The 121,067-nt window shown below is 35.2% G+C and overlaps 5 protein-coding genes and 1 non-coding gene across 6 annotated transcripts; 4 read left to right on the top strand and 2 right to left on the bottom strand.

Annotated features, from left to right (window-relative positions):
• Nucleotides 1–21,029: 21,029 nt before the first annotated feature.
• On the top strand, nucleotides 21,030–24,750 carry LOC133530873 (PAX-interacting protein 1-like). The gene is made up of 3 exons (XM_061868931.1): nucleotides 21,030–21,036; nucleotides 22,216–23,211; nucleotides 24,590–24,750. Exons 1-3 carry the CDS (start codon nucleotides 21,030–21,032, stop codon nucleotides 24,748–24,750), a joined length of 1,164 nt encoding a protein of 387 aa, XP_061724915.1.
• Nucleotides 24,751–27,297: 2,547 nt separating this feature from the next.
• Nucleotides 27,298–80,923, bottom strand: LOC133531120 (uncharacterized). Its single transcript, XM_061869236.1, has 10 exons — nucleotides 79,781–80,923; nucleotides 79,324–79,391; nucleotides 77,935–77,973; nucleotides 34,169–34,226; nucleotides 33,245–33,349; nucleotides 31,793–31,983; nucleotides 30,587–30,760; nucleotides 29,144–29,170; nucleotides 28,135–28,289; nucleotides 27,298–27,384 (listed from the first exon to the last, which is right to left on the bottom strand). The coding sequence occupies exons 1-10, from the start codon at nucleotides 79,881–79,883 to the stop codon at nucleotides 27,327–27,329; spliced, it is 978 nt and encodes a 325-aa protein (XP_061725220.1). The 5' UTR covers nucleotides 79,884–80,923; the 3' UTR covers nucleotides 27,298–27,326.
• On the top strand, nucleotides 31,088–31,159 carry Trnac-gca (transfer RNA cysteine (anticodon GCA)). The gene has a single exon. It is a non-coding gene; the product is annotated as a tRNA-Cys (tRNA).
• A 9,364-nt stretch (nucleotides 80,924–90,287) lies between the features above and the next one.
• Nucleotides 90,288–103,348, top strand: LOC133531172 (uncharacterized). Its single transcript, XM_061869302.1, has 13 exons — nucleotides 90,288–90,408; nucleotides 90,790–90,834; nucleotides 91,426–91,470; nucleotides 91,588–91,614; nucleotides 92,891–92,935; nucleotides 93,636–93,662; nucleotides 94,546–94,578; nucleotides 96,784–96,834; nucleotides 99,488–99,508; nucleotides 100,555–100,596; nucleotides 100,679–100,765; nucleotides 101,563–101,676; nucleotides 103,247–103,348. Exons 1-13 carry the CDS (start codon nucleotides 90,334–90,336, stop codon nucleotides 103,265–103,267), a joined length of 633 nt encoding a protein of 210 aa, XP_061725286.1. The 5' UTR covers nucleotides 90,288–90,333; the 3' UTR covers nucleotides 103,268–103,348.
• Nucleotides 103,349–104,595: 1,247 nt separating this feature from the next.
• Nucleotides 104,596–109,294, top strand: LOC133530872 (uncharacterized). Its single transcript, XM_061868929.1, has 5 exons — nucleotides 104,596–104,670; nucleotides 105,681–105,860; nucleotides 106,917–106,964; nucleotides 108,333–108,389; nucleotides 108,615–109,294. The coding sequence occupies exons 1-5, from the start codon at nucleotides 104,596–104,598 to the stop codon at nucleotides 108,978–108,980; spliced, it is 726 nt and encodes a 241-aa protein (XP_061724913.1). The 3' UTR covers nucleotides 108,981–109,294.
• A 2,564-nt stretch (nucleotides 109,295–111,858) lies between these two features.
• Nucleotides 111,859–115,821, bottom strand: LOC133531207 (uncharacterized). Its single transcript, XM_061869343.1, has 3 exons — nucleotides 115,792–115,821; nucleotides 113,082–113,117; nucleotides 111,859–112,687 (listed from the first exon to the last, which is right to left on the bottom strand). The coding sequence occupies exon 3, from the start codon at nucleotides 112,469–112,471 to the stop codon at nucleotides 112,160–112,162; it is 312 nt and encodes a 103-aa protein (XP_061725327.1). The 5' UTR covers nucleotides 112,472–112,687; nucleotides 113,082–113,117; nucleotides 115,792–115,821; the 3' UTR covers nucleotides 111,859–112,159.
• Between the last annotated feature and the right edge of the window lie 5,246 nt (nucleotides 115,822–121,067).

Raw genomic sequence — 121,067 nt, 5'->3', positions numbered from 1 at the left:
ATTCAGTGACGAGTTTTATTAATGAATCACCGGGGAGTCACAAATCAGCGTTCATGGTCCTTTCAGGCTGACCGGGCTATTGGCCTGAGGGCCTACCGGGAAAATCAAAATTCGCAAATTGCGGGGATCTTTCTCTTTTACTCTCACTAAGACGTAATTAGAGTGACAGCGAAAAATGCCCGCAATTGACGAACTTCGATTTTCCCGGTAGGCCTCCTGTTCTCAAGAACTCGCTGCGGTTATCAATCGAGCATTGTGTGGATGTCGTTATTTTGGGAAGCGTTTCCGATAAAGTCTTAAGCCTTGAGCTGCATTTCCACGTGCTTCAACAACATTCGGGCATCGTAACGTAAGCCACTCGTAAGGCATTTTAAAGAAAATCAAATACTTTGCTAATATTTTGGTTTGTCTTGACAACCCGACGTATGGAATTCAAATTGTCATGTCAAAGTTTATAAAAAACTGTACTTCTTTGGTACTATGCCGCAGGGGCCATTTTTAGTTTTATTTTAGATCTAATTTAGTAATATTTTCTTTTTAGTTTACTTATAGTTTTTATTATTAATTATTATCATTGTAACTATTACCGAAATAAATTATTAGACTAGAAAAAAAAAACTGTTTAATGAATGTATTAAAACCTCCATACATGAACGCAATGACTTATCACCTACTTGTTCGTCCTTAGACGACAATATTTTTTTGATAGTTGTCTCAGATTTTTATTTTTACCCCCGTACCACGACACGCCTTGTACCAAGTGAGTAACAACGATTACCCACACACCCACCCACGACACAACCCATTACCCACAACATTGAATGTGCGGATTTCAGAAATTAATTCACAAATAATTATGATTGGCTAATACACGCAAACAATTGCTAATGGATCGTATTATTATCAGTTTTAATAAATAGTATAAATGCCCGCATGACGGTAACACACTGTAGATATATTTTATGCTCAAGTCTGTTGCGAATTGGCATTGCATCTCATTTTAAACCTGCGCTAATTTGTAACACTATACATTACTATAATAATACACTTACCTACCACAACTGTGATAGGTACAGTATAAGCTTATTTATCCGTGAGTAATGGTAAACGCTATTATAACGTCTATTTTATACATTTTGGCATCTGCGCAGGGATGATTTTATCCTGTAAAAGATATACAAATATATTACTTTACCTTTCACGATTTATACACACTGTTATTACTTAAACAGGGCTACCGCCAAATTGGAGTCTTTATATTGAATTTTTATACGTTTTAATCAAGGCGGCATAAAAAATCTACTTGGACCAAGTTGCGTTCCTTGTAAATACTTAGTAGTAGTGACCCTGCCTATGAAGCTGATGGTCCCGGGTTCAAATCCTGGTAAGGGCATTTATTTGTGTGATGAGCATGAATATTTGTTCTTGAGTCATGGGTGTTTTTATATATTTAAGTATTTATATATTATATATATCGTTGTCTAAGTACCCACAACACAAGCCTTATTGAGCTTACTGTGGGGCTTAGTCAATTTGTGTAATAATGTCCTATAATATTTATTTATTATTATTATTACTTACTTTACTGATTTTCCTTGTAAAAACTGTACACCATAAGTAGAGCGTACAAATCATAAACTGAAATGAAAAATACAGTTTATTAAAATTACCCTATGTAAGGTCAAGATTTATTAAGATGTATTGCAACAAAGATCGCAAAAGGCCCCTTAATTGTTCAAAAACGAATGAGAAAGTTGCATTTTATCCACACATGGGGCAAATTTTGAGCCATTTCCTTATATTAGCTAGTAGAATTGACTTTTAAATGATGATTTTGAGTGACAATTTTTTTATTACGTTCATTTGGATTTTTTTTGGTATTTCATAGTTAGTATTTTCCTTGCGTTGGTAGTGAAAAAAATTGTTTAACACGGAGGAAAAGTATGTTTAACCCTCGTGCCTTGAAACACTCGCAACGCTCAAGATTCCACTTCTCGAACCTTTCGCTACGCTCGTGGTTCAATGTTGGAATCTTTCGCTTGCTCGGGTATCAATATTAGACGGTTGACAACTTTGCTCCTTTGTAAAACAAATAACTATTGTAGGTACATGTACGTTGCTCAGACACTCTCAGAAAGGAGGAACTTTACTCCTTCTGCTGTACCGACCTCTGTCAGTGGAGATTGTGTATAAAGGTAAGAGTTAAAAGCAACAAAAGAGGTCCCTTATAGACGGTCTTCACATTGACCTTAATAAAATTATTATAAACACCATTACAGCACCATTTTGCAATATATCAGCTAAGGAACCATTTTTGTTGGCGATAAATTGAAATAGTAGACACAAAATTGTGTCACAAGGAAGCAAAATGACATATTTACAGCGAGGGCGTACATTGAATCGTGAACGAAGCGAAGGATTCTATAATAGAATTTGATTTAAATTCATTTCGTTTCATTAATTCCTTGCTGTGTGTGTGTACAAAAGGCCTTATTTGCAAATCATTACATGTTTCAACCATGTGTATCATAATTATGTGTGCCTGTGAGGGTATTGCAATGCATTTAAGAGCTAAGTAATAACATGATGATATTTTGACGACCTGGCTGGACTAGTAGGTAGTGACTCTGCCTATGAAGCCGATGGTCCCGGGTTCAAATCCTGGACCGGTCGATCGGGAGGTTTGTTTATTTATTTTATCTTTATTGCACATAAGACAGCACACTGTATATAAGGCGAACTTAATGCCATAATGTATTCTCTACCTTTAAGCAAAGCAGATCAATTGTTTTTGTATGGTTAGGCATTAAGCTATAATTTCAATTGACTTATAATTATTTTTTATATATAACGATGTTATTTAGAGAGGTGACAATCTGCCGGGTTCCGTCCATTTGGCATAACTTCCGTGACCCGAAACGCGTCTGTCATAACCTATTTGGCAAAACTGTTTTTCGACGAATGTAAAATTTTCAGAAAGCTTCAGTTTGTATAATATACAATAGCCATTTAGACTATTATTATCTTGGCTGACTTTTGATACGCATAATTTTATTTTGCGTTTGTTCAATTGTCCGAAACGTTACAGACATAACTTCTATGGCCTAAACCGCATTTGTCCTAAGCTACATTTGGTAGAATTGTTTTTCGCCGAATGTTAAAGAAAGGCGACCCAGGTACGCTCTTTTTACGTTCCGATCTTCGCCCATTCTCTCAAGGTGGCCCAACCAACGGAGTCTGTGGGCTTTAATTTCTCCCATGATGTTAGGTTCAGCCACTAGGTCTTCAATCTCACGGTTCTTAAGGACTGTCCAACTTCCATCCGGTCTTCGTTTGGAGCCCAATATTTTACGGAGGATTTTCCTCTCGGCAACTAGCAGCATGTTTTCTTCCTTGAGTGTTAGTGTCCATGCTTCGCATCCGTAGGTTAGGATTGGGCGAATCACGGTCTGGCCCTAGGTATCGCTGGAGCGACATGGTGGAGGCGGATCTGCGCGAGCTTCGAGTCGACAATTGGCGAGAGGTCGCGTGGCGCTGTCTTGTGTCGAAGGCCAAGTCTCATTTTGGGTCAAGGAGTAATGAGTTGAAATTTTTAAGTAACGCAAAGCGGGAGCTACTTTGGCCAGAAACTTGAAGTTAGCACATCAGGTTACATTTATGACGTGGACAAGAAAAAATAACCGGTCAAATGCGAGTCGGACTTGCGCACGAAGGGTTCCGTACCATTACGCAAGAAACGGCAAAAAATCACGTTCGTTGTATGGGAGCCCCAATACGTATATAATATGTTTTCCTTAGACATAGACAACGTCAACTATTTAAGTTTAAGTCTACCGGAAAGCTCCAGCTGAAAGTTAAACTTTTCATCAAAGCGTCGCCCAATCAATTAGTTATTTAGACCTCTAACTACTGCAGCTATGTAATCCTAATTATCGATTATGTATCTTCTTCTTCTTTTTTTAAATTATGGCTTCACTCCAGTGGAACTATTTCGCCAGTATCAAGGTCTTGGGAGCTTTAAATACGAATAAAATTGTACGGTTAGTACAATACAGTGTACGGCGATTTTATTAGCTCTTGTAAGCGATAGCTGGACTTTACAAGTAGCACGTGGACTACCGGCCGTTGACTCCAAAATGGGGGTTAAACGCGTTTCAAGATTAATTCTCCATTCACTGCACACTACCACATTAGTTTACTGTATAATAAGCTATCGATATTACACTTTAAATAATATTAATGAGCAAAAATCAAAGGAATTAATCACGAGGCGGGACTATCAATATGGCGCTCGAACCGGAAGTCCGATTATGTATCTGATCTGTGACACAGATTGTCAATTTTGTCTCTCTAATTTCCTTAAGTCTTTGTTCATCTAATTCTAAAATCAACTGCTATTTTTTGCTGCATTCATTGAAATGAATACTAAAGATGTAAAATGTTCCAGATAAGATTCCACGCGGACGAAGTCGCGGGCAACAGCTAGTGTATAAATAATAAATATTTCCCATAATGTCAATATCCAGAGAGGAAAATGGGGACTACGTCTATATGGAGAGACGGCCGTCCCCTTTCCTCTTAATTTTATGCCAAAAGATATTTCGATCAATAAAAATGATGCGTAGAGTACGTGTGCGCAACTATCCAGTACCAAGTGAGTTTATGCTAACCGTACCTCTAGTGTAAATTTATTCGATAGCGAAACGTCACGTCACACTATCGAATAAATTTACACTAGGGGTTCAGTATATATGACTATAAAACAGCGTGTATTTTTGATATGACCGCATAATGAAAGGGTAGTTTAGGCTCTATGAACTCACTTTCATAGGTTTTATAAAAAATAGACGACTTTTATTTTTCCATATAAAATAATTCAGCAAGAAATGTATTATTTCTTCGTTTTAACTCAAAACGTCGCATTTAATGACGTCACAACTGTCATAGGTGACCATGATGTACGAAAAACATTGCCGCTCGAAAAAAATCAAAAATTAATTATGCTCTAGTCGTCCAGACTAAAATAAAAATTAGAATTATTTTATTGCACTAAAACCTACGTCTAGTTTGCGGTTATATCAAAAATACACATTGTACACTTACCTGCCGGAACGACTGTGAGGGGTACAGTATAAACGTATTTATCTGTGGCAACAATTGTCTCAATGCCACACCATAAATGAATGATAAGTGCTAATACAACCTCCCCTATCATATACTTTAATATATCTCCGTCATCATCAACCTTACCCTGTGAAACAAATACAAATATTAGTATTTTATTTCGTTTTCACGATTTTTACACACTATTATTTACTTAAACGATATTTAATTGCGTACGTATTGGTTCTATACCACACACTAATTTACTCATATACTCATTTTTTTATTTATTTATTTCAAGAGAAAGTGGTAGGTATACATATTTTTTCGCTAAACTGTGGACAGTTTGTTGGCGAATAGTAGTATTTACTTTATTGCTCACTCAATGATGAGTCATCATCTTCCTAGCGTCGTTCCGGCATTTTGCCATGGCTTGCTTGTGGAGCCTGGGGTCCACTCGCGTTCGTGGAATTATTTGATTGGCCCCGAAGACTACATGACATTTGGGTCATTCTCTCATGCCCATTTAGTTTCTGAGCCCGAATCAAGTGTTAAAATTACTTTATTTTGCAAGTAAAACGCGCATCTTTTAGGATTTAGATAATAGTACAATACTCGTATAGAAATAAGATAATCTTTGAAATCTCCAAAACAGTCCAGATTGGTATATTAATTAAAGGTATCTTTATCGGGGTCTCGAAGAACCAACGTATGAAAATATAGTGTAAGGCAACATTGAATTACAATTAAGCAAAAAGTCCTACATTACAATGCAATATCTTTATTTCAGAGTACCAGGACTTCTGAGAAAAACGATTAGAATAGATATAATAGTCGCGACAACGGACTATTATCGCGAATAGCGACGACAAAACACAATCAACAATGAACTACGAAAAGTAAAGTGGAGAAGAGATTCCACATATAATCAGAGAATAAGTACTCAAGGCAATCGAACCGCAAAGGAGAAGTAAAGCACCTGGGGAAGACTCGAATCTATATCAAACGAACTACTTTTACGGGCATCGGAAAAAATGACAGACGTTATTAACTTATTACAGACCTTTTTAACGAAATAGTTGCCACAGAATACAATATACCGAATCAGTGGACTTCAACTATCATTTTACTCCACAAGAAAGGCAAAAAAGATAACGTTGCGAACTGCAGTCTAATGTATACAAAATCTTTTCAGAGGTACTGTTAGATCGCCTGACAAGAAATTTGGACGAAAATCAGCCAAGAGAATAGGCTGGGTTTAGAAGCGACTTCTCCACATTAGATAACATGCACACTATAAAAGAAGTTATCCAGAAATGCAACGAATATGGTTTTACCTACTATTTAGCCTTCGAGGATTATAATAAGGCTTTAGACTCTCTAAAACACTCTATAATATGGGAAGCTAGCTAGCAAAACAAGGAGTCCACAGTAAATATATCCGTTTAATCAGCAACATATATGTATGAAACGTGACAGCAAAAATTAGAACAGAGAAAGTAGGAAAATATTTTCCTGTAAAGAAGACGTCCGACAGGGAGATCCACTGTCTATTAAAGCCTTCTCGGCGGCGCTCGAAAAAATATTTTGGAACCTAGATTGGAGTAAATATGGACTAAACATCAAAGGAGTGCACTCAATCACATTAGGTTCGCAGATGACCTTATTTTAATTACTAGAGACCTGAAAGGTTTCCAAGATATTTTAAAACAGCTTGTAGAGGAAAATAGCGAAATGGGTCTCTCAATGAACATGTCAAAAACAAAACTGATGACAAACAAAAAAAAAAGCGACCAAGTGCGAGTCGGACTCGCCCATGAAGGGTTCCGTACCATTTATGACGTTTTAAAAAAAACAACTTACTAGATCTCGTTTAAACCAATTTTCGGTGGAAGTTTGCATGGTAATGTAATCATATATTTTTTTTCGATTTTTCATTCTGTTATTTTAGAAGTTACAGGGGGGGGGGGGGACACATTTTACCACTTTGGAAGTGTCTCTCGCGCAAACTATCCAGTTTAGAAAAAAATGATATTAGAAACCTCAATATCATTTTTGAAGACCTATCTATAGATACCCCACACGTATGGGTTTGATGAAAAAAGATTTTTTGAGTTTGTTCTAAGTATGGGGAACCCCCAAAATTTATTGTTTATTTTTCTATTTTTGTGTAAAAATCTTAATGCGGTTCATAGAATACATTTGCTTACCAAGTTTGAACAGTACAGCTCTAATAGTTTCGGAAAAAAGTGGCTGTGACATAAACGGACAGACAGACGGACATGGCGAATCTATAAGGGTTCCGTTTTTTGCCATTTGGCTACGTACGGAACCCTAAAAAAGACTCCCGTTACTATAGACGGTAATATAACAGAATATGTGAACGATTATACATAGGTATCTGGGACAAATCATTTCACCCAATGACCTATCATCAAAGAAAATATAAAATAAATAAATACTGCATGAAAAGATATTGGTTCTTAAAAGAAATCATGAAGAACCCCCGAGTACTATTGAATGCTAAAAAGAGTGTTTGATTCGTGTATCCTGACTAAGCATGGCGTACGGGTGTCAGACATGGTGCTTGACGAAAGATCACATACACAAATTAGAAGTCTGCCAGCTCAACGTAGAATATAGTATACTCAACGTCAAATTAAGAGACAGAATAAAACTTAAATGGATGTGAATGAATTTGGTCGGGCCCTTTTATGTCCACTGCTAGTCAGGCACTCGCAACTGGTTGATCATGCCACTTGTTATTCGAGAAGTGACGTCACAAACGTAGTTTTTCATGTACGTCATCCAAATGCCAATTGCCAACCCAAAAAAACCCTTATGGTTTCGTAGAGTTAGGCATTGTAGAGATAGAAGCTGGGCTCTACAAGAGATCTGATAACTTTTTGACAGTGCGAGCTTTATGGTTTTGTGTTGTCAACATTTAACATGAAAATGTTTTTAGTGGGATACTTGACACGTAAAATACACTGTTAAATTTTTAAAAATATATTTAAATAGTAATGACTCGTAAACCACTGGCAGTAAGTTTTGAGTTTCACGCTGCCGCACCAAATGTGTTAAACAATACATAGAATGTGTACTGTGTTTAAAAAACGCTACATTAAAAATGCTAAATCGGCACAAAATGAGAGAATAGCCCATTTAGCGCCAGAGTCACCATCCTACTATCCGGGGTTAACCGGTTAAACTGTTAACTCAGTGTCAAATTGTAGGATTAACCGGTTAACCCCGGGTAGTAGGATGGTGCAAGTGGCGTTTAAGGGTTAAATAAGTAAGTAATATTATTACCCGAGTTATTCCACAACGTAAAAACATAAGTCATTGCCAGAAATATTTTTTTTTTAGCTTTTATCGATTGACTGTAACACAGGCAATTGGTACTCATTGTAACTATTCTAAAAATCCCAAACACAATTAGGTTGCGTTGTTTCATCACAGAGTTCCTATGGCCACCTCTTGTCTCCATCATCGGATCAGCTCGATCGTACCATAATATTGCATAGTGACCCGACTTACATATGTATGAAAATTGAAAGCTCAATTGAAAATTGCGAAGTGGGCCAAATTTAGGTTACAAAGTTTAACCCACACTAACTAATTAACCAACTAACATACTAACCGCGCAGCAAGTTAACTGAAGGAGTGTAAGAAGGAAAAATAGTGATATCAATGCGTTGACTATATATGTTTTATATGAGTACCATCCAGCTGAAATAGAAAAAAATATTAGTATTATTACCTTAGTAACGTAATTCGACGAAAAAGTAAGGTAGATGAATTTAACCCTCCCTGGCGCTAAGAGACGGGTTTGACATACAGTTTACGATACAAATATTACAAACAAATATATTAGACCGCGGGCTAGGAGCATATTTAGGAGCCCCGCTTCTGTTGCGCATCAGGGATATTTGCTGAAGCGCGCGTCAATTGCTTTTATACTACTATGCGCAAACGATGCACATCCCAGAAGGCCTACCGCGAACCACGTTCGACGTGTTGCCTCCCTATCACACTTACGTACGAATTTACAAGAGCGACAGAGAGGCAACACGTCGAACGTGGTTCGCGGTAGGTACTCTGGTGCGTCGAGTGCGGGCCTTACCTAATAACCCAACCCAATCCTGCGTTCGATTGCCGAGAGGTTTGACTGCCCATATTTGAGGCATTGTGATGATATGCATGTTTCTAGAAGTACCTATTATGTCTAACCACTAAGTAGGTACTTCTAGAAACATAGCTGTCTTAGTCATTATTTTGTGATAAGTTTGTACATAAATATTAACATAGCTAACTAACATATTTATGAGTCTAAAGTTACTTGAATTAAATGATAAAATAAAATAAATATTTCGTTAATCATCGCCTCCCGGCTGATACTTTGTCAGATGATAGTTTAGATGCTGTTTTAAACTTAAAAAAACTGTCAGCCGGTTTTATCGCGGTGGAATGACCGTCAGCTGTAAAATGAGTATGTACAAAATATGCGCCTACCACTTTATGTGCGGCAAAGTATGCGTTATGTGTAAATTGCGTAATCCGTTGATGGCTTTTCAGGCGATTACGCCTGATGAAATGCTACATGCGAAGTTTTATGATTTGTTTTTGTTATCATAAAAGGTATAGCGCTTATTTTTTACATGTTCATGCGACCAGCTGATGTTCTTACCACTACGATATAACCGGCTGAAGATGTTTTTAATTAACAACAGCATCTGATGACATTTTTTTTTGTTTTACATGTTTCGGTGGCTGCCATTCCTCAACCCACCAACGGAGCGGTAGCTGATGTCCACGAGGGTTAACCTCTACACGAGTTTTCAGCCGGGAGGCGATTGGTCATGGAAATTGTTCCTGCCTCGCGGTCTAACCATATGAGGTTTTAAAGAGTTAACATAATTATAATATAGCGAAACGTCAGGGATAGTGTTATACTTCGTAGCTAAAAAGTGCATGAAGCCGGCTAATCACGGTTGTATTTTTATCGTCTGTCACCATTGTTTCATACACCATTGTCCTTATTTGGACCCGGGTACGTCCTTAAACTACGCCCAAAAGAGAGGTATGGACATTGTGAATGTCATCTCGCTTTGTGTGGTAGGGCACAGCACAGCGGATGTCATTCCAGATCTAGAGCAGAGCCCAACTGGGGAAGTACCTCCACTTTACAGAAAACCGCAGCCAACTAACACTAGACCCTACTCATAGTGTTGCCGGTAAGGTCGCCAGAGCTCAACTAGGGTGTGGAGTTTTAGTCGACAACGCGCATGTAACTCCTCTGGAGTGGCAGGCGTACATAGGCTACGGAGACTGCTTACCATCAGGCGGGCCGTATGCTTGTTTGTTACCGACGTAGTATAAAAAAATTGTTTTATTTTTATTTTCTTAGAAACTTTCTTTCGTTTTCTGATGATCAAATCAGACCCAAAAAAGCGTTTTGAGGAATGAATTCCCAGGAAGCTGAAAATAACCTGCATATTCATACTTAATTCCTCCTGAAATGGCCAAGCCACATATTTTTACTAAGAGTAGATTTTAGAGCTTGTAGAGTTAGAAGCTTGGCTCTACAAGAGATCTGATAACTTTTGGACAGTGCGAGCCTTATGATATCGTCTTGGCTACATTTTACATGAAAAGGTTTTTGATGGGATATGATATTTACTAATAGCCCCCATTCAAGGCAGCTTTTTGTCATGAAATGAAATGAAAAAAAAAAATGGTCAGGTAATTATTGGCACCCGACACTGAGCGTGGCTCAACATGCTCTTGGCCGGTTTTTATTCATACATATTTCAGTCTCAAGTACAGAAAAAATGTAAATGCAAGAGTGTAGCGTAAATATTAGCTCTACCTAGATTATCTTAACTACGATATGTTCAGTAGGGCTAAGAGAGGCGGCTCTTTATCATTTGTCACCATACCTGCCACGTTCTAACAAGTATGTAAGTGCGAAAGTGACGCATGACATGACAGGTGATAAAAATGCGACCATGATACCGCTGCAGGAAAGACATGAACGAGTCAAATATAAATATATTATAAAATGTGCCTGAGGCCAACGCCCCACTGCTGCGCACGCCACATTTTAATACAAACCGTGGGCAAGCTCACGAAGTTTATATAGAAACGTGGGTCGTGTAGTACATAGCGTGCGCAGCAGTGGGGCGCCGGCCTGACCCACGTGTGTGTCTGACCCAAGTGTGTGTCTGACCCACGTGTGTGTAATATCATCTACGTGTGTAAGAAAGAGTATAGGAAGATTAACGTACAAGTTTCGGAGAGTGTTACGTAGCCGTAGGCAAGAGGCCCGCCTATTATCACGTATATGACTGAGATTATAATGCATCCTGTGCGCAATTCGAGGCAATAACAGCAGTTATTCAGAGCCATGATCCCTGAAACACAGAATAAAAACATTTTAAGGGTTTGAAAGGTTATGGTATTTATTTATTTTCAACACACTTGCTCGTAATGAGAGACGTTTTGAACCGCCTTTAGGCTCATAATCCTAGATATTAAGCTCGCTTGTTTTTTTCATTATAATTATCGAACTTATGCGATAATGTTATGTAGAGACGCGGCAGCGTGTACAGCCAATTTCAAAGAAAAAGAAATTGGCGACGCAACCGTGTGTAATATTACTATATTACACGAAACATTACGAGCAACTTTTGACTCTTTCACATCATGAAACCATATTCAAGACCTTAGCTTGTCTAAAATCTCGCGGTTCTATCGCCAATTCAAGCAAAAATATATAAATATAAATAGGCCATTTTCGACCCCCTATAAAACTAAAAGCCTGAATTTTCAGTAACCAAACAGGCATTGTATAAACACAGTATATTTCAAATTTGATTCAATTTGAACCAGTAATTTAAGAATTATAACTAGTCAAAGTTTCTTAATTTTGTCACTCACTCACTGACTGACGGATCATCAAAACTCTAAGGCACTTCTAGCAGACATAGAAGCTTCAAATTTAGAATACAATTAGTGTTTAGTGCTTTCTAGATACACCAACTGCATAATTATAAATAACTTTTGCATAAATAATCCCATAGTATAGTAAAGGATTACAAAGTAACATTTGCATCGAATGAATCAGTATACCTGTATATGTATAATATAATGGAATTCAAGAAGGAGAAGGTACCGGAAAAGGAAAAAAAGTAAGACTATCTAGAAAAAGAAATGAGATGCCATCAAAAACATAACTTGTAAAAAACCAAGTCTCGCAATTCAGTTATTTTACCGTAAAAAGACTAAAAAGTTGTGGGATCCATGTAATACCAAGTCGGTTAATTTATTCAGTCCCTATACTTAAGGGAATTTCTGTCTTAAGTTAATACGCAATTAGCTAACCTAACAATATCTTATAGTGACCATATCAATATTAAAATATTTTATGATTTGAATAAACAGAATGACTTGCGATGGCCGCATATGAAAATACAATACTCGTACAAGTAATACATAATTATTATATTAAATTAGATTGTTTAGTGCGATTGCTAAATCAATCTATTTATTTAAAATATAAAAGACTTTTAATATTGATATGGTCACTATATCACAGAAGGTCCCTTAAGTAGGGAGTGAAAAAATTAATTGACTTTTATTTAACTTTGTACCTTTACTGTTTTAGGAATTAAATTTAGATTAATACATTTTGTTTTTTTTTTGTTTCCTGTGCAAGTGTGTTGAAAAACGTAGAAACACGTTTGCTTTGGTCTAGACACATGTCCGATTTCTTATTGCGCGTTGGCTTCCAGCTGGCGTGCACAAAATCGCCTTAAGAGTATTGACTAACGGCCAACAGTTGTATCATAATGTCATGTGTATTACAGTACATATGGTGCTACTTTACCGCACTAGTGCGAAAATTAGCATATTACGTTACTGTGTCGAACATTTATAGGCCCATAATAATATGTACTGTAAAACGTTGTACGATACATGTGCAAATAGGTAATTCGCAACTCGTGTCGTTTTAAAACACTTCCTTCGGTCGTGTTTTAATTTATTGCCACTCGTTTCGAATTTCCTATTTTTCACACTTGTATCGTAATGTACTAATTATTTATCGTCGATAACAATGCACTATTCATTAATAAGTTTACAAATTAAATATGAATTTTTCCATGTAGGTAATATCTGAACTCGGTATGTTTTAAATTCCTCCACTGGGCCATCGTACCTTAAGATGGGATACTCCAAGATAATGAAGAAAGGATGCTTGCACGAGGAATTTTTTACATTGACCCATTGACTTCTATTTTACTTCGTAAAGACAGGCCTTACGAATGGGGCAGGTACAGATTAAATCGCGCTGTGCGACGAATGCGAGCCAATCGTGAAGTGACTGCACATCTCATCAAACAGTTGTTGTGGCATTGATGCACGCACAATGCGATTTGACACCAAACAAGAATGTTCGGTCGGAATTATATGAACGGATCTATCTTTACTTTTGAAATCTTTCGTTGACCCGTCTGGGCTATAACAGCGAAAATCGAAGTTCGTCAATTGCGGGCATTTTTCTCTTGTCACTCTAATTACCTCTTAGTGAAAGTAAAAGAGAAAGATCCCCACAATTTACGAATTTCGGTTTTCGCGGTAGGCCCTCTGATGTCTCAAAAGCACGCGCGTAATTTATTGCTGTTTCTGCCCATGATGCCGGCAGTCAATGGCACTTTGCGAGCGGGATAGCATTATAATAAAATTATGGGCGTGCGATAGAGAGAGGAACAGGCGAGTCAATGTACGATATTCTTCATGTTAAGTGACCGTTCTTTAGTATATAACAATCTTGTACTTGCATGAAAATAAAACTTAAAATGTATACATGTCTTTGACGTCAACTGTATATATTCGTACGCATGTTTCGTAAAATCAGTTTTTACTGTTATTATTATTAGTATTATTGTTTACTCACGCTTTCACAGTCTTGTCTTCTTCTATAAATACTCTATAAATAAGTATTTCAAAATATATAACTTATTTTATGACAAACTTGTCTTCTGGATGTGACGTTATAAGTTCAGAAATCATTTTGCATGGAGGTTTTAATTTCTAGTAATCTAAGTAAAGAATAAGGTAGAGGCGCTTTGCAAATCTACCTATAGGAAGTTTCTTTTCTGTAAGATAGTACTGCTACTTAGGGCTCCTTTACAAGATGGCCCATCGTAGGCCAGTCCAAGGGACGCATTTATGCGTTAGAGGGAGCAAGTGATATTGCTATCTCATTCCACCGCATAGCTGCGTCCCTTAGACTGGCCTACGCTGTGCCATCATGTAGAGGAGTCCGAAGTAGTAATACTATCGTATGCTATCGTACAGAAAAGAAACTTCTCTATGGCACTATCTCTATCGGCTATTTAGGGTTGACAAAATTCAAGTCATTATTTTATCAGTGGTGCAGTGCATGCAAAGGGACGCGGACGTCAAGTTGTGCCAACCGAAATAATTGCTCGGAGCAATGCTGTTTTTCCCTCTACCTGCAAGTGCGGTTTCATAGCCTCAACTATGGTCCCATCCGGCAGAAAGCACAAAACTTGGCATGCATTTTAAATCCCCATTTTTAGTTTTCATAGATTCTTATGAGTACTGTGAAAGCTATATAATTAAAATGTCTTGATGATGTATATTTTCATGTTCCTGCTCCAGGGGTGGAAGTGGAAATTTGCATAAGACGCGAGTTGGCACAGTGGCTGTTATCAGCCACTGGGTAGAAGACTAGAAAGCGGCGTACACCTCTCGACACCCCTGAGCCACTCACACCGGTGTTGCTCCTGGTCGTCTTCACGACGACGGCGGAGATGTATATTTTTCCATAAAATTCTCTGCAATATTGTTCATAGAAGTATATTGTTCAGTACTTATATTGTTCAGACTTATAGTTTTCAAATTATGCTTAATTTCTCCTTATAATATTTGCGTGCGACGACTAAGTCACACTAAGTGAAGTGCAGTGAGTATACACTTCGGTCTCAAGCGATGCCACTGGCACGATTTGTTCCTTAGATGAAACAAAGCTGATTTAACCCGGTAGCCATGAGATCGTGCGTGTTTCTACTTCTATTTATTCTTATCAACCTAAAAGCTATATGCATGCCATGTTTCGTTTGCTGCCGGATGGGACCATACTTCCATACTAAATCGAGCTAAGGAGCCGCACTACGCACTACTACGAAAGAGAGGATAGATTAAATAAATTCAGTGCTCCGTAAAGAATATCCTGACGACCGGTCTGGCCTAGTGACCCTGCCTATGAAGCCGATGGTCCCGGGTTCAATCAAATCCTGGTAAGGGCATTTATTCGTGCGATGAGCATGGATTGTTCCTGAGTCATGGGTATTTTCTATGTATTTCGGTATTTATAAATATTTATACAATATCGTTGTCTAAGTACCCACAACACAAGCCTTATTGAGCTTACTGTCTTTATAGTCAATTTGTGTAATAATACTAATAATGCCCTATACCTAATATTTATTTTAATATATTTATCCTCGAAAATTGGATATAAACATGTCGATCTTTTTTTCGATTTACGTACGTAGTGGTACGTGAGTCGCCTGTTTATAATAATTTTAATTAAGAAATTATATATTGTATGCCTTATTAACATACTTTACCACAGGAAATTCGACCTCCATGAAAAACTATTACGTGACAGACGACAATCTTGACATATCTCCATATAGCATCGCTGTATCTAGATTGCGTATTAGTTTTTACAGATTAATTATTTAGTATTGATATGTATATAAGAGGAAAAGATTCTGAAAACGTGAGTAGAATTAGGTATAATCTTTAGTAAAAAAAACGACTTCACAGAACAGTTTCTAAATCACTATTATTTTATTTATTTACCTATCGTATGGCAAATTTACACTGCGTTTTTAGTTTTTACACACCAACAAACAATCGCTGGCGTTTGTTAATCCGTCCAGACACAGACAACGAAGGCCAGCGAAACCCATTCGTTGGCGTTCGTTGGCCTGGTGTGTACGCACCTGAACCGGAACCAAGGAACATGCGACAGCCAACACTGAAAAATGTTAGTAGGTGTTCGTTGGCTTGGTGTGTACACACCTTAACAAACGGACATTGGGACCTACGTGATCAATTTTTTTTAAATATTTCAGTGACCATGGCGCAGGACAACTTAGGCGGCAGCTTTCGCACGGCATCCATTGTAGTCGCGGCGATGTTCATAATATTTGGCGGGCCTTTTGCGTACGCTTATATAATATTCTACAAAAATAGTAAGATAACGTTCTTAAAGCTGTAACAGACGGGCGTGCCCAACCATGCCCTTGGTCCAGTCTGAGTAGGTCTATTCGATCGTCTGCCTCCGCCGTACGTCCGTTAAGGACACAGTTATAAGTTTATAACTTATAAGGGAGAGCGAGAAAGAAATATGCTGACCAGCCTAAGGTCGTGCTCCGGTACGCCTATCTGTCATGGCTTTCCTCTTAATATTTCTAACTATTTTATTTAATTATTTTCATAGAAAGTAATGTTATTTATTCTTAGAGTTCAAATCATTTTCTATGAAAATATTTTAATTTGTGATTTTTACAAGTAGGCAGTAGTAGTTTTATTTCGTTTGCATGGTATTTTCGCTAGCTCACTTCTGACGCTAACATATCCAATCGACTGTAATTTGGAGCTAGCTTTTTCCGCCATTGTCATCTCACAATTTCCCCGGCCACGCGAGCATCCACGCTCGACGCTGACACTTAGGCCGCGCACTGGACGCAAGCGACGCGAATCAAGGCCATTCGTACATTGCGCTCGACCAAATGTATACTGAGAGCCTACCGCGAACCACGTTCGACGTGTTGCCTCTCTGTCGCACTAGTAAATTCTTACGTAAGTGTGACAGGGAGGCAACACGTCGAACGTGGTTCGCGGTAAGCCCTCTGATTTGCCACTCGCCGCGCCCCGTGCCCCTTGCGTCCAGTTCGCGGCCTTAGTGTCAGCGTCAAATAGTAAAAGTGACTTAGAAATGTAGGGGCGTGTTTGAAATTTCAGTTTTTATCCCTTTGAACGCCTTGTCATAAAGGGTCATCCATTAATTACGTCACACATTTAGGGGCAGGGAGGGGGTACTGAAAATGTGACATGTTGTGATATGGGGGAGGGGGAGTGAACAGCTTTGTACGTCACTTAACTTCACTCGTAGACAAAATTTTTTTTTTGTTCCCAGCAGCAGTATCATGGTCGCATTTTTATCACCTGTCATGTCATGCGTCACTTTCGCACTTACATACAGGTTAGAACGGGACAGGCATGGTGACAAATGATATAGAACCGACCATCTTAGCCATACAGTACAGCTAAATAACTAATTTTTGCAACGATATATACCTAGTTTTTATCCGTGATTTTTTATTCCTAATTGGTTTAGTGTCATAAAATTTGTAAATTGCTATTATGAAAAATAATTTCTATTAAAATAATAATAGTTACTATTCGTTAATAACAAGATTTCCAAATATGTGACATCACCCCAGGGGGGAGGGGGTTGCCAAATGTGACCAGGTGTGACAAGGAGATGGGGAGGGGTCAAAAATTCGTGAAATTAGTGTGATGTAATTAATGGATTTAGGGACACAAACTAAAGCGCTGGTGGCCTAGCGGTAAGAGCGTGCGACTTGCAATCCGGAGGTCGCGGGTTCAAACCCGGCTCGTACCAATGAGTTTTTCGGAACTTATGTACGAAATATTATTTGATATTTACCAGTCGCTTTTCGGTGAAGGAAAACATCGTGAGGAAACCGGACTAATCTCAACAAGGCTTAGTTTACCCTCTGGGTTGGGAGGTCAGATGGCAGTCGCTTTCGTAAAAACTAGTGCCTACGCCAAATCTTGGGATTAGTTGTCAAGCGGACCCCAGGCTCCCTTGAGCCGTGGCAAAAATGCCGGGACAACGCGAGGAAGAAGAAGAAGGGACACAAACATTATTCAAATGCCAAAATACTAATGTTTTTTTTTTTTTATACTACGTCGGTGGCAAACAAGCATTCGGCCCGCCTGATGGTAAGCAGTCTCCGTAGCCTATGTACGCCTGCAACTCTAGAGGAGTTACATGCGCGTTGCCGACCCTAAACCCGCCCCCCCCGTGTTGAGCTCTGGCAACCTTACTCACCGGCAGGAACACAACACTATGAGTAGGGTCTAGTGTTATTTGGCTGCTGTTTTCTGTAAGGTGGAAGTACTTCCCCAGTTGGGCTCGGCTCTAGATCTGGAATGACATCCACTGGCTGTGCCCTACCACACAAAGCGAGATGACATTCACAATGCCCATACCTCTCTTTTGGACGTAGTTTAAGGACGTACCCGGGTCCTGTAAACTTTACGGAAGGAACAGAATCTCCTTAGGCAGAACTGTTGCAAAAGTGTCCAGCTGTCAGCTATAAATAATAGTTCCAAATCTCTCCAGAGTAGCGCTAGAGTAGCTAAGAACCTAGGCGTTATTGACGGAGTGAAGTGCGCTGTCTATGATTAGATTTTTTTCTCAAGTATTCTAGGTATTGTAGCCCCACCTATTTATGGTTTTTGTCGCACACTTTTTTGGTATATGGAGATTCTGTTCCTTGCCTCTACCTTCCATAGTAAACTTACTCGAAACTTTACACAGGACTATGTTTGCATGAAAAAGGCGATGGCGTGCGGGTCCACCATTTTCTCCTTAAACAGCACCCCATCCCAGACCAGTGAGTGAGAGAGGGCCAGGGACTGTTCCATTTTAGGGTTCCGTAATCGACTAGGCACCCTCATAGTTTCGCTATGTCCGTCCGTCTGTCTATTATTTTTCTATTACAGGTTCTGCTTACACCTGGATTTTACTTTGTGTCATATATGTAAACGCCATTTATATGGCAGTCGCGAGCATTATGTTTTTGCTTCTTGGAATTTGGCAGGTACATAATATATTATTTAATTGAAGACTGGGGCTGCGATCCTCGCTCTGGGTCGTATCTGGTTCAGCAGGTCTTCATTACGGTTCAGCGAGGAAACGCAGCGGGAATAATGAGGACTGATTTGAGCTGGGTACGATCCGGGGCGGGTTATTTTAGATTAGATTTTAGAGGCTGTAGTTTAAATGTAATTTTATTTATATTTAATTTTAATGTGACTTTTAATTTTTTTTAGAAATGTAACTTTTGTAACTACTTTTGTATTTAAAACTTAAGGTCAAAGTAGAGAAGACATCAAGTAAGACCGTCTACAAGTGCTTTCCTCGCTTCGAACTGCATTTGTTTAATCAGCAAATCTACCTTAGTACCTCTGCATACCAATGTGTATGCAGGAATAGCTTTCCTGACAAGCCATTGTCCATGAGAGATCAATAGAGCCGCTCTTCGAGTGAAGCTCTTTCTGACTACGTCTGAGCGAAGTAGACGTATTAAAATAGGAGAATTCTTGCCTGATGACGGTCTCCCCAACCAAAAAATTTATTGCATGGAGATTTATATGCATGAAGTATTCAATATTGATACTGAAACAAAACCAAGTTCTGTTGAAATTAAGAATTTGTTATGACAAGTTCCAATCTTGCCGGAAGAAGTGATGTTTTTTTTCTATTTTTCCTTTCTTGATATTTGAATTTGTAATCATCTGGGGCGATAGGGTGGTCGCGTTTTTATCGCATTTGTGTCATGTATCACTTTCGCACATACCCACTGTGAAATATTGTCAAAGCCAGGAACAATTTTCATGACCAATCGCCTCCGGTTGATAACTCGTGTACCTAGTGGTTAACGGGTAGGTATGATGAACCCTCGTGGACGTCAGCTGCCGTTCCGTTGGTGGGTTGAGGAATGGCAGCCACCGAAACACGTAAAGCAAAAAAACATTTTCATCGCCTCCCGTTTGATACTATGTCAAATGATAGTTCAGATGCTGTTGTTACTTTAAAAATCGTCAGCCGGATATATCGCGGTGGTAAGAGCATCAGCTGGTCGCATGGACATGTAAAAAATAAGCGCTATACCTATTATGATAGCAATAACAAATCATGAAACTTTGCATATAGCATTTCATCAGGCGTAAACGCCTGAAAAGCCATCAACGGATTACGCAATTTACACATTACTCATACTTTGCCGCGCATTAAGTGGTAAGACGCATATTTTTTACATGTTCATTTTACAGCTGACGGTCATTCCACCGCGATAGAACCGGCTGACGGATTTTTTAGTTTAAAACAGCATCTAAACTATCATCTGACACAGTATCAGCCGCGAGGCGATGACTGACGAAATATGCTCCTGGCCCGCGGTCTATATGGTGTCTCTGGTTTACGATAAGTGCTGGTGCTGCACTCTGGTGGCAGAACCTTTCAGTAATACTCCCTATTTATAATCCCAATGTTCGAAAAAAAAACAACGAGTTGCACTCCTGGAGTGCCGGCAGAACTGAAAACTTAAATATTAACGTTGTGCATTTTTGATATTTTGGAATAGTTAGGGAATAATTTTGCACGAATTGCTTTAATTATCAGTATAAAAGTACTATCATTTATGTGGTAAAATACAATATTCATTTATTGCGCTATCGTACACAAACAGGACAATTTATATTTTGTAACAGTTTTTCGATCAGGTCACGTGTCCGGCTTACGAATTTTCAATCTGACAAATGTGTCGGTCACGTAACCTGTCGCGAGTTTAACATTTTTTTCCCGTCACAAAAAGTGCACAGCGCCGCTAAGGAAGTTTTCACTTCAAAAATACCTATTTCTTTTACAGGATCATAATTGGATGAAGCGGTGTTATATATCCGACCTTATATTAGGATTTGCGGCACATTTGTTTCTTTGCTTTTGGTTTATTATTGTAACACATTCGACTCCTCATAGGGCTTTTCTGACAGCTCTCTTATTAATAATGGCAAGTAAGTATTAATGTTTTATCGATTACTCATAATATACACCGTGTTTTTTTAACCCTTTTCAGGTATAGTATGATTTATCGACCACATACCATATAATAGAATTTCAACCTCAGTCATCCGATTTAAAGTTTAAATTAGATTGCACTTTCGGAAAATGTGACTTGTCTTCAAATGAATCATGAAAGCGGGATTTATTGGAATATATTTGAATATTTTGGGAAAACCTTGTAGATTGGTGCGGCCTGGAAAAGGGTTAACTCTGTTAATTTCGGGGTTGGATAAAGTACCTATGTAAACTAAATGGCATGGTTAATAAAAAAAAATATTTTTATTTCATAAAGTACTTAGTAACACTTTACTGTATTATGAACATGACTACAATGAAATAAAGAATAAAGAATACTTATATGCTGCATATTGTGTTGTTGTAACACGGTCAAACAAATTGAAAACTACCACAAAACAATTTAATTCGAACATCGATCGATCGAAATATTACTTGCCTTTAGTAACAAATGTATTAAACTCACATTAAACACCAATCAATATGTAAACAGGCCCTAAGGCAAGCCCTTGGCAGTAACTAAATTTAAGCTCAGGAATGCCCCCTTGAAATTAACGGAGTTAAATAATCCACGGTGTATAATATTCTCATTGGATCAGATATATGTGGGCTTTTTCAGTTAAAGGATTTTTTTGGAAAAAGTAGTTATCCATTTTTGAGTAGTTATCACTCAGGATCACGAGAAGTAAAGTCTGACCAGTAATATGTTATCACGCGCCATGTTGCGGAATTTCATTGGAACTAATTTTTTCATACTAAACTGAACTGTCACCCATACATGAGAATAACAGAGATGACGTCATTGATACCGAGTGACTTTTATTATGGAGTCAAAACTGAAATCGCGAAAAAAAATATGGACTCCCCCATAGAACATTTCAACGCCAGACCAGCCAAAATATACGAAATAGCCAAACTTTATTTGGTGATTTCGGGGTTGGTCCCATAGTAAAAGTTACTCAATATGACGTAAATATTAACGGGTTTGAGTAAATGGTTTTAGTTAATATACATACTGTATTACTAATTTTTAGAAATGATTTTTGTATTTACAGTTTTTGGGCAAATTTTTAAGGTTAAGGGTTATTTCAGTGAAATGAGTTTTTATTTTTCAGGTTTAAGTATCTGCGCATTACTTGTGGTGATCAGTTATCATAAGGATTCTATGAGAGAAACTGAGAAGCTTGCTGATATGAAATATGGACGGCAACATTGTATGCCGCATGGTTTGCAACATGGTAAGCAGTGTGGAATGGAAGATGGTATGGAACAGGATATGCAACAAGGTATGCTACTGGGCAAGCAACATAGTATGGAACCTGATTTGCAACATGGTAAGCAACATATCACGGAACATGGTATGCAACAGGATATGCAACAATGTATGCAAAAGGACATGAAACATGATTTGCAACATGGTATGCAACAGGATGTGCAACAAGGTATGCAACAGGACATGCAACATGTTATGAAACATGATTTGCAACATGTTAAGCAAAATGGCATGGAACATGGTATGCAACAGGATATGCAACAATGTATGCAAAAGGACATGAAACATGATTTGCAACATGGTATGCAACAGGATGTGCAACAAGGTATGCAACAGGACATGCAACATGTTATGAAACATGATTTGCAACATGTTAAGCAACATGGCATGGAACATGGTATGCAACAGGATATGCAACAAGGTATGCAACAGGACATGCAACATCGTATGAAACATGATTTGCAACATGATAAGCAATGTGGCATGGAGCATGGTATGCAACAGGATATGCAACAAGGTATGCTACAGGGTATGCAACATGATATGGAACATGATTTGCAACATGGTATGGTACATGGTATGCGACATGGTGGACACCATGGTTTGCTTCAAGAAATGCAAAGATTTAATCAAGCATTGCAAAGATTGCAATATGAATTGCAAGTAAGAATGCAAGATGAATCGCAACATGGATTGGACGGGTCAATGCAACAAAAACAAACAGAACAATGTTGTATATGTTATGATAAAGAAGTAGATACAGACCAATATATTGAAGCAGAAGCAGAGTCAGACCAATATTATACAGAAAAAGTAGAGTCGGACCAATGTGATGAAGGTAAAGAAGATTCAGACAAAAGTTATGAAAAAAAAATTAGATTCAGAATTTAAATTTCAAAATAACGAAAATGTATTTTCCAGACTGAGTTACGATGTTTAAAATGAAGATATTATAAGTGCAGCCATCATGCCCATCATGACCCGGAAGGTGAAACTTGTTTAAATGGTTCGTTATAAAATGAGATACACTGATTTATTTTTAAGATACATTGGGGTAGGGTACACGGAAGGTACAATATGTTTTAGTGTTAGTTATTCTGTTAAATTGTTATTTTTTATTATTAAGGAATTTAATAAATTTAATTTTTAATTAATAATAACAGTTTAATTTTTTTTCACATTTTCTTTTACATGTAATACTTGGTATCAATGCCATATACTAGACCCGTAGGCCCTTTGTAAATAAACCGCTTTAATGCATCAATGTCATATTTCAAATAAAAACCGGCCAAGAGCATGTCGGGCCATGCTCAGAGTAGGGTTCCGTAGTTACTCTCCGTCACAATAAGCTAAACTGGAGCTTAAAGTAAAGTAGATTGAACAACCAAGGGATGAACTGTGGATGTACGTCTTTTTACTATGAAGGGGAAACTTTTTGCGATAACGATAACGCTATAGTTTTCATTTAATGTCTTTTTTAAGTTCTACTTCCAAGATTTTTTTCATATTTTTTGGACCTATGGTTCAAAAGTTAGAGGGGGGGGGGCACATTTTTTTTGTCTTTCGGAGCGTTTATCTCCGATGATATACACTTTATCAAAAAATGATTGTTGAAGACCCCTATTAGTTTTGAGAGACCTTTCCAACGATATCCCAAACAGTAGGGTTGAAGCAAAATAAAATTTCACCCCCACTTTACGTGTAGGGGAAGTACCCTAAAAAAAATTAAATTTTGAGATATTATTGTACGACTTTCTCGGCTTTATTGATTTATATATCCATGCCAAATTTCAGCTTTCTAGCACTAACGACCACGGAGCAAAGCCTCGGACAGACAGACAGACAGACAGATGGACATGGCGAAACTATAAGGGTTCCTAGTTGACTACGGAACCCTAAAAACAGTTTAAGGCACAGTATGTAGAATTTACTCTATGGTATATGAAAGGTGCTAGTGCTGCACTCTGGCAGCAGAACATTGCAGTAATACTCCCTATTTGTTTATCTTCTACGAGAGTGGTTATTGAGTGATACACCTAAAATAGTCCACCAGTAGTATAATAACTTAAAGATTTAAGATACAATTTACTGGGAAAAATGCGGTTCAATAGTGAAAGTTCCTTTTAAATTTCGAACGCTAAACGGGCCTGCAACATCAATGACGTCATCTCTGTTCAATGATACCACTACAATAAAATTATCTAATATTGTTATAGATTGTGATGCCATACCGCCAAAAACGGCCATCAATATTTATTTATCTGCCTTTTTGTCGCTCAGATCAGTATTTCTAAGAGAATGTGGAAAGAATATTGGGAACATAACACAGAAGTCCAGATTAAACGAAGATGGTACGCAGATATACAACAAGACTTAATACCAACAACACCCCAAGGTGTTCCCTTCCCTTGCTGGTATATTTGAAGCCATAATACCAATATTATGGCTTTAAATATACCAGCAGGGAATTCATAACGTGCATAAACTGTCTGCGTTTTGGTCATTGTTTGGTCCCAGCACATATCAATAGGAAGAATATTATTACTGATGATAAGTGTACTTATTGTTTTAAAGAAAATGCGGACATCAAACACGTTATAAGTATTTGATTGTTACTTGTCAGTGTCATTAGTGATGTTGCAGAAGAGAACTTGTTAAGTGTTCCCCGCTGCGTTCAAGATTTACTATCTAACCCTGTTTATTTTATACCAGTATTTAATTTTATTTTAAACACAATGAAGGAAATTTAATTTTATTTGAATGTATATATTCGATTATCATATCTAACATAAATTGTTTCAATAGAGTTAAGGTTAAATAAGTTATTATTGCTAAATGATAATTTTTATTCTTCTGTGTACTATCTTATCTCATTTTGTTATGGATATTCGTGTGTATTTTGATGGTTGTTATGTAATGTTTATGAATACAACTGAAGGACGTGTATTTTGATGGTTGTTATGTAATGTTTATGAATACAACTGAAGGACGTGTATCCATGGTCAAGATTAAATAAATAAAAAAAATTAGACTAATACCGTTCAAGAAATGGGCCCCAGGTATGAGAAAGGTATGAACCTAATATTACGAGTGTGTTGCTACCCATAGGTTACCATACCACGAACAGTCAACTCGTATACGACTTGACAGTTCGTGGAATAATATTATTAGTCTAATACCGTTCGAGAAATGGGACCCTGAACGTGGATGAGTGCGGTACTGTCTCATAATACATTGTTGACTTTGGCGAGCCGCGTGAATAGGCTTGCCAGGTGTCCAGCTTTAGCCGGACATGTTTGGCTTTTTGCGGTCGCGTGCGGCCAAATATGTACGTGTTCGGCCTGTCCAGTTTTTGTCAGGCTTTTTGTCAGATACTTTTTTCAATAGCCCAGCTGTAAAAACTTTGTTTAGCAATAAAAAAAACATGTCCGGCTTTTAGGCAAAATGTCCGGCCTTATATAGTGCGCAGTCCGGCCTTTGCATTTTATGGCCTGGCAACCCTACGCGTGAAAGTTTCCAAAATTGAGAAATATTCACTTGGAATATTTCGGATAATTCTCATAATAGATATCTCATAGTATAAGTACACTATCTATTTTCAAAATGAAAGTTTCCTTTGTTTCTGTAAAACTACCTGAAATTTCGAAGAACTTTTCCAACTTTTTGGATACTTTCCGAAACTATCACATCTATACTACATGTACTGGGAAAACCCAGTACGTTTCAGGGCGGCCGCTAGCTGCCCGCCACCGCATGCGTCCGCGCCAGTTAGCGTTGCTAATACTACTACCATACAAAAAACAATAGCGTTTTATGAAGTCATTACACACTAACACTATTAGGTACAACATAAATAAGTGCGCATCTAATAAATAAAAAAATAAGCCTTTCATTATTTCTCATTTTTTTACATGCAATATAACATTTCATTGACATACAACAACAATAAAAAAAAATTATAATACATTTCAATTTTTTTTTATCTCTGAGCGATTATTATTAATTTAAAATAGAATTACTTTTTATACATTTCAATTTACATCCATAAACGATTTATTATTATTTCTAAATAAAATAATAACATTTTCATATGGAGTCATTATAGTTGGATTAAAAGGATATCAATTTAATTTTTATTTTATATCTACAATTTGATCTATGTAGAAATTCAAGTTATTTTTATTAATTTATTTATGAGCAAAATTGGAGGAGGCCTTAACCCTACAGAGGGGTTCTCATTAGTGCCATCACAAATAAATATATGTATACTTATAAATAAATTAATAAAAATAACTTGAATTTTGGACATAGATCAAATTGTAGATTTAAAATAAAAAATAAAATGATATCCTTTCAATCCAACTACGAGTATAATGACTCCATATGCCGCATCTATCTACTTTCAAGTACTCGTTTGCGCAAAATTGATAGAAAATCTTTGTTTCATACGGAAATCTCGCAAAAATCGTTATATTTATTTATCAAAGTAACACCAAAATATTTATATTTATGTAATAATAGTGTGTAATGACTTCATAAAACGCAATCGTTTTTTGCCAGCTCCGGGCACCCGCTGTCCCGCGTCAGCGGACGCCCTCAGTCTGTTAAATAATTTATGGGTTTTGATTTTATGTTACTATGGAATGGACATCAATATATCAAATTATACACTATCTAAGAAATACAAATGAAATTAAACTTGCACACGATAAAAAGTGCGAATTACCAAATTATTTTTATTGCACAAATAACAAACACCTGTAGGTAGTATCCTAACTACAAATATGCATGTGCGGAAAATTTCCCAAACTTTGAAAAGTTCTCGGAAATTTTAAATTTCTGTAATCCCAACAGGAAATTTCAACGTTTAAAATTTTATTTGAGATGTCGACTACTTATTTTGGAATTCCCTGACTTTTTTGTTCGTAGGTACTCGGTATTTTTCTCTTGCGTTCACGTTGTTTTATTCAAAAACAGCTCCCATTTGATAAGATATTCTGGCTGAAGTAACCTGAAAATAAATAGTAAGTGGTCCAAAACAAATACTCTTTTAAAATATGGAAATCTTGTGTTATATGAATCTAACGAATAGAACGATACCTGCTTAGTGCATTAGTGAGGCCATCGGACAATAACCCGAGGGCTTACTGCGTAAAACAAAAATCCAAACTGTCATGAGTCATACTAACTTAAGTTAATAATACCGTTTAACTCGCGTATTTCAGTCACACGTAAGACATGTTTCGGAAAGCCTAGGTAGCCTTCTTCAAGCACTAACAGTGCATGAGTAGGATTCTAGAAGGCCGCGCGCCGCGTACTGCTGCACGCCGCGCCGCGCGTTAGACCCGCAATGAGATAACCGGTTAGGACGGCTCTTGCGCTGTCGTTGTAGGCGACGGTATAAAAAACGTCAGTTTAACCCTATTATTAGCATAAATCCTAACGTCGTTATCTGCTTCTGCTTTGCTCTTCCATCTTCACTCAATAGAAAGGCCGAGACCGAAATTTTGATGTTCGTTTTTACGGTAGGGTATTTTGTATAGATATTGTAAATCTACTTGTTATACTACACTTAAATCGACCGGGATATAAACCGTGATTACCTTTTATATGGTTTTTATTGAGCTCCCGATGTTTAGAGTTTATATCTCGGTCGATTTAAGTATAGTGAAACTAACCGTGAATCATTCAAAACTGCTACTTGTTCTTAGTGTAATGCTATTATTGAAATGAACTTGAGTTAATAAAATTCTCGCCTTACGTCTCAAAACACTCTAAGAAGGCCTTGTTTCGGTGGCTAGAGAGTTTGTGTACTAGGATAGACATTCGGTCACAGTGTCTCCACTGCGCTGACGGCGCCGCCAGCAGCCCCACCACTCGGCCCTTGGCGCACACCAGCGGGGCTCCGTACATACCCTAAATAAACAAAGGAATATTTCTAGGGCCAACCTCACACAGATCGACCTAGTTCCAATCTAAGCAAAGCCTGTATAGTCGTTCGTTTTGCAACTGGTCCCGAACGGCTAATCCTTTGTCTATTGTAAGTAAAACGGCACGTGCCACTTACCTGCATAAAAAAAGTTTCGTCCGCTTTAACCGGTTATTGAATTACGACTCTATGAAGATTGTAATAAGATTCAAAATAAACTAATGGAAAAATATGTTGCGAGGCTGTGTGGTCCCTTTACGGTTACTGGGTGCCGGCGAGTCGAACGCTACGGTACCAGTCTAAAATGTGTCATCGAGATGCGTAACAAAGGCGTGTTATCGGAGAGCGCACTTAGACTGGTTTTTTTTAGCGTTAGACTAGCCCGCGCTCAGTGCCAATTAGAATTATTTTTGCAGGTAGTAGCACGTGCGGTTTTACTTACAATATACAAAGGATTAGCTATTCGGGGCCGGCTACAACACGATTGACTATAATATATACACAAATAAATATCCTTACCGGGATTCGAACCAGAGCGCGTAGATAACGTGCCAATCGTTAACGCTTCGTGGCTAACCAAACGCAACTCACTGTCGCACTAATATGGAAGAGTGATAGAGAGAGATGACTACGCTACGCTACGGAGCGTTAACGATTGGTATGTTGTCTACGCACTCTGGTTTCGTAGCCAATGTGCAAACCGGGAAGTCTACGTCCGGGCAAACCGGGAAGTGGGTTAAATTTAACTTGCAAAATTTGCCCCGTACAAACGTAGTTAAATAAAAGCTTGTAATTGTTCAGATAGAAGTGTTAGAGTCCGTATTATTGGTCAGGTACTTACGTGACAAGGCTGAGCTGTATTATTCGGCTGAAATATTTACATTCAATAAATTGCTTATTAAAGCTTTAATGTAAGGTAGACTTAACTATATATTTTCGTAAATATTTTTTTTTTTTTTAAATAAATAAATAAATAATAAATAATAATAATTGGAAACACATATTATACATGAAGATAGAGGTAAACAACAGGCGGCCTTATCGCTACAGAGCGATCTCTTCCAGGCAACCTTTAGGTAGTGAAAAAATGAAACTTTAATTAGGAGGTAAAAAAAACTAAATTAAAACTAAATAGCAGTAGAGAAAATATCTTTAAAGTTTAAGTCTACAACAGTAAGACAGTACATATACATACATACTACTTACATAATTATGTACGATATACATTAATAGTATATCTTGTTAATATTCTCTACCTCTAACAGATTCTGGCAAATGCCCAAGAGGTTGTCAGTTCTCTTAAACAACAGTAATACCGCCATTAACCTATGTCCCACTCGTAATAAACCTATACGGTTGACAGCTCACTTACTAAATAAGTTTTTGGCAAAAATTTCATTTACGGTACTAGATTTTATCGCTGACTATACTTTTCTTTCCACAGGCAATTAATTCTAACAATCCCAAACACAATAAGTTAACGTTGTTTTATCACAGAGTTCCTCCACGTTACAGAAAACCGCACCCAAATAACACTAGACTCTACTCATAGTGTTGTGTTGCTGCCGGTGAGTAAGGTTGCCAGAGTTCAACTGGGGTGCGGAGTGTTAGGGTTGGCAACGCGCATGTAACTCCTCTGGAGTTGCAGGCGTCCATAGGCTACGGTAACCGCATACCACCAGGTTGGCTTTTTTTCTACTACGTCAGGGGCAAGCGGTCGGTGATGGTAAGCGGTGACCGTAGCCTATAAACGCGTACAACTCCAGGCGTGTTGCCGATCCTTTAAAAATCTGTACAGTACACTCCTTTTTTGAATAGCCCCGTACAGTGTACTCTCGAGAAAATCTCGACAAGGAGCTCATTCTACAGCTGCAGCTGGAGCGTCAGTGGGAATTCTCTTAAAACGTACAGTGCGCGATTACTTAGGTTCTAGGGTGTGAAGATGAATACCCTGACGACGGCGAGCGGTGCGGTGATAAAGAGCGGCCGTTGGCATCATGACAAACAATTCTTCAGAGCACAGCCCATTGTAAAAGTGGCAGAACACACCGGGGGGGCAGGGGGCAAAATTTAAAGGTTCAATGTTACTCACGCCTCCAAAACATATGACATCATCGACGTCTCCAACGTGCTTCAGATCATCTGCAGTCTTCTCGTATACATGCACCAGCTCGGCGCAGGCCTTGTCCCCCTTATCCATCAACTGCAAGACCTGGTACCGTATCTGACTGTGCAGAAACGACAATTCTTCCTATCCTGGAGTATTGAACGCACTCTCACTTACGTCTCTAAAACACATGACATCATCGACGTCTCCAACGTGCTTCAGATCATCCGCAGTCTGCTCGTATGCACGCACCAGTTCGGCGCAGGCATCGTCCTTCTTATCTTTGAGCTGCAAGACCTGGTACCGCATCTGACGGTGTACAAGCCACCACTGTTCTGGAAGTTTCCCATCCTGGAGTAATGGCAGAGGAAAATTGATATACTATATGATTGTAAGAATTAAACGGGTGCATCAACTTTTCTCTTGTCACTCGTTGCTATTCTCGTTTATATTCTGCGGTACCTAGTTAGAAAATTATCTAACTAAACTTTGGATACATTGTATTTTGCTCGTTGATAAAGATCAATAATGAATCGTGTTGCAAAGTATTTAGCTTTATATTTAGAAAAGAAGTTTTGATTTTATAAGCGTTATAGGAATGTCATCCGCCTACGTGCCTACGATAGCCTTTTGTTATTTAGAATAATATAGTCGTATTTTTCATTCTTAATGACATGTGGGGATATAGCTCAGTGGTAGAGCAATCGACTGCAGATCGATAGGTCCCCGGTTCAAATCCGGGTGTCCCCTATAATATTTTTTTTGTAGTGAAATGAAACTCAAAATAATTTTCATTATTGTAGCAAGAATTTGTTAGCTTTATTTTATTTTCAAGAATTTAGCAAGTGGAAAAATAGCTCTTGGACTTTGGACACTTTCACCTTGGATTTTTTTGTAGTACCCATTTAGAAAGAAATAGGCGACTAGTTTATAGTTTAGTTTAGTTTACTAGTTTATCCGTGTCCCGAAAAATACGATGTTTTATTTGCAATTCTAGTAATTTTGATTCTTGTAAGATATGTTACGTTAATTTATTTATTTTCGAGAATAATAGCTCGATGTAGGGAGCATTATGTTTTTTTAAATTCTAATAAGGTATGTATGTTTACAAATGTATCGTTAAAATTCGAGGTCCACCTTGGGAAACCAATATAGCTCCAAAGATAATATTCTCAAAGGTAAATCACTCGAATACGAATTTTCGATTTTTGGCAGTTCGAGTTGGCAGTAGGCTCTGTGACCCCAACCCAGTGCTTGTGTCAGCGACAGCGTCAGAGATACAAGGTACACCTTGTCAATGCCGATAGCTCGTAGCGGCTTCTCCACCAATTATATCAGGAACGCATCTTCGCAGTATGAGGAGTGTTTGTGTATGTGTTGTACCTCTGCATATAAAAAATGCCAGCCAACCACGACGCATTCGTCCTGGCTAGTCATCAGGTCTTCCCCCGTGTAGTCAATGCCAATAGCTCGCAGCGGGTGCTCCACCATTATATCAGGAATGCGTTTTTGCAGCAGGAGAAGCGCTACTGACTTCTGCAGCATGTATCTTCTTTCATCGGTGTGCTCTGGAACTGAGGGAAATCTATGCTGATGTACATTGTACGGACATGTTTTTATCGAATAGTTCACACGGCTGAGTTCAAAGGAAAAGCCGCGCGACAATGCAGTGTGAGTGTGTATATTCACAAGAACCACTCCGAGCCACTTTTACGATCCCTTTTATTTCCCCAGTACTACGAAGATTTGATCTTTTGATACTTTATTATATCCTTATATACTCCACCTTAAAACTGAACGTTCTACTGTCCATTTGAAAGTTTTTGCTATTAAAAAATAAGAATAAGAAATATTTATTAGCACTAAAATCATGCACTTTCATCAATAATCCTGGTTACATTCAAAAGACCTGAAGCCTTGATATTCGGTATAAGATTAGGTTTTGTGGTAATCGTTTGGACTTTGAACACTTTCGATTTTTTTGTAGGACCCATTTAGAAAGAAATTGGCGACTGCTTAAACTTAAGTCGCGCCCGTCTTCATTTGGACTTTGTATAGAGGAACTGAGTCATCCTTATTTTTTAGAGAACGATAAAAACAAGAGCCCGATTCAGATGGTTTTGATCATATGTTTATATGACCCTGGATATTGGTGCAAGCGAAATGAGGTGAAAGTCGTATGTGAGATGCGCACCAAACACCAAGACGTTCGTCAAGGTCGTATCAAAATCGTAAAAAGTTAATGGTTATGTTGTATGTTTATGGTACCTTGGGTCATTGATCCAAAGTGACGAAAACATCGACCGTGACGTAAAAAAAAATGTGGGATGGATGAAATGGCGACAGGTCTCTGGAACAACTTGCGACCCACGAATACCTCTTAAACTTAAGGGGAAAGTCCACAAAATGATCGTGAGACCTGTTGTAATGTATGGATCAGAATGCTGGGCGACGAAAGTGACGCATGAAAGAAGAGTGCACGGAGCGGAAATTAGAATGTTGAGTGACGAGAAAGAATCGGATTAAGAATGAATACCTATATAAGGGGAAGTTTGAAAGTAACACCGGTAACGGAGAAGATAAGGAGTAGTAGGTTAGCGTGGCATGGGCATGTAATGAAGAGGGATGAATGCTATGTAAGCAAAAGAATGTTAGGGATGAACGTTGATGGACGGAGAGCGGATGGTAGACCCAAGAAACGATGGATGGATCGTGTGAAAGAGGATATGAGAAAGAAAGGAGTGAGTGCTGAGGTGACGAAAGATAGAGGAGAATGGAAGAGAAAAACATGTTTTGGCGATAGTAAAGGCAGGAAGAGGAAGAAGTTTTACGTACGTTTGGGCATCAGGACTCTTATTACTGGCACCCGAACGCCTCTCAAAGGGTGTCGGTAGCGAGTGCCAGTAACAACGGTGACGGGCCGTCTGTCGTGCACTTCGCCTGCAAGATATTGAGTTCGATCCAGATTTGACAACTTCTTACAGTTTTTAAATGGTTTTGACAATTGACAATAACATAACTGCATTACTGGGGAAGCGAGGTCGTTGAGAACCACGAGGCATGCATACTAATTATTAACTTATATAAATGCGGAAGTAAGTCTGTTTGTTTGCCTGTTACGTCTTTACGCTTTTGGGGTAAAAAGTGAGTTTGGGTCACGGGAAAATACGTGGGATAGTTTTTATCCCGGAAATCATCCTTTAAGGGAATTAAAAGGTGAAATTTACCATGGAAGTGATATACCGAAATACTCATTCAACACACATACTGGACCAATTTTGCTTTTGGGGTTTTTTTCAAAATATTAATATTATAAATTAATTAGATTAGATATAGATTTTTTATCATATCATAAATTAGATTGGCAGAAGGCATATCTAATAAAGCCTGTATTTATTAAAGTCTTGATATCAATTTAATTTTACGGTTTAAACTCACATGTTTTTAGTCACTCGCGCGACATGTTTCGAAGAGCCTAGGGCTCCTTTCACAAGCACCAACAGTGCGAGCAGCGTCATGACGGCCGTGCTTTGCGTACCGTATTAGTTTAATGTTATTATGTCTCACGATAGTTTAAATTCGAAATCCCGATATGTTTTCATTGTTTGCTTAATTAAACCTTTCCTCTAGAAATTTGACAACTTTCGAAATTTTCCTTTGTACAATGCTATTAGAGTCGAGACTGTCGGAGGACTTGTTTAATATAAAATAATAGGATATTTTAATGAATTAGGTATGTATTATAAATAAAAAAAATACCATTTGGGCCCGCAACGCACACGGCAGCAGTAAGCACCACAACGCGAGACACCAGGGATGTCTGTGAAGTTGGCATATCAAAGTCTAGCAGATCACGTTTTTATTGGAGTTCTATTAGCATGCACCATAGTTCTAGAGTTCCTGATACTTTATATCAATAGTTCTGGCGTTTTTATCATAAAAACCAATACTATGGATTTTTAACAAATGATATGCTAACTTCACACACTAGCATATCATTTAGTTACAAATGGAATGAAAAAATTTGTATTGCCTTGTCACGTGATAACAAAGAGTTCCTGACACAAAAAAGACATCTCTGAGACCATTCATTACAATTATTAATTATTTTTAAATTCAATGATATGCTAACTTCACACGTGTTATGCTGATGTAATTTAACAAGGCACAGACATATATTTGGTTTCAAACGATAGCTCTTGCTCTATTGTTCGTAGAACTTAGGAGTTCTCGGAGTTCTCGGTCCTAAATCAAGCGAGCAAGCCAGAAAAAACTTAACTTTAATAATATTCAATTTTAACAAAATTCATATAAAATATAGAAAAATATTTTTAAAAGTTCTAGGTATTATTTGCGTATTTATTTATAGCTGAGAGTTTAATTAAAAAAACAAAAGGATTACCCGGCCCCTGTCTCACATTTATGGTTAAAAAAATATCATCTTTGATATTTGGATTTTTTCAAAATAGAGACATGATATGCTGAAACATTTTTAGCAGCATTAGGCTTGATTTTGGCCTCCATTGATAAACGTGCGTCTGAATTGTATAAAACAGCGGAGTTCTAGGCAATCAATACACTATAAAAGTAAAATAAAAAATTAAGTTCGAAATTTCGATATCGTCAATATTCAGGTGTGATCTGCTGAAAGATTTTCAGGAGATATAGGCTTGAATTTGGTCTTCAATGATAGCTGTTAGTCAGAAGTATATAAAACAGCGGAGTTCTAGTCAATAAATACACTATAAGTGATATAAAAAAAATAGTTTTTAAGTTCGATTTACCAATATTCAGGTGTGATCTGCTGAAAGATTTTCAGGAGATATAGGCTTGAATTTGGTCTTCAATGATAGCTGTTAGTCAGTAGTATGTAAAACAGCGGAGTTCTAGTCAATAAATACACTATAAGTGATATAAAAAAATTAGTTTTTAAGTTCGATTTCGCCAATATTCAGGTGTGATCTGCTGAAAGATTTTCAGGAGATATAGGCTTAAATTTGGTCTTCAATGATAGCTGTTAGTCAGTAGTATGTAAAACAGCGGAGTTCTAGTCAATCAATACACTATAAAAGTGATATAAAAAATTTAGTTTTTAAGTTCGATTTCGCCAATATTCAGGTGTGATCTGCTGAAAGATTTTCAGGAGATATAGGCTTGAATTTGGTCTTCAATGATAGCTGTTAGTCAGTAGTATATAAAACAGCGGAGTTCTATTCAATAAATACACTATAAGTCATATGAAAAAATTAGTTTTTAAGTTCGATTTCGCCAATATTCAGGTGTGATCTGCTGAAAGATTTTCAGGAGATATAGGCTTAAATTTGGTCTTCAATGATAGCTGTTAGTCAGTAGTATGTAAAACAGCGGAGTTCTAGGCAATCAATACACTATTAAAGTAAAATAAAAAATTTAGTTTGAAATTTCGATTTCGTCAATATTCAGGTGTGATCTGCTGATAGATTTTCAGGAGATATAGGCTTGAATTTGATCTTAAATGATAGCTGTTAGTCAGTAGTATATAAAACAGCGGAGTTCTAGGCAATCAGTACACTAAAAAAGTGAAATAAAAATTTAGTTTGAAATTTCGATATCGTCAATATTCAGGTGTGATCTGCTGAAAGATTTTCAGGAGATATAGGCTTGAATTTGGTCTTCAATGATAGCTGTTAGTCATTAGTATATAAAACAGTGGAGTTCTAGACAATCGATACACTATAAAAGTGAAATAAAAAATATTGTTTGAAATTTCGATTTCGTCAATATTCAGGTATGATCTGCTGAAAGATTTTCAGGAGATATAGGCTTGAATTTGGTCTTCAATGATAGCTGTTAGTAAGTAGTATATAAAACAGCGGAGTTCTAGGCAATCGATACACTATAAAAGTAAAATAAAAAATTAAGTTTGAAATTACGATTTCATCAATATTCAGGTGTGATCTGCTGAAAGACTTTCAGGAGATATAGGCTTGAATTTGGTCTTCAATGATAGCTGTTAGTCAGTAGTATATAAAACAGCGGAGTTCTAGTCAATCAATACACTATAAAAGTGATATAAAAAATTTAGTTTTTAAGTTCGATTTCGCCAATATTCAGGTGTAATTTGCTGAAACATTTTCAGGAGATTTAGGCTTAAATTTGGTCTTGAATGATAGCTGTTAGTCAGTAGTATATAAAACAGCGGAGTTCTAGGCAATCGATACACTATACAAGTAAAATAAAAAATTAAGTTTGAAATTACGATTTCGTCAATATTCAGGTATGATCTGCTGAAACATTTTCAGGAGATTTAGGCTTGAATTTGGTCTTCAATGATAGCTGTTAGTCAGTAGTATATAAAACAGCGGAGTTCTAGGCAATCGATATTCTATAAAGTAAAATAAAAAATTAAGTTTGAAATTTCGATATCGTCAATATTCAGGTGTGATCTGCTGAAAGATTTTCAGGAGATATAGGCTTGAATTTGGTCTTCAATGATAGCTGTTAGTCAGTAGTATGTAAAACAGCGGAGTTCTAGGCAATCGATGCACTATAAAAGTAAAATGAAAAATTAAGTTTGAAATTACGATTTCGTCAATATTCAGGTATGATCTGCTGAAAGATTTTCAGGAGATATAGGCTTGAATTTGGTCTTCAATGAAAGCTGTTAGTCAGTAGTATATAAAACAGGGGAGTTCTAGGCAATCGATACACTATAAAAGTGATATAAAAAATTTAGTTTTTAAGTTCGATTTCGCCAAAATTCAGGTGTAATTTGCTGAAACATTTTCAGGAGATTTAGGCTTGAATTTGGTCTTCAATGATAGCTGTTACTCAGTAGTATATAAAACAGCGGAGTTCTAGGCAATCGATACACTCTAAAAGTAAAATAAAAAATTAAGTTTGAAATTTCGATTTCGTCAATATTCAGGTGTGATCTGCTGAAACATTTTCAGGAGATATAGGCTTGAATTTGATCTTGAGTGATAGCTGTTAGTCAGTAGTATATAAAACAGCGGAGTTCCAGGCAATCGATACACTATAAAAGTAAAATAAAAAGTTAAGTTTGAAATTACGATTTCGTCAATATTCAGGTATGATCTGCTGAAAGATTTTCAGGGGATTTAGGCTTGAATTTGGTCTTCAATGATAGCTGTTTGTCAGTAGTATATACAACAGCGGAGTTCTAGGCAATCGATACACTATAAAAGTGATATAAAAAATTTAGTTTTTAAGTTCGATTTCGCCAATATTCAGGTGTAATTTGCTGAAACATTTTCAGGAGATTTAGGCTTGAATTTGGTCTTTCATGAAAGCTGTTAGTCAGTATTATATAAAACAGCGGAGTTCTAGGCAATCAATACACTATAAAAGTGATATAAAAAATTTTGGTTTGAAATTCGATTTCGCCAATATTCAGGTGTAATTTGCTGAAACATTTTCAGGAGATTTAGGCTTGAATTTGGTATTCAATGATAGCTGTTAATGAGTAGTATATAAAACAGTAGAGTTCTAGGCAATCGATAGACTATAAAAGTGAAATAAAAAATATTGTTTGAAATTTCGATTTCGTCATTATTCAGGTATGATCTGCTGAAAGATTTTCAGGAGATATAGGCTTGAATTTGGTCTTCAATGATAGCTGTTAGTCAGTAGTATATAAAACAGCGGAGTTCTAGGCAATCGATACACTCTAAAAGTAAAATAAAAAAATAAGTTTGAAATTTCGATTTCGTCAATATTCAGGTGTGATCTGCTGAAAAATTTTCAGGAGATATAGGCTTGAATTTGATCTTGAGTGATAGCTGTTAGTCAGTAGTATATAAAACAGCGGAGTTCTAGGCAATCAATACACTATAAAAGTAAAATAAAAAATTAAGTTTGAAATTACGATTTCGTCAATATTCAGGTATGATCTGCTGAAAGATTTTCAGGAGATATTGGCTTGAATTTGGTCTTCAATGATAGCTGTTTGTCAGTAGTATATACAACATTGGAGTTCTAGGCAATCGATACACTATAAAAGTGATATAAAAAATTTAGTTTTTAAGTTCGATTTCGCCAATATTCAGGTGTAATTTGCTGAAACATTTTCAGGAGATTTAGGCTTCAATTTGGTCTTCAATGATAGCTGTTAGTCAGTATTATATAAAACAGCGGAGTTCTAGGCAATCGATACACTATTAAAGTGATATAAAAAAATTAGTTTTGAAGTTCGATTTCGCCAATATTCAGGTGTAATTTGCTGAAACATTTTCAGGAGATTTAGGCTTGAATTTGGTATTCAATGATAGCTGTTAATGAGTAGTATATAAAAACAGTAGAGTTCTAGGCAATCGATAGACTATAAAAGTGAAATAAAAAATATTGTTTGAAATTTCGATTTCGTCATTATTCAGGTATGATCTGCTGAAAGATTTTCAGGAGATATAGGCTTTAATTTGGTCTTCGATGATAGCTGTTACTCAGTAGTATATAAAACAGCGGAGTTCTAGGCAATCGATAAACTCTAAAAGTAAAATAAAAAAATAAGTTTGAAATTTCGATTTCGTCAATATTCAGGTGTAATCTGCTGAAACATTTTCAGGAGATATAGGCTTGAATTTGACTTTGAGTGATAGCTGTTAGTCAGTAGTATATAAAACAGTGGAGTTCTAGGCAATCGATATACTATAAAAGTAAAATAAAAAACTAAGTTTGAAATTACGATTTCGTCAATATTCAGGTATGATCTGCTGAAAGATTTTCAGGAGATATAGGCTTGAATTTGGTCTTCAATGATAGCTGTTAGTCAGTAGTATGTAAAACAGCGGAGTTCTAGGCAATCGATGCACTATAAAAGTAAAATGAAAAATTAAGTTTGAAATTACGATTTCGTCAATATTCAGGTATGATCTGCTGAAAGATTTTCAGGAGATATAGGCTTGAATTTGGTCTTCAATGAAAGCTGTTAGTCAGTAGTATATAAAACAGGGGAGTTCTAGGCAATCGATACACTATAAAAGTGATATAAAAAATTTAGTTTTTAAGTTCGATTTCGCCAAAATTCAGGTGTAATTTGCTGAAACATTTTCAGGAGATTTAGGCTTGAATTTGGTCTTCAATGATAGCTGTTACTCAGTAGTATATAAAACAGCGGAGTTCTAGGCAATCGATACACTCTAAAAGTAAAATAAAAAATTAAGTTTGAAATTTCGATTTCGTCAATATTCAGGTGTGATCTGCTGAAACATTTTCAGGAGATATAGGCTTGAATTTGATTTTGAGTGATAGCTGTTAGTCAGTAGTATATAAAACAGCGGAGTTCCAGGCAATCGATACACTATAAAAGTAAAATAAAAAGTTAAGTTTGAAATTACGATTTCGTCAATATTCAGGTATGATCTGCTGAAAGATTTTCAGGGGATTTAGGCTTGAATTTGGTCTTCAATGATAGCTGTTTGTCAGTAGTATATACAACAGCGGAGTTCTAGGCAATCGATACACTATAAAAGTGATATAAAAAATTTAGTTTTTAAGTTCGATTTCGCCAATATTCAGGTGTAATTTGCTGAAACATTTTCAGGAGATTTAGGCTTGAATTTGGTCTTTCATGAAAGCTGTTAGTCAGTATTATATAAAACAGCGGAGTTCTAGGCAATCAATACACTATAAAAGTGATATAAAAAATTTAGGTTTGAAGTTCGATTTCGCCAATATTCAGGTGTAATTTGCTGAAACATTTTCAGGAGATTTAGGCTTGAATTTGGTATTCAATGATAGCTGTTAATGAGTAGTATATAAAACAGTAGAGTTCTAGGCAATCGATAGACTATAAAAGTGAAATAAAAAATATTGTTTGAAATTTCGATTTCGTCATTATTCAGGTATGATCTGCTGAAAGATTTTCAGGAGATATAGGCTTGAATTTGGTCTTCAATGATAGCTGTTAGTCAGTAGTATATAAAACAGCGGAGTTCTAGGCAATCGATACACTCTAAAAGTAAAATAAAAAAATAAGTTTGAAATTTCGATTTCGTCAATAATCAGGTGTGATCTGCTGAAAAATTTTCAGGAGATATAGGCTTGAATTTGATCTTGAGTGATAGCTGTTAGTCAGTAGTATATAAAACAGCGGAGTTCTAGGCAATCAATACACTATAAAAGTAAAATAAAAAATTAAGTTTGAAATTACGATTTCGTCAATATTCAGGTATGATCTGCTGAAAGATTTTCAGGAGATATTGGCTTGAATTTGGTCTTCAATGATAGCTGTTTGTCAGTAGTATATACAACATTGGAGTTCTAGGCAATCGATACACTATAAAAGTGATATAAAAAATTTAGTTTTTAAGTTCGATTTCGCCAATATTCAGGTGTAATTTGCTGAAACATTTTCAGGAGATTTAGGCTTGAATTTGGTCTTCTATGATAGCTGTTAGTCAGTATTATATAAAACAGCGGAGTTCTAGGCAATCAATACACTATTAAAGTGATATAAAAAAATTAGTTTTGAAGTTCGATTTCGCCAATATTCAGGTGTAATTTGCTGAAACATTTTCAGGAGATTTAGGCTTGAATTTAGTATTCAATGATAGCTGTTAATAAGTAGTATATAAAAACAGTAGAGTTCTAGGCAATCGATAGACTATAAAAGTGAAATAAAAAATATTGTTTGAAATTTCGATTTCGTCATTATTCAGGTATGATCTGCTAAAGGATTTTCAGGAGATATAGGCTTTAATTTGGTCTTCGATGATAGCTGTTACTCAGTAGTATATAAAACAGCGGAGTTCTAGGCAATCGATAAACTCTAAAAGTAAAATAAAAAAATAAGTTTGAAATTTCGATTTCGTCAATATTCAGGTGTAATCTGCTGAAACATTTTCAGGAGATATAGGCTTGAATTTGATTTTGAGTGATAGCTGTTAGTCAGTAGTATATAAAACAGTGGAGTTCTAGGCAATCGATATACTATAAAAGTAAAATAAAAAACTAAGTTTGAAATTACGATTTCGTCAATATTCAGGTATGATCTGCTGAAAGATTTTCAGGAGATATAGGCTTGAATTTGGTCTTCAATGATAGCTGTTAGTCAGTAGTATATACAACAGCGGAGTTCTAGGCAATCGAAACACTATAAAAGTGATATAAAAAATTTAGTTTTTAAGTTCGGTTTCGCCAATATTCAGGTGTAATTTGCTGAAACATTTTCAGGAGATTTAGGCTTTAATTTGGTCTTCAATGATAGCTGTTAGTCAGTAGTATATAAAACAGCGGAGTTCTAGGCAATCGATACACTATAAAAGTAAAATAAAAAATTAAGTTTGAAATTACGATTTCATCAATATTCAGGTGTGATCTGCTGAAAGATTTTCAGGAGATATAGGCTTGAATTTGGTCTTCAATGATAGCTGTTAGTCAGTCGTATATAAAACAGTGGAGTTCTAGTCAATCAATACACTATAAAAGTGATATTAAAAATTTAGTTTTTAAGTTCGATTTCGCCAATATTCAGGTGTAATTTGCTGAAACATTTTCAGGAGATATAGGCTTGAATTTGGTCTTGAATGATAGCTGTTAATGAGTAGTATATAAAACAGTGGAGTTCTAGGCAATTGATAGACTATAAAAGTGAAATAAAAAATTAAGTTTGAAATTTCGATTTCGTCAATATTCAGGTGTGATCTGCTGAAACATTTTCAGGAGATATAGGCTTGAATTTGGTCTTCAATGATAGCTGTTACTCAGTGGTATATAAAACAGCGGAGTTCTAGGCAATCGATACACTCTAAAAGTAAAATAAAAAATTAAGTTTGAAATTACGATTTCATCAATTTTCAGGTGCGATCTGCTGAAAGGAAACATTTTCAGGAGATTTAGGCTTGAATTTGGTATTCAATGATAGCTGTTAATGAGTAGTATATAAAAACAGTAGAGTTCTAGGCAATCGATAGACTATAAAAGTGAAATAAAAAATATTGTTTGAAATTTCGATTTCGTCATTATTCAGGTATGATCTGCTGAAAGATTTTCAGGAGATATAGGCTTTAATTTGGTCTTAGATGATAGCTGTTACTCAGTAGTATATAAAACAGCGGAGTTCTAGGCAATCGATACACTCTAAAAGTAAAATAAAAAAATAAGTTTGAAATTTCGATTTCGTCAATATTCAGGTGTAATCTGCTGAAACATTTTCAGGAGATATAGGCTGGAATTTGATCTTGAGTGATAGCTGTTAGTCAGTAGTATATTAAACAGTGGAGTTCTAGGCAATCGATATACTATAAAAGTAAAATAAAAAATTAAGTTTGAAATTACGATTTCGTCAATATTCAGGTATGATCTGCTGAAAGATTTTCAGGAGATATAGGCTTGAATTTGGTCTTCAATGATAGCTGTTAGTCAGTAGTATATACAACAGCGGAGTTCTAGGCAATCGAAATACTATAAAAGTGATATAAAAAATTTAGTTTTTAAGTTCGGTTTCGCCAATATTCAGGTGTAATTTGCTGAAACATTTTCAGGAGATTTAGGCTTGAATTTGGTCTTCAATGATAGCTGTTAGTCAGTAGTATATAAAACAGCGGAGTTCTAGGCAATCGATACACTATAAAAGTAAAATAAAAAATTAAGTTTGAAATTACGATTTCATCAATATTCAGGTGTGATCTGCTGAAAGACTTTCAGAAGATATAGGCTTGAATTTGGTCTTCAATGATAGCTGTTACTCAGTAGTATATAAAACAGCGGAGTTCTAGTCAATCAATACACTATAAAAGTGATATAAAAAATTTAGTTTTTAAGTTCGATTTCGCCAATATTCAGGTGTAATTTGCTGAAACATTTTCAGGAGATTTAGGTTTAAATTTGGTCTTCAATGATAGCTGTTAGTCAGTAGTATATAAAACAGCGGAGTTCTAGGCAATCGATACACTATACAAGTAAAATAAAAAATTAAGTTTGAAATTACGATTTCGTCAATATTCAGGTATGATCTGCTGAAACATTTTCATAAGATTTAGGTTTGAATTTGGTCTTTAATGATAGCTGTTAGTCAGTAGTATATAAAACAGCGGAGTTCTAGGCAATCGATATTCTATAAAGTAAAATAAAAAATTAAGTTTGAAATTTCGATATCGTCAATATTCAGGTGTGATCTGCTGAAAGATTTTCAGGAGATATAGGCTTGAATTTGGTCTTCAATGATAGCTGTTAGTCAGTAGTATAGAAAACAGCGGAGTTCTAGTCAATAAATACACTATAAGTGATATAAAAAAAAATAGTTTTTAGGTTCGATTTCGCCAATATTCAGGTGTGATCTGCTGAAAGATTTTCAGGAGATATAGGCTTGAATTTGGTCTGCAATGATAGCTGTTAGTCAGTAGTATGTAAAACAGCGGAGTTCTAGGCAATCGATGCACTATAAAAGTAAAATAAAAAATTAAGTTTGAAATTACGATTTCGTCAATATTCAGGTATGATCTGCTGAAAGATTTTCAGGGGATTTAGGCTTGAATTTGGTCTTCAATGATAGCTGTTTGTCAGTAGTATATACAACAGCGGAGTTCTAGGCAATCGATACACTATAAAAGTGATATAAAAAATTTAGTTTTTAAGTTCGATTTCGCCAATATTCAGGTGTAATTTGCTGAAACATTTTCAGGAGATTTAGGCTTGAATTTGGTCTTTCATGAAAGCTGTTAGTCAGTATTATATAAAACAGCGGAGTTCTAGGCAATCAATACACTATAAAAGTGATATAAAAAATTTTGGTTTGAAATTCGATTTCGCCAATATTCAGGTGTAATTTGCTGAAACATTTTCAGGAGATTTAGGCTTGAATTTGGTATTCAATGATAGCTGTTAATGAGTAGTATATAAAACAGTAGAGTTCTAGGCAATCGATAGACTATAAAAGTGAAATAAAAAATATTGTTTGAAATTTCGATTTCGTCATTATTCAGGTATGATCTGCTGAAAGATTTTCAGGAGATATAGGCTTGAATTTGGTCTTCAATGATAGCTGTTAGTCAGTAGTATATAAAACAGCGGAGTTCTAGGCAATCGATACACTCTAAAAGTAAAATAAAAAAATAAGTTTGAAATTTCGATTTCGTCAATATTCAGGTGTGATCTGCTGAAACATTTTCAGGAGATATAGGCTTGAATTTGATTTTGAGTGATAGCTGTTAGTCAGTAGTATATAAAACAGTGGAGTTCTAGGCAATCGATATACTATAAAAGTAAAATAAAAAACTAAGTTTGAAATTACGATTTCGTCAATATTCAGGTATGATCTGCTGAAAGATTTTCAGGAGATATAGGCTTGAATTTGGTCTTCAATGATAGCTGTTAGTCAGTAGTATATACAACAGCGGAGTTCTAGGCAATCGAAACACTATAAAAGTGATATAAAAAATTTAGTTTTTAAGTTCGGTTTCGCCAATATTCAGGTGTAATTTGCTGAAACATTTTCAGGAGATTTAGGCTTTAATTTGGTCTTCAATGATAGCTGTTAGTCAGTAGTATATAAAACAGCGGAGTTCTAGGCAATCGATACACTATAAAAGTAAAATAAAAAATTAAGTTTGAAATTACGATTTCATCAATATTCAGGTGTGATCTGCTGAAAGATTTTCAGGAGATATAGGCTTGAATTTGGTCTTCAATGATAGCTGTTAGTCAGTCGTATATAAAACAGTGGAGTTCTAGTCAATCAATACACTATAAAAGTGATATTAAAAATTTAGTTTTTAAGTTCGATTTCGCCAATATTCAGGTGTAATTTGCTGAAACATTTTCAGGAGATATAGGCTTGAATTTGGTCTTGAATGATAGCTGTTAATGAGTAGTATATAAAACAGTGGAGTTCTAGGCAATTGATAGACTATAAAAGTGAAATAAAAAATTAAGTTTGAAATTTCGATTTCGTCAATATTCAGGTGTGATCTGCTGAAACATTTTCAGGAGATATAGGCTTGAATTTGGTCTTCAATGATAGCTGTTACTCAGTAGTATATAAAACAGTGGAGTTCTAGGCAATCGATACACTCTAAAAGTAAAAGAAAAAATTTAGTTTGAAATTTCGATTTCGTCAATATTCAGGTGTGATCTGCTGAAACTTTTCAGGAGATATAGGCTTGAGTTTGATCTTGAGTGATAGCTGTTAGTCAGTAGTATATAAAACAGCGGAGTTCTAGGCAATCGATACACTATAAAAGTAAAATAAAAAATTAAGTTTGAAATTACGATTTCGTCAATATTCAGGTATGATCTGCTGAAAGATTTTCAGGAGATATAGGCTTGAATTTGGTCTTCAATGATAGCTGTTAGTCAGTAGTATATACAACAGCGGAGTTCTAGGCAATCGAAACACTATAAAAGTGATATAAAAAATTTAGTTTTTAGGTTCGATTTCGCCAATATTCAGGTGTCTTCAATGATAGCTGTTAGTCAGTAGTATATACAACAGCGGAGTTCTAGGAAATCGAAACAGTATAAAAGTGATATAAAAAATTTAGTTTTTAAGTTCGATTTCGCCAATATTCAGGTGTAATTTGCTGAAACATTTTCAGGAGATTTAGGCTTGAATTTGGTCTTGAATGATAGCTGTTAAGCAGTATTATATAAAACAGCGGAGGTCTAGGCAATCGATACACTATACAAGAAAAATAAAAAATTAAGTTTGAAATTTCGATTTCGTCAATATTCAGGTGTGATCTGCTGAAAGATTTTCAGGAGATATAGGCTTGAATTTGATCTTCAATGAGAGCTGTTAGTTAGTAGTATAGAAAACAGCCGAGTTCTAGGCAATCAATACACTATAAAAGTGATATAAAAAATTTAGTTTTGAAGTTCGATTTCGCCAATATTCAGGTGTAATTTGCTGAAACATTTTCAGGATTTAGGCTTGAATTTGGTCTTAAATGATAGCTGTTAATGAGTAGTATATAAAACAGTGGAGTTCTAGGCAACTGATAGACTATAAAAGTGAAATAAAAAATATTGTTTGAAATTTCGATATCATCAATATTCAGGTGTGATCTGCTGAAAGATTTTCAGGAGATATAGGCTTGAATTTGGTCTTCAATGATAGCTGTTACTCAGTGGTATATAAAACAGCGGAGTTCTAGGCAATCGATACACTCTAAAAGTAAAATAAAAAATTAAGTTTTAAATTTCGATTTCGTCAATATTCAGGTGTGATCTGCTGAAACAATTTCAGGAGATATAGGCTTGAATTTGATCTTGAGTGATAGCTGTTAGTCAGTAGTATATAAAACAGCGGAGTTCTAGGCAATCGATACACTATACAAAAAAATAAAAAATTACGTTTGAAATTTCGATTTCGTCAATATTCAGGTGTGATCTGCTGAAAGATTTTCAGGAGATATAGGCTTGAATTTGATCTTCAATGATAGCTGTTAGTTAGTAGTATAGAAAACAGCCGAGTTCTAGGCAATCAATACACTATAAAAGTGATATAAAAAAATTAGTTTTGAAGTTCGATTTCGCCAATATTCAGGTGTAATTTGCTGAAACATTTTCAGGATTTAGGCTTGAATTTGGTCTTGAATGATAGCTCTTAATGAGTAGTATATAAAACAGTGGAGTTCTAGGCAATTGATAGACTATAAAAGTGAAATAAAAAATATTGTTTGAAATTTCGATATCATCAATATTCAGGTGTGATCTGCTGAAAGATTTTCAGGAGATATAGGCTTGAATTTGGTCTTCAATGATAGCTGTTACTCAGTGGTATATAAAACAGCGGAGTTCTAGGCAATCGATACACTCTAAAAGTAAAATAAAAAATTAAGTTTGAAATTTCGATTTCGTCAATATTCAGGTGTGATCTGCTGAAACAATTTCAGGAGATATAGGCTTGAATTTGATCTTGAGTGATAGCTGTTAGTCAGTAGTATATAAAACAGCGGAGTTCTAGGCAATCGATACACTATACAAGAAAAATAAAAAATTAAGTTTGAAATTTCGATTTCGTCAATATTCAGGTGTGATCTGCTGAAACATTTTCAGGAGTTAGGCTTAAATTTGGTCTTGAATGATAGCTGTTAATGAGTAGTATATAAAACAGTGGAGTTCTAGGCAATTGATAGACTATAAAAGTGAAATAAAAAATATTGTTTGAAATTTCGATATCATCAATATTCAGGTGTGATCTGCTGAAAGATTATCAGGAGATATAGGCTTGAATTTGGTCTTCAATGATAGCTGTTACTCAGTGGTATATAAAACAGCGGAGTTCTAGGCAATCGATACACTCTAAAAGTAAAATAAAAAATTAAGTTTGAAATTTCGATTTCGTCAATATTCAGGTGTGATCTGCTGAAACATTTTCAGGAGATATAGGCTTGAATTTGGTCTTCAATGATAGCTGTTAGTCAGTAGTATGTAAAACAGCGGAGTTCTAGGCAATCAATATACTATTAAAGTAAAATAAAAAATTTAGTTTGAAATTACGATTTCGTCAATATTCAGGTATGATCTGCTGAAAGATTTTCAGGAGATATAGGCTTGAATTTGGTCTACAATGATAGCTGTTAATAAGTAGTATATAAAACAGCGGAGTTCTAGGCAATCGATACACTATAAAAGTAAAATAAAAATATAAGTTTGAAATTACGATTTCGTCAATATTCAGGTGTGATCTGCTGAAAGATTTTCAGGAGATATAGGCTTGAATTTGATCTTCAATGATAGCTGTTAGTTAGTAGTATAGAAAACAGCCGAGTTCTAGGCAATCAATACACTATAAAAGTGATATAAAAAATTTAGTTTTGAAGTTCGATTTCGCCAATATTCAGGTGTAATTTGCTGAAACATTTTCAGGATTTAGGCTTGAATTTGGTCTTGAATGATAGCTGTTAATGAGTAGTATATAAAACAGTGGAGTTCTAGGCAATTGATAGACTATAAAAGTGAAATAAAAAATATTGTTTGAAATTTCGATATCGTCAATATTCAGGTGTGATCTGCTGAAAGATTTTCAGGAGATATAGGCTTGAATTTGGTCTTCAATGATAGCTGTTTCTCAGTGGTATATAAAACAGCGGAGTTCTAGGCAATCGATACACTCTAAAAGTAAAATAAAAAATTAAGTTTGAAATTTCGATTTCGTCAATATTCAGGTGTGATCTGCTGAAACAATTTCAGGAGATATAGGCTTGAATTTGATCTTGAGTGATAGCTGTTAGTCAGTAGTATATAAAACAGCGGAGTTCTAGGCAATCGATACACTCTAAAAGAAAAATAAAAAATTAAGTTTGAAATTACGATTTCGTCAATATTCAGGTGTGATCTGCTGAAAGATTTTCAGGAGATATAGGCTTGAATTTGGTCTTCAATGATAGCTGTTAGTTAGTAGTATATACAACAGCGGAGTTCTAGGAAATCGAAACACTATAAAAGTGATATAAAAAAATTTAGTTTTGAAGTTCGATTTCGCCAATATTCAGGTGTAATTTGCTGAAACATTTTCAGGATTTAGGCTTGAATTTGGTCTTGAATGATAGCTGTTAATGAGTAGTATATAAAACAGTGGAGTTCTAGGCAATTGATAGACTATAAAAGTGAAATAAAAAATATTGTTTGAAATTTCGATATCATCAATATTCAGGTGTGATCTGCTGAAAGATTTTCAGGAGATATAGGCTTGAATTTGGTCTTCAATGATAGCTGTTACTCAGTGGTATATAAAACAGCGGAGTTCATGCAATCGATACACTCTAAAAGTAAAATAAAAAATTAAGTTTGAAATTTCGATTTCGTCAATATTCAGGTGTGATCTGCTGAACGATTTTCAGGAGATATAGGCTTGAATTTGGTCTTCAATGATAGCTGTTAGTCAGTAGTATATACAACAGCGGAGTTCTAGGCAATCGAAACAGTATAAAAGTGATATAAAAAATTTAGTTTTTAAGTTCGATTTCGCCAATATTCAGGTGTAATTTGCTGAAACATTTTCAGGAGATTTAGGCTTGAATTTGGTCTTAAATGGTAGCTGTTAGTCATTAATATATAAAACAGCGGACTTCTAGGCAATCGATACACTATAAAAGTAAAATAAAAAATTAAGTTTGAAATTTCGATTTCGTCAATATTCAGGTATGATCTGCTGAAAGATTTTCAGGTGATATAGGCTTGAAATTGGTCTTCAATGATAGCTGTTAGTCAGAAGTATATAAAACAGCGGAGTTCTCGGCAATCGATATTCTATAAAGTAAAATAAAAAATTAAGTTTGAAATTTCGATATCGTCAATATTCAGGTGTTATCTGCTGAAACACTTTCAGGAGATATAGGCTTGAATTTGGTCTTCAATGAAAGCTGTTAGTCAGTAGTATATAAAACAGCGGAGTTCTAGGCAATCGATACACTATAAAAGTTATATAAAAAATTTAGTTTTGAAGTTCGATTTCGCCAATATTCAGGTGTAATTTGCTGAAACATTTTCAGGAGATTTAGGCTTGAATTTGGTCTTGAATGATAGCTGTTAATGAGTAGTATATAAAACAGCGGAGTTCTAGGCAATCGATAGACTAAAAATGTGAAAAAAAAAATATTGTTTGAAATTTCGATTTCGTCATTATTCAGGTATGATCTGCTGAAAGATTTTCAGGAGATATAGGCTTGAATTTGGTCTTCAATGATAGCTGTTAGTCAGTAGTATATACAACAGCGGAGTTCTAGGAAATTGAAACACTATAAAAGTGATATAAAAAATTTAGTTTTGAAGTTCGATTTCGCCAATATTCAGGTGTAATTTGCTGAAACATTTTCAGGAGATATAGGCTTGAATTTGGTCTTCAATGATAGCTGTTACTCAGTGGTATATAAAACAGCGGAGTTCTAGGCAATCGATACACTCTAAAAGTAAAATAAAAAATTAAGTTTGAAATTACGATTTCGTCAATATTCAGGTATGATCTGCTGAAAGATTTTCAGGAGATATAGGCTTGAATTTGGTCTTCAATGATTGCTGTTAGTCAGTAGTATATACAACAGTGGAGTTCTAGGCAATCGAAACACTATAAAAGTGATATAAAAAATTTAGTTTTTAAGTTCGATTTCGTCAATATTCAGGTGTAATTTGCTGAAACATTTTCAGAAGATATAGGCTTAAATTTGGTCTTCAATGATAGCTGTTACTCAGTGGTATATAAAACAGCGGAGTTCTAGGCAATCGATACACTCTAAAAGTAAAATAAAAAATTAAGTTTGAAATTACGATTTCGTCAATATTCAGGTATGATCTGCTGAAAGATTTTCAGGAGATATAGGCTTGAATTTGGTCTTAAATGATAGCTGTTAGTCAGTAGTATATACAACAGCGGAGTTCTAGGAAATCGAAACACTATAAAAGTGATATAAAAAATTTAGTTTTGAAGTTCGATTTCGCCAATATTCAGGTGTAATTTGCTGAAACATTTTCAGGATTTAGGCTTGAATTTGGTCTTGAATGATAGCTGTTAATGAGTAGTATATAAAACAGTGGAGTTCTAGGCAATTGATAGACTATAAAAGTGAAATAAAAAATATTGTTTGAAATTTCGATATCATCAATATTCAGGTGTGATCTGCTGAAAGATTTTCATGACATATAGGCTTGAATTTGGTCTTCAATGATAGCTGTTACTCAGTGGTATATAAAAAAGCGGAGTTCTAGGCAATCGATACACTCTAAAAGTAAAATAAAAAATTAAGTTTGAAATTTCGATTTCGTCAATATTCAGGTGTGATCTGCTGAACGATTTTCAGGAGATATAGGCTTGAATTTGGTCTTCAATGATAGCTGTTAGTCAGTAGTATATACAACAGCGGAGTTCTAGGCAATCGAAACAGTATAAAAGTGATATAAAAAATTTAGTTTTTAAGTTCGATTTCGCCAATATTCAGGTGTAATTTGCTGAAACATTTTCAGGAGATTTAGGCTTGAATTTGGTCTTAAATGGTAGCTGTTAGTCATTAATATATAAAACAGCGGACTTCTAGGCAATCGATACACTATAAAAGTAAAATAAAAAATTAAGTTTGAAATTTCGATTTCGTCAATATTCAGGTATGATCTGCTGAAAGATTTTCAGGTGATATAGGCTTGAAATTGGTCTTCAATGATAGCTGTTAGTCAGAAGTATATAAAACAGCGGAGTTCTCGGCAATCGATATTCTATAAAGTAAAATAAAAAATTAAGTTTGAAATTTCGATATCGTCAATATTCAGGTGTTATCTGCTGAAAGACTTTCAGGAGATATAGGCTTGAATTTGGTCTTCAATGAAAGCTGTTAGTCAGTAGTATATAAAACAGCGGAGTTCTAGGCAATCGATACACTATAAAAGTTATATAAAAAATTTAGTTTTGAAGTTCGATTTCGCCAATATTCAGGTGTAATTTGCTGAAACATTTTCAGGAGATTTAGGCTTGAATTTGGTCTTGAATGATAGCTGTTAATGAGTAGTATATAAAACAGCGGAGTTCTAGGCAATCGATAGACTAAAAATGTGAAAAAAAAAATATTGTTTGAAATTTCGATTTCGTCATTATTCAGGTATGATCTGCTGAAAGATTTTCAGGAGATATAGGCTTGAATTTGGTCTTCAATGATAGCTGTTAGTCAGTAGTATATACAACAGCGGAGTTCTAGGAAATTGAAACACTATAAAAGTGATATAAAAAATTTAGTTTTGAAGTTCGATTTCGCCAATATTCAGGTGTAATTTGCTGAAACATTTTCAGGAGATTTAGGCTTGAATTTGGTCTTGATTGATAGCTGTTAATGAGTAGTATATAAAAAAGTAGAGTTCTAGGCAATCGATAGACTATAAAAGTTAAATAAAAAATATTGTTTGAAATTTCGATTTCGTCATTATTCAGGTATGATCTGCTGAAAGATTTTCAGGAGATATAGGCTTGAATTTGGTCTTCAATGATAGCTGTTAGTCAGTAGTATATACAACAGCGGAGTTCTAGGAAATCGAAACACTATAAAAGTGATATAAAAAATTTAGTTTTGAAGTTCGATTTCGCCAATATTCAGGTGTAATTTGCTGAAACATTTTCAGGATTTAGGCTTGAATTTGGTCTTGAATGATAGCTGTTAATGAGTAGTATATAAAACAGTGGAGTTCTAGGCAATTGATAGACTATAAAAGTGAAATAAAAAATATTGTTTGAAATTTCGATATCATCAATATTCAGGTGTGATCTGCTGAAAGATTTTCATGACATATAGGCTTGAATTTGGTCTTCAATGATAGCTGTTACTCAGTGGTATATAAAAAAGCGGAGTTCTAGGCAATCGATACACTCTAAAAGTAAAATAAAAAATTAAGTTTGAAATTTCGATTTCGTCAATATTCAGGTGTGATCTGCTGAACGATTTTCAGGAGATATAGGCTTGAATTTGGTCTTCAATGATAGCTGTTAGTCAGTAGTATATACAACAGCGGAGTTCTAGGCAATCGAAACAGTATAAAAGTGATATAAAAAATTTAGTTTTTAAGTTCGATTTCGCCAATATTCAGGTGTAATTTGCTGAAACATTTTCAGGAGATTTAGGCTTGAATTTGGTCTTAAATGGTAGCTGTTAGTCATTAATATATAAAACAGCGGACTTCTAGGCAATCGATACACTATAAAAGTAAAATAAAAAATTAAGTTTGAAATTTCGATTTCGTCAATATTCAGGTGTGATCTGCTGAAACATTTTCAGGAGATATAGGCTTGAATTTGGTCTTCAATGATAGCTGTTACTCAGTGGTATATAAAACAGCGGAGTTCTAGGCAATCGATACACTCTAAAAGTAAAATAAAAAATTAAGTTTGAAATTACGATTTCATCAATTTTCAGGTGCGATCTGCTGAAAGGAAACATTTTCAGGAGATTTAGGCTTGAATTTGGTATTCAATGATAGCTGTTAATGAGTAGTATATAAAAACAGTAGAGTTCTAGGCAATCGATAGACTATAAAAGTGAAATAAAAAATATTGTTTGAAATTTCGATTTCGTCATTATTCAGGTATGATCTGCTGAAAGATTTTCAGGAGATATAGGCTTTAATTTGGTCTTAGATGATAGCTGTTACTCAGTAGTATATAAAACAGCGGAGTTCTAGGCAATCGATACACTCTAAAAGTAAAATAAAAAAATAAGTTTGAAATTTCGATTTCGTCAATATTCAGGTGTAATCTGCTGAAACATTTTCAGGAGATATAGGCTGGAATTTGATCTTGAGTGATAGCTGTTAGTCAGTAGTATATTAAACAGTGGAGTTCTAGGCAATCGATATACTATAAAAGTAAAATAAAAAATTAAGTTTGAAATTACGATTTCGTCAATATTCAGGTATGATCTGCTGAAAGATTTTCAGGAGATATAGGCTTGAATTTGGTCTTCAATGATAGCTGTTAGTCAGTAGTATATACAACAGCGGAGTTCTAGGCAATCGAAATACTATAAAAGTGATATAAAAAATTTAGTTTTTAAGTTCGGTTTCGCCAATATTCAGGTGTAATTTGCTGAAACATTTTCAGGAGATTTAGGCTTGAATTTGGTCTTCAATGATAGCTGTTAGTCAGTAGTATATAAAACAGCGGAGTTCTCGGCAATCGATATTCTATAAAGTAAAATAAAAAATTAAGTTTGAAATTTCGATATCGTCAATATTCAGGTGTTATCTGCTGAAACACTTTCAGGAGATATAGGCTTGAATTTGGTCTTCAATGAAAGCTGTTAGTCAGTAGTATATAAAACAGCGGAGTTCTAGGCAATCGATACACTATAAAAGTTATATAAAAAATTTAGTTTTGAAGTTCGATTTCGCCAATATTCAGGTGTAATTTGCTGAAACATTTTCAGGAGATTTAGGTTTAAATTTGGTCTTCAATGATAGCTGTTAGTCAGTAGTATATAAAACAGCGGAGTTCTAGGCAATCGATACACTATACAAGTAAAATAAAAAATTAAGTTTGAAATTACGATTTCGTCAATATTCAGGTATGATCTGCTGAAACATTTTCATAAGATTTAGGTTTGAATTTGGTCTTTAATGATAGCTGTTAGTCAGTAGTATATAAAACAGCGGAGTTCTAGGCAATCGATATTCTATAAAGTAAAATAAAAAATTAAGTTTGAAATTTCGATATCGTCAATATTCAGGTGTGATCTGCTGAAAGATTTTCAGGAGATATAGGCTTGAATTTGGTCTTCAATGATAGCTGTTAGTCAGTAGTATAGAAAACAGCGGAGTTCTAGTCAATAAATACACTATAAGTGATATAAAAAAAAATAGTTTTTAGGTTCGATTTCGCCAATATTCAGGTGTGATCTGCTGAAAGATTTTCAGGAGATATAGGCTTGAATTTGGTCTGCAATGATAGCTGTTAGTCAGTAGTATGTAAAACAGCGGAGTTCTAGGCAATCGATGCACTATAAAAGTAAAATAAAAAATTAAGTTTGAAATTACGATTTCGTCAATATTCAGGTATGATCTGCTGAAAGATTTTCAGGGGATTTAGGCTTGAATTTGGTCTTCAATGATAGCTGTTTGTCAGTAGTATATACAACAGCGGAGTTCTAGGCAATCGATACACTATAAAAGTGATATAAAAAATTTAGTTTTTAAGTTCGATTTCGCCAATATTCAGGTGTAATTTGCTGAAACATTTTCAGGAGATTTAGGCTTGAATTTGGTCTTTCATGAAAGCTGTTAGTCAGTATTATATAAAACAGCGGAGTTCTAGGCAATCAATACACTATAAAAGTGATATAAAAAATTTTGGTTTGAAATTCGATTTCGCCAATATTCAGGTGTAATTTGCTGAAACATTTTCAGGAGATTTAGGCTTGAATTTGGTATTCAATGATAGCTGTTAATGAGTAGTATATAAAACAGTAGAGTTCTAGGCAATCGATAGACTATAAAAGTGAAATAAAAAATATTGTTTGAAATTTCGATTTCGTCATTATTCAGGTATGATCTGCTGAAAGATTTTCAGGAGATATAGGCTTGAATTTGGTCTTCAATGATAGCTGTTAGTCAGTAGTATATAAAACAGCGGAGTTCTAGGCAATCGATACACTCTAAAAGTAAAATAAAAAAATAAGTTTGAAATTTCGATTTCGTCAATATTCAGGTGTGATCTGCTGAAAAATTTTCAGGAGATATAGGCTTGAATTTGATCTTGAGTGATAGCTGTTAGTCAGTAGTATATAAAACAGCGGAGTTCTAGGCAATCAATACACTATAAAAGTAAAATAAAAAATTAAGTTTGAAATTACGATTTCGTCAATATTCAGGTATGATCTGCTGAAAGATTTTCAGGAGATATTGGCTTGAATTTGGTCTTCAATGATAGCTGTTTGTCAGTAGTATATACAACATTGGAGTTCTAGGCAATCGATACACTATAAAAGTGATATAAAAAATTTAGTTTTTAAGTTCGATTTCGCCAATATTCAGGTGTAATTTGCTGAAACATTTTCAGGAGATTTAGGCTTCAATTTGGTCTTCAATGATAGCTGTTAGTCAGTATTATATAAAACAGCGGAGTTCTAGGCAATCGATACACTATTAAAGTGATATAAAAAAATTAGTTTTGAAGTTCGATTTCGCCAATATTCAGGTGTAATTTGCTGAAACATTTTCAGGAGATTTAGGCTTGAATTTGGTATTCAATGATAGCTGTTAATGAGTAGTATATAAAAACAGTAGAGTTCTAGGCAATCGATAGACTATAAAAGTGAAATAAAAAATATTGTTTGAAATTTCGATTTCGTCATTATTCAGGTATGATCTGCTGAAAGATTTTCAGGAGATATAGGCTTTAATTTGGTCTTCGATGATAGCTGTTACTCAGTAGTATATAAAACAGCGGAGTTCTAGGCAATCGATAAACTCTAAAAGTAAAATAAAAAAATAAGTTTGAAATTTCGATTTCGTCAATATTCAGGTGTAATCTGCTGAAACATTTTCAGGAGATATAGGCTTGAATTTGATTTTGAGTGATAGCTGTTAGTCAGTAGTATATAAAACAGTGGAGTTCTAGGCAATCGATATACTATAAAAGTAAAATAAAAAACTAAGTTTGAAATTACGATTTCGTCAATATTCAGGTATGATCTGCTGAAAGATTTTCAGGAGATATAGGCTTGAATTTGGTCTTCAATGATAGCTGTTAGTCAGTAGTATGTAAAACAGCGGAGTTCTAGGCAATCGATGCACTATAAAAGTAAAATGAAAAATTAAGTTTGAAATTACGATTTCGTCAATATTCAGGTGTGATCTGCTGAAACATTTTCAGGAGATATTGGCTTGAATTTGATCTTGAGTGATAGCTGTTAGTCAGTAGTATATTAAACAGTGGAGTTCTAGGCAATCGATATCCTATAAAAGTAAAATAAAAAATTAAGTTTGAAATTACGATTTCGTCAATATTCAGGTATGATCTGCTGAAAGATTTTCAGGAGATATAGGCTTGAATTTGGTCTTCAATGATAGCTGTTAGTCAGTAGTATATACAACAGCGGAGTTCTAGGCAATCGAAATACTATAAAAGTGATATAAAAAATTTAGTTTTTAAGTTCGGTTTCGCCAATATTCAGGTGTAATTTGCTGAAACATTTTCAGGAGATTTAGGCTTAAATTTGGTCTTCAATGATAGCTGTTAGTCAGTAGTATATAAAACAGCGGAGTTCTAGGCAATCGATACACTATAAAAGTAAAATAAAAAATTAAGTTTGAAATTACGATTTCATCAATATTCAGGTGTGATCTGCTGAAAGACTTTCAGAAGATATAGGCTTGAATTTGGTCTTCAATGATAGCTGTTACTCAGTAGTATATAAAACAGCGGAGTTCTAGTCAATCAATACACTATAAAAGTGATATAAAAAATTTAGTTTTTAAGTTCGATTTCGCCAATATTCAGGTGTAATTTGCTGAAACATTTTCAGGAGATTTAGGTTTAAATTTGGTCTTCAATGATAGCTGTTAGTCAGTAGTATATAAAACAGCGGAGTTCTAGGCAATCGATACACTATACAAGTAAAATAAAAAATTAAGTTTGAAATTACGATTTCGTCAATATTCAGGTATGATCTGCTGAAACATTTTCAGGAGATTTAGGTTTGAATTTGTTCTTTAATGATAGCTGTTAGTCAGTAGTATATAAAACAGCGGAGTTCTAGGCAATCGATATTCTATAAAGTAAAATAAAAAATTAAGTTTGAAATTTCGATATCGTCAATATTCAGGTGTGATCTGCTGAAAGATTTTCAGGAGATATAGGCTTGAATTTGGTCTTCAATGATAGCTGTTAGTCAGTAGTATAGAAAACAGCGGAGTTCTAGTCAATAAATACACTATAAGTGATATAAAAAAAAATAGTTATTAGGTTCGATTTCGCCAATATTCAGGTGTGATCTGCTGAAAGATTTTCAGGAGATATAGGCTTGAATTTGGTCTTCAATGATAGCTGTTAGTCAGTAGTATGTAAAACAGCGGAGTTCTAGGCAATCGATGCACTATAAAAGTAAAATAAAAAATTAAGTTTGAAATTACGATTTCGTCAATATTCAGGTATGATCTGCTGAAAGATTTTCAGGAGATATAGGCTTGAATTTGGTCTTCAATGAAAGCTGTTAGTCAGTAGTATATAAAACAGCGGAGTTCTAGGCAATCGATACACTATAAAAGTGATATAAAAAATTTAGTTTTTAAGTTCGATTTCGCCAAAATTCAGGTGTAATTTGCTGAAACATTTTCAGGAGATATAGGCTTGAATTTGGTCTTCAATGATAGCTGTTACTCAGTAGTATATAAAACAGCGGAGTTCTAGGCAATCGATACACTCTAAAAGTAAAATAAAAAATTAAGTTTGAAATTTCGATTTCGTCAATATTCAGGTGTGATCTGCTGAAACATTTTCAGGAGATATTGGCTTGAATTTGATCTTGAGTGATAGCTGTTAGTCAGTAGTATATAAAACAGCGGAGTTCTAGGCAATCGATACACCATAAAAGTAAAATAAAAAAATAAGTTTGTAATTACAATTTCGTCAATATTCAGGTATGATCTGCTGAAAGATTTTCAGGAGATATAGGCTTGAATTTGGTCTTCAATGATAGCTGTTTGTCAGTAGTATATACAACAGCGGAGTTCTAGGCAATCGATACACTATAAAAGTGATATAAAAAATTTAGTTTTTAAGTTCGATTTCGCCAATATTCAGGTGTAATTTGCTGAAACATTTTCAGGAGATTTAGGCTTGAATTTGGTCTTTCATGATAGCTGTTAGTCAGTATTATATAAAACAGCGGAGTTCTAGGCAATCAATACACTATAAAAGTGATATAAAAAATTTAGTTTTGAAGTTCGATTTCGCCAATATTCAGGTGTAATTTGCTGAAACATTTTCAGGAGATTTAGGCTTGAATTTGGTATTCAATGATAGCTGTTAATGAGTAGTATATAAAACAGTAGAGTTCTAGGCAATCGATAGACTATAAAAGTGAAATAAAAAATATTGTTTGAAATTTCGATTTCGTCAGTATTCAGGTATGATCTGCTGAAAGATTTTCAGGAGATATAGGCTTTAATTTGGTCTTCAATGATAGCTGTTACTCAGTAGTATATAAAACAGCGGAGTTCTAGGCAATCGATACACTCTTAAAGTAAAATAAAAAAATAAGTTTGAAATTTCGATTTCGTCAATATTCAGGTGTCATCGGCTGAAACATTTTCAGGAGATTTAGGCTTGAATTTGGTCTTGAATGATAGCTGTTAGTCAGTAGTATATAAAACAGCGGAGTTCTAGGCAATCGATACACTATAAAAGTAAAATAAAAAATTAAGTTTGAAATTACGATTTCATCAATATTCAGGTGTGATCTGCTGAAAGACTTTCAGGAGATTTAGGTTTGAATTTGGTCTTCAATGATAGCTGTTAGTCAGTAGTATATAAAACAGCGGAGTTCTAGGCAATCGATACCCTATAAAAGTAAAATAAAAAATTAAGTTTGAAATTACGATTTCGTCAATATTCAGGTGTGATCTGCTGAAAGATTTTCAGGAGATATAGGCTTGAAATTGGTCTTCAATGATAGCTGTTAGTCACTAGTATATAAAACAGCGGAGTTCTAGTCAATAAATACACTATAAGTGATATAAAAAAAAATAGTTTTTAGGTTCGATTTCGCCAATATTCAGGTGTGATCTGCTGAAAGATTTTCAGGAGATATAGGCTTGAATTTGGTCTGCAATGATAGCTGTTAGTCAGTAGTATGTAAAACAGCGGAGTTCTAGGCAATCGATGCACTATAAAAGTAAAATAAAAAATTAAGTTTGAAATTAACTAAAATTAAAACTATTTAGAGTTTGGAAATGTAACCCAAAAAGTGTTACTAATAGACTAAATTATACGAATTTTAGAAACTTAACTAATAGGTACATATACATGTCTAAACAACGTTACAAGCAAAATGAAATAAAAAATTGTGAGAATAATGTTAGAAAATTATGGAATACTATAAATAGTTGGTTGGGGGCCCCAAAGCCCACTGTTGATTCAGTAATATTAAAATATTTAGGTAAAACGGCCTCGGCGCCCATTATATGTACAAAATTTGCTAAAACTTTTACAGAGGAAATATGTCAAATTAAACACAACTGCAACATAAAGTTTTTGGAACGTCAAACTTATATCAAACCATGTAATGTGAGTTTTAGGTATCAAAAAGTAAGTAATATACATATTGAAAAAACTATTGGAAAATTAAGCAAAAAATCCGCGGGTGTAGATGGAATAAGAATACAGGACTTAAAATACATACAGAAAAAAATTAGTCCCGTTTTAGCAAATTTTGTAAATATGTGTGTGCAAACAGGAAAGTATCCTGAGAAATTAAAACAATCCATAATTAGGCCGATATATAAACAGGGTAGCCATTACGAGTACTCAAACTATAGGCCAATAGCTATCTTACCGGTTTTTAATAAAATTATGGAAAAAGTTATTGTAAATCAGATCAGTATGTTCCTAGAAAAACATAATGTTACCTCGGATTCGCAGCATGGCTTTCGGAAATCTAGAAGTACTTCCACAGCCTTAGCACGATTCTCAGATGAAGTTTGTCGAAATTTAGATAGTGTCAGGTACGTGGGGGTGCTTTTTATAGATTTCAAAAAAGCATTCGACACACTGGATCACGAACAGCTACTGCAGGCGATGGATGAATGTGGGGTTCGTGGTCCAGTGTTGGAGTGGTTCCGTGCTTACTTGAAAGGTCGGACTCTCCGAGTCACTATCGACGGAGATAGCGGAGAGGAGGCACACGTGCAATCGGGGGTACCTACCGGCTCGGTCTATGGTCCACTGGGGTACATCATGCATGTAAACAGTGTGACAAATGTAGTGCGGAACTGCTCCACCTACATGTATGCTGATGACACATGCCTACTTTATGCTGACAAAGACCCTAACATCATACAAACATGTATACAGGAAGATTTTGAAAATATACTCAAGTGGTCTCACGATAACGGAATCATTTTGAATACAGAGAAAACAAAATTTTTGCTTATAAGTTCCCCGTATACTAAAAAATACCATAATCCTGTTCAAATTATTGGTCACACATATGATTGTTTACATACCAACAAACATAATTGTAAATGTAAAATAATAGAGGTAGTTCAAAATTTCAAATATCTGGGTTTAACTATAGATAGTCACATGAATTGGAAAATACATATAAACATAGTGTGCAATAGGCTAAGGTCCATATTATGTAAAATAATTAGCTTAAAAAATATTGTAAATAAAAAAATATTACGTATGTTATATCATTCACTGGCTGACGCTGTAATTGGATATGGATTGATAGCCTACGGACGTACTTTTAAAACCTATTTAAACCATGTGCTTAATTTACAACTGAGACTGTTAAAAAATATTACAAACGAAAATACCATAAAAACCTGTAAGAATGATAACGTAGCCTTATTCAAAACATTAAGCGTCTTACCAGTGCATGACAAGGTTAGATATTTATTAGCAACTGATCAGTTTAATTGTTCTGAGTTTAAAACGCCGCGAGTGTACACACGACCGCAAAGAGGGTTAGAGCGCCGTAGGTACGCGGAGCCCACCGCCAACAACTACTATGGTGAACGAACGCGCAGCTATCTCACACCGCGAATTTTTAACAAAATTTCCTTTGAAGACGAGTGTAGCAGCAAAAACGTGTTTAAAACGAAACTGAAAAAGTTGCTACTAAATACTTCAACTTAAAACGTGCCTCAACTTAAAAATAAATAAATAAAATATATAAAAAGATCCCAAGCTTGGGCAACTAGTTTTTTCAGATAAGAAAAACAATACACACCTACATACATACATATAATACTTAGAATAAGTCATAATCATAAATACTTAGATAAATAAATAGTTCATAAGATAAGATCGGGTACACAAAAACTGTAAGTGAGTGCAACATTCGCCGATAAACGTTATGTTTGGCGAAATATTATGTAAATATATATTGTACCAACTTTTTTTGGATAAATAAATTAAAAAAAAAAAACGATTTCGTCAATATTCAGGTATGATCTGCTGAAAGATTTTCAGGAGATATAGGCTTGAATTTGGTCTTCAATGATAGCTGTTACTCAGTAGTATATAAAACAGCGGAGTTCTAGGCAATCGATGCACTATAAAAGTAAAATAAAAAATTAAGTTTGAAATTTCGATTTCGTCAATATTCAGGTTTGATCTGCTGAAACATTTTCAGGAGATATAGGCTTGAATTTGATCTTCAGTGATAGCTGTTAGTCAGTAGTATATAAAACAGCGGAGTTCTAGGCAATCGATACCCTATAAAAGTAAAATAAAAAATTAAGTTTGAAATTACGATTTCGTCAATATTCAGGTATGATCTGCTGAAAGATTTTCAGGAGATATAGGCTTGAATTTGGTCTTCAATGATAGCTGTTTGTCAGTAGTATATACAACAGCAGAGTTCTAGGCAATCGATACACTATAAAAGTGATATAAAAAATTTAGTTTTTAAGTTCGATTTCGCCAATATTCAGGTGTAATTTGCTGAAACATTTTCAGGAGATTTAGGCTTGAATTTGGTCTTTCATGATAGCTGTTAGTCAGTATTATATAAAACAGCGGAGTTCTAGGCAATCAATACACTATAAAAGTGATATAAAAAATTTAGTTTTGAAGTTCGATTTCGCCAATATTCAGGTGTAATTTGCTGAAACATTTTCAGGAGATTTAGGCTTGAATTTGGTATTTAATGATAGCTGTTAATGAGTAGTATATAAAACAGTAGAGTTCTAGGCAATCGATAGACTATAAAAGTGAAATAAAAAATATTGTTTGAAATTTCGATTTCGTCATTATTCAGGTATGATCTGCTGAAAGATTTTCAGGAGATATAGGCTTTAATTTGGTCTTCAATGATAGCTGTTACTCAGTAGTATATAAAACAGCGGAGTTCTAGGCAATCGATACACTCTAAAAGTAAAATAAAAATTATGTTTGAAATTTCGATTTCGTCAATATTCAGGTGTGATCTGCTGAAACATTTTCAGGAGATATAGGCTTGAATTTGATCTTGAGTGATAGCTGTTAGTCAGTAGTATATAAAACCGTGGAGTTCTAGGCAATCTATATACTATAAAAGTAAAATAAAAAATTAAGTTACGATCGAAATTTCAAACTTATTTTTTTATTTTACTTTTAGAGTGTATCGATTGCCTAGAACTCCGCTGTTTTATATACTACTGAGTAACAGCTATCATTTAAGACCAAATTAAAGCCTATATCTCCTGAAAATCTTTCAGCAGATCATACCTGAATAATGACGAAATCGAAATTTCAAACAATATTTTTTATTTCACTTTTATAGTCTATCGATTGCCTAGAACTCTACTGTTTTTATATACTACTCATTAACAGCTATCATTGAATACCAAATTCAAGCCTAAATCTCCTGAAAATGTTTCAGCAAATTACACCTGAATATTGGCGAAATCGAACTTCAAAACTAAATTTTTTATATCACTTTTATAGTGTATTGATTGCCTAGAACTCCGCTGTTTTATATAATACTGACTAACAGCTATCATGAAAGACCAAATTCAAGCCTAAATCTCCTGAAAATGTTTCAGCAAATTACACCTGAATATTGGCGAAATCGAACTTAAAAACTAAATTTTTTATATCAATTTTCTAGTGTTTCTATTGCCTAGAACTCCGCTGTTGTATATACTAATGACTAACAGCTATCATTGAAGAACAAATTCAAGCCTATATCTCCTGAAAATCTTTCAGCAGATCACACCTGAATATTGACGAAATCGAAATTTCAAACTTAATTTTTTATTTTACTTTTAGAGTGTATCGATTGCCTAGAACTCCGCTGTTTTATATACTACTGAGTAACAGCTATCATTGAAGACACCTGAATATTGGCGAAATCGAACCTAAAAACTAAATTTTTTATATCACTTTTATAGTGTTTCGATTGCCTAGAACTCCGCTGTTGTATATACTACTGACTAACAGCTATCATTGAAGACCAAATTCAAGCCTATATCTCCTGAAAATCTTTCAGCAGATCATACCTGAATATTGACGAAATCGTAATTTCAAACTTAATTTTTTATTTTACTTTTATAGTGTATCGATTGCCTAGAACTCCGCTGTTTTATATACTACTGACTAACAGCTATCACTCAAGATCAAACTCAAGCCTATATCTCCTGAAAAAGTTTCAGCAGATCACACCTGAATATTGACGAAATCGAAATTTCAAACTAAATTTTTTCTTTTACTTTTAGAGTGTATCGATTGCCTAGAACTCCACTGTTTTATATACTACTGAGTAACAGCTATCATTGAAGACCAAATTCAAGCCTATATCTCCTGAAAATCTTTCAGCAGATCATACCTGAATAATGAAGAAATCGAAATTTCAAACAATATTTTTTATTTAACTTTTATAGTCTATCGATTGCCTAGAACTCTACTTTTTTATATACTACTCATTAACAGCTATCAATCAAGACCAAATTCAAGCCTAAATCTCCTGAAAATGTTTCAGCAAATTACACCTGAATATTGGCGAAATCGAACTTCAAAACTAAATTTTTTATATCACTTTTATAGTGTTTCAATTTCCTAGAACTCCGCTGTTGTATATACTACTGACTAACAGCTATCATTGAAGACCAAATTCAAGCCTATATCTCCTGAAAATCTTTCAGCAGATCATACCTGAATAATGACGAAATCGAAATTTCAAACAATATTTTTTTTTTCACATTTTTAGTCTATCGATTGCCTAGAACTCCGCTGTTTTATATACTACTCATTAACAGCTATCATTCAAGACCAAATTCAAGCCTAAATCTCCTGAAAATGTTTCAGCAAATTACACCTGAATATTGGCGAAATCGAACTTCAAAACTAAATTTTTTATATAACTTTTATAGTGTATCGATTGCCTAGAACTCCGCTGTTTTATATACTACTGACTAACAGCTTTCATTGAAGACCAAATTCAAGCCTATATCTCCTGAAAGTGTTTCAGCAGATAACACCTGAATATTGACGATATCGAAATTTCAAACTTAATTTTTTATTTTACTTTATAGAATATCGATTGCCGAGAACTCCGCTGTTTTATATACTTCTGACTAACAGCTATCATTGAAGACCAATTTCAAGCCTATATCACCTGAAAATCTTTCAGCAGATCATACCTGAATATTGACGAAATCGAAATTTCAAACTTAATTTTTTATTTTACTTTTATAGTGTATCGATTGCCTAGAAGTCCGCTGTTTTATATATTAATGACTAACAGCTACCATTTAAGACCAAATTCAAGCCTAAATCTCCTGAAAATGTTTCAGCAAATTACACCTGAATATTGGCGAAATCGAACTTAAAAACTAAATTTTTTATATCACTTTTATACTGTTTCGATTGCCTAGAACTCCGCTGTTGTATATACTACTGACTAACAGCTATCATTGAAGACCAAATTCAAGCCTATATCTCCTGAAAATCGTTCAGCAGATCACACCTGAATATTGACGAAATCGAAATTTCAAACTTAATTTTTTATTTTACTTTTAGAGTGTATCGATTGCCTAGAACTCCGCTTTTTTATATACCACTGAGTAACAGCTATCATTGAAGACCAAATTCAAGCCTATATGTCATGAAAATCTTTCAGCAGATCACACCTGAATATTGATGATATCGAAATTTCAAACAATATTTTTTATTTCACTTTTATAGTCTATCAATTGCCTAGAACTCCACTGTTTTATATACTACTCATTAACAGCTATCATTCAAGACCAAATTCAAGCCTAAATCCTGAAAATGTTTCAGCAAATTACACCTGAATATTGGCGAAATCGAACTTCAAAACTAAATTTTTTATATCACTTTTATAGTGTTTCGATTTCCTAGAACTCCGCTGTTGTATATACTACTGACTAACAGCTATCATTTAAGACCAAATTCAAGCCTATATCTCCTGAAAATCTTTCAGCAGATCATACCTGAATATTGACGAAATCGTAATTTCAAACTTAATTTTTTATTTTACTTTTAGAGTGTATCGATTGCCTAGAACTCCGCTGTTTTATATACCACTGAGTAACAGCTATCATTGAAGACCAAATTTAAGCCTATATCTTCTGAAAATGTTTCAGCAAATTACACCTGAATATTGACGAAATCGAACTTAAAAACTAAATTTTTTATATCACTTTTATAGTGTTTCGATTGCCTAGAACTCCACTGTTGTATATACTACTGACTAACAGCAATCATTGAAGACCAAATTCAAGCCTATATCTCCTGAAAATCTTTCAGCAGATCATACCTGAATATTGACGAAATCGTAATTTCAAACTTAATTTTTTATTTTACTTTTAGAGTGTATCGATTGCCTAGAACTCCGCTGTTTTATATACCACTGAGTAACAGCTATCATTGAAGACCAAATTCAAGCCTATATCTCCTGAAAATGTTTCAGCAAATTACACCTGAATATTGGCGAAATCGAACTTCAAAACTAAATTTTTTATATCACTTTTATAGTGTTTCAATTTCCTAGAACTCCGCTGTTGTATATACTACTGACTAACAGCTATCATTGAAGACCAAATTCAAGCCTATATCTCCTGAAAATCTTTCAGCAGATCATACCTGAATAATGACGAAATCGAAATTTCAAACAATATTTTTTTTTCACATTTTTAGTCTATCGATTGCCTAGAACTCCGCTGTTTTATATACTACTCATTAACAGCTATCATTCAAGACCAAATTCAAGCCTAAATCTCCTGAAAATGTTTCAGCAAATTACACCTGAATATTGGCGAAATCGAACTTCAAAACTAAATTTTTTATATAACTTTTATAGTGTATCGATTGCCTAGAACTCCGCTGTTTTATATACTACTGACTAACAGCTTTCATTGAAGACCAAATTCAAGCCTATATCTCCTGAAAGTGTTTCAGCAGATAACACCTGAATATTGACGATATCGAAATTTCAAACTTAATTTTTTATTTTACTTTATAGAATATCGATTGCCGAGAACTCCGCTGTTTTATATACTTCTGACTAACAGCTATCATTGAAGACCAATTTCAAGCCTATATCACCTGAAAATCTTTCAGCAGATCATACCTGAATATTGACGAAATCGAAATTTCAAACTTAATTTTTTATTTTACTTTTATAGTGTATCGATTGCCTAGAAGTCCGCTGTTTTATATATTAATGACTAACAGCTACCATTTAAGACCAAATTCAAGCCTAAATCTCCTGAAAATGTTTCAGCAAATTACACCTGAATATTGGCGAAATCGAACTTAAAAACTAAATTTTTTATATCACTTTTATAGTGTATTGATTGCCTAGAACTCGGCTGTTTTCTATACTACTAACTAACAGCTATCATTGAAGATCAAATTCAAGCCTATATCTCCTGAAAATCTTTCAGCAGATCACACCTGAATATTGACGAAATCGAAATTTCAAACTTAATTTTTTATTTTTCTTGTATAGTGTATCGATTGCCTAGAACTCCGCTGTTTTATATACTACTGACTAACAGCTATCACTCAAGATCAAATTCAAGCCTATATCTCCTGAAATTGTTTCAGCAGATCACACCTGAATATTGACGAAATCGAAATTTCAAACTTAATTTTTTATTTTACTTTTAGAGTGTATCGATTGCCTAGAACTCCGCTGTTTTATATACCACTGAGTAACAGCTATCATTGAAGACCAAATTCAAGCCTATATCTCCTGAAAATCTTTCAGCAGATCACACCTGAATATTGATGATATCGAAATTTCAAACAATATTTTTTATTTCACTTTTATAGTCTATCAGTTGCCTAGAACTCCACTGTTTTATATACTACTCATTAACAGCTATCATTTAAGACCAAATTCAAGCCTAAATCCTGAAAATGTTTCAGCAAATTACACCTGAATATTGGCGAAATCGAACTTCAAAACTAAATTTTTTATATCACTTTTATAGTGTTTCGATTTCCTAGAACTCCGCTGTTGTATATACTACTGACTAACAGCTATCATTTAAGACCAAATTCAAGCCTATATCTCCTGAAAATCTTTCAGCAGATCATACCTGAATATTGACGAAATCGTAATTTCAAACTTAATTTTTTATTTTACTTTTAGAGTGTATCGATTGCCTAGAACTCCGCTGTTTTATATACCACTGAGTAACAGCTATCATTGAAGACCAAATTTAAGCCTATATCTTCTGAAAATGTTTCAGCAAATTACACCTGAATATTGACGAAATCGAACTTAAAAACTAAATTTTTTATATCACTTTTATAGTGTTTCGATTGCCTAGAACTCCACTGTTGTATATACTACTGACTAACAGCAATCATTGAAGACCAAATTCAAGCCTATATCTCCTGAAAATCTTTCAGCAGATCATACCTGAATATTGACGAAATCGTAATTTCAAACTTAATTTTTTATTTTACTTTTAGAGTGTATCGATTGCCTAGAACTCCGCTGTTTTATATACCACTGAGTAACAGCTATCATTGAAGACCAAATTCAAGCCTATATCTCCTGAAAATGTTTCAGCAAATTACACCTGAATATTGGCGAAATCGAACTTCAAAACTAAATTTTTTATATCACTTTTATAGTGTTTCAATTTCCTAGAACTCCGCTGTTGTATATACTACTGACTAACAGCTATCATTGAAGACCAAATTCAAGCCTATATCTCCTGAAAATCTTTCAGCAGATCATACCTGAATAATGACGAAATCGAAATTTCAAACAATATTTTTTTTTCACATTTTTAGTCTATCGATTGCCTAGAACTCCGCTGTTTTATATACTACTCATTAACAGCTATCATTCAAGACCAAATTCAAGCCTAAATCTCCTGAAAATGTTTCAGCAAATTACACCTGAATATTGGCGAAATCGAACTTCAAAACTAAATTTTTTATATAACTTTTATAGTGTATCGATTGCCTAGAACTCCGCTGTTTTATATACTACTGACTAACAGCTTTCATTGAAGACCAAATTCAAGCCTATATCTCCTGAAAGTGTTTCAGCAGATAACACCTGAATATTGACGATATCGAAATTTCAAACTTAATTTTTTATTTTACTTTATAGAATATCGATTGCCGAGAACTCCGCTGTTTTATATACTTCTGACTAACAGCTATCATTGAAGACCAATTTCAAGCCTATATCACCTGAAAATCTTTCAGCAGATCATACCTGAATATTGACGAAATCGAAATTTCAAACTTAATTTTTTATTTTACTTTTATAGTGTATCGATTGCCTAGAAGTCCGCTGTTTTATATATTAATGACTAACAGCTACCATTTAAGACCAAATTCAAGCCTAAATCTCCTGAAAATGTTTCAGCAAATTACACCTGAATATTGGCGAAATCGAACTTAAAAACTAAATTTTTTATATCACTTTTATACTGTTTCGATTGCCTAGAACTCCGCTGTTGTATATACTACTGACTAACAGCTATCATTGAAGACCAAATTCAAGCCTATATCTCCTGAAAATCGTTCAGCAGATCACACCTGAATATTGACGAAATCGAAATTTCAAACTTAATTTTTTATTTTACTTTTAGAGTGTATCGATTGCATGAACTCCGCTGTTTTATATACCACTGAGTAACAGCTATCATTGAAGACCAAATTCAAGCCTATATCTCCTGAAAATCTTTCAGCAGATCACACCTGAATATTGATGATATCGAAATTTCAAACAATATTTTTTATTTCACTTTTATAGTCTATCAATTGCCTAGAACTCCACTGTTTTATATACTACTCATTAACAGCTATCATTCAAGACCAAATTCAAGCCTAAATCCTGAAAATGTTTCAGCAAATTACACCTGAATATTGGCGAAATCGAACTTCAAAACTAAATTTTTTATATCACTTTTATAGTGTTTCGATTTCCTAGAACTCCGCTGTTGTATATACTACTGACTAACAGCTATCATTGAAGACCAAATTCAAGCCTATATCTCCTGAAAATCTTTCAGCAGATCATACCTGAATATTGACGAAATCGTAATTTCAAACTTAATTTTTTATTTTACTTTTAGAGTGTATCGATTGCCTAGAACTCCGCTGTTTTATATACCACTGAGTAACAGCTATCATTGAAGACCAAATTCAAGCCTATATCTCCTGAAAATGTTTCAGCAAATTACACCTGAATATTGGCGAAATCGAACTTAAAAACTAAATTTTTTATATCACTTTTATAGTGTTTCGATTGCCTAGAACTCCACTGTTGTATATACTACTGACTAACAGCTATCATTGAAGACCAAATTCAAGCCTATATCTCCTGAAAATCTTTCAGCAGATCATACCTGAATATTGACGAAATCGTAATTTAAATCTTATTTTTTTATTTTACTTTTTAGTGTATCGATTGCCTAGAACTCCGCTGTTTTATATACTACTGCCTAACAGCTGTCATTCAAGATCAAATTCAAGCCTATATCTTCTGAAAATGTTTCAGCAGATCACACCTGAATATTGACGAAATCGAAATTTCAAACTTAATTTTTTATTTTACTTTTAGAGTGTATCGATTGCCTAGAACTCCGCTGTTTTATATACCACTGTGTAACAGCTAACATTGAAGACCAAATTCAAGCCTATATCTCCTGAAAATCTTTCAGCAGATCACACTGAATATTGACGATATCGAAATTTCAAACAATATTTTTTATTTCACTTTTATAGTCTATCGATTGCCTAGAACTCCACTGTTTTATATACTACTTATTAACAGCTATCATTCAAAACCAAATTCAAGCCTAAATCCTGAAAATGTTTCAGCAAATTACACCTGAATATTGGCGAAATCGAACTTCAAAACTAAATTTTTTATATCACTTTTATAGTGTATTGATTGCCTAGAACTCCGCTGTTTTCTATACTACTAACTAACAGCTATCATTGAAGATCAAATTCAAGCCTATATCTCCTGAAAATCTTTCAGCAGATCACACCTGAATATTGACGAAATCGAAATTTCAAACTTAATTTTTTATTTTACTTGTATAGTGTATCGATTGCCTAGAACTCCGCTGTTTTATATACTACTGACTAACAGCTATCATTCAAGACCAAATTCAAGCCTAAATCTCCTGAAAATGTTTCAGCAAATTACACCTGAATATTGGCGAAATCGAACTTAAAAACTAAATTTTTTATATCACTTTTATAGTGTATTGATTGACTAGAACTCCGCTGTTTTATATACTACTGACTAACAGCTATCATTGAAGACCAAATTCAAGCCTATATCTCCTGAAAGTCTTTCAGCAGATCACACCTGAATATTGATGAAATCGTAATTTCAAACTTAATTTTTTATTTTACTTTTATAGAGTATCGATTGCCTAGAACTCAGCTGTTTTATATATTACTGACTAACACCTATCACTCAAGATCAAATTCAAGCCTATATCTCCTGAAAATCTTTCAGCAGATCACACCTGAATATTGGCGAAATCGAACCTAAAAACTATTTTTTTTTATATCACTTATAGTGTATTTATTGCCTAGAACTCCGCTGTTTTATATACTAATGACTAACAGCTATCATTGAAGACCAAATTCAAGCCTATATCTTCTGAAAATCTTTCAGCAGATCACACCTGAATATTGACGATATCGAAATTTCAAACTTAATTTTTATTTCACTTTTTTAGTGTACTGATTGCCTAGAACTCCGCTGTTTTATATACTACTGACTAACAGCTATCATTGAAGACCAATTTCAAGCCTATATCTCCTGAAAATCTTTCAGCAGATCATACCTGAATATTGACGAAATCGTAATTTCAAACTTAATTTTTTATTTTACTTTTATAGTGTATCGATTGCCTAGAAGTCCGCTGTTTTATATACTAATGACTAACAGCTATCATTGAAGACCAAATTCAAGCCTAAATCTCCTGAAAATGTTTCAGCAAATTACACCTGAATATTGGCGAAATCGAACTTAAAAACTAAATTTTTTATATCACTTTTATAGTGTTTCTATTGCCTAGAACTCCGCTGTTGTATATACTAATGACTAACAGCTATCATTGAAGACCAAATTCAAGCCTATATCTCCTGAAAATCTTTCAGCAGATCATACCTGAATATTGACGAAATCGTAATTTCAAACTAAATTTTTTATTTTACTTTTATAGTGTATCGATTGCCTAGAACTCCGCTGTTTTATATACTACTGACTAACAGCTATCACTCAAGATCAAATTCAAGCCTATATCTCCTGAAAATGTTTCAGCAGATCACACCTGAATATTGACGAAATCGAAATTTCAAACTTAATTTTTTATTTTACTTTTAGAGTGTATCGATTGCCTAGAACTCCGCTGTTTTATATACCACTGAGTAACAGCTATCATTGAAGACCAAATTCAAGCCTATATCTCCTGAAAATCTTTCAGCAGATCACACCTGAATATTGATGATATCGAAATTTCAAACAATATTTTTTATTTCACTTTTATAGTCTATCAATTGCCTAGAACTCCACTGTTTTATATACTACTCATTAACAGCTATCATTCAAGACCAAATTTAAGCCTAACTCTTGAAAATGTTTCAGCAAATTACACCTGAATATTGGCGAAATCGAACTTCAAAACTAAATTTTTTATATCACTTTTATAGTGTATTGATTGCCTAGAACTCGGCTGTTTTCTATACTACTAACTAACAGCTATCATTGAAGATCAAATTCAAGCCTATATCTCCTGAAAATCTTTCAGCAGATCACACCTGAATATTGACGAAATCGAAATTTCAAACTTAATTTTTTATTTTTCTTGTATAGTGTATCGATTGCCTAGAACTCCGCTGTTTTATATACCACTGAGTAACAGCTATATTTTTTTATATCACTTTTATAGTGTATTGATTGCCTAGAACTCGGCTGTTTTCTATACTACTAACTAACAGCTATCATTGAAGATCAAATTCAAGCCTATATCTCCTGAAAATCTTTCAGCAGATCACACCTGAATATTGACGAAATCGAAATTTCAAACTTAATTTTTTATTTTTCTTGTATAGTGTATCGATTGCCTAGAACTCCGCTGTTTTATATACTACTGACTAACAGCTATCACTCAAGATCAAATTCAAGCCTATATCTCCTGAAATTGTTTCAGCAGATCACACCTGAATATTGACGAAATCGAAATTTCAAACTTAATTTTTTATTTTACTTTTAGAGTGTATCGATTGCCTAGAACTCCGCTGTTTTATATACCACTGAGTAACAGCTATCATTGAAGACCAAATTCAAGCCTATATCTCCTGAAAATCTTTCAGCAGATCACACCTGAATATTGATGATATCGAAATTTCAAACAATATTTTTTATTTCACTTTTATAGTCTATCAGTTGCCTAGAACTCCACTGTTTTATATACTACTCATTAACAGCTATCATTTAAGACCAAATTCAAGCCTAAATCCTGAAAATGTTTCAGCAAATTACACCTGAATATTGGCGAAATCGAACTTCAAAACTAAATTTTTTATATCACTTTTATAGTGTATTGATTGCCTAGAACTCGGCTGTTTTCTATACTACTAACTAACAGCTATCATTGAAGATCAAATTCAAGCCTATATCTCCTGAAAATCTTTCAGCAGATCACACCTGAATATTGACGAAATCGTAATTTCAAACTTATATTTTTATTTTACTTTTATAGTGTATCGATTGCCTAGAACTCCGCTGTTTTATATACTACTTATTAACAGCTATCATTGTAGACCAAATTCAAGCCTATATCTCCTGAAAATCTTTCAGCAGATCATACCTGAATATTGACGAAATCGTAATTTCAAACTAAATTTTTTATTTTACTTTAATAGTATATTGATTGCCTAGAACTCCGCTGTTTTACATACTACTGACTAACAGCTATCATTGAAGACCAAATTCAAGCCTATATCTCCTGAAAATGTTTCAGCAGATCACACCTGAATATTGACGAAATCGAAATTTCAAACTTAATTTTTTATTTTACTTTTAGAGTGTATCGATTGCCTAGAACTCCGCTGTTTTATATACCACTGAGTAACAGCTATCATTGAAGACCAAATTCAAGCCTATATCTCCTGATAATCTTTCAGCAGATCACACCTGAATATTGATGATATCGAAATTTCAAACAATATTTTTTATTTCACTTTTATAGTCTATCAATTGCCTAGAACTCCACTGTTTTATATACTACTCATTAACAGCTATCATTCAAGACCAAATTTAAGCCTAACTCCTGAAAATGTTTCAGCAGATCACACCTGAATATTGACGAAATCGAAATTTCAAACTTAATTTTTTATTTTTCTTGTATAGTGTATCGATTGCCTAGAACTCCGCTGTTTTATATACTACTGACTAACAGCTATCACTCAAGATCAAATTCAAGCCTATATCTCCTGAAATTGTTTCAGCAGATCACACCTGAATATTGACGAAATCGAAATTTCAAACTTAATTTTTTATTTTACTTTTAGAGTGTATCGATTGCCTAGAACTCCGCTGTTTTATATACCACTGAGTAACAGCTATCATTGAAGACCAAATTCAAGCCTATATCTCCTGAAAATCTTTCAGCAGATCACACCTGAATATTGATGATATCGAAATTTCAAACAATATTTTTTATTTCACTTTTATAGTCTATCAATTGCCTAGAACTCCACTGTTTTATATACTACTCATTAAGAGCTATCATTCAAGACCAAATTCAAGCCTAAATCCTGAAAATGTTTCAGCAAATTACACCTGAATATTGGCGAAATCGAACTTCAAAACTAATTTTTTTATATCACTTTTATAGTGTATTGATTGCCTAGAACTCGGCTGTTTTCTATACTACTAACTAACAGCTATCATTGAAGATCAAATTCAAGCCTATATCTCCTGAAAATCTTTCAGCAGATCACACCTGAATATTGACGAAATCGAAATTTCAAACTTAATTTTTTATTTTTTTTGTATAGTGTATCGATTGCCTAGAACTCCGCTGTTTTATATACTACTGACTAACAGCTATCACTCAAGATCAAATTCAAGCCTATATCTCCTGAAATTGTTTCAGCAGATCACACCTGAATATTGACGAAATCGAAATTTAAAACTTAATTTTTTATTTTACTTTTAGAGTGTATCGATTGCCTAGAACTCCGCTGTTTTATATACCACTGAGTAACAGCTATCATTGAAGACCAAATTCAAGCCTATATCTCCTGAAAATCTTTCAGCAGATCACACCTGAATATTGATGATATCGAAATTTCAAACAATATTTTTTATTTCACTTTTATAGTCTATCAGTTGCCTAGAACTCCACTGTTTTATATACTACTCATTAACAGCTATCATTTAAGACCAAATTCAAGCCTAAATCCTGAAAATGTTTCAGCAAATTACACCTGAATATTGGCGAAATCGAACTTCAAAACTAAATTTTTTATATCACTTTTATAGTGTATTGATTGCCTAGAACTCGGCTGTTTTCTATACTACTAACTAACAGCTCTCATTGAAGATCAAATTCAAGCCTATATCTCCTGAAAATCTTTCAGCAGATCACACCTGAATATTGACGAAATCGAAATTTCAAACTTAATTTTTTATTTTTCTTGTATAGTGTATCGATTGCCTAGACCTCCGCTGTTTTATATAATACTGCTTAACAGCTATCATTCAAGACCAAATTCAAGCCTAAATCTCCTGAAAATGTTTCAGCAAATTACACCTGAATATTGGCGAAATCGAACTTAAAAACTAAATTTTTTCTATCACTTTTATAGTGTATTGATTGACTAGAACTCCGCTGTTTTATATACTACTGACTAACAGTTATCATTGAAGACCAAATTCAAGCCTATATCTCCTGAAAATCTTTCAGCAGATCTTACCTGAATATTGACGAAATCGTAATTTCAAACTTAATTTTTTATTTTACTTTTATAGTGTATCGATTGCCTAGAACTCCGCTGTTTTATATACTACTTATTAACAGCTATCATTGTAGACCAAATTCAAGCCTATATCTCCTGAAAATCTTTCAGCAGATCATACCTGAATATTGACGAAATCGTAATTTCAAACTAAATTTTTTATTTTACTTTAATAGTGTATTGATTGCCTAGAACTCCGCTGTTTTACATACTACTGACTAACAGCTATCATTGAAGACCAAATTTAAGCCTATATCTCCTGAAAATCTTTCAGCAGATCACACCTGAATATTGACGAAATCGAAATTTCAAACTTAATTTTTTATTTTTCTTGTATAGTGTATCGATTGCCTAGACCTCCGCTGTTTTATATAATACTGACTAACAGCTATCATTGAAGACCAAATTCAAGCCTATATCTCCTGAAAATCTTTCAGCAGATCACACCTGAATATTGGCGAAATCGAACTTAAAAACTAAATTTTTTATATCACTTTTATAGTGTATTGATTGACTAGAACTCCGCTGTTTTACATACTTCTGACTAACAGCTATCATTGAAGACCAAATTTAAGCCTATATCTCCTGAAAATCTTTCAGCAGATCACACCTGAATATTGGCGAAATCGAACTTAAAAACTAATTTTTTTATATCACTTATAGTGTATTTATTGACTAGAACTCCGCTGTTTTACATACTACTGACTAACAGCTATCATTGAAGACCAAATTCAAGCCTATATCTCCTGAAAATCTTTCAGTAGATCACACCTGAATATTGGCGAAATCGAACTTAAAAACTAATTTTTTTATATCACTTATAGTGTATTTATTGACTAGAACTCCGCTGTTTTACATACTACTGACTAACAGCTATCATTGAAGACCAAATTCAAGCCTATATCTCCTGAAAATCTTTCAGCAGATCACACCTGAATATTGGCGAAATCGAACTTAAAAACTAATTTTTTTATATCACTTATAGTGTATTTATTGACTAGAACTCCGCTGTTTTATATACTACTAACTAACAGCTATCATTGAAGACCAAATTCAAGCCTATATCTCCTGAAAATCTTTCAGCAGATCACACCTGAATATTGACGATATCGAAATTTCAAACTTAATTTTTTATTTTACTTTTATAGTGTATCGATTGCCTAGAACTCCGCTGTTTTATACAATTCAGACGCACGTTTATCAATGGAGACCAAAATCAAGGCTAATGCTGCTAAAAATGTTTCAGCATATCATGTCTCTATTTTGAAAAAATCCAAATATCAAAGATGATATTTTTTTAACCATAAATGTGAGACAAGGGCCGGGTAATCCTTTTGTTTTTTTAATTAGACTCTCAGCTATAAATAAATACGCAAATAATACCTAGAACTTTTAAAAATATTTTTCTATATTTCATATGAATTTTGTTAAAATTGAATATTATTAAAGTTAAGTTTTTTCTGGCTCGCTCGCTTGATTTAGGACCGAGAACTCCGAGAACTCCTAAGTTCTACGAACAATAGAGCAAGAGCTATCGTTTGAAACCAAATATATGTCTGTGCCTTGTTAAATTACATCAGCATAACACGTGTGAAGTTAGCATATCATTGAATTTAAAAATAATTAATAATTGTAATGAATGGTCTCAGAGATGTCTTTTTTGTGTCAGGAACTCTTTGTTATCACGTGACAAGGCAATACAATTTTTTTCATTCCATTTGTAACTAAATGATATGCTAGTGTGTGAAGTTAGCATATCATTTGTTAAAAATCCATAGTATTGGTTTTTATGATAAAAACGCCAGAACTATTGATATAAAGTATCAGGAACTCTAGAACTATGGTGCATGCTAATAGAACTCCAATAAAAACGTGATCTGCTAGACTTTGATATGCCAACTTCACAGACATACACCAGGGACCCCACACACATCCCCCTCGACCGGGACTCGAAATACACCTAAAATTACAACAAATAAATTTGGTAAAGCGGAGACGCTTTTTTCAGACAAATTTTCGTCGAGTAGTGTGTCGGATGGAGGAGGACACTACAGTGTCATGTCATGTAGGGCCAAATAACTCAGGAAAATATTCATTTCACACGTAATTATAATATTCCGAGCGAAGTTTTCTTAACGATATTTTGTCAAATTAACAGCATAAAAAGTGTACAAAGCTGTATACACAGTTCATTTTAAGTTTTTCGTCAATTGTGTTGTGTGCTAATATTTCATCATATTGGAAAATCATTTCGAATATTTTGTGTAAAAAAACTTAAACTGTTACTTTACGCTAGGGCTGGACAAAATGTTCATATGACTGTATCGGTGACTCGTCGGTATATTAATAGGTATGTAATGATTACTTCACAAGACATAAATAAGATATTATATTATTATAAACCTTTATAACCGACTTAAAAAAATAACGATGGTGATAATACCTTTTTTGAAGGTGCACATGTTTAGCGGTAAATTTAGACTTCACTTTCCAACACAGTAATACATTTTAGCCACTTTTCCACGACTTTGCCGGTAACACAAGAGACCATAAGACAGCCCAACTGCCAGTAGAAAAAGGCGCGAAGTTCAAATAAAAAAAAGTAAATTATAGGTACTACTATACCCGCTAATATAGGGTCTAATTTAATTAGTAATAATACTCAACTCATAACATTTTTTTTATAAAAACAATCACATTTTATAAGTAGTCGGTAAAGCAATCAAAGACCGATAGATAATTAATATGTTGTAATATGACATCACTATTTTTGATCTCACATAGACAATTTACACCCACACTTGCATTTTATTTTTGGTCGCACTTTTGAATTTTGCCATTCGTTCTAGTTCATCTAGGTCTGTGGCGGCAACTGCAATTGCTATCCGTACATTACATTTATACCAAAGAATACAATACTCACAATATAGATAGGTTTACCAAATACACTGTTTCTATCTTTATATACATAAGTACATAATAGGTTGTACATATATTGGTCACACAATACAATTCGATAGATAGATAAACACTCTATTCATTTCCACGACATACATGGTAATAACAAAGACATATTTATTAAACATTGGCATGCAGCTTAAATTAAAAGATAAACTATTATAATTACACGATATGAACAAAGAAATAAAACCATAAAAGGACATAACCACACATACACATACACACACATACACACATATACACATAATAGTCGTCAGAGAATTGGCGCTGGCTCAGCATGATGATGCGGACAACCACATCGCTGATATTCTGCCAGGATTAATCCATTATTTAATATTGGATAACTTACAATGAATGGGAAGATTCCATCTTCAGGTAATTCGGGTTTTCTGCCGTAGGACACAAAACGACTTAACCCTGTAACAAACAACAGCACATATGTTTTATTTACAATAACATTAATACATAATGTATATAAAGTGGTGTTACTGTCACTAGTTTAAATAAGGCATTGTACCAAGGATGCTGGCGGCATTTCCTCGTTGTATTGCAATGCAGATCCGTTGTGGGAGGAAGACGCCAGCTCTTCGGTCACCAGTTACTTCAGCCAGACGCTTCGCGTTTCTGCAAAACATCTGTGCGCGCTGGGACCCCATGGAGTTTCAACGCCAAATGGTACAAAATGTTACTCTCTACCGAGCACATACCTATATTTTTTATTAATAAACTAATTTGCAATTTTTAAGTTGTTAAATAATTGTAAACGATTTTTTTTTATAGAGTGATTGGTTAATAGTAAAACATACCTAGCAGGAGAACAAACGAATGTGTGTTCATTCTTTTATCGAAGTTTACAGGGTTATTATAATTAATCAGGAAAGGTAACGGTTTGAATGCAATTCTAAACATTCGATTGATTCACAATAACAGCACAGTATTACTTACTTGTACAGTCGCCATCAGATATATCGGAGCGGCCAAGGTGCTCAAAAATATCTAAACGTGCCTTGAAAAAAGAGGAGTGTTAAGATATTTGTGAGCATCTCGGATACTCTGATAAATCTGTTGGCGACTGTACATATAGGAAATGGGACGGCCGCTTCTCCATAAAAACGTAGTCCCCATTTGCCTCCTTGGATAATAATAATTATTATTCTGCTTTTTATTTTTCTTTCATCTTAGGCTAGGATTTAATAATATGGATATAAAAATAAATACAAAAAATTATACAAAAAATATAAGGTATTATTATTATGCTACACCCACGCTCGTCAGTTTAATAGGGAGTTTTATTGCAATTTTCTTCAAAGATAGAGTAACTTATACGTACCATGCCTTAAACAGTTTTTTGAGAAGTTTTCATTATGATACTGATGCATCAAAGCGGTTTGTATAATAGGATTAATAGGCCTCCCGCGAAGCGCGATAATCGAAATTTCGTTATCTGGCCTCTTTATCGCTCGAATATGCAAGAGTGACAGACAAGCAGATAGGCAACAAAATTTCGATTTTCGTGTTTCGTGGTAAGCTCTCAGAACAGAATGTGGTAGTGGCGCCCTCTACGCAGTTTTGCGTAATATCCCTTATTGTAAAGATTTAAATAATAATCAATGTCAATGTCCCACAAATTATATATAATTAATGCTAAATGATGGGTCTAGTGGTAACGATTCTTTCAATATAGCGACAGGATGCAACTAGGAACTTGGTCTCGGTTGTTACATACACCAAAATTCAAAAAAATATTCTGCAAATACGGCCTCAAGGGCTCTTTTACAAGTCAGTACAACATTATAGTAACCTCATATAGTGACATAAAAATACATAACAACATTTATAAATACAACAGCCAATACCTGGGTTACATTATAATAATCTTAAAATAAATCATTACTACAGACCATGACTTAAAACACAAATAAAAAATCAATAAAATAATTTGATTTGATCCCAAAAACTTGACCTCAAATGCAAAATGATTTGATAGAGGGCGTATTGTAAAAGAAGAAGAAATTTAACGTCAAATTAGAAGACAAGTTTGGCATTAGCATAAATATTTTTTTACGCTCAAAACGAATTAAGTAATTTTGAAATTTATATGTATAGAAGAGGAGGTACAGGATTTGAAGACGTAAGTAAACTATAATATTTTACAAAAAAAACTTCATGAATTATACGCGTATTTACAGTCGACATAAACACATAAAAGTCATATAACGCTATGTGTACGGCTGTCACGCATCTTAATAGCATCCGCAAATCTAGGGGAAAACGTTAATTTACTACATCTTATAAAACTACTCCAAAACTAAAAACTTCTGAACAGATTTTCATACAACGTTCACCTATCAATAGAGTGATTCTTGGGGAAGATTTAGGTATATAACTTGTTAAGGTTTTATGTAAATTGGTTGAAATATAACGATGTTGTCGGTAAAAATCACGCTGGCTAGGAGCTTTAATCGAAAAGGCTGCCTAATCCGTGTGAGCTATAACAACACAATGTATGGCGGGGTTGTCTCTCTATTATAAATAGGTCTACACAAAAGTCTGCGATGTTGAATGTCTATCTTTTAAGGATAACTTACTATACCCATTGTTAACTTCTAGATAAATATCACATAATATGTGGCATTTGCAAAGCTATTTACACGGATACAGTATTTAATCTATTCATTATTATCAAATTAAATACGTTAGTTATATTAAGAATTTCATACAGGTTACAATGGTCCCTTACACCATACAATTTAAATTAATATTTCAGGAGAAATCGTAAATGAAAGTTTCATTTCGAATAGAGGCGCAAGATCTACATTTATTTTAATGTGCTGATCAATCAATATGCACATAAGTGCTAATACGAATGTCTGCCTATCGCAAGCCATATAACTGGTACTTGTACGAAATCATAAAGACGCTAATCCGCAGTTAGTTCTAATTCTGACCACCTTATGCGCTAGGATCGCTTTACTTACCCCCACCATGCACTTCGTAGCCAATAAGTAAACAGACTTTTAAATCCTTAAAATATTTTTTTCTGTGTTTCAGTGATCATGAAACTGAAAAAATGCTGTTATTGCTGCAGTTTGCGCAACGGATGCATTATAATCGCACTTATATACATTATATTTGGCGGACCTCTTGCCTACGGCTACGTAACAATCATGGGCTTGGATTGTACGTTAACTTTTCTACTCTTAGAGATTTTGATGATATTAAGGCTTAGGACTTTTGGTAGCATACCGTGGTTCTATAATTTTTCTAGATACTATGGAGTCGCAAATTTTTTTTTTTTACATTTTATATTAGTACTTACATAAAAACACTTATAACTACTAACTATTTACTACATAACATCCCTGCGTGCAGAGAGGACCACGGGGCAAGATGGATTATTTTGCCCTGCCTATCACCTCAACCCAGTACTTTGTGAGGCGGCAATCTGCACGTTCGGACAATGTCCTCAGGAGACTGTTGCTATTGCTACTGCCTCGCACGCACTTCAGCAAAGACGCTTTTCTTAAGCCTAGAATGCCTAGATATTACATACATGTGCGTCATACACATTTTATCGAACTTAAGAGGAACGTTCTCAACATTTCCCTCGCTGGATTTTGGCCATAGATGAATAATATTTATATGGGTTCAATGTTACTAGTATCTGTGCCTGTACGTTTTGCTTTTTTTGATATTAATAGCACGTTTCTGCTTGATACAAATTAATTCAGTTTTAGGTACTTTTTAAGAGTAATTTTCTGTCGTTTTCTGCTGACGATGGCCCCCAGTGCCCTACATTTCATAATTCAATTTTCTTTAATAGTATTATATTTCAAAAATACTTAGTGTTTCTTACATAGATTGGGTAAGGTGACCGCTGTCATCTGTACACAATGTTGTGCTTTACAGTTATAAATTATATGGAGATGACAGCTGTCACTGTGCCCAAGCTATGTCACGCTAATAAAAGCTACTTATGCCACTTGAAATTTAAGTATGTATGTGTCATAATACTAATAATTTTATTTCAGCTGGATGGTTGGAATATCTAACATATATAGTCAACATATATATGATATTAACCAGCATAATGTTTTTATGTTGTGGATTAACTCCGGTAATAATTTATTTACCTATTTAACCCTTTAAGGGCAAATTAAATAATTCTTAGAATCTGAGTGGACCTCGGACCGTTTTCTTAGCATGACTTGCGTTTTCGCACGCGAGTACATAATATATGTACTTGGATAAAAGTCGCGCATGATGTACGCGTGCGAGAACGTAATTCATGCTAGCATGTCAGGGAGCCATGGCAAGATGCCGGGACGATGCTAGGAAGATAGATGATGATATTGATGATAGACCAATAAAGTAAATTATAAGTAGTAAGTGAGTGACTTTATAGAACCCATACGCAATTTACACTTATATGCAAAATCTTAGTAAAATGTGGAGAAGTTGATGTCGATCAAGGGGAGGGGCACATGATTAATACATAAAATACTCCTTAAAATTATCTACAAATCGGCCTAACATACTTAACATTTACGGTTATTTTTTATTTAGAATCGATAAGTAGAAAAAATCACATTAAATTTTTTCCAATATGATTATTTCCTCAGGAAACTCCAAAGAGGGAACCATACATAATTAAGATATTCTGCCTCGTTTCGAGCGATGGCGCCATCATAACCTTTGCCCTATGCTCTATTAGATGGCGCCACTTTTTGATATTTAACAAATTTGACACATATGAGTAAAAGAATAAGGATCAAAGTATAATAGCGTTCTAAAAGTTGTAATCATGTGTCGAAGTTGGCAGTAAATTTACGTGGCCACAAAGTTTCCTTTGACAATCTACCTCTATTTCAAATTCTCTTTGGTATTAATCATGTGCCCCTCACCTTGATTGGCATCAACTTTATTCTTTATTCTTCCTTTATTGCACCATGGTAATTACAAAATGGTATTTACATGCGAAAGAGTAAGTATCTCATGGACCCAGAATGGGTATGGCAATTTTATCCTTAAAACTAACTTAAGTGCTAATACATACATAGGTATTTACATTTATCAATTAAAAATTAAAACTTCTTCACATTCTACTAAGACTACCTACTAAGTCTACCATTGGGACAGTTTTTCACGTAAGTGTAGGAAATAATAGTGTGTAAAAATCGTGAAAGGGTAAGAAAATAATATATTTTCACCACACCAACTCCCCTCTTTTTTGTTCAAAAACGAATGAGATAGTTGCATTTTATCCACATGTGGGGCAAAGTAATCAGATGCAAATTTTGAATTGTTTCCTTATGTTACCTGGTAGTGGTAGTGGACTTTTAAATGATGATTTAATTTATGAATGATATTTTTATTATTATGTTCGTTTGGATTTGTTTTTTTTTTTTATATTTCATAGTTGGTAGTTTCCTCGCGTTGGTGTGGTGAAAAATTTTGTGTTTAACGGAAAAGTTTGTTTAACCCTCGTGCCTTGAAACCCCCGCAACGATCAAGATTCCACATGTCGAGCCACCCTCGCGGTTCAATTTTGGAATATTTCGCTTGCTCGAACAACAATTTTGCCCCCTTGTAAAACAAATAACTACTATTGTATTTCTTTTACAGAGTAGAAACAACGCCTGTGCAAGTCCAGGTATATACGTAACTGAAGTTGCACTCTCATTTATCGTTCATTTAATATGTGGCATTGCGGCAATTGTTATCTCTTCGGACTACGCTTCAACTGTACCTATCACAATTGTCGTGGCAGGTGGGTATTTGGATATTTTATAGTCATATTCATATATTATCTGAAATTTGGTCACACAAAGCATTAGATCAGCAAAAATATTTATTAGCTTCAGCGCCTTCAGTATTTGCGGAAACAGGAAAGAGATTCGGAGGGTACCTATAATTTCTCGCAAATACCTCAGAGACCGTCCTGAATAGTGTTGGGTTTATTTTGAGGTACATCGCGATTTTAAAATGTATAGGCAAGAAAATGTAAGAATGTTCAGGTCTTTTAAATGTGGCACACAGCTATCTGTTAGGTGAAGCCCTCGAATCGCTTTCAGGCATTTCTTCTGTGCCATAAAGACGGATAGCGGGAATTTTTCTCGTTTACTCTCACTAAGACGTAATTTGAGTTACTGAGAAAAATGCCCGCAATTGAAGAACTTTTTTTTATACTACGTCGGTGGCAAACAAGCATACGGCCCGCCTGATGGTAAGCAGTCTCCGTAGTCTATGTACGCCTGCAACTCCACAGGAGTTACATGCGCGTTACCAACCCTAACCCCCCCCCCCCCCCCCTCGTTGAGCTCTGGAAACCTTACTCACATGCAGGAACACAACACTATGAGTAGGGTCTAGTGTTATTTGGCTGCTGTTTTCTGTAAGGTGGAGGTACTTGCCCAGTTGGGTTTTGCTCTACATCTGGAATGACATCCATAACTTCGATTTTCGCGGTTATAGCCTAGACAACAATTACTCCAGCTGACAGTTCATCGCCAACAAAAATGTTTTCTTTGCTGATCTATTGTTAAATCTTGATGGTTTAATGATATAATATATATATTGCTAATTCAATATGTACAACGCTTTTAATTTGCAAACAATTTGAATTTTACCTAAGATTATTATATAATCATTTTATAATATAGGGTTATTTAAGTTAATTTCCTTTTTTTTTCAGTTTTTCACTTATACGCTATACTTGTGACGTACAGTTTTTATAAGGAAACTCAGAACTCACCGGCTTCGTAATGAAGCTTGTCGCAATATTTTTTTGTACACAAAATCTGCATTACAATATGTTCTTCAATATTTAATAAAGAAAATAATAAAATAATATGAGACTTTATTCATTATACAAATAGATTAAGGCCTGTTAAGCTCAATATTAGGTTCGTATCAAAGATTATTGATTATAATAGAGAGGTAAAGTCTAAAAAACTTTTTTTTAAATAAAAATCTTAAACCATAAAAAACGTGCCCGTTAGTTTGACATCCACAACAGATGGCGCTGTACTGCGCCATGTGTTCTGCGGTCACTGAATTGTCAAACGTATTTTTTGTACAGTCAACCTTTATTTGACGTTCATTGGCGCGTTGTAATAAGCCTACTTGGAAAGAAACGATCTTGATATTTATCTTATCTTTACCTTAAAATGTATGGAGCTGTACAGTGCCATCTCGTTTAGGGCTCATTTAGACGGCACGCAAACTCGCATGCGATTTTGGTTTCATTGCGGACTTTTGAGGTTATATCCAATTCAGCCGACCGATCAAATACCGCAATGTAATTGAACTCGCATGCGAGTTCTCGCACCGTCTAAATGAGCCCTTACCTGTCAAATTCAAAGGATGACATTGTCTTAGATTTTACGTATCTTATTTAATCAATGTATCATTGGTTCGTATACCGTTGTTTCCTGTAACAGGAGTAATAAATTAAACTGTAGGGTGTACTCCTCAAACTCTCCAACATTTGTTCAGCAACTTTTAAGAATAAATTGTTTTATTTTTTATTACACATTTTAGTTAAATCTAAGATGCAGTGTATTGCGAATTTTGTTATGTTTAAAGCGTGACAAGCAACGTGAAACACACTGATGTCAGCGTACATTGAAAATAATATTAAATTTGTATGAAAATGATAAAATCTAATGATTTCATAATTTTAAAAGTTGTTAATCATAAGTTATATCGTTTTAAGAGTACAATATATGGTTTAATTATTTGCTCGTGTTACAGGAAACACCCTGTATATAGTAGGCCAAAAATGAATTGAGCCAATGAACGATATCTCTAAATCTCTAATGGCTCTTTTACAATAGGAAAATATTAGTACATTGTATAGGTATTAAAGGCGGGAAACAGGTATTTACGAACAAGTGTTTTGATTCAATAGCTAACATTTGAATATGGCACACACTATGTTTCGCACGCCCGTGGCACACACATTGTTTTTCATCACGCTTGTGAGGAAAAAACTAAATGTTAAGCATAATAATATTAAGCGAAATAATTCTTAAATACGGTGACATTTCAAACATTCGTCCGCCATATTGTCATTTCTGACAGATTAGGCATCGAATGCACAGACTTATGCGGTACTCAGCCAAAATTGAATATTGTCTAAAAATATTTAAAACGACTATTAAATTAATCAAATTAAATATTCTTAAACATACAAACAAAAAGATAATGTATAAAAATCAGTAAGTATTTTAGAAGAAAAACTCATTTATACCTACTTAAAAATAACATAGGCTTAATGAAATAAAAAAAAATATGACGCTCGTGGGCAAAATATAGCTATTTCCATCTCAGTATGCTGGCATATAATAACCTCGTTTACGAGCAAGTGTGATGAAAAACAATTAACCCCTGTATTGCTTACTTGGATTAAACAATCTCGATCCCACTTAATTTTGTAAATTTTAATTTCTATCTAAAATAATTTTAATCTATGTTTTACTAGTATTCCAATTTTTCAATTCGAAGTAAAAAAAAAAGGATTTATGTAAAGAAACCATTAATTTAAAAGGAAAAACTATTTGTGTCGAAAAAAAGTTTCATTTACCTAATAACGTGTCGATATTATTAGTGTAAGGTGTACGCATAAAAAAACCGCAAATCGATGTACAGTTTAGCCGTTTGGCACACGCATACTAGAGGTCAAAACAAAGTTTTTGACCCGCAGTTCCTAAAAAAAATTCCCTTAGGAGGGGAGTGCCGAGTCATTAAAAAAATATATAAAATTAAATTATGACGAGACGTGCGGCTAATTATTTTATTATTATTGTTACTTCGCGTCTTTGTGTTGTTCCTGTCGTCTCTACGACGGCAGTTTCTGGAGCTCATCAAGTCTAGTATTTGAGGTTGGTCAAAGGCTTCTAGCTTTTCAAAGATTGTACATACTAGTTCACCTACGGGTACCGCCGTGGCCGGGTGATCTATTGGTCAGTACGTTAGCTGCGTAAATTCGATTCTGTTCTGTTCTGGGTGCATGTCCAAAGTACAAATCGTTAACGCTCCGTAGCGTAGCGTAGACATCTGTCTCTATCACTCTTTCATATTAGTGCGGCAGTGACAGTTGCGTTTTGTTCACTGCGGAGCGTTAACGATTGTCACGATGACTAAGCACCCTGGTCTCCTTGCCTCGACCACTGGAGGGCTTGGTCTTGGTATAGTCACAGAAGAAGTAGTATTACTACCGTACAGAAATGACACTTCCTACAGAACCGAAGTTTGACAACGATTCAGGGACGAATTATGCTGTCCCTTTCTAATGTCTATCCCTTTCGGCAATTTAGGGGTGTCAAAATTAATTATGTGGTCGTGCACGTATAGGGACGTCAAGTTTTGTCAACCCTAATAATTGCTCGGAGCAATGCTGAGCCGGACGGAGCCGGGAAAAGCCGAAAGGAGGAGTGTCACCCCACTGGTGGTGTAGTGTGACTAAAGTCCTTACTTTAGTCACAAAGCATGAAGAATTCTGGACATTAACCCGCCTGTTTCTATCTCTATCGCATACGCGTAATTATATTGCTGCCCCGCTCAAGATGACGGCAGTCAATGCTACTATGCTGTGCAAAAAAAGAAGTTAATTTGTTCCCAAGTCCTAATACATTTGATTAATGATTTATGTCCATGCATCTTTGGACATGTAAATCTAATTGAAATTAATTTTTAATTAAGAAAACCACGGATTCGCTGTCACCGAACCTTCAAATAATTGAACAATAAATGCATTGGCAGAGATAGAAGTCATAAAATATAAAGTCGTCACATAATTGCTCCTCGTTTGTTAGATTTTACAATATCTAGAAGTACCTAGGTATCTAGATGTTATGATTATAAAATGTAATATAGGGTGTCTTAGGAGTTAAGGATGACTCACGCTAGACCGGGCCGGGCCGGGGCCGAGGCTATTTTCGATGACGGCTGATCGGTGATCACGTGGTGCTTTCCATAGACAACGAAGCGCCGGGAGCTCCGGCCCGGCCCCGACCCGATCTAGCGTGAGTCATCCTTAACGCGAGATTTGAATCTAATAGTAGAATAACAGTAACAGTAATCGTTTTTTGGAGGTCCGTTCCGTACAAAACTGTTGACGGAGCTCTTATGGAATCACTTCGGTCTTGCAAATCGGTTAAATGCGTTTTTCTCAGCCACCGTATGACGTAGATACTTAACATTTAGAACAGTTATTATGAAGAAATCGAAACTGCTTATTTTTTATATTGTTATTCGTTTATTAAATCTTAAAGTACACTGGATAGAATTATGTATGGTATATAGAGATGGGCGCCGGCGGGTAAATACGTAAGACGAGCATTTAATCACTTACAAGAGTGGCGTAAATACACCCCAAACTGACTACATCTCATATAATAACCTCATGTGTACCGTTCCCGAAAACGCCATCGTGGAAGAATGAAAATAGAAGTATAAGGAAGAATAAAACATAATTGGTATAATCTTCAAAAACCTCAAGGAACAACTCTAGCATCAAATGTAGCTGACTTCATGGAAACTCATGTCCCAGTAGGAAAAGATGTTAATACTATATGGAATGATTGACCAGAGCCACACAACAAACATAGCCACGGAGGTACTGGGTACTAGCACGGGTAAACGAAAGTTTAATAAAAACCCCAACTACAATCCCAACCACATTTACAATGGATGCTATCCATACCGTTTGAATCCTACTTGAAAAGTACAAGGGGCTAAAGAAAGTTCTTCATCTAGTTTTGTTTGATTCATATTCTTCAGTGATGTTTAACTTGGTAATGTAATAAACTATGTCACTAAAGACCTTTAAAAACCAGCCCTCTGGTCTCTTCTATATGCTGATGACATAGTTCTCATAGCGGAAACAATACAAGAGCTTTCAACTGACTTAACTGCATGGTGCATAGCTTTAGAGCGCAGAGGGCTACAAGTGAGTCGAACTAACTTCTCGGGAAAGGCAACATCTACCAACGTGCTGCAGCAACCATATCTGGGATCTATTCTAACATCTGCAGGTTCTATTGACAAAGATATAGAAAACCGCAAAACAGCTGCGTGGCTAAAGTGGCTGCGTGGCTTATTCAGACCCAAGAGACAATTCAACTAAGACTCTCCTACAGTGCTCTATTCTATGTTCATTCATTCATCTATGGAATTTAAAAATAATGGAAATATCTAATTTTGGCAAAGCAAATCCAATTCGTAATCGTTATTTATCGACGGATCCGCGACGAATAAGTACCCTTCTTGTCTGATAACCGACGCTGGCATACATAGCTTCTATATTCACGCTGAAGCAAATCTGCTCCTCTATCAGTGCAATATTGCGGTCACCATGCGAGTCTTACTTTTGTTATGTTTGCTGGCCCCTCTTGGAGTTTTATGCCGACATCTGAGCCGTGGAGACGAGGTTAATTAAAACTGCTTATTATCTTCAAAAACAAGGTTTTGTCTTTAAAATTAAATTTCAAGTTGTACCAAGAAGAGCGGACATGAGGCGTCATACATTTATCGGTGTGATTGAACCGTTAGAATCGTTGGATTTAGCGACGTCTGCCTAGAACGGAATGAGCACTTGTAATGCTAATAATTTGGAGGGGAGTTATATGATGTTAAAAAGATAACTAAGGCAATAAGAAGATAAAATGACTGCGGTATCTCAAATGAAAATTATATACAAACATGTACCTTCTTTTATTATCTGAATGTTCCATTTTCGAGGTTCACCTGGGAACGGACTTAAAAAAACACCTTGTATATTTAATTATAAAATATTCATTTCTACTTTCAGAGAGTCCCAGAATTCAGGCTCAGACGACTTCATCATCCTTATTCTGTAAGTACATATATTATGTTCCTATTAGTCAAATTTAACGTTCAGTGAGAGTTCTACTTCTCTGTGAGCGTTGCTAGTATGTATCTATGACACCGTGAACACTTTATTGGTCTATTTGACGACCTTCAAATAACAAATTATCGTCTCGAGCACGGACAGGGAGTAGCCTAGGTAGAGAAAAACCTTATGTGTGATAACATATTACTACTACTAACTAATACTAAGAGCGTAAATTCTGTAAAACCCTGCCTAATATATGTACACGTAAGATTGCGCTGCCACAAGCAATATGCGTTTATGTCGCAGTAAATTATAGTGTCACAGCTAAACACGGAAAGTGGCTAATTGCCATATTACAACCTTATTGTGAAATATTCATCATTAAGTTTGACATCTGTATAATAATATTATTAATATTAATAACTGCATCAATAACGTTCTCTGGTATTTAGATAATACAACAAACTTGACAATTTAAAAGTGCTTGTTGCTATTTGACTTGACTTTTTTGTTGTTTTGTTGCTATTTGCTTGACTTTGAACCTGCAGATAATAATTACATAATAGTCATAATACTCATTACGGTTTTCAGATATATCAAGACGCCAGGCACGGAAGACGTCAAAACCCTAATTTTGTAAGTATATTATATTAGTTAGTTAAATTTAGACTTTAGAAGTTTAGATACTCTTCTTTTAGGGTATCCTCCTCCGCATGCATTTCATTCGATTTATTATTTCTACCGTAATTTCAGCCTGCTTTGCTCAAGATGTTGACGACGGTAAGAACATAATTCTATAAATTGTAAAAAGAAGAAAAACAGCAATCATAAGAATCATAATTTAATCGAACGAGTCGAGCATTTTATGCATATCAACTTATATCTCAGCATAGGAAATAAGGTATTCTGTTATAATACGTGTGTCACTTTAAATTATTTTACTTAGCGGTGAAATAACTTCCTTCGTCCTCTCTTCGAAAAAGAACACGCATCGATTTTATAAACAATAGGTACGATTACACACACATGTACACACATGTACGATTTCGGATTTTATACATGTACGGAATATCATTTGATATTTATTACTAACTTTTCGGTGAAGGGAAACATCGTGGAAAAAAGACATACATCCGCGAAGAAATTCAAAGGTGTATGTATGTGTAGTCCTATATCAACCCTCTCGCGCATGAGAGGAAGCAATGGGTGTAGGTACAGACAAGGTATTAAATATAAGTGACAAAAATATAACACACTACCTTAATATATAGGCAATAAGGTCGTGTATACATATTTTTGACACTTATATTCAATACCTTGACTGTACCTACGATAGGTACAGGCTGAATTGTTATTTATTATTTAGCGGGGGTAAGTGCTTTGATTAACACACATACCTACCTGTAATTATACCTATTTACAAAACAGGAATAACTAAATAAAAATTATATAAGAACTAAATAAATAAAAATTCAAATATGTAAACCGTATTTTTTTATTTTTTTTATTAATAAATTATTTATTGACAATAACAATATACATAATGGATATATACAGATGATTACTATAACTAGCTTATATCAATTTTAGATTTTATTCAACAAAGTTTCTGGGCTAGTATTTTGTATACAACTTTGGTGTTAGACGATTTTATTGTGAAATTTTTATTATTATTATTAAGTAAGACATCTATATAATAATATTAATAATTGCATCAATAAATGTGATCTGATATTTAGATCTCATAATATTTATAAAACTTGACAATTTAAAAGTGCTCGTATTATAATAAGTATAAGAATAATTTATTGACACATACAGTTACACAGGAAAATAAAGTTACATAATAGATGATTTTTTAAAATTTATAACAATAATTTATTCAGATCAAAAGAGTTTATGTTTGTATTGGGCAAAGGGTTCCAGTCTTAGCGTGTGCCGGGCCGACATGCCCGGCGCTGGTTTTCAAAGCGGTCCCAAACTAATATTGGCCCTGATTATATTGACTTTGAACCAGATTATAATTACATTACATAATACTCAATACGGTTTCCAGATATTTCAAGAAACCAGGCACGAAAGACGTCGAAACCCTAATTTTGTAAGTATATTATATTTGTAAGTTAAATGTTGCCAATTCCGTGAGTGCTTTACTTCACTGTAAACGTTTGCAGTACCTATGAATATAGTGAACACTAGTTGGTTCATATTTACCACAGTAGCAACACTGTTGCCGACCTAGCTACTGTGAATGAATTTACTGTGAATGAACCTACTCGAAAAAGAAACCCCACACACAAACACACTCACGTTTTAAGCAATTTTGTTTGTGTAATGTGTACTCCCATCTAGTACGGAATTTAATGTATTTATGTGGACATATTTAATTTTATTGGTTTTATGTATTGAATCTTTAAGCTTAGCACATTTTATTTGTATTGCTGTTGATGCCCCAAATAAACGAAAAATAAATAAATAAACTTATATAATAATGTAATCATATGAATAAAGGCAATGTTTTGTGTAGTTACAAATTGAATTATAATTTGTGTATTTTTAAATTATGCATATTTTTTATTTTACATGGCATGATGATCAGTAGTAAAAAAACATATGTGTATGCGACTCTTGGCAGAGCGAGATGAGACTACGAAACCTATGTAAGATTAAACAGCCATGTACCTGTGGTTTACAAATAAAAAATAAGTAGTTATACAAATATATAATTTCTTGCTCTGTCCTCCTTTCATTTCAGATCTGCATGCATTTCATTACATTTATTGTTTCTACCGTAATTTCAGCCTGCTTTGCTCAAGATGCTGACGACGGTAAGAACATAATTCTTAAAAAAGAGGTAAAAACACAAATCATGATAATCGATGACAATAATACTCGTATACATCCATCGGGTGAGTCAGCCACATTTGCGATGCAATGTGTGTGAAGCGATATAGCGGCGAGTGGATCTGACGTCTGATCCGGAGGTCGCGGGTTCATATCATACCTTGTGTCAATGAGTTTATGGATTTTATGTACAGAATATCATTTGATATTTACTACTAGCTTTTCGGTAGAGGAAAACATCGCGGGGAAACCTGTATACATCCGCGAAGAAATTCAAAGATGTATGTTTATGTAGTCTATATCAGCCCTCTCGCGCATAAGAGGAAGTTAGCAATGGATGTGTACCAATACAGGCTGAATTGTTATTTATTATTTAGTGAGGGGAAAGTGCCAAAGTGAGAAAGAGAAAATGCTCGTACCAATGAGTTTTTTGGAACTTATGTAATATGTAAGTTGCTTTTCGGCGAAGGAAAACATCGGCAGGAAAGCGGACTAATCCTACTAATGCCTAGTTTACTCTCTGGGTAAGAAGGTCAAAATGGCAATTGCTTTCGTAAAAGATTAGCTGCCAAGCGGACCCCAGGCTCCCATGAGCCGTGGCATAAATTCCGGGACTACGCGAGGAAGATGATGAGGAAGAAAGTGTTTTTATTAACAACTAAATAAAAATTTAATGTAACTATATGAAAATTAATTTAATATTGAATAAAATCATGTTCAAACAGCAGAACAGAAAAAAAATTTATAGGTTTACTTGATAACATTGCTAAAAAGACCATACCTTCTAAAAGCTCTGCCTATAAGCATTGTTTTTTTTTCGCCCAGCAAACTAAGTATGTGAATTTTATATTTCTATCGTGTTTCCAGAATGAACGTGATTTTGCGACGTGGCTTGTGCAGGTTTGAAATCATTTTAGTTTTTTATTCAAATAACTCCACGGCGAGCCACGTACATTGTATTACGTAGAAAAGAATTACGTAAAGAAAAACCGACAGATGATCTGAGATTCAACTTTTTTGCACAAATTAGCCAACTACAATTACCAAGATGAATTTTGCATCAGAAGTTTCAATAATTCTGAAGGTGAATTTTTGTGAACATGTATAATACATGTCAGAGCGTTTCTGATCTCCGTGCGCAAAGTGCCATCTATCGGCACGCTGCGTTAAACAATGTAATGTTGCCGCTTTTCGACTGCATCGAATAACATATTACCTAAATGCTTGATTTTCTGATGAAAATACAAAAATCACTATACGTAGCTAAGCCTTTAAGATTTGAGGAGTTCCCTCGATTCCAAATGGATACCATCTTCAGAACTCGAGCGTGACAAAAATGTGGCTTAAAAACTAACTTGCTTCGCAAACATAACGAAGAAGACAACTCGCCAAACGTGAACTATGCGTAGTTGAAGAATTCCGTTTTGATCATCATCAGCATTTCCACTTCATCAAATGTTACTTTTTGAAATGCATACTTGATTTGTTGATAAAACCACAAAAATCACCATATGTATGCCTTTAAGATTTGGGTTGTGATATGATTTGGATCCCATCATCAAAACTCGGTTTTGACAAAAACGGGACCAATCTGTATACATAGACATATAATCGAAAAAATAATTTTCAAAATCTGCCCAGTAATGACGGAGATATGGAGTAACATACATAAAAAAACCGAATTAAGAACCTCCTTTTGAGATTTGGAAGTCGTTTAAAAAGGTATTATATGCGCTAAGTAAGTATTAAACACGTATGTGGGATACAATAGATAAATAAATAAATAAATCTCCAGCTGGAATAATGTTACAGCCTACAGCATTACTACAGTATAAGGAAGTTTTTTAGACCAGGGGCCTATTTCTCGAATGATATTAGGCTAATATTATTAGTGTGTTGTCATGGAAACCCATAAGATTTGAGAGTTTGTGGACTAATAATATTAGTCTAATACTTCGAGGAATGGGCCCCAGGCCCATTTCTTGGACGATACTAGCATAATATTATTAGTGTGTTGCCATGGTAACCCATACGAATTGACAGTTCGTGGATTAATATTATTAGTCTAATAACGTTTGAGGAATAGGCCCCTACAGTCTAACTTCGAACATATTTTTATAATTCTCATTCGAAATTCAAAATCTCGGACGCAGGGATGTATCAAGACATTTCTTTTATTCTTAAATTCCGTGAATAATTTAATTCCGGTACAAACATTGAATGGCAAGTATTATATGTGTATATAATAGACACCTAATGGTCATTATACATGGTGTTACAAAAATACTGACGATATATTTGAGAGCATAATTAGTATCATATTCCGCCACCTCCCGAGTCTAAAAACAAAAACTAATTCATAAAAATGTTTTGTATTGTATTTATTGTATACATGTACAAGTGATGCATCAAGATGCATGGTGTTAAATATAATTTCTTAGGAATAGTACACGCTTGTGAGGGCATTACAATGTCTTATTTCTATACTTATACCTTGTCTTCAGTAACAAAATTTTGGCTTAATTACTGTCGCGATTAGAAGCAGCAGTAATGACCCAACAGTAATTAGTGCGGCTTTTTAGCCTCAACTATGGCCCCATCCGGCAGAAAGCACGAAACTTGGCATGCATATAGCTTTTAAGAATAAATAGACGTAGAAAAACGCCGAGAAGTTATCGTTTGCCTCCACCTTTATATCCCCATTTTTAGTTTTTATAAATTTTCATGAAAACTATGAAAGCTTCAATAAAAATATCTAGGAAAAGTATATTCTCCATTAAATTCTCTACAATGTTGTCTTTAGAAATATATTGTAAGACTTATAGTTTTCAAATTATGCTTCATTTCTCCTATGCATGCCAAGTTTCGTGCTTTCTGCCGGATGGGACCATACTTTCATACTAAATCGAGCTGAGGAGTCACATTAAATACGTCACCTTAAAATTAAGCATGACTTTGACAAATCTTTTAAGGCGTTAAAACAAAAGACATAAAACATGCACATTAGGGTCTGAGATCTAAGGAGTTCAAATCCCGGAGCAAAATATCTTTTTGAGCTTTCTATTTATATTTTTTGTTTGAAGAGTTTATCTGTGTCCATTTCAGAATAAGACTGCTCTGGGAGAATTTGTAGCATCGACGGCGGAAGCGGTCATGGTATTCATAATTTTATACGTTTCTTACAATTTCCTTAATATAATTCGTGGATTTAAGTAAAGGTAAAAAAACTTTGGTAAATCCCCTCTTGAATGTGTGAGTGAAGTGTTCGAATAAATGTTCCATTTTTGAAACTTATGGCTAGCAAATTATTATTTCATGTCATTCAAGTTTGATTATTCTTCTAACACTTCACTTATGGTTCTATTATCATGGTATTATATTATTAGTTGTCAATTTCGAGGTGATTTCGAATAAGTGTTGTTTTTATTTCTTGCGTCTCTGGATTTTTATAATTTAATATGCTTAGTTGCGTTTTTTGGAAACAGTACACAAACACGCGCAAGAAGGGCTTTACAATTTTTTTTACAGTACATATGGCGCTAATTTACCGCCCTAGTGCGATACTTAGCACATTACGTAACTATGTCGAAAATTTTAAGGCCCATATGTACTGTAAAACGTTGTACGATACATGTGCGAATAGCCAACTCGCAACTCGTGTTTTGGTGCAATTTTAATTGTATTAAGTGCAAAATGTTATAATTTTTTTAATATATTATTCAGGGTTGGCAATTGTATACGGAAGATAATTTCTGCCAAATAGACATTTGAGGTAGACACCTCTAGCAATTTTCTTTTCAACAGTTTGTTTTGATTAAAACACATTGTTTGCTCGATTATTTTCGAGAAACAGTGACAGTGATTGGCACCAATTCCCCAAATATTGCAGCTGTCTAAAATTACGTGTCTATTATGCTAACAAGCTGATGAAATTAAAATAAATTAAAATTAAATTAAATTAAATTATCATTTATTTCGACCATCTGGGATCATACAACAAACATAATACATTACAAAAAATTAAACAAATAAATAAGTTAATTAATAAAATTTAACAATATTCTGATTACATTAAAATTAAATATAACAAATTGCCAAAATTACATAACCAACCATACCTACTTATCTTACGTCTAGTGTTAGTATACATTACATATTGCCGAATACATGGAGCGCACTGCAGTGGTTCAGATACGCACCATCCAACCTGCTTGCAAACATTGCTAGGATGCTGTTGGTGCTGGCCCTCACCCTGCTGATCAGCGAGGCGGCGCGTTTGCGCATGATGGCAGAGAAGCTGTCCACGCGCGCCTCCGCAAACATTAACGATGCGCTGCAGTAGCGAGGCAACCCCATCAGCACCCTAAAAGTATTGTTGTATTGCACTCGCAACGCGCTGTACTGTTTCTGCGTGTAGTTAACCCACAGGCTACTCGTATAAAATGAGGTACAAAATGCTCTGAATAATGTCACCTTTACGGCAGTTGAGCTACGAGCATACCTGCGGACAATCATGTTTGCTCGAACAGCCAGCGCCCTGCGCTCCCTTTCGACGTCGGCACCATCCTTGAGGTCAGAGGTGATGATATGCCCCAAGTATTTAAACTGATTGACCAGCTTCAGGGGATTCCCATTCAACTTTAAGGCTGGTACTGTCGGCAAACACTTCCCTCTGACTCCAAACACCATAAACTCACTTTTCGCGGCATTGTACTTGAGCCCATTTGTAATAGCATACCTCTCACAGACCGCTATGAGTTTAGAGAGACCACATGGCGACGCGCTCAGCAGCACCATATCATCCGCGTAGCTAATATTGTTTACGTTAATGCCTTCCACGTGACATCCGATATGCGTACTACTGAGCTCGTCAATTAGTGCGTTCACGTATAAGTTGAAAAGCTTCGGTGAGGTTAACCCGCCCTGACTCACCCCGCATTCCAACCTATACGATTCCGACAGCTCCCCCGCCCATCGAACACTGTTGACCTGCCCTCTATACCAGAATTTAAAAATGGATATGAGCTCCCGAGGGACCCTCATATCCACCAATTTGTCCCAGAGAATATCGTAGCTGACTAGGTCAAAAGCCCTCGACAGATCTAGAAAACACGCATACACTGGCATGTCTCGGGCGGTGTAGTACTTGACAGTCTGCTTTAGACACAGTATCGCACTTTCCGTTGATAATCCGGCCCTAAAACCAAACTGGTTATCGTGCAGCAAATTTATTATTATTATTTTTTTTTATACTACGTCGGTGGCAAACAAGCATACGGCCCGCCTGATGGTAAGCAGTCTCCGTAGCCTATGTACGCCTGCAACTACAGAGGAGTTACATGCGCGTTGCCGACCCTAAACCCGCCCCCCCTCGTTGAGCTAATCAGTTAAAACCGACCATTCGACAAAATTTTTGTAAGATAACGCCGAAAATGTGCGAAAATATGCTGAAAATTGCGATGACAGATGTTAATGGTGGACACTTGTCAGACATTTATGTTCCGCATGTATTTGCCAACCCTGTGAATAATTTATTTTTAAACCAATACTTAATAATCTTTGAACTTAATATAGTTAAAAATTTAAAAACATAATGTATACTTCTTATTTGCCCGCGCAGTATAACCCAAAATCACCGTAGTAGCATAGTGGTTTTAGGGTTTCGTGTTTTGGGGTAACAAAAGAAAAAAATGAACATTATTGAAAATAGATCCCCTAGAAAATAGGGTTGACCCTTTGGACATTTAAGATTTCCACAGCTGTATAGACGTCTAAAAACTAATATTAAATATTTTTTTTCTCATTCCAGAATCCGAATCATAAACCCGCGGTACGCATGATTTCCTTGCCATTTCTTTTAAAAACTCGAAGGGCATTGTTAAATTTATATTCTAATTTATTTCTACAATCTATATGTTACCGTAAAAACCCGTTTTAGTAAAAACGCGTTTCCACTAGTTTTCAAGGCATCCTGCCAGTCAAAAAATAGGCGCGAATCGAGGAGGAGTGTGTTAGGTTAACCGTGACCAAATAGAGCTTAAAGGCGAGTGAGCAAAGCGAGCGTGTCATGGCAGCGGCCGGCGAGCGCTAGAACCAACTTTATATATTATATAATGTTAACATAGAAAAAAAGCTATTTTGTGTTAGACAGTGTCTACAGACGAGGCCTTGCCAAGTTGTCAATCGTTTGCGCCGTAGCGAACAAGACGCTAATGTCTCTCTGTGGCACTCATATGGAAGGGTAATAGAGAAACATTAAGTACCGTTTCGTTCGCTATGGCGCAAACTATTAGCACCTTGGATAGACCCCCTGCAAGCATGAGTTGCGTTATCGCGAGAACGCAACTCATGCTAGACGGTCAGATGTGCAAGTTTCAAAAAAGTTGGAATAGTTCACGAAAATTTCAAGAAATTTTATATTAGGGAATCTTTCATTTTGGAATAAGAAAATTTCGACCCCCATCTAAAAAATTTAGAAGTTTTCAAACAGTTTCAAATTTTCCGACGGCACATCAGTCGGTGTCTATCTTCAAGGCAATATTAGACTAATATTATTAGTCCACGAACTGGGGCCCATTGCTTGAACGTTATTAGACTAATATTATTACTCCACGAACTGTCAAATCGTATGGGTTACTATGGTAACACACTAATAATATTAGACTAATATTAGACTTATTTCTCGAACGGTATTAGTCTAATACCGTTCGAGAAATGAGCCCCTGGTCCCACAAACACAATACTGGTCCCTTGTCGAAGTATTGTATTGTATGTAAGTTAGTAAATATTACCTACGGGACTCAATATTAATTCAACAATATTTAACTTATTTATTCGCATTGTGTTTTTTAACTAATTTCACATATGTGGTTTTAGGTCGATCCTGCACAAAGTGCACAAGCTTTACTTTATGAAGCTGTAAGTACTCATTCTACTCTTTAAATGGTTTCGATTTATTCGCAATAGTCCACTGTGACATAATGTTTTCTTTCAATTTCAGATGAAAAACCTGTCCCCCGAACCTACTACATCAACGACCGTTATACCCCCCCATGTTATCTCCCTTCTTGCCCCCCTAGCTAAAAAGGTAAGTAATAAGATTACAATAGCGATAAAGTAGCATGAAACTGGCGGTGACACAGTCAATCTTTCTAGATAATATAAATGACAGAATGAACGTCCTAATTACGAAAACTGCGACAGCGGCAATAACGCCAATAATTTTGGACATGGAATATTTGTTGTTATATCGGCAACAGAAATACATCATCTGTGAAAACTTCAACTGACTAACTATCACGGTTCATGAGATACAGCCTGGTGACAGACGGACAAACGAACGGATAGACGAGTGGAGTCTTTGTAATAGGGTCCCGTTTTACCCTCTGGTTACGGAACCCTAAAAAGAGAAAAAATGCGGATATAGTATCCATAGACGCATGGTAGAGCGCGATGTGAAAAAAATGTCGCAGTAGTCGGTTATTTTTTATAATCTGCTTTATTTATCTTTTGTCTTGGATTAGGTCATTTTAGGGTTCGTACCAAAAAGGTACAAAAGGAACCCTTATGGTGCGACTCTGTCCGTCCGTCTGTCTGTCACATTGCTAAATATCTCGGGAAGTACTTAAGCTATCGATTTGAAATTTGGAATAGTAATGAACAACGCTAACCCAGACCACGTATTAGTATTGCGATACAACAAGGAAATGCCGCCGGCATCCTTGGTACAATATATGCCTCAAGGGTCTGTATATATTCATATATTCATTATGCATATTATTGTGAACTACATTAGTATTAGCATTAAACACTAGATTATTATATGTAGGAAAACTAGTGTTCTTGAAATCTCTAGCTTAGTAATTCTATAATCATTTATTCCAGGCTGCAGTTGAGGCGGCACATGAAGCGATGAAAGACGACCCAGATAGATGGGTTGCGGAGAATCCAGCAGTGCAAGCCGCAATAGACGCAGCGTTAGACCAAGTCATACAAGAGGTAAGCTTTTTATACATTTTCTGCCCTCCGGCCGAAAAAGGTCTGTCTTGCTTCTGCCAAACACAGAGTCGTTTGTTAGCAGACGAGGCTCCTGTAATAAGCTAGGTAGTTTATACGTAAATTAAACTTATATTATTATTTACCTTTACCGCATGCGCAGCCCTATATGGTAGTTATAATTTTCAACTCTATTGATATTAGCTATTAAAATTTATTTTTAAACAGATACTTTTATTTACGACATGAAGTAGAGGGTTAACGCTACAATCTGAGCGTACAGTATATAAAAATACAGTGCATGTGTACAGTTTATAGAGGTTGTATTTTACCTTTTATTTTTTAAAATAGAATATTGCTTAGTTTCTTTTTAATGTTTGTTTTGTCATCCTTGTGGTCTTTAACACACATCTTCACTCACATCTTACACATATCACCTTATAGCCCGAAACTAAGCATGTACTATACTATGGGTACTGGGCAACGATATACACATACCACAGACATACAATACACATACTTATACAGATAAATACACACTTATATATATAGAAAACGCCTGGGGAACAAATTCTAAATAGAAGTATTTTAGTAACAATATGTTTTCGTAAAAAAATCTTTTATTCCAACTACCACAGTCATAAGCCCATATTAACTTCGTGAGCGAAGCTGGGTACCTAAGCCAGTGCGTGGGGCGACTCTCCTCCTTTCGGCTTTTTTCGGCTCCGCTCGGCTCAGCATTGCTCCGAGCAATTATTAGGGTTAGCAGAGCACAACTTGACGTCCCTATACGTGAACGACCACAGAGAAGGTAATGACTTGAAATTTGACAACCTTAAATGGCCGAAAGGGATGGTGCCATACATTAGAAAGGGACAGCATAATTCGACCCTGAATCGCTGTCAAACTTGTGTAGGAAGCGTCATTTCTGTACGGTAGTACTATTATTTAATCTGTACCTAGGACGATAGCTTGTCCTATAATATAATTTATTTATGGTTTCTTTGCCTGTCCCTCTTTCCAGTTTATCTGGGGTCGGGTCTCCTTATAGGTATCTCTGCGCCAGAGTGCTCTGTTCTGGCTTGTCTGCGTACTCGGGTTCTCTGTTTGCATGTCTGACCGCCGGGTGTTTTTGGGTTATTGGGATAAAAACATTGAAGAAAACGTCAGACAAATGTGAAAAGTGCTGGGAACACTTAACTACGTATTGAACTTAGGTTACGGTACTGGGCTACAGTTTGGTGGCTTTAAATAAATAAATATTATAGGACATTAGGTATTACACAAATTGACTAAGTCCCACAGTAAGCTCATTAAGGCTTGTGTTGAGGGTACTTAGACAACGATATATATAATATATAAATATTTATAAATACTTAAATACATAGAAAACATCCATGACTCAGGAACAAATATCCATGCTCATCACACGAATAAATGGCCTTACCAGGATTTGAACCCGGGACCATCAGCTTCGTAGGCAGGGTCACTACCCACTAGGCCAAACCGGTCGGCTTTACGGTACCCATTTTAGATTTGCCATTCTAAATTGACGTTTTTTAATATATTTCAGACATTAGACGCAGCCGGCTAAAGACTCCACCACTCCAATTACTAATAACCTCCACATAAGATGATTTAATTGGTTAAATAATAAATGAATATATTAAAATAAGATTGTTTATTATCAGAAGAACAAATTCCTTCCTTATCTATCCTCTTGAGCCTTCTTATAAAGGATTTAATGTAGACATTGACCCGGGTACGTCCTTAAACTACGTCCAAAAGAGAGGTATGGGCATTGTGAATGTCATCTCGCTTTGTGTGGTAAGGCATAGCACAGCGGATGTCATTCCAGATCTAGAGCAGAGTCCAACCTTACAGAAAACCGCAGCCAAATAACACTAATCTCTACTCATTCCTGCCGGTGAGTAAGGTTGTCAGAGCTCAACGAGGGTGCGGAGTGTTAGGATCGACAACGTGCAAATAACTCCTCGGAGATAGGCTACGGAGACTGCTTACCATCAGGTGGGCCGTATGCTTGTTTGCCACCGATGTAGTATAGAATTCAAAATAATAATTTATCCATAAGAAGCGAGAGCCTTATGGGAATTTTAAATATTTGGCGCTTAAAAATCAGGCAATGATGGCGTGATCCTGAAAAAATTCGCTGGCCGCTAATCCGAAAACTATCTGTCTCTCATTTACAAACGCCATTCTTAGTAAAAAATGAATATTTTCGTCAATTAGCCATCAGGTCCTCGTCGCACAGGTGGAGGCAAGTTTAATCCATCAAAAACATAAATGTGAAATGAGAGCCAAGTTCAATATTAAGAATATGCTTCGTTGTTGACTTCGCCGCCAGTGCCAACTTCTAGTTCACTGGGGCTGTAATTAAAGTTCAGGATTGATGATCCTGGGCGGCAGGAGGATATGTACTTTATAAGGCCCTTTCGGACTATGTTAACAAAGACCTCACACTTGATTAAAACAAGTTACTTTTTTATACTTGGGAAGCCAACAGAGATAGGTGAGCAGGAGATGAGGTTTCAAATACACACTAAGGACATTCACTTATTTCCTTAACAGCTCTCACTAAAACATGTATAACAGAAATATTACTACACTTATTAACTACTCTTAAGGTTCAATCGGGAGACGATGACTGAAAAATATTGTTTTTACATGTTCAAGTGACCAGCTGACGGTCTTTCCATCGCGATACAACTGGCTGACGATTGTTTTTATTCACAACAGCATCTGACAAAGTATCAAACGGGAGGCAATAACAATTTTTTACGTGTACCTATTGGTGGCTGCCATTCCTCATCCCACCAACGGAGAGGCAGCTGACGTGCACGAGGGTTCATCATACATTGCCGTTACCCACTATACGAGTTATTGCCTGGGAGGCGATTGGTCATGGAGATCTGTTCCTGGCTCGCGGTCTATATACAGGCCAACAGGGCTAGTATATCACCGAGCTACATTCCCATGGTATGCAGAGAAGTGAGGGCGGTATTTCGTTGATTCATCAATAACCGTTTCGGTTGTCGGTGTTACACTTATTGGTGAAATTGTAGGTTCTAAAACTTATTATTAGTTAGGATATACAGAGCTACCACCCCACGCTTACTCATTTCTCTATGGTTATAGTTACTGAAAAAAGTATAAAAATTTTTGGTGCCACGTGCATAAGCTCATGCCTCGTAGTTCGTGTTCGGCGGCTGTTGTCGCCAATTGCGTTTTTTTTATAAACTGATCGGCGATTGGCCCTAGTCACACCCGATGGAAAGTGAAGACAGGGCCTAAGATGAAGCTCACTGGTTCAGTAGTAGCTATTCAATTCACTATTGCTTTAAAGAGACCGAGAATTTCTTAATCTGGTGATTTATATTTATATTCCCACTTATTCAATTAAACTTGTCAATGGGTCTGACCAAATCCAATTCGTAATTGTTAATTATCGATGGATGTGCGACGAATACACAAATTATCTGATAACCGACGCTACGCCTTAAATAGGCCCTCGACTCACGGTGGAGTATAGCAGTCACCATGCGTGTCTTACTTCTGTTATGTTTGCTGAGGGGTCCTCTTATAGTTTCATGCCAACATCTGAGCCGCAGAGGGGAGGTAAGTTGAAGATCTTCGTGATCTTCACAAATGCTCTTAAGGTACACCATTCATTTGAAAAAAGTAACATAATTAGAAAAAAAACTGGACAGCATTGGAAAACGAATGTACTTATGATTGGTCATCCAGGAGCTAATTGAGCACTCGAGTACCTAGTTACGTACCTAACCTCACCTACTGTGCTCGGGTATCAACGTTTTTCCATCTACAGACACTCGTCTAACCATAATTATATAATTAAACTATGTCTATGACATTAAAGTACTACTACCTTACTTACTACTATGATGAATAGATATGTAAGACTGGTTTTGGTACTGACGGTCCGCATGACACTAAAACCAGCCTAATGTATGTATATCCGGTATCAGGCAGAGGAAGGACGCGGCCAGGGTGCGGGAACGGCGCGGGGCCGAACAGCGCGCACGGCCACGCAGGCGGCGCATAAACTGATCCAGCGCTTTATGTCGTCGTCAATGCTAAGCCACCACACCTTACCGCTCGCGACGCTTTTCATCCTGCGCGGCGCGACAAGCTATGGTCCAAAGCAGGTTTGTGTGAAACACACCTAAGTAAACGTAGGTGAGTTAAAGCAACTTGAGTTAGATAATTATCATTCTCAAAAGCAGTTTTCAACATTTTGGAAAAGTTTTAAAAGTCTAAATAAAAAGGTTAGTTTACCTAATGGCGTAACCGAAGCAACTGAAATTGCTAATCTTTTTAGGGATAATTTTAGGGTCCTTTCGCAATTAGGGTTTATGCAGCGAGTGCGCGGGGGGAGCGCGCACGGCCGGGCGAACGCCTTGTCTTTTTTTTTTATACTACGTCGGTGGCAAACAAGCATACGGCCTGCCGGATGGTAAGCAGTCTCCGTAGCCTATGTACACCTGCAACTCCAGAGGCGTTACATGCGTGTTACCGACCCTAACCCCACCCCCCGTTGAGCTCTGGCAACCTTACTCACCGGCAGGAACACAACACTATGAGTAGGGTCAAGTGTTATTTGGCTGCGGTTTTCTGTAAGGTGGAGGTACTTCCCCAGTTGGGCTCTGCTCTAGATCTGGAATGACATCTGCTGTGCTGTGCCCTACCACACAAGGCGAGATGACATTCACATTGCCCATACCTCTCTTTTGGACGTATTTAGTTTAAGGACATACCCGGGTCCCTGTCTTCGCTTGCAAAGAAATTATTGATGCAATTAAAAATATGAAGAGAGGGAACTCACCTGGCCACGACGGGCTAAGTATAGCATATTATTATAGTAGTGCAAGCATATTAGTGACATAAAAAATACATAGCAACATTTATAAATACATACATTACAAACACAATACATTTTTAATAGAGTCTGTTCGGAAAGAGAAGAGTCGTGGAATGTATTGGGCCCCATACATTCCACGACTCTTCTCTTTCCGCACAAACTTTACCAAGATAAACATTAGAAACAAATTATTACTACAATATAACAGCGATGTTTAGTCTTTATGGTTAATAATAATAATAATTCATTAAATTTGGAGATGTAAAAGGTCCCCGATGCCATTAAGATTTGGAGGTGTAAAGTCTCTCAATCTTAGTTAACAAATACTTACTTTTTTTTCTAGATCGTTCCAACACTGCCTACCCGCAAAGAACTCGAAGCATATGAAGGAGTAAGTTACAGTTTTATGATCTATAATTAATAATTACGTAACTGGTGACCGAAGAGCTGACGGCTTCCTCGCACAATGTATCAATATTGCGGTACAACGAGGAAATACTGCCAGCATCCTTGCTAGAATGCCTCATGGGCCTATTTTAGATTTAAACTAGTTATAGTTGTTGTTGTAAATAAAATGTATATTATAAAAAATAATTATTATACTCGTAATTAGGAACAAAATTAACATTTTCCGCTCTTTAAAAATATCCCTACTAACATAAAATGAATATCTTTATTATATTAAATCAATTGAAATACTGGTTAACAAACAGTACTATGCTTCTCATTCCAGCAAATCCCAATATTTTCATAACTCGACATATTTAAGTTCATTAATCTCTTGTGTGCCGGGATTCTTTTCTAATAGTTTCGTACGCGGACCTGCGTTTGGATACGATAAACCAGTAGCGTAAACTTCTGAGGTTTCAAGAATATTAATGTTATTTTTTCTAGCGTCCAAACCATATACCATATCTTACGATATATACTTTATATTCATATATAGTCTTGGTTAAAAAATTATTTACTTTAAAAGACACTGCACCTACTTAATCTTTCTGGTTTAACCCATTGGTTGACTGGTAGAGAATGCTTTAAGGCATTAAGTCCGCCACTTGTACCTTCATGTATTGTGCAATAAAGATTAAATAAATAAATAAATAATATACCAAACCTAAAAATAATAATTTGTGCCGTCCTCGGTATTTGTTTAGGTAGAAATTTAAGTATTTCTTTTTTTGTACAGTATTCAGTAAAATAAAATAAAATTAAATGAAATTCTTTTCCATGTAAAAACATTGCGGCTGCCGACGTACACACGCATTTCATCCACGGGTATAATTAAAATGCCACATCGAGACATCAATGACATCATTAGTAATTTGGGTGATTTTCATCAACGGGTTTTTACTGCTTGTAAAAGAAAAACTTTTTTGCATGAAGGGCGTGCGAGGGGAAGGGTACCTACGATGGTGGGGTGCTTATTACTCTTATTTGTTGAACGATACAGTGTATTTATTTCATTACATTAAGTGTTGTGACAGTAAAATACCTACCTATCCTATGGTACCTTAAAGTCTGGCGTCGACTAAGCTCGCGGAGGCGAATAGAACTGAATCGCAATAATTCGCCTAATTTATTTTACCATGAAACTGTGTCTATTGACAAAGAGCCGAGACGCGTCGAGTCGAATTTACCATTCATAGTAAATTATTGCGATTCAATTCGATTCACCTCGTCGAGCGCAGTCGACGCCAGCCTGGAGGATTTGATGTCCGTGCTTCAAATTAATATGTTAAGTATTTTTTTCTTTTTTCAGTACCTGAAGCATAATTCAAGAAGATTTTTTTGGTTTTTGATTCCCGTTTTGTTTAAGGTAAGTAAAATGGTATAGTTTTTTTATCTTGATGAGAAGATTGTAAGTTATATTTTTATATATTTTAAGAAAAAATACATTAATATAGGGCTATGCAATTAAGTTAGAATACAAAAATATCTACTTGTAACTGTTGCATTGATGCTTCGACATAAACCTGCAAAACGTTCTAGAATGTATTATTCTAGTTTAGAAATTCTAAACATAAGTACTTTTATATTTCAGGTAGTAAAACTTGCGGCAACAGCAGGGGCAGCGATAGCAGCGAAGGTATCAGCTGTAACGGCAAAGGTAGCAATAGGTGTAGCAAAAGCAGCAAAAGTAATAAAAGTAGTGAAACTGGCAGCGAAAGGGATACAAATGGTGAGTAGGATAGTAGATGGGGTAAAGACAGTCAAAAAGATTCGTGATGTCGTGCAGGCCGCGAAAGCTCCGAAGCCAGTTGAAGAGTCGGAGGAGGAGGAGGAGGAGGAGGAGAGTGAGGAGGAAGAAGAGGTGGTGTATGAATATGTGGAGGAGGAAGAGGACGAGGAGGAAGAGGAGGAGCGGAAGCGATTGAGGCAGCGGAAAAGCAAAAAATCGCGGGGTTAGGTGGAAATTCATAAAATCACTTTCAACAAACACTTTCATGTTAGTCGCATTGAAAGCGTCCGAATGCGTATCTCGCGATAGTATTTGTTATATTTATAATTAATCGAAGTATGACATTTAGGCACATCGCTAATGTATTTTTTGATGTATTAAGATTTAAAATGAATTCGAATATCTGAATCTCTACTAGAAAATCTGAATTAATCCAGCTCTACGCGTAAGAATATGTATTTTCATCTTTAATTAATTTAATCTTTAATTACTTAAAAAGCCATATTCATTGAAAGGTGTTAAACGTCAAGTAGGCACATAAGGACAACAATAAATAAAACATTAAGAAGACGTAGATCCCTGAGGGCGGTTTCAGAGTAGCATTTTTCTGCGCGTGTACGGGCGTTTCGGCGTTACGCGTTTACACGCGCGTTATTTTCCCTACATCTGGTCTATACGCGCTTACACGCGCGTATAAAACGTTGGTCTTAAACTGCCCTAATGTATATACGATTCCCACAGACTCGCTGCAGTCGGGCCGCGCCGGAGCGCATTTTCAGTGCCTATACATTATGTAAGGCAGAAGCGGCGGAATCCAACCGGAGCCGTCCGCATCCACGAGGAGGCGACCGGCTTGCGGTCGGACAAATGTGAAATGCGCGCCAACTGCGCCCGTTTGGTGGGAATCGTAATTAAAGGTGACGTACAGATAACATTAACCTTCTGAACACCAAGAATACCTAAAGGCACTAACTAATTGGGCCCACAGCGCTAGCGACAACTAAAGGTATGGTGTACGCTGTCAAAGTAACCTTCACACTTTAAAGCAAGGTTTACATTAGCTCACTTGTGCCCGAGACCTTGGCATGTCAGAGACGTTTTATATACCGTGTGTTTCCTGTAACAGGAGCAATAAATTAAACTGTAGACTGTACTCCTCAAACTGACCAACATTTGTTCAACAACTTTGAAAAATAACTTATGTTTTGATTTTTATTACACATTGAAGTTGATTCTAAGACGCAATGTATTGAATACAAATTTTGTTATGTTTAAAGCGTGGCAAGCAACGTCAAACACACTGATGTCAGCGTACATTGAAAATAATATTAAATTTGTATGAAAAACTTAAAATCTAAAGATTTCATAATTTTTAAAAGTTGTTAATCAAAAGTTATATCGTTTTACAAATACAATATATGGTTTAATTATTTGCTCGTGTTACAGGAAACACCCGGTATGTGTTCAAAAGGTTAAGGCGTAGCCCTGGTAAAAGATCTTGTAGTATATAGCAATAAAGATGCACTGCGAACTACCCACTTACCGTCACTCTGTTGAGAGATGTCACGGCTAATGGATTGGTCGCAAAGTACGTGACTACTAAATGCTGTTTTATTTAACTACCCTGTGTACAGGTCACACACAACTGTAGTGCATACGCTAAAAGTGGTGGCAAAAGTATTTTACCATTTTACGCTATCCAAGTTCAAGTGGGTTAAAAACCTACTTTTTCTATATTTTTAAGAAAACTGTTCAATATACAGAAAAAATCTTGATACAGGAAACACCCGGTATGTGTTCAAAAGTTCAAAAGGTTAAGGCGCACACACACTTTTTCTGTCATAAATAATTCCTAATAATCTTACTATACATAGATAAATAAATATTATAGGACATAGGGTATATTTTCTTTGATTTTATAGTTTTGATCGATTGTTGGCTGAAGGATGGCTCAGTGATAGAACAAATTGACATTGATATGGTTATACCTTCCTTGTCAGGTAAAACCAAATGAGTCCCAAAGTCCCAATAGGAAAGCAAATTATGATATCACCTACAGTTCCTCTTCCACTGAAGCTGCTGATGTCTTCACTAAAGCTTTGGCATTAATTACCCAAAATAATTCAACAAGAAAGATTATCAGTCGCTCTAAGTTTAATCTAAATCCCTGGATAACTCCAGGGTCAATTAGGTGCTCTTAGCATAAGGACCGATTGGGTTTGATAAGCCATAAAAACCCTATAAACCTTAATGCTTAACTAATTTTCACGCGTTATAGGCTTTTTTATAGTACTCGAATTTAAGTTTCCCTTATACGGAAACTTGAACACATTCGAATCAGATGATACTGCTATATTATTTCACGTTAATTCATGGCCGCAATAATTGGAGATCGTTCAGAGCGGTATTAAATCCGTTTACAGTTGGCTAAAAAGTAATCTACTAGCTTTCAACACCACAAAATAGTTATTTACGATACAAGTGCAGAAAATTGAAAATTCGCAAAGAGTGGTGTTAAATTAAAACACGATCGAAGGGAGTGGTTTAAATCGACACGAGTTGTAAATTACCGATTCGCACGTGTATCGTACAACGTTTTACAGTACATATGGCTCTTTAAAGTTTCGACATATGCACGCGAAAGTGCTCATTCCCGCACGCGTGCGGAAAAGTAGCACCATATGTACTGTAAACTAAATTTCTTTGTTTTCATAAAACCGCTGCCTCAGAGCCGACCACCTACCCTGAAATAAAGATACATGAACAAGCAATCAAGGAACATCTTCTTGCTATTGTTGTTCAATTGAACGATCCTCATCTATAAAATACTTAGGCGCGTCTCTAGATGAAAAACTTAATTTTTCTAACCATATTGAATCAGTATCTGCTAGAGTAAGAAAATTAATTTATGTGATCAATAAACTAAGAAATGCACATGACAGGACTTAAAATGCACTTTGTCAGCCAATTATAGGGAGGGGTTACTAGACTTACTAGCTTGGCAATGATTACCTTGGAAAGAGCACAGAGGTTTTCACTTAAGGTAATCATTAAAAAAAACCCCTACAATAGACGTATGTATATAAGGATATTAGAAAACCAAAACTTCAGCGTAGGATGTAATTCAATTAGTATTGCTTCCACTCTGACTCTAGTGTCTAGTTACAACACAGTCATAGCCTAGTGTGGCAGTCATAGGTTAAGATTTAATACTTGTTTACTTTTTAATAAATAAACTATTTTTTCACTTCCTGCTTACCGAATTCGGCATGATCCTTTAAATCGTCAAATAAATGATCATTTAATTTAATTTAATGCTATACTTGGATCATTCTAAATCTAACAAACACTTTTGCGTAGCCCGCGCATTCAGCCGCTCAGTAGATTTTCTCTTCTGAATTTACATTTTACTCTTCTGAATTTTCGCTTTGCTCTTCTGAATACTCGCTTTCCTCTTCTGAATTTTCGCTTTCCTCTTCTGAATTAACGGTTTGATTTTCGGGATCTATGCCTAAATCCGATATTATATGGTTTCCCGCTACCTCAATCACTCTCTCTTGTAAGCTTAGCGCGTGCTTCTGTGAACCTGGATTATATTGCGGAACTATAACTTTGACGATCTTGTTGGCTGCTTCTATACCCGCCTCTGCCGCTTTCTGTGCTTTATCTTTTGTAATTTCTTTTACTACTTTTTTCACTGTTTCTTGTGCCCCTTTCATGTTGCTTTCTTTTTGCCCTTCCTCTTCCACTTTATTTGCTGCTTTTTTAACCTTTTTCACGACCTTTATCACTTTTATTTTTTTCCCTGCCTTTTCACCTGCCTTTTTTGCCTTTGTCAACCCTACCTTTTTAACCCCATCCGCTACGGCTTTAGCTGTTTTTTTAGTTATCTTTGTCGCTGCCGATACACCTTTTGTTACCGCTGCTTTTACTATCTGAAATATAAATGAAAGTACTGCTTAGAAATTCTGAACTACGAGTATAATAATATCTTATATTCAAGAACGTTTAGCAGGTTTAGTTGCAACATAAATTTAAGAACTGCTATAAATAAATTATCGAGAGCTCGGTATTGCATTTGTAGCGGTTTTACCGTTCGCATGAAAAAAGTAAGCGTTATTCTTAATTCAGTAATCTTACATAGGTACTCTGAATTAGTAAGACCTATTTTGCTTTTAGTGGCTATCAATTAAATCTTAATTTAAAGAAGCCACCGCGTCATAACACTTTTCATTAAGTACATCTGGTTTGTAATCCAAACGCTTCAACATGTTTTTAAAGACGTTTCCCTCACGTTTTACGTCAAAAGTAATATATTATATTACGTACCCAACGAAAAATTCTTCTTGAATTATAATCCAGGTACTGGAAAAAAATACACACTTATTTTATAAATAGATGTGAAATCTTCCTTAAGATAACGGTCCAAGGGTGTCCTTATAGGAACCATGAACGTTGGAGGGTCTGCCATCTTGTGGCCTAACTTAGAAACTTAAACTTGACATTGACACTACACGCCAAAGCCCGCGCTGCTCCCTACAGTATACACACCGTCTCTTGCGCGCTGTAGGTTCCACCATCTCATAGCCTAAATCAGGAATTTAAAAACTTGACATGTACTTTTCGGGCCAAAGAAACAAATGGGCTTCTGTGTTGCCCCCTACAGTTCATGCACGGTCCCTATACTATGTGAGGTAAACGTCCCAGTGATCGTTATGGCATTGCCCAGTCCTTGACATCCTGTTGTCGCCTCTATTGTTAGTGACATACACTGGGACAGCGATAAGCATTCGGACGTCAAGATGAAATTGGACGACCACCCCGAAACCGCCTATCCGTACAAACATAATTTCGCTGGTTTGTTTTTTTTTTTTTAATTTTTTAGTTATCAAAGCTAACACATACGGCTAAGTTCATAGTGCAGCGCTCATAGCGTATGGGGGCTATGTGTGTATGGAGAAGCGGTCGCCCCCTTTCCTACATCTGTAATATTTAGGTTATTGTACTAAAAGCGGTATTTTTCGCAACGTAAGACATGAATATAATGACGACCGGTCTGGCCTAGTGGATAGTGAGTTTTAGGCAGGGGCCTATGAAGCCGATGGTCCCGGGTTCAAATCCTGGTAAGGGCATTTACTTGTGTAATAAGCACGGATATTTGTTCCTGAGTCATGGGTGTTTTCTGTGTATTTAAGTATTTATAAATATTTATTTATTATATATATCGTTGTCTAAGTACCCTCAACACAAGCCTTATTGAGCTTACTGTACTTTAGTCAATTTGTGTAATAATGTCCTATAATATTTATTAAAAAAATGTTTACTACGCGCGATTAGAACAAGAGTTTTCAACGCACTTGTGTTATAATAGAGGTTCCTATTCATCCTAAATATAAAGAGTTATTCTTCAATTAATTTATTCCATTAATATAACATTGATCTTATTAATACACTCCTAAAAATAATGTTAGTACTTAAAAGCATAATTAGAATTCACACTTAAAATTATTTTATGAAATACAGGACAACACACATGATCACTTGATCAGCAATCAGCATTTTGACCAACAGACACGCTGCTTTTTTGCGCAAAATTGTTTATATAATAATTTATTCAGAACATCGCTACTTTCCACGTTTTACTGCCTTATAAACATGAATTTGATAACAAACGCACGTAAAGCGTCTACAGTACCCCTAGTGTAAATAAATTCGATTTTGAAACGTGACGTACGCGTTTGCGTTTAGTCTCATTTTGTATTGGATTTAGAAAGAGCGCGCCAAGCGGGACGTTTTGGAAACTCAAAATCCTATACAAAATAAGACTTAACGCAAACGCGTTCGTCACGTTATGATGTCGATAAAATTTACACTAGGGATACTGATATTTGAAGCGAGTGACTCTCGTGATGGCGTTTAATTGTACGGGAGGTATAATTGTGGGATGTTTGTATACAGCTTTAAAATCATAATCTCACTCTTTTTCCTGTTATATTTACAACAAACCGCGTGAGGAGGCGAAGGATTCACATATAGATATAAGTTTACGGACCGCCCCAATGGAGGGAGCCAGCAGCAACATGTCGTCCGCGTAACTAATGTTGTTTAGGAATACGACAAAAACATGATTAGGAAGGCCGATGACTGGCAAGTTCATGTTTCCTGCATTTTTCTGCAAGTATCAAGTCTACGCCATAAAAGTTCTTAGGGAAGGTGCGGGGAGAGCACATGTCGGACGCTCTAGGCCTTCGGCCCTACCCGGACCTTGGTCTTCGCATTTACGTACTTGTATATTGTTCTTTGTTCGAGTACTGCACTCCCGCAGCTCGTCCTTCACCCTTCGGAATCAAAGTACTTGAAGAAGTTCTGAACTGCACGCAGCTCAGCCTTTGACCTTTATATTTAGGCACTCGTACAATAATTCTGTCTGAGCACTAAATTCCCAGCTCGGCCTTCGGCTTTTGCAAATCAAATTCTTGGGGAGGTTGTAGGGCAGGTTTGATATCGAGACACTCTGAGCTTTTTCGGATCTATGGTATGCTTTCGCATTTAGGCACTTACTATTCGTACTACTCGCGCAGCTCGGCCTTCGCATATAAAGTACTTGGGGGAGTTGTAAATCGCGTGCACCTGTCGGACGCTTTGGATCTACAGAAAGCTCAGACTTCGGCCTTCTCATTTAGTACTATTAATAAAGTCCTCCTTATCGTTTTCCAGTACCAATGAGTTTTTCGGAACTTATGTACGAAATATCATTTGATATTTACTAATCGCTTTTCGGTGAAGGAAAATATCGTAAAGAAACCGGACTAATCCCAATAAAGCCTAGTTTACCCTCTGGGTTGGAAGGTTAGATGGCAGTCGCTTTCGTAAAAGCTAGTGCCTACGCAAATTATTGAGCTCCCATGAGCAGTGGCAAAATGCTGGAAAACCAAGGAAGATATATGATGATGATGCACCATAACAATTTTCGTTACATCTGGTTCTTGATCCAACCTTTTCTACGGGTTGTTAAAGACGTTTATACCATTATACGTACCGCGTCAAAAATTCTTCTTAAATTATAATCCTGATACTGGAAAAACAAAAAATAAAATACATTTTCTGAAAAATTTTAGCGTTGGTTAGATCAAAATACGGTAGCATAATAATAGGTAGATCATGAAACTGTAACTTACTTCTTTATATGTTTTGACTTCTTTTCGAATTGGTGTTATTGGGTGGATCTAGAATAAAAGTAAAAAGAACTTTTTTTAGTAGAAGAACTTTTTTGAGAAACAAGAAAACCGACTTAAAAAAATGATTGGCACCGACTTGAAAAATAACAGCTCGTAACGATTATATGGATTATATGGTGATATTTTATAAGCCGACTTCATAGAAGGAGGAGGTTCTGTATTCAGTTGTGGCAATTTTTTTTTTATGTACGTTCACCGATTACCCTGACCCGTGGTCCGATTTGTGTAATTATTTTTCAGAAAAATAATCAGTAAAATATTTTTAGGGTACCTCCCATATAAAATGATATATATTTTTTGAAGTGAAAACTTCTTTAGCGGCGCTGTGCACTTTTTGTGATGGGGAAAAAAAAAATTTAAACTCGCGACAAGTCACGTGACCGACAGATTCGTCAGATTGAAAATTCATAAGACGGACACGTGACCTGATCGAAAAACTGTTACAATGTCATTGAAAACTACTATTGATGCAGTCTTTATTAGATCAGAATCAAAATTGTACGTTTCTTTCACAGTATTGTCAAAGAATACCTATAACTCAAGCAAATTTTATATTTAAGAAATGAATGGTGTACTTATCTTAAAACCTATTGATATCAACTTACCTCGTTTCGTTGTCTCAAATGTCGGCATGACACTCCGAGCACGGCCAGCAAACATAACAGAAGTAAGACCCGCATGGTGATCACAATACTCCATTATGAGTGGAGCAGATATTTATACCAGCGCTGGTTATCAGATAATTTGGATATTCGTCACGCATCTGTCGATAATTAACGTAATTTACGAATTGGGTTTGGTTCAGCTCACCATGGCTCAATTTATTACCACAGCAGAATAATGCCTACGTCTTCAATACAATCTAGGGCTACACTGTACCTAAATATATTAAACTAGTGACTCTGTGAGCTGTAGACCTCGCGAGCATAGCTTAAAACTAAATAAATGTATGTTATGGCTCCGTCGTTTAAAAAAATTAAGAAAAACTAAATTGACAAAAAAACATAATTATCGAACCTACCCACAAAATTTCACGGAAATCGGTTTAGAAATGCGACCTGTAGAGTAGATGTACGAAACAATGTTTGCCTAACAGGGCAATTCGAACGTACACTGACGTCATTAACATCTAAATGATGTAATTTAGTTATTTGGCACATGCTTGGTGTAGGGTAACGGCGGCTATTAACGCGGGTATCAAAATCGACGTCTAACACCGCGGTGTTTACAAATACGCATTTTGCAAGCAAACAGATCTATTCTCTAAGAAATAAAGCATACCCAAAACAAGCTCATTCATTGGTCTATCGTGCCCATTAGTGTGCATTTGTGTGAGTGTAACAAAAAACTCGCAATTCGTCAGTTTGTGCGACGGCGGCGCAAGAACCGGTTGTTCCATACAGACGCGTGACACCACAGATAAGTGCACTCCAATCTTACTTAGTGTTTTACGTAATAGTTATGGCAAATAAACTAGTGCAATGCCTTTTAAGAGGTTGTGTATTGGTTTCTAGACGATTTTGAATTACTTTTAACTTAGTTTTTGACCGGAAATTACGTTTAAAATTGAAAATAAAATACACCGGTGATAGGCGCCAATTACTTCTGTGGTAAGTAGTTCCGTGGTATGCCACGGTAATAGAAAAAGTGGTAGTTTTGTTATTTACTCTTTAGTTTTGGTACAAATTATCAATTTTATAATTTCTTTTATTTATTCCAATCTTGATCTATTCACGCTATTAAAGAGCTATTTCCGTGGTATGGAAAGTATTCAACTAACCCTTAATTTTTAACAAAAACTTCAGCACCAATTTCCTTGTTTCTATGGGAACCCTTAATCTGTCAACTTTTTTTTATTTTGAGTTAAAACCTAAAATTTACTTGCCAGTTATGTGATTTTGTCTTTACAAGAAGCTTGTAATATACGTGTTTGATTTGATTTGAAAAAACATCTGTGTTTTATTCTTTTTATGGGTCGGAATTAGGTTTAATTAAACTCTAAATTAAGCCTATTACCGATGGTATGATCATATTACCCTCGGTAATAGAATGTATAGAAATCTATTACCGACCCAGAGAAATATCGAATGGGTCGGTAATAGGCTCTTAAAGAGTTATCTATTACCGAGTGACTATTTGGTATTGTATTGAAATATCGCATTTAGGGTACGGCAAGTACAGATTTCGTTGATAAAATTTAGACTTCAGTTATCATTATCAGATTTAAATTCTTCTGTTTTCTGATTCAGTTATTACTCTGACAGACAAGGAAGGGTACCCAACTGCCGGACAATTCCAATTAGATTTTTTTTATATATAATTTTATTTATACAGTAGTCCAAAATCTCAGACATGATTTTTTAGCTATAAGAATCAGCAATAAGAAAAGTACTGTGATTTGTTAGTTATAAACGGGTAAATTATAACACATAATATGTGAGAGACTTTATTTAACTTAATTACCTTATCAAAAATATTAGAATTAAAAAATTTCATGTTTTTATATATAGTCGAAATTTTATTAGGTGGACGTTTACTACGTTTATTTCACTGTGGTAAACTTTCATTCAGGTGATAAACGTCCAGCTTATAAAATTTCGACTATAATTTACGCTGTGCCTTATGAGAAAATGTTACTTGTTTTTTTTGTGCAGCTAATTATGTCAGTAAGACAAACTCTTATCAATCTTTATAGCATTTAAAAATTACTTTATTTAATAACAGGCAGGCCTATTTGTCATATACGTCCTTAGTAAAACTATACTAACAATAATCTTTGTTGTTTTACATGTAAAACATTCAACTTATAACTTGTTATACAGGTACTCGTGGGTACTTGGTAAGTTAACTCTTATTTTTAAACATACTCCTATAGTTTTATTTTTTATTTTTGTGTCATTATTAAACTTAATGACACAAAAATAATATACAGAACCCACGTCGTTATTATTGTTTTAACCCTCGGTATTAGGTTTCGAATTTTGAGTTTGGTTTCTGTTAACGAGTGCAGAAAAATCATGCCAATTGTACCCTCGGTAATGAAAGCTCAATTCGCGATAATAGAATCACAGCCTGTCCCTTGCCACGATAATAGAAGATTTGGTCATTTTGGCTTCAAAAAATATTTTAATACATATAATAACCCAAAACGAATCCAAAAACGTGTGAAACGGAAAGTTCATTAAATGCTCTGATGAAAAAAAAATATTCCTGGCTGTTAGACAGCATTGATACCCTTAATTTTTGGATCTCTTTTGAAAAGTTCCTTAACTACCACGGTAATAGGTGCCTTTACCCTATTTCGCCTTAACTCCGTACAGGCCAAACTGAAAACCAGCGCTGAACGCCAGTCTTGCATATGCTGAGCTTGGTACCCACGGCCAACATGTTTTGATAAATTTGATTACCCAACTAGATTAGACAATAAGTTAGTATAGGTACTTACCTGGAATAAGTTAGTACATAGGTACTTAACCTAGAATTTATGTATTGTTTGTATATTGCTTTTCTTTGTACGTAACGTACCACCATGTTTTGGCAATAACGTGATTGATATTTGATTTGATTTGATGTGTTGGCGCAAGCGAGACGCACGATAACTGAATAAAATACTTCATATATCATTCGTGCATTCTGATATCAGTGTACGTACGAAATTGGGGTCTCTATTGTTTCCCATAAAGTTTCAAGTCATAATGTATTGTTTGTCCGCATTTTCGTTAGCCATAATTTGTGTTTTCTCATAAACGCGTAACTTTTCAGTATTGTCATAAAACAAACCTAACCTAACCTAACCTATCTATAGGATAACCTAAGGAAATTCCTGAAAAGTTAACGGTTTTAGAGTCATGACTAATGATATTATGACTATCATTACATTATGACTTTCAATAGTTATGCTAAACAAGGGGATCCGATTTTTTCCTCCTCGAGTCGTAATAGGAGTTTCATAGTCTTAATTTTAGCGAGGCGATCCAAATTAAAAGGCTTTAGAAAAGCGCAACGTATAAACAACCTGCAGCAAGTTACCCAAGGTCGACCACTACTCTAAGCAATGTAAAGGTAACGTTCTGCTCCCGACCACAGCTGCACTACTGCCGCAGTATTTGTAACGCGACATTACCGCCGACTACATTACTGCCACTTGACTGCATAAGAGTTAACTGCTGTAACAGTATTGCAGCGCGACAATATTGCCGGCTGCGATAAATTTATATAAAATTTGACGTTTCCTGCAGTCATGTAGCGCTGCAATACTGTGCAGTCAGCCGCAGCAAAATTGCAGGGCGACAATATTGCCGACTGAATTACTGCCGACAAAATTGGTGTTGCTGCCCACAATTTCAATGTCAACATTTGCGTCAGTAATGCAGTCAGCAGTATTGTCATGCTGCAATACTGCGGCAGTAGTGCAACTACGGTCGGGTATCCGAAAGTTACATTTAATCAACCCCTGCGACTGATGGATGGTGACCCTCCATACTACCGTAAATGGAAACTGACTCTTAGAACATGTAATCACTTTACGACGCCAAGTTCTGCAAAGAATCAAATTTGACCATTACACCCGAAAGGCGAGGAACGGGTAGGGCATGATTAGGAACATACACCAAACAGTGCCAAGGGACCTATTTTTAGTTGTAGCCACCGTGCAGGTCAGGATGTCGACGACTCAAATAAAACTTCGATTGATAATAAAGTGAAGTATAATCTTCCAAAAGGTACTGGTTTAGAAGGGTTCTTGCCAAAACGGTTAACTGTAGAAAGTGGGTGTTGATAGTATGGAGGATGATGAAAGAGTGATTTGCAATATATGATCAGTACAAAAAGGTAGTTTAAATTTAGATGCTTCTAATTGGCCGCGATACCGAATATGTGGAGCGCTCCTATTGGTGCTTTTAAAAAGCCTCCGAATACTAGCCGAGCCCGACGGCTGCGTTTAGCTACTGCATTGATTTTATACAATAATAAGTTGCATTCGCAACATCAGTACCTAAACGACCTCAAAATTGCATCGTTACATGCAACAAAAACGTACAAAAACTTTTAGTATTTTAAGCCAGTCAGAGCCTATGTT

The sequence above is a fragment of the Cydia pomonella genome, chromosome 24 (genome assembly GCF_033807575.1).
Source record: "Cydia pomonella isolate Wapato2018A chromosome 24, ilCydPomo1, whole genome shotgun sequence".
Classification (NCBI taxonomy): domain Eukaryota; kingdom Metazoa; phylum Arthropoda; class Insecta; order Lepidoptera; family Tortricidae; genus Cydia; species Cydia pomonella.
Note: the sequence above shows the minus strand (reverse complement) of the source record. Positions and strands in the feature narration are given on the sequence as shown.

Excerpts from the sequence above, each read along its gene's own strand:
- LOC133531172 (XM_061869302.1), top strand. The coding sequence starts at position 90,334 with ATGCGAGTCTTACTTTTGTTATGTTTGCTGGCCCCTCTTGGAGTTTTA. Across the intron at positions 91,615-92,890 it reads TGCTCAAGATGTTGACGACG|ATATTTCAAGAAACCAGGCA; the intron begins GTAAGAACATAA and ends TACGGTTTCCAG. Across the intron at positions 92,936-93,635 it reads GACGTCGAAACCCTAATTTT|CCTGCTTTGCTCAAGATGCT; the intron begins GTAAGTATATTA and ends CCGTAATTTCAG.
- LOC133530872 (XM_061868929.1), top strand. The coding sequence starts at position 104,596 with ATGGAGATCTGTTCCTGGCTCGCGGTCTATATACAGGCCAACAGGGCT. Across the intron at positions 104,671-105,680 it reads CACCGAGCTACATTCCCATG|GCAGAGGAAGGACGCGGCCA; the intron begins GTATGCAGAGAA and ends ATCCGGTATCAG. Across the intron at positions 106,965-108,332 it reads AACTCGAAGCATATGAAGGA|TACCTGAAGCATAATTCAAG; the intron begins GTAAGTTACAGT and ends TTCTTTTTTCAG.
- LOC133530873 (XM_061868931.1), top strand. Across the intron at positions 23,212-24,589 it reads GTCGGACCAATGTGATGAAG|ATTGTGATGCCATACCGCCA; the intron begins GTAAAGAAGATT and ends ATATTGTTATAG.
- LOC133531120 (XM_061869236.1), bottom strand. The coding sequence starts at position 79,883 with ATGTTTAGAATTGCATTCAAACCGTTACCTTTCCTGATTAATTATAAT. Across the intron at positions 30,761-31,792 it reads GGCATTTTTTATATGCAGAG|GATGGGAAACTTCCAGAACA; the intron begins GTACAACACATA and ends CCATTACTCCAG. Across the intron at positions 29,171-30,586 it reads ATGTCATGTGTTTTAGAGAC|CCGAATAATACAGCTCAGCC; the intron begins GTAAGTGAGAGT and ends TAAATATTTCAG.
- LOC133531207 (XM_061869343.1), bottom strand. The coding sequence starts at position 112,471 with ATGAAAGGGGCACAAGAAACAGTGAAAAAAGTAGTAAAAGAAATTACA.